Genomic DNA, 143,412 nt, shown 5'->3' on the forward strand with positions numbered 1-143,412 from the left:
AGCATGGGATTGTACAGCATGCTCTGTGAGCTCTGAGACATCGGGTTCACCCCGATCACAAAAATTATGTCGATGATGCCCTTCAAGTCAAAAAGATAGGCAGGATTAATCACTGTGTTGATTTAAATGCCTTCCATATTATCTTTGAATGACACTGCCAATGCAACATATACAAGTCGTAGTATCATCAACATAAATGTAATACGTGTAGCTGAACAAGTTAATGCACCAACTTCACGAGTGAGTTTTCAATTTTTTCAGTTACAGTGTAAGAAAATGTTAACGATCTCCTGGTATCATTAATGTGATGGGAGCATTAGTGACGGACAAAGCTTAAAGCTGCACTCATCAACATTTTTTACATAAACAATCTATCACATGAAAATGTGTAATGTAAAAGAGTTTGCTTGTACTGATGCACCCACAGAGAAATATCCTCCTTAATCTGTAGTTCCCTTGAATCTTTCCGCTCACCGTTTGGCAACTTTCCTGTTTCTTTCTCACTGTTTTTTTTATCAACTTCAACTGGGTCACACAGACCCAGATAAGGACTAGCTGCTGAACATAGTGGAACATTCCCTCAGGGGTTGGTGAAAACCAAAACAGAGCTAAAAGGAGGGTGAATATAGGATTCACATTCACCTGCCTGTTGCATAAAACTAAGATAAGGGATTAACGTAGGATATTTAGGTTATCCTGGCTTGCGTTAGCCATGATCCGGTTGCATAAAAGCGGAGGGACATAAGTTACCATGGAGATTTATCCTTTACGTTTAGCCTGGTCGGGACCAGGCTAAACATAAAGGATAAACTTATTCTGTTGCCTGACTGGTTCAGTCAGCTGTCACTCCGATCTGAAATCAAGGTGTTTAACAGTTATTCCATGATCTTCTGTGTACTGCTTTATTTTCATTTGCCTGTTTTAAGGTACCACATAAAGGACTACATTGTCATTTAGTTAAATAGTTATTCTTTTTTATTTATTTAACCTGAACCATTTATAATTAACTTAATTATAATTAGATTAAGATGAAATTATATAAATTATAATAATTTATGTGATAGTCTGTTCATACTGCAGGCTATATTTATACAATTGATTATCGATGGCAGATGACGTTGCAAATGTGGGTCAAATAAATCCACTTTGTAGGCTACTTATAACAGGTGAATCTAAAACAAAATTGAATATCAATGAAAAGTTCCTTTTTTCTGTAATTTAATTCAAAGGGTGAAACTTAAATATATTCTAGATTCATTACATGTGAAGTTAATTTTATCTAGAATAAACATACTTTCCAGAAGGTTGACATTTGAGTATCATAAATCCTTTTTTTGATTGGTTTTATGTAATATTCTAATATTTTTAGATACTGGATTTTTTATTCCATGATCAATCAATCATCCAAAAAAAAGGCCTGACATATTTCACTTTGAGTAATGAATCAAGTAAAGTTTCACTTTTTGAATGGACTTTTCATGATATTCAATTTTTTAGATGCACCTGCAACTGCTCACTGTCAACTATTTTATCAATAATCAATACAGGGACATCAAGATCATTTGGCAGAGAATACAGTTGCTCTATGAAATGAACAGCCCCCTCACTTACGGGTTTAACTAGCAAGGCATTGTGGGAAAATGGGCCGTCTTTTCCATTTTTACATCAGTAAATCTGTGTTCGATCTCTGGGTCTACTTCTGAAAGCTGTGGGCTGGCACTTAACAGAATTACTTACACCTGGCTTGACAAAGCGGGCCCTTTTCATCCTGGATTGGCGTTTATGCAACTGACTGATCCAAAGTGCCCAGGCTAGACTTTGTTAAGGCTGGCTTTATCAATCATCCTGGATATCTTAATTCCACTTTTATGCAATAGGCCCCAGATGGCCAGACTCAGGACAGAAATTGACTGCTAATGTTTCTTAAAATCTGCTAGGTGTGTCAATAGGCATCTGTCGCTAACAAGCTCCAAATAAAGTCATATTTAGGTATCTACATTGAAAGAAATTACTCCCTGAAATGTAAAAATGCTGATCTTGTTTTATGTCAACTCTTAACTTTGCAGCTCTTTGCAGATTCTGGCTACTCTCATATTCTGGACTGGCTTGATGGTCCTTAGGGTCCACATTCTTTTCACTTCTGTACTAAATTTTCAAGATCAGGTCGTTATTTTCGAACCTGCACATTCATGATCCTGCACAACAATCATACAAAGTAAAATTAATAATACCGAACCATGAAGTATAGAGTCATAAAGGGGGCGTAGATGGGGCTTTATAGACCAGAGTGCACCCTGGCTAGGTGAGACGTGTTTTGGGTAAAAAGTGCAGCTCTTCTGCATTTGGGAACACCCCACCCTCTTCCTCCTATTGTGAAATATCACTAATATTATTTCCCCTCACCTGACTGTATGTTCTATTTGGTGAGGCTCACCTGGAGGATGGCTAAGATGATGTCACAGATGAACACAGTGAGGTAGAACCTGCAGCCCCGCATGAGCCGCGAGCGCGAGAAGCTCCCGACAAGGAACCCCAGAGAAACCAGGAAGTTAATGGCCGCCATGGAAATCATGGCCGACTTGGCGGACTGCGGCGTCATGTAGGAGCTACCGTAGCCATAGTTGCCTCCATTGTATCCCAACTCAGACCCCACGCCCCCAACCCCGTAGCCCCCGTACCCAAATCCATTCACGTCCCACACCAGCGTTGAAGCCACTAAAGCAAAGATAAGGAAACACATGAGGACCGCGGCTCCTTGGAAGGTTTTGACGAAACCGGGCGGAGAGAACCAGCGGTAGAAGTGCTGGGGCTTGTCCTCCATGTAGTTGGACTCTGGAGGGACATTGTAGGTGTAGGGGACATAGTGGCTCTGAGGGGGGTGGATGCTCTGTGGTGGGGGGTAGAAGCTGTGGGAGTTGGTGCTGTAAGGCGGGCTGTACACAGGGGGCCTATCGTAGTACTGAGGCTCATACATGGCTATGGAGGAGATTACTGCAATTTCACCTGGAAGAGAGGGGGCGGGGGGAATTAGATTAAACAGATTCACACCATGAAAGCAAATGTCCTTGTTGTTACATGTTGTAATATAATCATATCAATTAACATGGGATATGTTTCAGTGCTACAAAATAATGCATTTAACAGCAGCTTTGTAAGTGGCAAAAATTGCAACCTTGTGTCTCAATCCTCTGGAGAAATGCCGTGAATGCAGAAAATAAAATTACTTTTCTCCAAACACCTGTCCCTTATTCCTTTTGGTATTTAACGATAACAAGGTTATTGTTGAATTAACTTTTTATATTTCTGCAAAGCATGCACCTCTCTGCCCCTGGAGCCCATCACTAAACCCTATTTCAGGTATTGCTGACCCACACCTCATCAGAGGAACTCGACCCAACAGGCTTCAATAATTTAGACAGGGCAGATAAGAGGCGAGCCGGTGCAGCCATGCAGAGTGTCTGCTGCTGGGTAGGAGAGCCACAGTGTTCCCCCACCTGTGCTGTTTTTACTGTATGTGTCACCTGTGTGTACACCTGCAGGGGCAAGCTACAAAATAAGCCCAGTAAGGCCCAAGCAGAAGTTCTAAAAAAAAGTGTGCTCAACTTTTCAAGCTTATTCTCAGGAAAATAATCTCTTATTAGGCCATTTATTTATTCATGTATTTATTAAGTTATTTATCTACTGTATTACACCATATAGACAATGCAACACCTGCACTAGACAAATTCAATTACAGTATGAATTATTCATACTGTAATTCATCAAAACAAACTAAATATTTAGCTTCTGTCCACTTTACATTTCCAGATCGCACCACGTTATTTGGCATTGGTCAAAACGAATATGAAGAAGTCAGTGGGCTTAATACAATACGCTTTTGAAAGTCCACTATTTATGCCCGATTCCCGAAAGACTTCTTTCAACATTAGACAGGTTAATCAGGCCGTATTGAAAAAATATATTAGAAAATACATGATAATATTCATAAATAAGAAAAATCAACGAAACGATCGATTAGGACTATACAAACACAACTTACCCTCAACTTTGCACCAGCTCACTCGCCCTCATCTCAGGTCTTCTCCACCAACAGTGTCGATCTTTATACCTCAATGTCGGTCGTAAACTTCGTCATATTCCACGGTGGATACATTTCCTAACAGAAGAACCCGTAAATGAAACCAGCGGAACGAGGGAGCGTCTCAGCGGGAGTAGCCTACAGACCTGACCTGGCGCTTTCCACGTGCTCTCTCACTTTATAGGCTGTACCTACAAACTCTCCGTTCATGCTTCACACTGGAACTTTTTAAATAGGCATAATTAATGAATGTTTTGTCAAACCACGACATAATGTGATTTTTACTTTAATATTATGAGTTACATCTTAATTGTAGTGATGATAATAATAATTGTATTATTCATTATTATTATAATGATGCATATAGGCTTATTTTGTCATAATAGGTGGTTATAGTACTACAGTAAAGCAATTGCCTGCGTACATTAAAGGCAAAAAGGTCTCCCTTTTTTGGTAAATAGGCTATAATTATATTCTGGCGTTATGTATTTTTGTTCGGACAAAAAGAGCAATTTAAAGATGCTTCCTTATGGCTTTAAGAACATTTGAAGAAAATTATAATAGGCCACTATTTTTTCTGACATTTTTTACACGAACCGATGAATTGAGAAATTAATTAGCAGGCCACAGAAAATGTAAAGATAGATTTATTGCTGAAGAGTGTGGCCTAATAGCATTCGATTCCATAAGATAAACAAGATAGACTATTCTTAAGCACCCCCATTACCAAGATGTTTTCTCTTAGTGCCTGTGACAAATCTTGTGTAAGAACTTCACAGTCAAATGAAAAATGTGTTTAGGTGCCGTGAAAAAAACATATAGACAGTATCTGTAAAATGACCATGGTTTCATCTAGTGTTTTCCTATCACCCAAATTGCTCTGTGATGTTTAGTAGTAGGCTAAGTAATGTTGAGCTTCATAGATTGTTTTGAAAAGTAAAAACTCAAAATACTCCACCAAGTGCTTATAGCTTTCAATACTCTTCACTTGATTGAACCCTACATTTTTATATGCCAAATGTCAAAGGTACTTTTTTCTGAAGTCTAATGAAGATATTACCAAACTAAAGGATACAAACGTTGAACCAACTGTGAGCGCAGGACCAAAAAGGAGTTGAAAATAAGAAAGAACACTCAATGCGAGTAAGACACAACTTTGTCATAAAAAACTTTATTAATGTTTTTTGTAAAAACAAATAAAAAAATGCAATCACTGGTAGAACTTTAATATAAAACATTCCCTGAATCAACAGGTTGATCATCTGCGTCGACATAAATGATGAAAATACAACATGACATGTAACAAAAGCTATAGAAGGGGAGTGTACCATTTAGCCCATTCAGTGATGTTGTAGCTCGTTGTGTGCAGGTTCCATGTCAACTCTTATCTTATCTTGATGTACAAATCAGTAAAACTTTGTCCATTTGTCAAAAAGGGTATTTATTCTCTCCGCTCATCATGGTGCTGCAGATATGTCGTCCTGTTCTTCTTCATGCCTGACCACTTGCCGAGGTTTCCTCCTCAAAAGTGCGGATTCTGTTTTTGATGTGGCTTAATTTAGCTTTCAAATAGTCACAGCGGTCCTTTTTCTCGAGGAAGGAAGGGTCCTGTAAAAATACAAACATGTTTAAAATCAATTAATGGCTGCAATATCTACTAACTAAATACTACATAAGTCATTTTCCACCTTTTCTCTTCCCGTCTTCTTGCCCAATTCATTCTCATAATGTGTTAAATGAGAATTCCCAGAATTACCCATATTTCATGATGGAGGAAGTATTATTTGCATCAATGGACATCAGCTTTATTGAAGAAAACAAATATTCCATTGGTGTTTACCAACAACAGTAGCAATTCTAAGACATCTCTTTTGGATTAATGTTAAAAATGGTTTGTTTGCCACTTAAAATTAAAATAATATCACTTACACTCTTTTTCTGCTGATACTTCTTCAAAATGCTTTGAATCCGCTGCTGATCCTAAAAGAAAAGCAACCAAATGATTTGCACATACTGTGACACACATATTAGTCTGCATCACAATGACAAGATGTATGAAGATTTTTCATACATTTGGAGGTCTAATTATGACCTTTTCACTTTCAATTAAATCCTGGAAGCTTACCACAGAAATAGTTTGTATAGTTAACAGAAATGGTCTCACCTCTTGGCTCTTTCCATCCCTGGTTAGTTGAGCCATCATGGCATCCAGCTCTCTGAACTTACTGAGGGTGGTGCTGATGTCTCTGTGAAGGTCCTTGTATTCCTGATACTGGTCATTGAAAACAGCTTTGTACTTTTCCCGTTCTTCCACACAGCTGATCTCTGGATACTTTCTATATGGGAAAGATTTTTAGGAGGTGTCATGACATGGCGATTCCAATTTCTTGTCAAATGGGTTTGAGTATACACAGAATGTATTTGGTACACAGTATATATAAATAGTCAGAATATTTATATAACCCCTTAACATGGATAGTTCAAATGTTCACTCACATGATGTAGTCTGCAATGATGTGAACTTTGGGCGTGTATTCAGTCGCTGTGGCTCTGGTCACACCTTTTGGGGTGTTATGCAACTCAGGGATGGTATATTGATTGATCAAATCTTTACTACGAGACTTGTCCATTTCATCTTTGAATGATATTCGCTTTATTTTCTGAGGGGCTAGTGGGATGGACTGGTGAAACTCGTCCTGGGGCTAAACAGAAAAGAGAAAAAAGTATTATTCAGAAAATATAAACAAACAAATGAAAGTATCTATTGACTAGCAATACATCACTACGTGTGCAGGCCTGTGTCGTCAATACAAGAAGCTTCCTCAGAGACCTAGCTAGGAGCAAGATTTTGATTTGGCTCTGAGCACATCCAGTGAAAAAACTGCTCCATTATTTTGCTTCAGCCTAAGCAACCAAAGTGGCTGTCCCTCAGCTAGGAGATGGAATTATGTTCACTCCTGGCCTCTCACCCTTTCTCATTTGACATCAACTACATTAGCTGACCATGATGTTTCTCACCTGAAGGTGTTGGCTGTGGTGGATTCTATTTGCAAACAGTATTAAGCTCCATAGCGGTTGAAGGGAACAATCATAGTACTTGCATCATACCCAAAGACATGCCATGTCTTTTTTTAATATGCCTAAATTGCAGTATACTATACTGAGCATGCAGATTTATACATGCAGTAGACAAGGCGTCGTATAACTGTGTTAACATTATTATTAGGATGCCCATAGTCGATGCCACATGTGTGAGCTATATATTTTTAGCCATGCTAGCAGCTCTAGGGTCGGCAATGTGGTTCCACACGTAAACATCTCAACAACATTTTAACAATGTAACATGGTAAAACATTGCCAGCTCAACATTGCATGTTCACCTTCTGATGTTAGCATGTAGCTGAAACTACCGCCAATCCTCGTAGAGGCTTTAAACTTATCTTATCTTATCTTAACCTGCCACTATGCAAATTACAATGTGGTGTTGCTATATCAATATGTGCTATTGCCAGTTCGGGAATTGAAGGTTTACCATTAGTTATAGCCAGGTGCAACTTTGTTCCTCATTCAATAGCTACTTTTTATAGCTATCGGCTGCTAGCATTAGTTGTGACCCCATCAACAAAGATTGCTCTAATTATTTTACAAGCATTGAGCAAGTATCACACATTCACTTTTAATGTAGGCCTATCTATTTCTGGCAAGTTTATACAAAGACAACCACATGGCCAATATATACAGTTAACAGCTTTTGGTAAAAATCCTGTTGCACTGACACGGCATAGGACAGGAGAAAAAGCTGGCATGGCAATACCGCCAAGTGGTGCACTCACTGCAGATTGTCTTAAAATCTTAATTTATTGGATTTGATCTGCGATATGTTTTGGGGCTTTGTTGTCTCATTTGTAATCAGGAGTAGTTTCACATACTCTTGCCACCAACAATTATGGTGTTGATTTGTAACATACTTAATTACCCCAAAAGATAAAAGTTTAGAATAATGCCGAAACCTGAGAGACTGTGACTGAGCAGCACAGACAGAGTTCAATGAATCACACAGAAAGGAGATAAAGTATGGGCTAAATATTTATGGAAGCTGAGAACAAAGGCTCTGACAGTGAACACTCTAAGGGAACTTTGCACTTTTTACCTTGTTCAAAAAGTACTCCCTGTCCCTACGTGTGGCCTCATGCCTCCACATCTTCAGACACACCACGAAACTTCCCAGATACATGACCATGTTGATGAAGATGAAAGCTGTTCCCGCCATTTGGCCCCCATCAACCCGACACAGATTGGCCACAATGGGGTTAACGCCTATTGTCATGAAGCATAGTCCCCCGCGGTTCAAGTCGTTCAGGTAGACAATACCTGCTGCCATGTAGAGCAGGAACATGGCCACATTGATGAAGGCCTCCGTCAGAGGCCACCAGGGGGAGTCGAGGAGGATGGTGCGATAATACATAGTCATTCCCGTCACCAAAATAAGAAGAGTTATAATCCAAGAGAGTCCCGCTACTGCCAGTATAAAGGGAGTCATGGGGCCTGTGTAGCTGTACCCAGACATGCCTTGTCCATTGTTATATGCACCATTATAGAGTCCATAGGAGTTGGACCACTCGCTGTCTTTGTGGACGTAGGCGATGACACAAGCAATGACCATGCCACCAAACAGGAGCTGAAGTCCGGCAAGAAGTCTGAGCAACCCTGGCCAGGACTTCAGATAAGAGTACTTCAGGTTGTATACCTCCAACTTCTCAGCGTAGTACTCTGCAGGGTGGATACTGGTCAGTAGAGATTCCTCTCGTAGGCCCTGATAGAACAGACCATCAGAATGGCTCTCCCCTAGCAAAGGCTTATGGGAGTTCTGGCTGGAATTGCCCAGTGATTCACCCCAGTTCCTGCGCTCAAGCAAGGGACTTACAGGGGGGCTCACCCTGGTCCCATTTGGCCGGATCTGGATCGGTCTGCTGCTGGTTTCGGAGTCATTCAAACTATCACTTTCCCCTGTCTGTTTATGGACCATTCCCCCCCATGACCGAGGGATGAGGGATTTCAGCCGGTTCTTCATGCTCCTTATTTTGTCATCGTTCTCCTTCTCCTTGTAAGGTGGCGTGCTGGCTGTGTAGCCTGTGGAGTGAGCATCATTATCTTCTGTGATGTTATCTGGTGTGGGTGTGTGAGTAACCCACACAGGCCCTGCTGGTGGATCACTAATGGAGCTCTTCTTGCTAGAGGAGGACCCAACCACACTGTCAGGCTCTTGACTCTTGAATTTCTTGCTCCAGCTTTTCATCTTGCAGGCTGATTTTGGTGATTCATTGAGAAAGAAGTATCCACACAATCCTTATGAGGCGAGATGGAGATATAGATAGCCAGAGATACTGTGGGGGAAAAAATATACATTATACATTATTACTGTATAATAGGCATGCAGGCATATATTCCATAATTATATGCTCAGCAGTGTATAATTAACACACCTGACCCTTTGCAGCTGGCAAGTATTGATTTTCCCAAGCTCACAGCTTCACCTTTTATTCCATTCAAAATGACTGAAAAAAAGTCACATTTTCAAATGTTATCATTTTGAATAACACTACATAAACCTCTTACTTGTATCAAAAAATTAAAATAATTAGACATCTTCAGGGCACCCAGACGTTATGATAAAATAAAAACAACATGAAATAATGGTAATTTCTTCTTCCTCAAAATCTGTACTTTAAGGGCTACCCGTGAGTGGGAAGAAATGTTCCTTCCTTAGGCTAGTTAATATTAATGATAAATATTACAGCTATTTCCGAGTCTGTGTCTCTCTTTCTCTCAGACGATAGTTCAGCTTGTTGCCTGTAAGCAGACACTGTGAGGTCAGCTGTAAATCTCAATTCCTTAGCCTCTAAGGTTGTTATTGTTCACTGTGTTCAGCTCAGACCCTAAACATTGATATGCTTGGCGCCCAAGTCCTGGTGTGCTAAGGACAGACAACATGATTTAAGTTGCCATAGTTACTTGTTTATGATTAAGTATCCAATAGAATGTTTGCACATGCTTATAAAAACCTTATTTTGGATATGCTTTAAACCTTTTATGCCGTTAGTGTTGAAAAATCTTATATGCGTAGTAGTACGAGATAAAAACAGTGATCCTAGGGATTGACTGTCAGAAATGGGTCTCAATACAAAGTGTTTCACTTGTGCTAGTGTCTTGTTCTCCTTCATCAAGCTTCAATAAATATTTCTGCTCAGTCATCCGAGTCTCCTGAAATCCCCTTCCCCCTGAGCTGACCTCTGACCCCTGAAGGACTTAAAGCACAGTGTGTTTTAAAGTTGAAGTTCTGTCACATTTGTATTGATATGCAGTGTATACTTTTAAGACTTTTTTTTCCCCCCATGGTTTTCGTGAACTGGCATTAACTGATATACTGACCACAACATTTTGTGAACACAACATTGACAGGTTATCACTTTTTAACTTGACAAACTTGTTAGCGTACAACCAAAGCTAATGAGAGCCATTAGAGTGAACCAAAACAGTAAAGGTGTTTCCCCCCCAAAAAACAAGCAATACCCACAGAATACGTAAACAGCACCTGTGTAAATCCAAAAAAAGTGGTGGCCTAGCCTTACCTAATTTCCTTGCCTATTACTGGGCAATGCACATCAAAACCGTAATTTTTTGGCTGGATGACACCGATCTCAATTCTGATTGGCTAAAAATGGAGAGAGAGGACTGCTTGCCTTTCTCATGTGCAATTGTCATGTCCCCAGTATCATTGAATAGGTCAACATATGACAATAACCCTTTAATTCATGCTGCCATACGAGTCTGGAAGCAGTTGAAGTCCTGTCTTCAATTGAGAGATATGTCTTTCCTTCTCCCAATCGCAAATAACCCCTCCTTCAAACCCTCTACATTAGACGGTGCTTTTGTCCAGTGGAAGGACAAGGGGATTAGAACCGTGGTGGGTGACCAATACCTGAAGGGTACCTTCTCCTCCTTTCAAGATCTGCGGGAGAAGTACAAACTAAACTCTAATAATTTTTTCAGATATCTTCAGGTCAGGGAATATGTGAAAACACACTTGCCGGACTTCAACACTGCAAGCCCAGATAAACTTGACTTGTGTATTAACAGACAGGCGGATTCAGAGAAGTTGATATCCTATATTTACAATGTTCTACAAAACATTAACGCCCCTTCATCTGAGGTCTACAAGCGTGCTTGGGAGGAGGAGCTGGGTCAGCAAATTCCCAATGACCTATGGGACGATAGCTTAAATTATATTCATACCTGCTCCATAAATGCCAGACACTGTCTAATTCAGTTTAAGTGCTATACTACTCGAAATCAAAACTGAACAAAATATTCCCCAATGTTTCCTGTGACAAATGTCAGATCCAAGAGGCCACTTTAACCCACAGCTTTACTCTTTGCCCCAAAATCGAGAGCTTTTGGACCGAAATATTCAGGATCTTCTCCAAAACTCTGAAAATGACACTAGAGCCATACCCTAGAATGATTATTTTTGGGCATTCTGAGGCACTTAGCAAACTATCTGCTTCTCAAAAACGCTTTGTCTCTTATGGACTAATAGCAGCAAAAAAACTCATACTTAATTTTGGAAGGGTGATGAGGTTCCTCCAGTGAAGCTGTGGATTTCAGATTTAACAGACACATTGCACCTAGAACGTATTAGGTTTATCTTGAGTGATAAATTGAAGCATTTTTCAAAAATATGGTCACCTTTTATTTCATTTCTCGATCAACAAACAATTTGAACATACACATAAAAATCACACGTAGCCCCGGTTGGGTAGGTTAAGGGATGGGTAGATGGATTTTTTTTTTTAAATGTTTTGCCTCCTTTTTGTGGTTTTCTTCTTTTTTTTTCTCTCCTTTACCTTTTCTATTATGTTTGAAAAAAATGTAAAACTGTAATTGAAGCAGTTCCTTATTGCGTGTAAATGTCAAGTGATATGCACTTATGCTTTCAATAAAAATATTTGAAACAAAAAAACAAGCAATAAGCTAAACACCTGTTTTATGAAAAACATTTCGTAGACCTGATGGAACCGATACTATTACCACATTTACTTCTGGCATTAAGAAGTGATTTGTATCTGAATACATCTTATGTGGATGTTGTTAATGTTTAAACAAGAAATAAAAAATGTAGATAACAAGGTGTGAATGCAAAGACCCATATATTAGGTGTAATCATTAAAAAAAATTATTAAGGTCAGAGTGTATATAAAAGAAATTAATACTTACGTTAATACTTCTTTCACATTCTAGTAGTAATTTAATTAATTGTAAAAACACTATGTTATTTGTGTGGCATGGGAACCAAAACAATGCCAAACCACTGGAATGGCCCTTAAAGCACAATGTGGTTCACCATCATACATATGGCTGACTCTCTTAAACACTAGAACAACCTCAGAGACCACAACAACATGACTACAGTGCAACTCAGGATCTACTGAAAACGGAGGAGTTTGAGCTGAGCTTTGACCCACAGCAGCCTGTGGTCCAAATACAGAGCAACAGTCCCAAAAATGTCATAGCACATCCTAGCCAGAACACATTGATTAGAAAGAGCATATTTGTTTCAACAACAATAAAACTTTCTCAAAACCAATAACCTTTCATACCAGTTTGACTCCAACTTCCGTCTCTGGTCATGCAGTTGATAGTTTCTTGTAATAGGAACTGATACTGTAAAATGGCTGCTGTGTCCGGCAGGCCCTCTTCAGTCTCTCAGGTGACTCACTACCGGAGTAATATGCTCAGTTATGCACACGCAGGGCGATTGGCCAATGTGTGTGGAGAAAGTAAGGGGGGAGTCCAAGCTTAAGCATTAAACCTGAACCGCCCCTTTGCTGGAGCTGACTGGCACCACTAGTCTAATCTGGGGGAGAGAGAGCGAAAAAACTGTTGACATTCAGAGAGGGGTAGTAAGGAACTAACATGAAATAGCGCATGTGGCCTTTAACAGGTCATTTTTAAAAGGCCCTGGGTTGCCATTTCGGCTGCTTGGAGATCACATGATCGGCACTTTATTGATATAAAAAAAAGGGTAAGTACTGATGTTGATAATCCACTCATTTACACTGCTGCAGAAACCCCTGGGTATATTAAATCCTATACTTTAGGTATTACGGATATCACTTTAATTTATCAAAAACCTTGTCCAAAAGATAATATTCTTTTGGAATTATATTTATTTTTTATATCTGCCCCACATTATCAAATACATCTCATTTGTAAGATCTGTGAAATACTGCTTTATTGGCCCATCATTTATGAATAATTCATTCTCACCCCAACCGTGACATATTGTTTTGCTGTGACACAGGGAGCTGGAGTGTTAGGCACTAGAGGGCAGCAAGCTCATGTGCTTCCCGCTTGGATCAACGCCTCTCGCACCGTAGCTAAATGTGTAACTGTATCTTTATTTCCATTAACTGTCACACTTATCTTTTCTTGGCTGATTTTAATGTCTCCAGACTTGACTGCCACAGACAATCATCTACACTCTAGTATCTTTGGAGCATGTTTGTTCAGTCTTTTGTGAAGAATGGAGGAAAACAGCTGCTAAATTCATAAAATACTTGCTATTGTTGAAATATTCAAATTTTTCAATTAGCGAAGTGCAGGTGGTTGATTTAATAAGAGCAGCATCCATTCTCTTTCACTGCTTCAAGATTGAACCCTACATATCTGACTCCAGGAATTATTCCTGCTGTACAACGTGATATCACTCTGTGCGAGCGATTCTTCCAGAGCATCCATGGTTTTCATGTAGAGAAAGCTCAAGGCAAGGACATCTGTAGTGACCCCCTCTCCACCCTCACACACGCACACACACACACACACACACACACACACACACACACACACACACACACACACACACACACACACACACACACACACACACACACACACACACACACACACACACACACACACACACTGTCTCTGCAGTGCTCAAAGGCGATACAGTACAGTAAACACATAATGCAACCCACTTTCTTGAGTGAGTCCCACCAGTGGCCATTGCCTGGGGCTATCTCATCTGGTGGTACCATGCTTGTCCTCTACTGCTGGCGTAGGTGCCTGCTCAGCTGCAAGTAATATACTGAACAATGCAAGAGTCATGTGTATGAGAGTGTTAAGCTTATTCTGTATATAAAGCAAAGGCCTAACGTGAATAATGGTTACATAAATGAGCATGCATGCATTCCTCACTTTCCTGTGTAACATCACTATGCTGAAAATTTGAAATATGTTTTGAATCAGATGTTTAAAGCTACAGTGCGTAACTTTTTAATATACAAGTCATTATGCATTTAGTATAAGCCATTGCCAAATGAGTTGACACAAAGGTTATTAAGCTCATCATCTCCATAAAAAAAATCTCAGTATGGCACTGTTAACAAATGGTCGTCGGACGACATTGTCGCAAGGCAGCTCAGTTGGACAGGAAGTGATGCGTTTAACAGCAGCTTTCCGCTTTGGAGGTTGAATAAGTCTGTGCCCCATCACCAAAGGTTTACCTTATGTAAATGTGCCGACAGTGTTGTTGTAATCACTTCTATCTCAAGGTTCAGACTGACTCCCATTAGGATCAATAGCTTTAGAAACTCCTTCATCCCCACAGCCATCTCCCTGTTAAATTCAGAGAAAGGGAGAAGGAAATTAGCACAACGTTATTTGTTATACAGTATATATAATTGAATAATAAAGAAACTTAACTTAAAATAATACTTTGACTGAATGACGGAGCTGAACTACAAGTCCAAGCTAACCTAAGCTAATCGTCTCTTGGCTTAAGCTTCATCCATCCACCCATATACAGTATGAGCATCAAACCTCTCACCTTCCATTACTCCTTTAAGACCAGAAAGAAAATATCTTTCTGAGGAGTTTGAATGATGGACTAAGATATTTTTATTGTCCCTTTCATGCAATAGTTATAGAAAGCCTTCATAAAGCTCCTCTTACTTGTTCTGTCGATTTTGATAAGCACCTTTACTTTCCTTTGAATTCAGGGGAATTAACTGCTTTGTAACTGTTTCTCTGGCCTTTTTTTATTTATTTGATCCCATTGTCATGATCCCATTCTATTCTAATGTAGCATACTTTAGTTTCTTTTTGTCAAGTTTTTACAGTAAATGTTGTTCTAATGCCTGTCTTTGAATAATTTCAATGCATTTATTTGCTGTGCAGTGTGATGGCAAGAAATCACTTACATTCCCTTTAGTAAAAGGTATCAATCGATAACGTGACTTTGAGTGCCTAATTCAATTGTGATGTACTGGGGGATCAGGCATTAACAGATAAGACGGTAATTTCAGTCTCTAACACAAGTATTGGGAAGTCGATCTATGCATCTTGATAAAAACAGTACCTGATATGAGATATGATCATATAAATCTGAATTTTCTGTCAAATAAAGAACACATGGGAAGCTACAGTATGTGTATACATTATGGGTGTCTATCTGAATGTACCCATGCGCATACACTTTGTATGCATACTAACATAGACTGTGGTACTTGAAGTCCTGACATATGGCTTGAGGGCTCCGAAAAGAGCTCTTCTTCCTTCAGAGCTAAATGAGGCAGGGAAGCTTTGGCAGCCTCCAACAGACAACATTTGTATCAGTTAATTCTGTCTCAGAGAGAAACGAGCAACGGAGGAATAGATACAGGTAAGGCTACAATTAAAAGGATAGAAAGAGAACGAGAGGAGTGATTGATGCTGCAATAAATGACCCTCAAACAACATTCAACGGTATGAAAAGGCCTTTCGCACCCACTCTCCATGACTCCAACAATGTGCAGTAAAAAGGCCAAAAACCAGGATCAATACTCCCCATTCTCTCTCATTTCCCCAAGTGTATGCCAAACCAAGTTAGCTGAAAGCGATAGGGAGGGCATTAAGCATAATGCAGCTTCTAGCTATTAGCTCTCAGGGCAGACAGGGGAGAAGAGTGGGGGCCTAATGAATTCAATCAATGACCCTCCCCCCCATGCCCGCCACAAGCTGTCCCCAGAGGACCTTTTCATTCTCTGGGATGATCGTCAACACCCTGCGAGCTGATTCGTCCTCTCGTCCTTCCCCTGTCCGAGGGTCATTCTCTTGCTGCAGACTGATCTTCAGTACACCTCTAGGGTGGGGGAACCCCTGGTAATTTGATCCCTCTGTTCTTGCCTTTCACGCTTCCACACAAGAAAGAGTAATGGCCGGATGTAGAAAAAGTAATGAAAAGCTTACCTTCTCAGGACATTAACTAAGCCTGGGTATCTGTGGTTAAACTGGGCTTACGTAATTGGCCAATTTTCCACTTTGGCTTTCACTGTGAAACAATGACGTATGTGCTTGTTCGCAATCACAAGTACTCCTTATCATATATTAACATGATAAAAACAATAGCTCTTTTAATTATGCTGTGCTCTTATGGGAAGGTGCCCTGTGTTTCCAGATGCTGCATGTCTTCGGGGTTGTATAGCAACAACTGCAGGGTGACTGACTCTGCCACTCTTAGCGGGATAACTGTGTGCTGCCAAGTCCCTCCTGATTTGGCCGTAATTCACCAGGCTGAGCCTTGTTTGTGCATGTGGACATGAATAGTAGGTTGTTATTTGAGCATTAATGGCTGTGTGTGTGTGTGTGTGTGTGTGTGTGTGTGTGTGTGTGTGTGTGTGTGTGTGTGTGTACAGCCCCCATAGTTCTCCTTGGATCAGCGCCCCGGCAGCTGTGTGTCCTCTGGAGTGATGTTTATGTTTATGTCGATACAGCCTCCTGTAATCATATTTTAGAATGTCCCTGCCTCACAGATTTACAGGAAGAGACTGCGTGGTGTCTGTATCTGTCAACACGTGTGCCAGACCACCTTCCAGTGTCACAGTCGACTTTAGGCTACTGTCACTCCCCTTTTCCTTGGTGGGGGACCTTGTGTGACAATGTTTGAGATTGGAGGACACACATGGGGGTGAGTTTGGACTGTTTTTTTTTATTATTATTTTTTATGGAAAATAAATGATCACAAATTAAAGCTTTGTCTGCAGTTGCCAAAAAAAGAGAGTTGTAGTCATAGCTGAAGATAGTCTTTAATGGTTTGACCATGGTGTCTCTCCTTGCTAGGACAAAAGTTCACCTGCAAAAATGAAGGAACAGCGAACAGTATACAGACAACATGTTAAACCCATTTGCCATCCATTAAAAGTTGATTTATTCCAGTGCTACTACGTACATTATGTATCATGTGGCAGTGTACACAGAACAATGATTGGGTTACATTTCATCACTTTTTAGGGGGGGAGGGTCACTTTGTTATTGTTCAGTAGAAGTGTGTTCTGATTCCTGCTCTACGAGGCAAGCCTACTTTTCAGGATAATAAAATACTCTGGGATGCGTTTAATCACTTTGACTCGTCTATCATCATCGGAAAAACATCATGAACGTCCCTCACTTCACTACAAAATACAGTGCATGTTTTTTTTTTCATTTTCTAGTGGAGATAAATCGGGTCACTATTAAAATATCAGAATGGTGTTTTGGCAGGACTTTGTTGATGACAGGATAAGGACTGAAGAAAAATAAATCTTCACAACAGGGTGAGAAATAAAAAACAACAGAACCTGACCTTACCGCCATCAGCAGAATAAAAATAAATTAAATATTTAATACAAATCTTATCTTTCATTTGAAAGACCTTCAAACCCCTTCACATCCTTTCTAGATATTGTTTGTCTACTGCATATTCGCGACATGCTGTGTATTTACCATCACCCTAATACATTTACCCCTGGGGTTCGACATTTGTTGCATTTACTTGGCGCCATCTTCAATGAGGTCATAGTTACAGGACACCCACTCTTGCTGTTCGAAACCCCCCTGGGACAAAAACGGACATCTGTCTGTAAATGACCTTTTTTAATTTACTCTCTTCCGCTCTTACTACTGCCTGATGAAGAATTAAGTCCATAACACTAGCACTGTCACATCTCTATGGGTCGTATACTCCAGCATCTGATCTATGGTGTAACTTATCATTTTACACACTGAGTGCAACATGGAACATGACCTGGGGGCTCCCCTGCTCCTTCCTTTCTTCCTGTTATTTTCCTGTATATTCCAAACCACTCAAAGGTATTTGCTGCAGGCCATTTGGGAGGCCTATGTGTGTGTGTGTGTGTGTGTGTGTGTGTGTGTGTGTGTGTGTGTGTGTGTGTGTGTGTGTGTGTGTGTGTGTGTGTGTGTTTGTGGGTCGCTGATGTTCTTAATGATGACAGATGACAGACACAAGGCTAAAACCTGCGGAGTAATAAAGAGGTGGAAACCTTAGATACGAACAGCAGGTGAGCTCGCAATCAAGCAGATAATCTTCCATTAGCTGTCCGGACTCATTGGGATGACACTGATTGAAACAGAGACTTTTAATGGCATGATAGATCCCCTCCATGCTGGAAGGGTGGAGTGTAGCACTGTATGAGAAGTGGCTAGAGGTGGGGGCACTAAAGAGTCATGCTTCATCAACTCAAGTTGAAAGGAAAAAAAACGCTAATATTCATGCTTGATTAAAGTTCCACTCATAGCAAAATTCTTAAATGAGGCACTCTGTGGCAGGTGCAGAGGCTGTGGGAGAGTGGACTCGCTCCTTCGGCCCCATTCAGCCAAAAGCAGCATGGAAATAAAGTAAGCTTACGGACCACAAAGATCATTTTCTGGGACACAGATTATCTACGATTCAAACTACTTTAGGACAGCATGCTAGCCCGCTAACTTACTTAGAATTTACTTAGCTACTTTGGGTCGGAAATTACCTTAAAGAGATCCTATTATACTACTTTTCTGGTCTTCATTTCTTGTTCAAAACTGCTATAGAGCAACCTGACACGAATCACATCACAAAAAACTATGTAGATTTTCGGAACTCTTCCTCTTACCCTAGCGAGCACAGCAGTCTCTCTCTACACACTGCTTTGAGCTTCTCCGCCCCTCCCCCCCCCCTGCTGCAAACCCCACTCCGTTGTGATTGGTTACCTTCCTTCCAGCGGCGGGAAATTTTCAGGAAGGTGGGGGCATGCAGCCAGAGCTTGCCTGAGCGGCAGCATTACCATACATGGAAACATGAAAGAAACGACCCGAGCGTGACAGAAACAATCCGGAAATTTGAACGAGTTCGGCTCGACCGGCTGCCATAGTGTTTAGTGCTCTGCACAGCCACCCCAGACGGTCAGCAGGGAATACGTCGAAATGCATGTACGTAATTATTTGATAGTTTTTGAAACCTATGATACTTTTCGACTTTTATGACCTATAAACGTTGTTATAATGATTCATAGTCATGTTTAACCATACTAGATTATCAAATAATTACGTACATGCATTTCGACGTATTCCCTGCTGACCGTCTGGGGTTAAAGACCAGAAAAGTAGTATAATAGGATCTCTTTAAAAATCCTGAATAATTGTTTTCAAAGCCAAGTTATTACAACTGCTACACCATGCATCTGACAATTAAGATTTTCCTATACCTCATTGTGCATGTGTTTCGATGTCATTTGGAAAGACAAAAATGAGATTTTAAGAAATACGCGACACTTATTGCCGAGACTTACATGTAAGATAGATGCCACCCTCCTCTCTGTATGCTAAATAGGAAGCTACCGCTAGAGGTTGGTTAGCTTAGCTAAGCATAAATACAGACAAAAGGGGGAAGCAGCTAACCTGGTACTATACAAAGGTAACAAAAGGCATCTCTATAGCTCACCAATTAACATACTGTATATGTTTTTTTAAATCCGTAGAAAAAAACAAAATTGTATAAAAACTTGTTATGGGAGGCATCTTGTCACATACGTTTTGTCAGGCAACTAGTGGAGTGTCCAAGTGACTATTTACATTTCAGTTCTGTAAGGATTAAACAAAAAAAATATAATGTGTTAACTTTGGACAGTCCTAGGCTAGCTGTTCCCCATATTTTCAGTGCTTATGCTAAGCTAACTCAACTTGCTGCAAGCAGTAGCTTTATATTTGACGTAGACTGTAGCTTATGTTCAGACACGAGGGAGGTATCAATCTTCTATTCTAGCTCTCAGTAAGAAAGTGTATGAGCTTGTTTCCCTTATTCTTTTAAACTTACAGAGGCCGATTTTAAAGTTTCTTCAGAACTTTTATTTGTATCCCGTCAGAATTATTTTGTAACAGTAATTTTCTTTAACCTCCTAATAAAACAGGGATTGCATTTAATACTCTAAAATTATTTAAACAATAAAATTAATTTGGTTTCAAGAAAGAATAAAAGAAAAAAAAGAAAAGTGAACATAATCAAATTAAAATCATGTAAATTATTTAAAAACCATCAAGCCATCAAAAGAATGATTTGTTCTATTGTCATGTTTGAATAGAGTCATGCAAGGGGCAGGATTGGTTTCTCAGTTCGACCAGTGATGTGTGCCTGTGTGGCCACATATACCAGCAGACCTCAAGCCATGCCATCATTTGAAGACCACAGGAAGTGTGCATGTGTGTGCAGCATTGAGCTAAAAGTGAACTCTTTCTCTGACAAATACACTCACAAATATGTTCTCAGTTTGTCTCACTCTCGCTCACTCTCCAAACTTTTTCCATTTCTCGCGGTGTTAGAAATAGAGAAAAAAGGTGTTTTCAAAACATTTAGAGTTGCTGTGTAATGGAGGCAATGTTATGCATTACATTAAGACATTTTCTTTACATTTTTGGAGAGGAATGTATCTGAAAAAGGAATGCAATGCTGTATTCAGACTGTTAACATCGTATAAAAGCTCTGAAATTAGTAATTAAATAACCCTCTACTATTTATACATTCAGGCACTGAAAAATCACATGTCAATATGTAACTAAAAAAGATAGTCGCTCTCATTTTCCCTTGGTAAGAACGAGGAAGCTGAAACCTTAAAGTTGGCAACTGTGTAAATTTCTCCCACCCAGTAGTAATGCCATGTGCACTCCATTAGCTCTTCTTTTGCATGACCATTACCCCTCCCCATGAAACACATTTTCAAACACTGACCTGAAGTCAGAGCTTTCATAGTCTATTCTAAAGCTTTCACCCTAACCTATGGGAAAGAATCCATGACACTTGTCCTTTGAAAGGGAAATCCCATGGTTTGTCTCACGCTCCTCACCTCACAACAGATAGACGGACGGATGGGTGGACGGATGTCCTCCATGGCCTCAGAGGCCCAGATGGTGAGCCGAGGCTCTCAGCTCCACAGACCAGCTTCCCCCCTCATGGTTAAGGACTCTCCGGTGTGATAGCCAGCTCTCACCCCAGCGACCCTGAACTCAGTCATTTTTTAACTATACAAGGGCTTTTACAAAAAAGCTAACTTGAACAGCCATACAATGGCTAAAACATAAACCATATCTCTACTTTATCTCGGTTTTTCAGTCATCTTAATTTTTTTCTTTTCCATTTTTTGCGATGCGTTTGTATTTTTTCTTGATATAAGTCTGTTTGCTTCTCTCTGTTCTTTTGGAGTAGCTTTGTCCAATCCTGTGTGGAGAGGCTCAGTCACAAAGGAATTGGTTTTTGGATTTGACGTTGGGTGGGAAGGAAGGGGTAAGGGGATGGGTGGAAAGGGAGAGACAGGATAAGGGCAAGAGTCAGGTCCGGGGGTCAAGATATGGGTTCATTATTAGTCAAGACATGGACTCAGCCAGCAGTAACAGAGACGCCTTTGGACGGAACAGAATGAGGTGCCGAGAGAGTTGGTTGGGAAAGGTGTGGTGGGGCCCGGGGGGATAGCAGAGGGTTAGTCAAGGTTATCCGCTATCAGAGGAGGTGTGTGGGGCTGTGGAGGGAGAGCGCCGCCTACGGGCAGTGGAAGTCCAGGACCGCTCCGACCGCTCAGAACGCTCTGAGGCTAGTGAGGCCGGCCGAAAGCGGTGAACAAAGCCGTCCAAGAAGTCCTGCTGCTGCTGGGTTATGGCTTGGGAGATGAGGCAGGGCAGCGCCTGCAGGCTGCCCGTCACCGTGTCCAGCTTGTCCTCTAGTGTGCCGATGCGCTTGTCCAGCTCCTCACTGCGCTCCTGCAGCTCTGACACCAGGTCATACATCACATTCTGGGTCTAATGAAGGAGAGAAAGTAAATGTGTTTGGGGAGTTGCAAGAACAGGAAGACAGTGCAGGAAGAGGAGACAAGATAAATAACATCAAAATAAATCCGTTTTACAACTTCATATCCACAAGGAGATGCATGGACCACATCAAAGTCATCTAAAATACAGTATGTACACATTGCAGTGTATACAATTTAATCATAAATTACACGAATAGACAGTCTCAATCTGATTTACTCAATCTGAAAAGAAGGAAATAATGACAGGGAGCAGTGTTAAGGGGGGCTGTATAGTTTCAGCAAGTCAGCATAGATGTTATCTTCCCACTGTCTCACAACCAGCTTCTCCAATCCATTTATAGCTGCGGTCCTTAATGCTTTATGTCTAAGACTGACACAGCTCATTTAATTATACGTGGCTCTATTATTTAGGCACTTATTGTTCCACTATGAGTGTAGCAGGGCCAGTGTTACTGTATGATATATCTGCATGTAATTTATGTATTAAGACTATGACCATTTTATACGTGACAAAATATATAATATGGTCTACTCTAATAATTTAATAATGTATATATAATATATACAATAAGTGACACATAAATTAAATGGTCACCAGTAGAGAAATACTACAAAATACTTGTTACCCATTTAAGGCCATTATTTCTGTCTTAGGCCAGCAATCAATGGGTTAGCTCTCCAGGGGGCCTTAAAAAAGAGACATTGAGCCATTGAACTACAGGGTGTACAGCAATGGATTTGACCATAGAGCAGAGTAAGGGCAAGTAAACACACACTAAAGGATTTGGCCTTAGAACCTTTTAAAATACACACTGGAGTGCAAATGCCATCCACATAAAATGAGGCTGCTGCAGTAACTCCCTTTGAACCTCCTATCTGCTCTTTGGTGGGTCAGCTGCCATCTATACAGTACAGAAGGAATGAAGTTACACAGCCACAACATGTTTTTGGTGTGTCTTTAGGTATCAGTTTGATTAGATCTTAGTTATTTGAGAAATATTTAGGCACTTGGTAACAGCAGAAGTACAATAGATTTCAGAGGAGTGCCGGACTTGTTTAAATTGATCCTGATTTAGAGCTCATATACAGTGGCTCCAAGGCACCTTTAACCTACATATAGAGTGATTAGATGTTACAGTTTTTTTCGATCGCTAAACCACAGTGGGCACAACTGTAGCTCAATGTGCAAAACTCTACTACAGTCTGCAATACCAACAGTCACTGGAGCTGAACAGTTCACTTCACCTGCAAAATAGGCTCAGTGCAGCAAACACTATGAATTGTCCTCACTGAGATAACACACACTGTCACTCAGAATATGCTCAGAGTACAAACACTAGCATCAAACCCCAATACATAAATTACAAACTTTTAATCTTTACAGTTTGAATAATTTGAGTTATTTCACACAAATTACGTAATATTTTCTTTGATGAAAGGGTGAAATTCTTTCACATGAAATTGTTTATTCTATAACATACCAGTTTTTTTAGGAAAACAAAAAGAAATGAAAATCAGAAGTTTGCTTCAATAGATACACATTTTGTATATTTTAAGGAAAACATTTCCAAATGTAGTATTTATCTGTGTAAATATTCTATAATTGTAATACAGAAATCTATGCTGTAATGTTGTCATTTACTGTAAGGATGCAACTCTAAACTTGTTTGTTTGCTGGAAAATTCGTATTACAGATGCAACTTTAGATTTTTGCAGATTGGGTTGCACTCTCAACCCTGCCTCTCTCAATGAGAGACCATGATTCACAACAGGGTCTATCAGTGTAGCCCTTACTGTATTTCATCAGACATCTCAGCTCTATGTCTTCTAGGTCTTCCTCCACACATCCACACTCTCACTGCCACTCTTCTCCCTCCAACAACCTGTCTTCATTGGTCCATTTACAAAAAAATATATATTTTTGAGTTTTCTCTTTATACTGTATATGTTCACTAACAAGTCTAAAACAAGACACCTTCTTAGTGTTTCAGTTGAAATTGCAATCTGCAGTGTTTGAAATGCACTAGGCATTCATTCTGTTTTGAATGTGTGGTTTACAGTTGTGGCAGTAGTGTGTTAGCGTTTGAAAAAAAGTGCTGGAAATCCACAGTGTTGTGCAGGTTGTGGTTAAGCCATGAGATAGGTGTGTAGAGTTTTGAAAATTGTGTTTTATCAATGAAAAACGAGCTAGAGTTTGGCCCGAATGAACCGCTGCTCTGCATACTGTTGTTAGAGTTTTGCACTTGTCGCTCCAGTTGTGCCCACTGTGGTTTAGCAATCGAAAAAAACTGTAATATGGAAATATAGACTATAGCCACTTTAACAGTGCACTATGTAACTTTGGGTGTGTCAGAGAAGTGAACATTTTCTAAGGTAAATTCTGAATAAGCAAACTTTCCTCGCAGGAAAATTTGATCCCTGGAACACAATTGGAAGTTAGATAGCTACACTAAAAGTTACTGATTTACTGTGCTTGTTAAAGCTCCCATATTATACACTTTTCGGTTCTATTATACACCATATTATATGGTCTTAGTGGTCCAAAATACGTTTTTCTTTAATTGTTTGCTGAAAAAAACTTTCAGATAATTTATTGTACTATGCTGATGTTCAGCTAATCTCACAATGGCCTATTTTTTAAAAAGAGCTGCAGCTCCCCTCATAAATATACAATCTTTGAGCTGCCCCCGCCCCCTGTCCGGAAGCGAAGCCAGATACGCCTCGCCCTCTGTCTGTCAGGGCCGTGGACCAATAAGAAATAGGGGTGTGGGCTACACAGTGGAAGCTTCTGGCTTTCCAGTTTGTGAGGTCAGGAAAGGGGAAAATTCTGACTGGAGTATATTGGGGGGGAGGGGTGGGGTTTTCAGAAAGGGGGAGAGTGAGAACAGGAGAGATTCTTATTTTTTTTATATTTTGGCAGTCTCTAGGCACACCGTGGACCCATGGATATGTTAGAACACATTTAAAAAGTGCATTTAGCATAATATGTGACCTTTAACAGCAGCAGGGTCCACACCTTTGTTTACAAACACATTCTAGTCTTACGTTTGGTTCAAAGGTGTCTCAAAATATTTTTGTTTGATTTATGATGATAGAATTATTCAATACTAAAAATTACATGTAGAGAAAACATGTTTTTTTAAACTAACTGCAGGTTCTGCAAATGTAAACAAATCCCCTTTCCCTGAAACTGCATAGTGTACCTTTATGCCCGATCGGGACCCTTACCTTTGCCAGGTCCACCAAGGTGTTGGCCTGATCATTGAGTTTCCTCTGCTCCATCTTCACACTGCGCAGTCTAGTCACAGGGAGGTGGGAACAGCAGGAGAAGGGAAGAAGGAGGTGGACGATAGGAAGAGGAGGAGAAAAAGAGTGGAGGAGGGAATAAGGGCAGATTGGAGTTATGAAGGGAGGAAAGAAAGAGGAGGAGTAACAACACATCATTATATCAGTCTGGCGTGCTCTCTCACTGATGACATTGAAAAAATAGAGGACAGCCTGCATGCACTTTACATATGTATACATATATATAGATACATATATATACTTATACATATACAGGCATTCCCGGTCTTGGTCAATGCAATGCCAACCAAAACATGCAAAATTGCGGAAGCATACTACGCTCATTTTGGGAAAAAAAGAGATAAAGAACAGATAAAAACTTAGTTTTTCATGTTTCTTTTCTGGGTGTTTAGTTGTTGTAGTAACAAAAATAATCATCTTTTTCTCATTATAGCGCAAAACACAAATTCATATACTATATATATATATATATATATTTGCACTGCAAAGAGAAACAGTCTCAATAATTGGAGATTATCTTGTAACAACCAATGTTACATTATAACTGGTTTTGGAATAAGAGGTTACAAATCTCAATATAATGCCAAAAAAAAAGTATTATTACTGTGACAAATCATGTTTTTTTTTCATAAAGAATGCAATATGCTTCCATACAAGAAAACCCCCCAAATCTATGTCTGAAATTATAACATTCTCATCTTTTTCCACCCAAACGCAACACATTAAAAAAGGAAAAAAGATGACATGCCCCTTTATCAGTGCTACACACAGCTCGGTGGTAAGACTTCATATAAACACACTGGTCATTCAGTAAGCGTGCGGTGACTGTGAGTGACTTAGGGAGCAATGAAACGTGACTTTTTCAGAACTGGATTTGTGTGTGTGTGTGTGTGTGTGTGTGTGTGTGTGTATGTTGTGTACATGGGTCGATGTGTGTACATGTGTTTGGATACCACAGGTAAACGAAAAAACTTGTCAGAAATAAACTCTCCAATAACACTGCGAAACAGAGACATTTCATCTAACTTGAGCAATGATACATTGGTCATGGTTTGTGATGCCTTCAACATTGTGCCTCTTTATCTCTAATCAAGTACATTATTGTGCTGTAAGAACTGTTAACGCGGCTGTGCATAATGTGTCATTGTCAGCGGTGGCATCACACAGCCATCAATCTGGATGTGTGTGAGAGGAAGAATTTCTCTGTTCGGCAAATTACGAGACAGGATGACATTCAAGGGCATTTATTCATGTGCGAAACAGTACATCAGAGCAGGCTGAAACTGCTCGCTTGAGGCTCAATCTCTGTGGGAAACAGCGTCGGCCTGCATGTGTTTGCTCGGCTTTGTCTTCCCTTATGGCTGTCGAAGAATTGGGGCTAATAGCTGAACACGCTACTTACTGGTGTAACTCATTATGAGTAACCCTACAACTTTATGCTACAAAACCCAAACGTACGCGTTGAGTCTTGTTTTTTTTGTTGCTATGTCAACAATGCCATGTGCGAGCTTTGGCGTTTGAGCTTATATGAGAAATAAAACAAAGCAAAATAGATATTAAAACAAGAGGCAACATTTCAACCTCATTGGAACTGTATTAATTTGCAGTGTGTGTGTGTGTGTGTGTGTGTGTGTGTGTGTGTGCGCGCGTGTGTGTGTGTGTTCGTGTCAGCACAAAACCATCAGGAGTGTAGGATGAGATCTGTTAATGCAGGTTAATATAGCCTCTGGAGCAGCTATATTAATCATGGGCAACATTGTACAGTACATCGTAGATGATTATGAACGGCCGGCTGGGCCAGCAAAGCTCCAAGCTCATTCTGTGCAAGATGCTTTTCCTTTCACACGTTCTCTTCAAGACAACCTTTCCACTATTGACACCAGTGGAAAATGTTGATGCTTTTTTTTTTGTTTGTTTCATTCCATTCAAGGGAAGATGGAAGAGGAGAGGGAATGGAACACTGAAGTAAAGGAAAATTAAAACAAGCCAAAAAAAAAAAACGATTCAGCATTTTTCTTTTCCCTTGTTTAGGTAACCAATGCTTTTTTTGTCATGCATGTCAAACGTGGACATGGAGAGAGGTGGTGGAGGAGGAGGAGGATGTTGAGGAAACAGTAGGAGGAGGATACATAGAAGACTCAACTTACTTCTGAGCTCTGCGGTGATAGAGCAAAACAAAGACAAAACACAGTACAGAGATTTAACCCCACAACATTCACGAAACGAGTGAAACCATTACACTTGTCACTGTAAGCACGGGGTAAAAAGGGGGGTCGGAGGGAGAGGGGGGTGGGGACGGGGAGGGGAATAGGAAGGACCATTACACTAGATTGCAGCGTGTGTGCTTTTTTTCAAGTGTGTGTGTGTTAGTGTGTGTGTGTGTGTGTGTGTGTGTGTGTGTGTGTGTGTGTGTGTGTGTCTGAGTGTGAGAATGTACATGTGTGTGAGCAAAACAATCAAAGGAAATAGTACTCACAGGACATTGTAACAAACGCCAGAGGAGGAACTACTGTATATTTTCAGCTTTGACTACATTTCATCAGTTTATTAGCACACAATGATTAATAATACAGCCTAAATATTAAGTACCACTAATAACAATAGTGTAAGGACGATCACATGGATTTAACATCCTAAAAGCCTAGTATTTCAATAACATACTCTATTTTTAAGGTTTTGGAACCGAAGGTGGTTGGTGGTGAATAATATACTTGCGTCAGACATTGTTCTAGTACATCAGATTAGACTAAAGGAAAGAGACGCAGCACAGGACTTACTGGTGAATGGCTTGGAGAAACTTGCGCTGGTGTTTCCGCACCTTAGCGTGATCTATCTTCTTGACCAACTTAGTGTGTTTGTAAATGAGCCATGTTTCCCTGAGTACATTGGCAGCTGTGTTCTTTACCTGTGAAACGAGGTGGAAAAAGAGACAAAAGGTTGTACAGAAACTTCTCCAAAGGGGTTTTGTGTGTGGGGCGTCCATGATAAAATATACTGTCTGGAAGAATCAAATACAGAGAAACTTGAAGTAGTGTAAAAGCAGAGTAGAGTAACAGCAAAGCTTATCTCTATTACACTTTCAATAACCAGTTACACACTTTGCCTTTGTTACCAGGAGTAACATATAATAATAATAATAATAATAATAATAATAATAATAATAATAATAATAATAATAATAATAATAATAATAATAATATAATAATAATATAATAATAATAATAATAATAATATTAATAATAATAATAATAATAATAATAATAATAATAATAATAATAATAATAATAATAATAATAATAATAATAATAATAATAATAATAATAATAAATATGAATTTAAAGGAATGGTTAAACATGGAAAAATACAACAGAATAATTATTTGATCACACCACACCAACATGTGTCAATATATTGTTACCAGGGCTCATAAATAAACCAAACCTTCTTTTAGAAGGCTTACATTCCAAAACTGTTGGTCTCCCTGGATGTAAAAAAACAACACCAACAAAAAACAGCAATATATCATTATAGTTACTCCGAATGCAGTATTATGCTGTGACTCACTCGTTTGCAGAGTTGTGTGTCCATCATGAAGTTGTGGACATGCTTCTCAGCCTTGGTCAGCTCCAGCTTTCTGGCTACCACTGCCACCACCAGTGCAGTGCAACCAGCTCCCTGTTGCACAACCACACAGTCGAAACAAACATAGTAACGTTTTCTCCGTGAGCTTTCAAAATGCAACTTTTTAATTTCCCTACATTTAATAAAAATTTGAAAAAAAAACAATAACGAAAAAGAAGCTCAGAGTCATGGAATGTCTTAGTAAGTTATCTAAGGAAACAGAAAGTTCATTGGGTGTTTTTTTCACTGAAAACCAGCTGAAAGTTTATTTTCTTGATAAATAATTACACATCGGTTAATGGGGCGAAATTAATCAAACAAGCTGTGTTCAAGTATTATAGGGAGAGCTGAGTTCTAGTTTTATAAATGTTCCAGTCACCGTCATTCTGTGAAAAAGAAAAAGGAACTCACCATAATCCCTGTAAGCAGACACACGCCTTTCCCACAATACGTGTTTGGTACCATGTCCCCGTAGCCAATGGAGAGGAAGGTAATGGAGATGAGCCACATGGCTCCCAGGAAGTTACTGGTCACTCCCTGTTTGTCATGATACCTGAAGCCATGAAGATAAGCAGAAGTGGGATATAAACAGTCAGTTCAACTGCACACTGGTTTCTTGAACGTGAGCATGCTGGAGGATGATGTGGTGCTTTGTGAACCGAAAAGGAGTTTTGGGTGGAAGAGGTGGACGAGGTGAAGTTTTTTGTGAAGCCAGTTTAGCACAACGTCTATAAAAAATGCATCAAAGTCCAGAAGGTGTATATTCAATGAATTTGTAAAGAAACATCTTAATTTAATTCATATCTTCTTTGGCTGGAGGTTCTCTCTCATTAGCATTTAATGGAGAAACATGTTTAATGGGTGGGGAACTTAAACTGACATGAAAGTGGACAGAAGCAAATTGTGTCCATTTTTCAGAGAAATGTATGGGATTACTTCAAACTGTGAGCAAAACCACTGAACGTGTGTTTCATGTTCAGTGTCCATCAAAATTAAAGTTAACCATTGGCTGAGCGGAATGATATGAAGCAGCATTCAAATAAAATGGGTCTAAGGCCAAATCACTTATGGCGCTTTTCCACCGCAAATGTAGCTTGACTCGACTCAACTCGACTCGACTCAACTTGGTTTGGTAGCAGCACTGGTCGTTTTCCACCGCAAATAGTACCTGCTGAACGTGGGCGGGGTCGTCGTAAGGGGCTGACAGCCTACTCCGGAGCAAAGTAGCAGAGCAGAAATTGCGAGCAGTTGTTGCACTATTAACTGAACCAACCGCCAAAAACACGGATGAAAAATGTTTAAGAAATACCCCCCTTGTATCTGTTTGCTAAAAGAAGTAGAAGAATATTGCTACGGGCCATTAAAAGGGATGGTTGTTGTCCCGATGTGTGACTCTGCCACACAGTCAGCTGTAGGGATGCGTCACGTACATCCCCATGCACGTAAACACGGGCATGATAAAGTTGACTGTTTAGTGCTTGTTTCAGGATACGTGTTTTCAAATGCAAGCCGTGTCTCAGCCTGAATATTTTATTGAGGTAATCAGTTCAGTCCGAGGCTTGTAATGTAATCGCTTGCTATCATGTCTGTCCCAGCTGGCTACTATTAGCCTAGCTGCTAGCTGCCCTACATGTCTCCTCTCGTATGATAAGTAACTTCCCCAACAACCAACACTGGGTGAGCTTAGCGAATATATGGAAAATAAATTCAGATCTGTGATGCAAATCAAATGAAAGAGAGCCAGAGAAGGCTGCACGCGGCGTAAATACACTCAAAAGTCCCGGAGAGTTGGGGAGAATAAACAACAGAATGAAGCCGGTAGTCTCTGGCCACTGATTGGCCAGACAATAGTCTCTGGCCAATCAGTGGCCGGCCGTCTGCCGACGTCACCTTTTAGCATCGGCTCAGCTCGCTTGGAACCTAGAGCGAGGCGATACCAAAAAAGCAGCCGCTACGTGGTACCAGGTACCATGAAATTGCGGTGGAAAAGACAAAAATGCGAGTTGAGTCGAGTCGAGTCGAGCTGATACCATGCGGTGGAAAAGCGCCATTACTGTATGTTCTACATTAGCATAGAAATGACATTTGTAGACAAACATGTTTCAAATGACAAAGAGACAGGCCATGTCGTTGTAAGGGACTGGCTTAGGAGTACAGCAGGTCAAACTTGATTTGAATATGACAACCCAACAGATGTTATGTCAGAGCATCCCAAAAAATGCATATACGGCTGCATTAAATCAAACTAACAATTGGCGTATTGCTCACGGTTTGCTGCATATCTTCCTCCATAGAGTTTACACTGCCCCCCAAAAAAGGTTTGATAATGCAAATCATCACTTCAAACATGTTGTTTGCTAAAAATAGCTGACAGCCATGCTTGAATTGTCAGTCCACAGTGCATACAACAATAGTTCTATGGGTAAAAAAACACACTGTAAAAAGCTGGATTGATGATGACATTCCCATACCTTTTGCAGCCAGACAAAAGTCCATCATAGAGGCAAATCTGCCTTATCCACCCACCCTCATTCAACTGGCCTCATTATTCCCAATGGGCTGTCTAGGAGGAGATCAGATAAGATTTAGATTTTTGAGTTAAAATCAAATATTCATTAAACACTTTGAGACAACTAGACTGAGTCTCATTTTTGGGGGGATCTTTGTTAAGCCGTTTCTGAGGGGGATTCTGGCTGGGCCAGTGATCAATTACTAATGACTTGGAAATATCCAGCAGTCGCCCAGTATGTGGAACTCAAAATGGCCCGAAAAAATTACCTCTAATTAGTGCACAAGTACAGACTGATACATTTGAGCTCTCCTTTCAATTTGGAGGTTTTGTAGAAATGCCTGCTCCTCCTTCTCCTCCAAGACAGTTCATTGATATCAAAGATCAAAAATAGGCTAACCATGCCATCTGCAGTTCTTAAACCTCCAACTCCCTAGGTTCTATTCATGCTCAAAGTCAGGGAGGGGGAAAGTAACTTTTTAACTCTCATAATGACAAGAAAAGAATTGCGGTCTGTGGGACTGAAGCTTCTTAAACGACATGCAAAGAAGCAGCTTGTACAATACCATGCAGGAATATAGAAGATGTCCGCATCATCATGCATGCTTCAAAGCCAGTATATTGAGAGCAGGGGAGTGTCGGGAAGACCTGGGGTCCTTTTAGAGAGGAAAACCACCTCTGACAAATGTGACAGCATTATCAGGTGGAGGGGGATCGTACGGCCTTTCAATTGTAAACAGCGGGTGTGGGATAGGATGAGTAACAAAGGAAGAAGCTCATTGAATTTGACACCCCTGTCTCTTTTACCTGCATCCCCACACTTCACCAGCTGCCCTTTGATAGCTGCCAGGGGGCTAAACTTGATCAGCTGGCTAAATATTGTAATTACAAGTGACTAGGATGTTAATTTGTATTCATCTTGTCAGCAAGGCGTGCAAGAGAGTGAGTCTTGTCTTCAAGGCAGAAAAGTGCTGCACCTTTTGGCAGGGCGAAGAATGCATTACAATGTATTATAGTGCCCTTCTCTCTGTTGTAAATGCACCCAATAAATATCCCACATAAAAATGCTTTTTTGTGTGTTGCAATAAAATGCGTGGAGATACTTCCTGTTTTACTATCTGTTTTTCTAATGGCGGATGTGGCAGTATATTTTCAACGCACATATTTCAAAAAAATAAATCTCGACTTGAAAAAAAGCAGAAAGACGGCAAATACGGGAATAGAGACAGAGGCTGAATGGGGGAGCTAATCGATAGCATTTTAAGGCTCTCAATATACTGTGTCAAGTTTTGGAATAGCATGGAGAAGAGCTGGCACCACTTTCAACCTATTCCAGGACAAGAGGTGTATATAGTGTCTAGAGAAGACAGTTTTATCCCCCACTGTTAAATCCTGCCTGACAGACACTCTGCAGCGAAAGCATTATCCTAGAATCACTTACTCAAATATTTCAGAGGTGATATTATTTATCTGGTACAGTAAATAAAATGATACTGTAATTTAAATCCTAACAAGGTCTTTAACGTTGCTTCTGTGGTGGGTTAGAGGAGGGAGTGTGATCCACACAAGAAAAAAAGGCTCCATATGCAGCTACACAGGTCAACAATAATAACTGGTAGGCCTACACCAATAGCCTCTATGAGTTTGCTTTGTCAACAATGTCTTCAAATTATTACCAATGCATCAACTGGACATGGCAGCTCAACTCTAGGATTTTTTGCTGTTTATGTATAATAATGGATGATACTCAGTCATTTCAAATTTCAACTGGCACTGTGAGAGGCCCTGTCTGGCTGAAGTTAAAAACACCACATCTGTAAAAACACAATCGTAACGAAGCATCGCATGTGAAAGAGCTGCACACTTTAGTCGGCCAACACACACACAGACACACAGACACAGACACAGACACAGACACAGACACACACACACACACACACACACACACACACACACACACACACACACACACACACACACACACACACACACACACACACACACACACACACACACACACACTCCCTCACACACCAAAACAAAGCCATGTAGAATATTCCCACTTTTCCTTTTACATCTAATAGTTAAAATGTTAATGTCAAAGAAGAGAGCTGTTCAGGGTATATCACTCATATAACATGTAGATTCTGTGTTTTGTGTGCCTAAAATAAAAACATCTTTTAGGAAGAAAGAGTCTTTTAAAATACAGAAAAATAAATAATAATACAATCAAACCCTGATATTGTCCCCATTTATAACCTTTTTATAAATATATTTAAAAGCTACTGCTTAACATTCTGTAGCCATCGCCTAAGAACAATAACAGCATATCCCCTCTTCTCCCTGCATTTTGGTTTCACATGAACAAAAACAAATTAACGTTTTTAACAAGTGCAAGTCTTGTTGATATAAATGAACTTGAGCACTGGCTGAGATTACTTGTGGACAAATATGTTGGGATGCTCCTCAGGGAGTGTGTTAGCTGCAGTAAACATGAGCAGATTAAACTCAAAAAGGATGATGACCTAATTTAAAAAAATCTGCAAACATAACAGTGTTTTTACAACGCAGCTGTTATGCAAAACAAGCTAGCAGCAGGGAAACACTCCAAGTGGATTAATGTTGAATGTGATTTTTTTTTCAATTTGTTTTCAAATTTAAAAAAATTAACGAATATAAATATCAGACCAACATTTTAAAGGTGTTGTATCTATTTATAATGTTTTAACAGGAGGAGACGAGACTAGATGGTTTTAGCAAGATTAGTGGCATAGACTTTGCTTTTCTATTGCTTTCTAATACTTTGGTTTATGACTAAATACCTACAAAACTAATGAAAATCCTATCAGCCTTATTTAATAGAGATGCACCAATCCACAATTTTTCAGTATGTTCCGATTTGGATATCTGGGTTTTGGATATCTGCTGATACCGATACTGTCCGATATCATAATTATTATACAATTATTTGTAATTATGTGTTTGGGGTGGTGTTAGGTATAAGGTCAGGAAGGTTTAAGCAACACAGCCATTCTAATTAAAAAAAAACATATACAAAAATGCATTAAGATTTACCTGAACTGCTTTGAACGGTTTGAATACAGAAGAACATCAGAAGCCAACTTTTTTATTGTGTTATATGCTTAAATAATTTTTAATGTGTGTTATATCACGTAGCTATACGGTCTAATTTTTATTTATTTCAGAGTTCAAGTAAATTAGGCAATAAATCACTATGGAATTTGAATCGGTACGTGGATCGGAGTTGCCAGTCCAATACCGATATTGGAACAGATTGGTTCCATCCCTAATATTTGGCTAATGTTAGCATGCTAACTAAACTAAACTAACAAGATGAACTAGAACATTATAATTGCCAGACAATAACATGAGAGTTATGTAATTGTGAGCATGCTGAATTTGCATTTAGCTCAAAGCACAACTGCGCCAATGTACAGCCTCAAAGAGGTTACAAATGTATACTTGTTTTTTGTTGTGCGATAATTTTAAATGTAGGGGTATAAGGAATAATGTATGCTCAAACCCACTTGGATCACCATAACTTTCCCTGGTTGCCCTGTAATGTCCACAGTGAAGAAGCTTAACTACTCTGTGGGAAAGTTTTTCATTGTACAATACGTGAGGTCTCATTACACTTTTGTATTCCATTCACTTTGGATTCAAACAAGTACTCAGAGGACAGAACGTACTACCTGTAGCCATCTACATCTCTTGGCTTCTGGCCGAGTTTAACTCTGGATAATTCATTCTTAAACACACTTGACCAGTCAATGTCACAATGACCTCTCCTCTGATAATCAAACACAGACGTCTCACAACGGGTGTTGGACTTGTATTTTAGCCAATTAATACAACACATAAACCAAAAGAGAGCCTGTCGCAGTAACAGGACATTCAGCTTTTTATTAGGTGACTTTATTCTTGTTGCATCACTTCCTCTTACACCAAATGAATATTTGTTTTTGTTTCATCATTGGCAATACTTTTTTGTTTGCAACCAGGCAAGCTTCAAGCCTCCGTTGCCAGAAATTGTTTGTGTCTGTGAATCTAATCTATATTAAAGGTTATGTATGAAGACCTCCAAAGAGCCAGCTACACTGACTGAGGTTTCCTCCAGATTCACCATTTGAGATACTCAAAAGATACCCATCAGCTAACATAAGCCCCATTACAAACGTACTCTTTTGACACTACTCAAAAATCCTTCATATCTAAACCAAGTGAATATACGAAAATCAAACCCTTTCTGTCCTCCTTAATCTACAAAGTGCTTTCACAATGCCCTTAATCTAAATGTTTCAGTGCTGGAGTGCGGTTTTGACTCTGGGGTTATCAGAGTGAGTATCGTATTACAAATGTTTAATTGAATAAGGCTGGAGACTACTCCAACAAAAAAAATGTGTGAGTTCTGATATCCCAGTCCCTCTGGGGTGTGTTACTAAACAAGTGCTCCAGAGAATTCAACATATAAACCATGTAGTGCAAGTTTACATTGTTGCACGTCTGGGTATCCGCTCTTCAGAGGACATGACAAGCTTGGTTACACCACCACTACTCCAGCACCACTGGTGGTAACTAAGAACACCAACTCATTTATTGTATGTCCCCAGTCTTCCCAATGCACTCAACACTGCACCAAATACCTTATCTGCTGTACTTCTGCCCATAATTCAAAGTTTGGCTTTGAGGGAGTGATTGTTCATTAAAACATAGGTTATGGGTTTGCAGCCTGTCTTACTCATCCCTGCCTATGTTCAAAATCCCTTAAAGTACCTTTCCTAAAAAGCTTTTAATTTATTCATGGACACCCTAGAGGAAAACTCATGTACTTTGTGTGGAGGAAGAGCTTAGCATCAACAGAATTGACTTTGCCCTCAAGTGAAAGGAGTGAAAGTCTGAGGCCAATGGGCCAACTTTAATACGACTTTATAACTTGACAAATACAACAGTGTGTTTGGTCAAATGTTATCAATTACGAATAAATAACAACGGGATTGTCTCTGCAAAGACATTGGACACATTTTAGTGTAAATTCCGCTTTGGCTCTAAAAGTGCCACCGTGTTTGATGCAGCCCTATCCTATAGATTATACTCAGTGTCTTTTTGGCACGATCCAAGTTTTATTGTAGGTCTAATATTAATAGATATTTGATTTTACTTGAGGAAAGTAGTCACCAGCACAGGCTAAAACACTAATGCAGTTCAATGGCACGCATTGACCTTCTATGCGTATTACCGTTCTATCTTGATAATATGCCCCTAAGCAATTGAATATGGCTCAAATCTCACATGAAAAACAAAGCCAGAGGACACCATATTCAGTATCAAGTCCTTTCCTGTTGTAAAACTTCAATAGGAGGAGTTGTTAGAGCTAACTGGTTCTCAAAAACGTTTTACTAGTTACTACTACTCAAACAAGTTCACAGGAAACTGATTCATTTCTTAGAGCAAATCCAGTGACCTAAGGATCTCATGGACCGCACCCTAAGGTCAGCAGATATCAAAGAGTTGTCATTCTCTTTAACTTGTAGGAAATAGGTTAGCCCTGCTATTTAGTCCTTCAGAACCCTCATTTCTTCTAACTGAATATGTACAAATGGACTAAACAAACCTACCAAAATAATGGTACCTGACACTGGATGTGGTATCAAAGTGAAAATAATAAGAGCAACGTCTAAACTTTAAACTACTACTACCTGTCTTCGTACAAAGAACACCACCGGCTAAGCTCCAGATCTGCAGCACCGATCATATCTTTGGATGTTATATCTTCCACATTCTCTGTTATGCTACATGGGCTCTGTATATGACTTTGCCATAGGCTGCAATCATTGCTATGCCTGCAGAGCATGCACAGTTTATCAGGAAATAATCAGATCCAGTCATCAAACTATAGAAATGTCCACCTTTCCTTGAGGTTTGCAACAATTTGCATCACATCCATCAGTCTTTGTGGAAGAGATGCTGATTAAGCTTAGCAGAAAGGTGTCAACACCTTGGTTGAGAATGCATAGCAAACATTATAGACAGTTAACTGTGTGGTTCATTGTTAGCCACATTGATCCAACCAGTCACCGTTTGTTCTAAGAGTGACAGTTTGTTCTTTGGTGTCTGTCGTGATTGTGCAAGCATTTGCATAAAAGAAATGCTTTGAAAAACGGATACATTTCAACGTTGTTATCATCAATTTAACCAGGAAAATAAGGAGACACTTTTTGTTGCCAATCATATGTGAACTGTATCTAACAAACTAAAAGAGACATCGCTCTTCGCTAAATTTGTCCCAGTGTGTTATGTGATGGAGCCATGCGGTTGAAACCCTAGCCCCGGAATCTGTACAGTTGTTAAAATCTAGCTGAATATTTCATGTAAACCTGTGGTTGGTGTGAGAGAGTTCAAGTTGCTCTGGTTTGTGTTTCTCGGGTTGGACATTGGGACACTCTGCTCTCTGCTTGCACTGTTTGTAACTTGCGGCGATGACACAATCTGGATGTCAGACTTTTGGATTAGGTGTAGCCGACCAGTAACTCAAGCCTGATAATCCGCTGCTGATCACACTGAGGGAAAGTTAGCTAAACTTTCTGAGTGCTTGTCGTCTTCTACATATTGACAGGTCCTCCTCACCAGAGAAAGCAATGGTGAGAAACAGCGGTCTCACATTGCCTCAAAATAGTGCGTTCCTAACATGGCGGCGCACGTAGTTGCAGCGGCTCAGTGCTTTCCACGTCGGTACCTTTTATGTGTGTATGTGTACATGTTGTTTTGTATCCGGTCCACATTATGTGAAAACAACTACAGCAGGCAGGATCTCCTAACGCTTGGAGTTTGCTGCGAGCAGAGCGTCTCATCGGACTTTCTGCACTCACACAACATTCCTCCGGACATCGCGAGGTGCCCCGGCTCTTCATGGATTATCATCCCAGCGGGCAGGTGGAGAAGGCGGCGAAGGGAGAGGAAACAGAAGCGGGGCTGCAGGGCCGGCGCGCTAGCAAGGCTACGGCGGCAACCCCACAAACCACCGCTTCCCAGCATCTTTCTCACCAACGCCAGATCCCTCGCTAATAAAATGGACGAATTGAGGCTTCAGGTTGCAACCAACAACATCATCAAGGACAGTTGCATCCTGTTGATCACAGAAACTTGGCTTCACTCACTAATCGCGGACTCAGCTATACAGCTAGCAGGCTACACAGCACAACGCCAGGACAGGACGAGTAACTCCGGTAAGAGCAGAGGAGGGGGGCTGTGTGTGTATGTCAACAACATCTGGTGCACTCACACAGTGGCTATAGACCGTCACTGCTCCCCAGACTTGGAGTATGTGACTATCAAATGTCGGCCCATTTACCTGCCTAGAGAGTTTACTGCTGTCTTGATCACTGCTGTTTACATTCCACCGGACGCTAACGCTAACATAGCTCTCGGACATTTACATAGCAGCATTAGCAGTCAGCAGAGCAGGTATCCTGATGCAGTGTTTATCATTTCGGGGGACTTCAATCATGCTGACCTTAAAGCAGTTCTCCCAAAATTCCACCAGCACGTTAAATGTGCGACCAGAGGAGCTAACACATTGGACAAGGTGTACTCAAACATCAAGGGTGGCTATAGGGTCAGGCCACTACCACACTTAGCTCAGTCCGACCACCTGTCACTACTTTCTGTCCCTGCATACACCCCCCTCAGGAAAACTGCTTTGAGTACTAAAAGGACTGTTAAAACATGGCCCGATGGAGCCTCTGAGCAGTTGCAGGACTGCTTTGACAGGACCTGCTGGGAGATATTCGAAGTTCCAGACCTGGAGGTGTTTACAGACAGTGTTCTATGTTACATTAAGAACTGCATAGACATTGTCACAGTGGACAAACACATCCGTGTCTATCCCAACCAGAAGCCCTGGATGACTAAGGAGGTCAAGCAGCTGCTGAAGGAGAGGAACACCGCCTTCAAATCAGGTGATGGGGCTCTGTACAGCGCAGCACGTTCCAGTCTGAAGAGGGGCATCAGGAGGGCCAAGTCGGACTACAGGAGGAGGATCGAGGACCACCTGGACAGCAACAACAGCAGGCAGGTGTGGCAGGGGATCCAGCACATTACCAACTACAAAACCAACCCTGGGGCTGCTGAAGGTGATGTCTCGCTGGCGGAGGAGCTGAACCACTTCTTCGCCCGTTTCGAGGCAAAGCCACCAGATGCAGCAACGCCACATCCAGCAGCCAACAGCGACATCATCATCCTCACGGTAGAGGAGCATGAGGTGAGGCGCGTACTGCGGGCTGTCAACCCGCGGAAGGCAGCTGGACCCGACGGCGTCAGTGGACGTGTGCTGAAGGACTGCGCGGACCAGCTGGTGGGGGTCTTTACAAAGATCTTCAACCAGTCACTCTCCCAGTCCACTGTCCCATCCTGCCTGAAGTCCTCCACCATAGTCCCCCTGCCCAAAAAAACAAATATCACCACCCTCAATGACTACCGGCCAGTAGCACTCACCCCGGTGGTGATGAAGTGCTTTGAAAAACTGGTTCGTAGTCACATCATGTCATTCATCCCCCCCACCTTTGATCCACACCAGTTTGCCTACAGGGCTAATAGGTCCACTGAGGACGCCGTGGCCACAGCCCTACATGCTGCATTGTCCCACCTGGAGCAGGCGGGGAGCTATGCTCGGCTGCTCTTCATGGATTTTAGCTCTGCTTTTAATACCATCCTCCCACACAGACTGGTGCTCAAACTGGCAGACATTGGAATACCACACTCCACCTGCCTTTGGATTAAGGACTTTTTAACAGACCGCACTCAGAGGGTAAGAGTGGGCCCCCACACCTCCACTGCCCTCAGCCTCAGCACTGGCTCCCCGCAGGGCTGCGTGCTGAGTCCTCTGCTCTATACCCTCTACACCCACGACTGCACTCCCGCCCACCACAGCAACACCTTCGTCAAATTTGCAGACGACACCACAGTAGTGGGGCTCATCTCAAGGGGGGATGAGACCCACTACAGAGACGAGGTGGAGCGTTTGGTGGGGTGGTGCAGTGCCAACAACTTGCTCCTCAACACTACGAAGACCAAGGAGCTCGTTGTGGACTACAGGAGGAAGAAGACGGCCATCCAGCCGCTGCTGATAGGCGGGGTCTGTGTGGAGAGGGTCTCTGACTTCCGCTTCCTGGGAGCGAACATCATGGAGGACCTGACCTGGGGCGTCAACACCACTGCCCTAGTGAAGAAGGCCCAGCAGAGACTCTACTTCCTGAGAGTTCTCAGGAAGAACAACATCCCCCAAAAGCTTCTGGTGTCCTTCTACCGCTGCTCAATAGAGAGCATCCTCACTTACTGTCTGTGTGTCTGGTACAAAAGCTGCACAGTGGCACAGAGGAAAAGGCTCCAGGGGGTTGTAAAGGCAGCACAAAAAATCACCGGCTGCCCTCTTCCCTCCCTGGAAGAACTGCACAGCTCCCGCTGCCTCAAAAAGTCACACTCCATCCTGCAGGACTCATCACACCCCGGTCACAAACTGTTTCAACTACTGCCATCAGGCAGGAGATACCGGTCCATGAAAACCAGAACAAACAGACTTCTTAACAGTTTTTACCCGACAGCCATAACATCACTTAATGCTGCTAAAAACTAAGGCATAGTGTGACACTGTTGTGTAAAGCACATTTATGAATGTGGATGTTGTTTGGGTGTGTCTTATGTCCTATGTGTCTTATGTGTTCCTTTTTTTAATGCCTATAGTTGATAGTGACTATTTTATGGTTTTAATTTAGTTTTAATTTATTTAATTTATTTATTTATTACAAGGACTGCACTTAATTTCGTTGTACCTGTGACAATGACAATAAAGATATATTCTATTCTATTCTGTTTTGTTTCCGATAACAGGGTTAGAACAGGAGACAGGGAGATAATTTGATAACAGTTAAAAAGAGAAAAAGCAGCGAGGAACCAGGGCAAGGCAGGCAAGGCATGCATGCAAGTTTGTGACTGAGAGATTAGGCCAGCTTGTTATGGATAAGAGGAGGCAAAGGGACCGGGAATCAATAGTCGGGAGTAGATGAGGAAAAACTGCAATGCATGCCACGTTAAGATGGGTACAGTAAGAAATCTGTAGAGGATCAGTCAGGAGTAAGAGAGAGAGAGAGAGAGAGAGAGAGAGAGAGAGAGAGAGAGAGAGAGAGAGAGAGAGAGAGAGAGAGAGAGAGAGAGAGAGAGAGAGAGAGATAGAGAGAGAGAGAGAAGGAGGGAGTCTTATGGTAGTAAGGGAGAGGCCAAAGTAGCTAAGTTAAGGAGCTTAGTTAAGGTAGGTTAGCTCCAAAGATGGGTTGTATCAAGAAAGAAGGGATACAGGGCCAAAGACCAGCACTTAAAATCCGTCTACATAAGCAATCCTTCCGACTCCACCCCTCCATCCCTCTCTGGTCGTGTGTCTTTCATTTCCCCCATCTAGGCATTCTCCAGGTAGACTCCATGCTTGTCCAATCTCACACCGTACTGCTCTTTGATTGGTTCAGGAGCGTGGGGGGGTCAATGTGACAGTGTAACGGCGCATTTAACAAAGTCACACACACAGCACTTTGGGAAACAAGCGCCTCTTTATTCCCCTTTTTTTCTTGAAATGATGGGATTAATTGAAGTAAACATGAAAACTTGCATGCTGTTTGGATGTTTACAAGAGACAGGGGACGAAGGGGGATGTTTTAGGATTAAAGAATCCGTCTGAACAATGGACAAAGCGATGCCCTCATTTACCTGCCTAGCTTTAAACTACGTAACACTCGTCATATATATAGCAGCTGATCCAAATCGTGCTGTACTAGATACTAAGACACACCCCAGACCAAAATGACATAATCTCATGCACAAAATGACTTGACATTCGTCCTCTCCTTGCAGTTTGAGACCTTCTTTTGGCTAAAAGGACACAAACTGTCTTCAGCTATAGAGCTAAATCTTTAGGGTAGAAGAAACAAAAGTCTGAGGAAAACTATTACAACAATGTTCGATTCATTTTGTGAAGGGAGACACATAATGGGATGGTAATGTGTGAACAAAAAAGGACAGAAAGGCTTTTGCTCTTCGTCAAATCTTTGGAGTTGCTGCTAAACTGACGTTTTGTGTAATATGGATCTATAACAATTGCATAAAAGAGAGAGGGAGAGAAAAAAATTAGAAACGGCAAATTGCCCTCTAGCACATTCTCGAAGGTGACTTGAAGGAGCTGCTCCATTTTAGCACACATTTCCTCCTCCTCCTCCTCCTCCTCCTCCTCCTCTAGCCCCTATACTGACCTAATACACAATCGTTAGTAAAGAGACGCTTGCTTCAAAGTGCTGCTCATATCTTTGGTCTAATCTCTGCTCCTATAGCCACTAAAAGACCTTAGCAAGTGGATGGATCCTCTTTCATGCCAACTAGAGGGTCTTCCTAATCCTCCTTTGCCATACTGAGTTTGGAAAGGATTGTAAAGGTTAATAGTTTTAGAGGGACTGCCACTTCTCCCAACTACCACCCCATCCTCAAACCCCACTCAGGGCAGCAGTGGCGCCAGCTCGGTGCAAAATGATACGTTTTCTTTTTCTTTCTTTTTTTTCACGGCTAGAGAACGAGGACTCACATGGTATCCCTATGGAGCAGCGTAGTGGGGAAATAGAAAGTACAACAAAACATTATAAAAGCACACACTCATGCATGCGCACACACACTCTCATGTGCATGCTTGCACCCATTCAAGAATCAACCGTAGACATACGTATACAAATCCAGCCATCTGAATACACATGTTATTCTGAGACGGAAACCAAAGGACTAATAGCATGCACTGCACAAAGAATAGTAAGAGTAAAACTCTCTCTAGGAAAACTATGACTCTTTTAGAGATTCTGTGCTTTGCATCTAATCATGTATTTACATCCAAACTGACTCCAGCATACTGTAGTGTCAGATGTCAATTCTCAACACCAAGAATAATGAGGAGCACTAGTGAATAAGTCTGTAATAGTGTAGCCATTCAAATATAGTGTAGCCTATAGAGGCCTTTTCTATTAGTATACAAAGTGTATTTGTTTTGAACATGTGCCAATATTAAGTTACACCTCACTATCAAGCCTCTGTGTTCCAGAGGAGCCATTTTCACTGCTGGCTCAGCCTTTGAGGTCCAAACACACATAAACGACAGCTGGAGGTGCTCATGGTCTGAGAGGATCCAGGGATAGGCGTGCGAGAGGGGGGGAGTTAGTGGCAGGTGTTAAGGTTTTCAGACAGGGGTAGTTAAGAGGAGAGGTAGAGGAAGGGAGGGGATGTACTTAGTAAAAGCAGGCAAGTTGAGCTGTAGGCGGACGCTGAGCGTCTGTAGCCCGGGCCCCGGCTGGAAGCCTTCATCTAAAGCTGATGCTTGACTTTTACAGTGCAGCACATGTACAGTTTTCACATTTGGTCTGACAAGAACCGCTGCTAGAGATCTCCCTCTCTCCGCCCACCCTACTCAAGTCCCCCTTCCACTCCAACTACGCAAAATAGACTTTCGAAACATCAAAGCCAGCATTAACGTCTCATTTCCCTATGCAAATGCAAAAGGAGAGAGGGGAAAAAAAGTAAGCTTTTAATTTCTCCCTGCCTCATTCATTTTCAGTGAGAATCATTGCTGCCCCCTTGAGACGAAGCCTGACGCACAGTTTTGGGGAAAGAAACGGGTTAAGGGGATCCTCAGGGCTGCTCTGCATTACCAAAACAAACCATTCAGCAAACAAACAATTAGACACTCATGAATTATGGACAAGCCATCTTAGATAGCAATAAAAACAAGAGAGTGGAGAGTTGTGGAGCGATTGCTGAGCTAATGAAACGTATGTCAGGGTGTTTTTAAACACACAAGTGTTGTAGTATCAGCGTATGCCTTCCTATAAGTAACCTATCCTGATGATTCTACATGTTTCTGTGTGCACCAGTACAGATGAGCGACTGCAACCAAGGTAACACTGAGAAGCCTGGGACAAAAAACAGAGACGAGAGTGAAGGAAAGGAAGAAAAGGTGCCTAGTATTCCACAACGCGTGACTGTGCATTAGCCCCCTTGTTGTTTCTCAATTATGTCCACAGCAACATCCATTATTCACAACCCCCATGTTTACCTCTCGCAGACGCGCACAGTCCACGCGGCAATGATCCAAGAGGATATACTGAACACCAGCAGAACAGTTCCCGGACAGATGGTCATGAGGGTCTTCATGACAAAACGTGTGTTGAAATTGATCTTGTTGAGGGCGCCGATGCTGCGAGAGGAGGCGTCGGTGAAGAGCTTGCTGTGCAGCAACATGACCCTGCCTATCAGATAGAGTCTCAGGAACATGGGGATGGAGAGGATGATGTCCACGTCGGCATCGGCCACCGACGGCGTGTAGGTGAAGGCCAGCCGCGCCGTCCACGTGAAGACATACTGGCCCGGGATGGGATGGATGGCACACACCAGCAGCTCCAGCACGATGAAGAAGATCCGCTCATACGTCATGGCTATCCTCCAATCGTCTGCACCATTGTCCACCATAAACAGCTGACGGGAAAAAGAAAGAAAGGTTGGTGTTTTAGATTTTTGTCTTTTACATTTTTGGCTCAACACCTTCACAGATTAACATTACAAACTCAAGATTGATATTGTGGGATAATTTGAGTAAAGGGTGAAGACTCAAGTTTTCAACAAATTTTCCATTTGATAAAATGTAGTAGCAATACAACAGTGGTATTGACAATTTGGATGTTTAATTAAATTTTTTTTAATTCAAATTGAAAAGAAAGCCTCATAGAATATCAAAATTGTAATCGATGCATTGTATTTGTTGTATTGTACAGTCAATTGACTTAACTTAGCTTTATGAGCACAGTCTTTTAAGAAGGTGCTGTGTCTAAACTTTGTTACGGCTTTGTTATTGTTGAACAAAATAACCTTAATGTTCTCACTGTGTCATCATATTTAATCAAATCAATGTATTTGCACACATACGTAACTTTTGCGTACCATAATTTATAATACAATACATGTAAGCCACATTAGGAATGTAAAGATTATTTTCAGTACAAAATCCTCTTTCATGACAATCACTTTTTAGCACAATAAAAGTTGTGTTTCAATACATCTTATTAACAAGTTTATATAAATCAAGTTTTTTTTAAAAACCCATATTTCTAAATCAGAAATCCTCGTTATATTTTCATTATTATCATCATCTTCACAATACTGATCCCAAAAGCTTCTGATATATATTGGACAGAATGAGTTTAGTTTTGCTGCGGTGCTCACCTGGATTTCCCGGGCATGGTACATTATTATAAGACCAAGCAATATAACAGTGGAAAGGCTGATAAGGCATTTCAGTGCAAATGAGTATGAAGATTCCTACGGTGAGAGAAAAAGACAGGAAAAAAACTTGTTAGAAATTGCCACTGAATTAATTAAATTGTGTTAAATGTTTAAACCATTAACACACTTCTTATAACGAAATACAATCTCATCTAAAATATATACAATAACAAGATAAACCATTCTTTGTATTGTAGATGTAAGGTAAAAACGGTAAATCTGTCAATGTTGAGTTACAATGAAAACAAAAGCTTATAATGTTGGCTAAGATGAGTAGCAACAATTTCCCCACATAACCACATGCATAAACACAAGTGCCAACAACCGTACAGCTACAGACACACACACACACACACACACACACACACACACACACACACACACACACACACACACACACACACAAACACACAATGATGCAAGCACATGCACACACAATACTCATTAGCTTAAACGCCAAACTGAGACCAAATAATGGGGTTTTACACACAAACAGCGCAGTCAGGATGTTGCTAAACAATGCTGCTGCAGGTGCAGCCTGATATTATCTATGGATGCTGTTCTCCACCATCTAAACTACCAATTAATCAAAGCCCAGCACTTACAGGGGGACTTTCCATTTAATGGTATAGGAGCAGAAAAAGGCAAGGATAGCATTAGCAGGGGGGCCACCACAGTGAGCGTTCCTGGTAATAAATAGGCCAGGCCAGCTGGATAATAGCGTTGAAGTGTGTGTGTGCGTGTGTGTGTGTGTGTGTGTGTGTGTGTGTGTGTGTGTGTGTGTGTGTGCGTCCGTGCGTGCATGAACGTGTGCGTCTGCGTGTGCACATGGGGACCATTGATCCAGGAAATGAGAACCTGTACTACTCAAGTAGTACAGTCCCCCATTCTATGTTGTTAAAATGCCATTTGATAAATCAATTTAACAGCAATGGTGTAAAAAATTATGCAGGCTAATGACCCTAGGGTTGCTATTATAATAATACTGACAACAAATGACAAAAAAAACAAGTGTAAATATCGTTCATAATCTTGTGATGACAGTGAGAGCTGCTCAATATTACTCTGTCCTTCTGTGGTCCATATAACACAATGTATTTTTAGCAATCAACTAGATTGCTTTGCCCCTCAGGTCGGCGACATTTTCTCAAGACATTCTAATGTCTGAAATTGTTTTGAGAAGTCCCTGGTGAAATAACATTGAGTAAACCAATTAATCCACCTGCCAGAGGTTCAAGGATTTTTCAGTCCCAGTGCTCACTGCCTCTTTCTGTGTTTCCCTCCTTCAGGCTCAGGAAAACTTGGATGTGTCTTAAGTGTCTGCTGTGTGACTTGACATGACATAGAAACTGAACTATCCATAGCACATTCTACTTGTCCTGGTTGGGGTGAGGCGGGGTTTGTTTGTAGTTGCTGTGCCACTCAGAGATTTGAGGTAATTTCCATTCTGGCTGAGGTCAGCATGAAAGATAAACCTATTGACTTTCTTATAACCCCATGAATCATCCTTTAGATTACCACACTGATTTACTATACTATATCATACAGACACTCAAAAACACATTAAACTTTCCAATAAATATGGTTAGAAAAAAATCTCTCGCCCATGAAAAGAACACACCAGTGGTTTTATATGTTTTATTACCTACAAATGTACTTTGTTGACATTAATGCTTTTTCAATGCATACCAAAAGCTTTTGTACACCAAACTAAATTAAAGATTTGAACGAAGCATCAATAAAAGTAGGCCTGCCAAAGTTTTAAAAATAGCACCTTCTTGCAGCTGAAATTAATGGAACATGGACAACAAAATAAAGGTGATAAAATACGTATTATTATCCCTACAATAAAATAAAATAAGCCGCTGAAAGACCATTTTCATGCTGCAATGTGTTTGAAAAGAACTTGAAACTCTTATTCTTTGGTGATTGCAAACAAAAAATAAGCACTATTACCATCCACTGATGCGACTTCTGTGTATTATAAATCGACTTGTCCCAGTAGTTGTTATACCAAACCGACTTTAAAGATTACTATCTCATTAGCTTCAGGACTTCAGGACCAAATGTATTTTATGACATGGTAAGACAAATAGAAACCAAGAGCTGCCTCACAGGTAGAAAATAAGTGATTTGGTTTTCCAGCCCACCAGATTTTTGTTTGGTTTTTGGTCTTTCACTTTGATCAACATCACTTCTAAAAAGGTAAAACTTTGAATCTTGAATCTAAACACTGGACATTTCTCAGGATGCTAGAAACATGACTGGTATATAATGCTAATGATGCATGGCAAACACACACACACACACACACACACACACACACACACACACACACACACACACACACACACACACACACACACACACAAACATACAGTTTGCATGGTTAAAAAAAAGGTAAAGACACTGTGACCTATCATATACTGCATTGCACTGCAATGTCAGCTCCCAAGTAAACAACCAAGTAAATACTGTGGGGGAAACTTCACTGTGTGCACAAAGTGAACGATATTCTTCCCCAAATACCCTGACACAGCATAAACTGATCGGCTGATAGAGAAGGACAATTAAAGGTCAAGGGGTAGTGACCTGGTCATCATGACCCTGAGACCATATTGCTTTGCTGGTGCCTTTGCTCAAGATTCACTGTCTCTTAAATCATGCTATGTCACCACTCTGATCTTCTAAGAGTAAAGATGCTGTTGGGAAGTTCAACCACTTAACAATACAAAGGCCCGCCCCCAGGCCATAACCTAAACCCAACTTCTGACCTTTACCATGTTAAGTACACAACTGTGCTTTGTACACACCTGTTATCTTCAAGTGGGTACTCCTGCCATATATCTTAGGTTGATGCATCCATCAAGACACAATCACAACAGCAGGTACAATCAACACCTCTGTCTGTCTAAATTATATCCTAACCATAGGCCAATAAGACAAAAGGGGTAAGAGGTTATAGCTTCTTTATCATCTATTATTCTTTCTTTGACCTTTCTCATCATCTCTTCTTGTCTTTATGTTATTCTATATCTAAATCTCTGCATATCTCTTACTTCATCTCCTTCCTCTCTCCATCTCCCTCTCCTACTGTGAGGCAGGGATTTGAGATATTGGCTTCACAGGGAATGACTGATGCCACAATGGCACCAGTAATGGAACCAATGTTTCGGTTTCAGAGGCAGTTTACATTGGACACGGTAACGGTGCATCCGCAAAAGTATTTTTGCCTATCATTCATGACAACATGTAATAATAAACTTTTGAAACCACCTCCCAAGGTAGAATCTTTTTGAAAACACTACTGCAGCGGTACCCTGTGAACTACTGAAACAGTCTCTCTGGTAACGCTGACGTCACGACTCCACTCCGCACATGTGTAGGCCTATTACATTTGCTGTCAAAATAGCCACACGCGAGTTAGAAGTTAGAAGACAACATGCACCACCACGGTGATCAGCGGAAAATCTCATGCAGGGCTCCAATATAACACTCACTAAATGCGAGTACATTTAGTCTAAGCGATTAGTAAGTTATTGAGAACACCCGCCACTTTGGCTGGGGAAAGGTGTGTGCTCTGACAGTTTTTCTAGCAAAATAAACTTTTGTCACCACCGGTAATGCCAGGGCCACGGCTTTCTACATTAAAAAAACTTACTGTTACTGTTAAAACAAACAGAGCATTAGGCTGCGGCTTCACATCAAAAGCATTTCACTGGCTTTACATTAATAGCATTTCACTGTAAAAAGTGAGTTGACTTTTATTTAGAAGTAGGCCAAACAGGAAGGTAGCCGCTGACATTGGCAGCCCCTTCACAGCCCTGCAGCGCTCCAGTCACTATAGCGGCGTGTTTTTTTGTTTTCACAAGTTCTATGCAATGAAAAGGGGGACGGAAAGCTTGTGATTTGCAATACTAGTAACCCTAAGCTTACACCAAAATTTCATGAACGTTAGTGGCATTCATTTTCGGTTTCAGTAAGGTTATATGCATCAAATTGTACCGGAAGAGCTATCTACTAGGCTAAGTGTCACCGCTGTCTAGGCATGTGTACTACAGCGATTTCGGCCTGTTTTCTCCGAAACCATATGCATGATGAAAGTTTTCAAAACAATTGCGTTTGAACACGGAAACTTTTGAAAACGCAATCTGAAAATCTTTCTGTTTTCACCGTGTAAACAGCCCCTAAATCTGCCCTGATGCCAATAATGAAAAAGTTGATGAAGCAGGACAACAATCAAGAAATGACCAAATAAAATATTTTTTAAAGGCAAACTAAATAAAATGTCATACAATCATAAGCCTGTTAGTCAAAGATCACATAACACTCCTTTTTTTATTTGTGCACTATTCCCATGGCTTTTGTCAAATGAGCTACGCCAGTGTCTGTGCTAAAAATCACTTTTCATAAATCTGACAGCTGCCAACCCCGCACAAATCACAAAATGAACAATAGCAAATGACAACACACAAAAGCTCCCACTCATGCATCGCGCACAAGCACAACAGCCTACCTTAGTGTAAACCCCCCATGACAGCTCAGTCTCTGTCACCATGACGACAATCCCAAACATCCCAAAGATGAGTGCGTAGTCGCTGAGCCGCTTCCGCTTCTCAAACAGCGCCCTCCTGTGGCCGAGCCTGTAGCCGATGTCCCTGTTCTTCTTCTGTGGTGCCCTGCCTCCACTGCGCACGCTGCCCTCCCTGACCAAGCTCTCGTTGGACGCCTTGCTGGGGTCTTCACCGCCGCCGTTGCCCTTTGAGACCACAACCTCCAGGCCAGAGCTGTGCAGAGTCTGCAGGGGCTGCGTCTCCGAGTCCAGCTCCGCGAGGTTGCGCCGCGACGAGGACGCCAGGCTGCCCACTAGTGGTCTCACCACGCCGCCATTGTACTTGCAGGTGTTCATGGCTATCTGAGGCTGTCGGCCGCTGCTCTCGGAGAGGGAGGGCTTGGATCCAGCATGGCTCAGCTTCTTCTGCTCAGTAGTGCCCTGTGAATGGTAGGGAGAGTGGTAAATAGACTACACTACTATAGCAAACAAAGGTATAAGACCCGACAGTAGATTGAAGAGACACATACAGGTTTACACTTTAAATAGAGCGTGGATGTGGGAGTTACATCTCTGTTGCTCAAAGAGGGCAAGGCGAGGGATCTTGCAAAACAATATTTTGTTATAAAAGTAGAAAGATTTAGTGCTCAGCCAAACATGTGGCCAAACATACAGTAGGCTATAAAACGAAATATCAACACTTCTTGTCTCAAAGTTCCAAAACCCAGAGAGCTCAAGTTATTCTTCTTGGGCAAATATAAGAGCAGTTAAGAGAAACACAGGTGTTCATTTAGAATACTTTAAGCCTGTGTTACCAAAAGCTGAGAAAAACAGGAGAATCACAAGTTTGCAGTTAAACTCCAATCATCGAAAACTCCCATTATTTGACAGTCTCATGCGTGCCAGTTGTACTTCAAGAAAAACTGCATCAGAATTTGATGGTTCACAAACAACTGAATAATGAATGGACTTTGATGTATAAATAAAACCATATAACCAATAGTGGGCCCTACAAAGTGCAGAAAATTGAATCTTTGCGCTGCACAAATTTAGATATAAATGATTAATGCTTGGCGTGACCCTGTTTCCTATCAGAGAAACACTCTCGGCACAGATTAGAAGTGGGCAACCAAAAAGAGAACGGTGGAAGAAGGAATGTGTTCTCATAACGGGCTTACCACAAAGATCAAATCCCACTATCCTAACGGAAAATAATAATAATTTGGAAACACAAAGATGAATGTATACTGTTCATTGTGTCAGTTGTGGTTAAGGGCAGCTGTGGGGAATGTTGAAAAAAAATGTTTTTATTTTTTTACTTATTCTACTTTATCTACTGCGCAAAATGTTACTATTTTCCTTTCATATCCCATTGCCATGCAGGCTGTTCTCTTCTGTATATCTATCATTTTAGCTCTTCTTGGTAGATAGGACTGAGTTTCTGTCGCGGGTTTGCAGTCAGAAAATGTTCTATCCATGCAGAGGCTGAAGAGCATTTACCCCATAAGCATCTATCTGTCTGTCTATCCCCCTGCCCTTCAGAGACTCAGGCAGATTATCATAATGGGTTATGAAAACTTCACATGGAACAGTGCTTTTTTTCCGGGTGTGTGTGATAGTACTGCTGGACCTTTTTTATTAGCCTTGACAAAGCATGCCTAATGCCTTTAAATGTGCTGGTGGGAATAAAGAAGGGCGGCCCTAATGGAAATGTACTAACTCCAGTCCTGTGATGCTATCGTCTTGCGCATATTGTGGCTCCGTGAGAACAGGACCAAAGGTTAAGGATTAGTGCAGCCCATAGTGTTTCTAATCCCTTTTTCTGTATTAAATTGCTTTTTAATCTGGGCCATTAGGACCCCTTTACACTTTTAAAATGCAGTGAGTGAACTTTCAAATTTGAATGACAGGAAATACTGTAGAAAAAGATGCTGATATGGCAATAGTGGGCAGATGCTGATCTTTAGTTGAGGGTAAAAATAGAACAATGAGTTCTAAATTTTGTAAACAAATTCATATAGCAGAAAGGTCCTTAATGTTTCTGAGTTGGGGCATAAGAGAGGGTAGAAATATGGCTGGATTGAACTCAACCGTAAGCAGTCAAACTTTACAGGTCATTTCAGTTGGTTATTAACTTGCTTTTCTTTTTCCTGCTTCAAGCCGTGCAGTAGATCAGCCTGCAAGCCTTTTGAATGGCAGCACAAGCATAATTTGTACTGAGCAGCTACAAAATGTCAGGATTAAAGAGATTTCCTGCTTTTGTGTAGGAAGTAAATAACTCTCAAATCCTGCTCTGAGCTTGGAGTATTTTTAGTCCTAGTCAAACTTTCTCAGTGCTTCTGAGTTACTTGATATGTAAATGTGGTTCCTGGACTGAAGCTAAATTGCTGTTTATACTAAAACACGAAATGGTGCTTTCTACTATTCTAAGTGTCAACACTGACTATTGGCTTGGCATGCATACTACAGCGATTTCGTCCCGTTTTCTCTGAAAACATGTGCACGAGTGAATTTCTCAAATCAATTTGCATCTGCACGTGTTAACTTTTGAAACCAAAAACGGGAAAACTGTCACGCTTTCACCGTGTAAAGGGACCCTAAGACAGCTATCTAAAACAAAGGTCGTGCATGTTTGAAGAAATGTTTACTTATATTGTTTTGTGCATTTGTGCAAAAATATCTGGGAATAAAAAAAACTAATTTACGCTGGAGACACTAGTACAAACCATTAATCTGATAGATTATGGTTCAGTATCTGATTCACGGATCGAACCACCATGCATACTATTAGTAACCAACCTACTTGGACTTTCTGGAACTGTACTAAGCTGGTTTGAATCCTACTTAAAGGATAGAGACTACTATGTGTCAATAGGCAATTTCACATCTGATCGGACAAACATTGAATGCAGAGTCCCCCAAGGTTCCATTCTTGGGCCTCTTCTGTTTAACATCTACATGCTCCCACTAGCTCAGATTATGAATAAGAACAAATTATGCTACCATAATTATGCAGACGACACACAAATTTACATAACCATATCACCAGGAGACTACAGTCCGATACAGGCACTGAGTAAGTGCATTGAACAAATCAATGATTGGATGTGCCAAAATTTCCTTCAATTAAACAACGACAAGACTGAAGTAATTGTCTTTGGTGCCAAAGATGAAAAATTAAAAGTCAGCGCACAGCTTACATCCATTATGTTAGAAACCACACCCCAAGCCAGAAATCTTGGTGTCGTAGACTCCGACTTGAATTTCAAGAAACACATTAAATCAATTAATAAATCAGCCTACTACCACCTAAAAAACATATCAAGAATTAAAGGGCTTATGTCTCAGCAAGATTTAGAAAAACTTATCCATGCATTTATCTTTAGTAGACTTGACTACTGTAACAGTGTCCTTGCTCAGACAGCTTCAGCTAATTCAAAACGCTACTGCTCGAGTCCTCACTAGGACCAAAAAAGTGGATCACATTACCCCAGTTCTGAGGTCTTTACACTGGCTTCCTGTCACTCAAATAATTGATTTCAAAATACTGATGTTGGTTTATAAAGCACTAAATGGTTTAGGGCCAAAATACATTACTGATATGCTGATACGTTATGAACCGTCCAGAGCCCTTAGGTCATCTGGGACAGGTCTACTTACAGTCCCTAGAGTTAGGACTAAACAAGGAGAAGCAGCTTTTAGTTATTATGGACCAAAAATCTGGAACAAACTCCCAGAAAACTTGAGGTCTGCTGCAACTCTCAGTTCTTTTAAATCGAGTCAGAAGACTTTTTTGTTTCCATTTTAACCTGCAATTTTTATTTTATTTGCTTCTTTTATTCTGTAACTGAGCTAAGTGAAAGCAATCAATTGTAAAGTCTTTAACTTAATTTCTCTGCTTAAAAGTAAGACCACATAAGAATCACTCTGAGAATCTTGATATGTTACTCAAACACAATTGATGGATACTTTAAGGAATATCATTGTCATATTGAGGCATTTCTGTTTGTTAATTAAACATACTCACAAGCCCGAGGCTTTACCAACACCCGACCCTTTTTTTTAAAGTTCCAGTGTACTGACCGGTTATGAGACATCACCAAATCATGCCTAACCCAAAATTCATTGTTCATACATGTTGAAGGAGTGGATTGAAAGAGCAGAGTGACCTCTGAACCCTGAGCAATCAGTATGTTTTCAGTAGAAGATGAGATGAATCCTCCCTGCTACAGACTGGACAAACCCACTAATCCCTGCATGGTCTCCCATCGATTCAAACTGAACACACATGAAAGATTCTTGAAAACTTCCCCTAACCCCTTCATCTAAACAATGCTCAGGTACCTCCCTTTCATTGGGATGGAGTGCAGCAAAAGGAGCAGTATGAAGAAACCGGATTTTTTTTTATAAAAGATAATTTATCTCCCCCCTAAAAAATGTCATACATTGTAAACATAACCTCTAAAAAAAATTAGACAAATAATGTAACCCTAATTTGGTTTCCGATGACCAATTATATGACGGCTGATAAGAGTAAAATGGCCATGTTCTGACAGTCACGGGATCACACAAAAGCCTTGGATGTAAAAGGAGAAGGTCCCTGGAAGAGTTGCTCCAATAACGCAAATGAGCAGGATTGATGATGGACACCAAGAGAGCAGGGCTGCTGTTACATCCTCAGCTTTGGTTACCCGTTTCTGGGGATCATCAGTCACTGAGCCATGTCAGGACTGACCCACATGTGGGCAATAGTCCCATCGGTCAGTTTGCACCAACACATTTTTTTTGTTATTTATTCATTTTTATACATCAGGGACAGATTCAGTGCCGGTTGGCTAGAAGTGAGATCAACCTTTGGCCTTACTTGAGGATTGGCAAAACTTTCCACCCTGATTAACTGGAACAGCTCATTTTTTGAGCTCATTGTATTTACCTTAGGGGAGGTTCAATTAATCAGCTGATAACTCTGATACCTGACACTCTGGAAGGGTTGTCATACCCAAATATCTTCTACATACATTGATCTTTTTAGAAATTTACCAAGGTAAGGTAAGGTAAGGTAAGGTAAGGTAAGGTAAGGTAAGGTAAGGTAAGGTAAGGTAAGGTAAGGTAAGGTAAGGTAAGGTAAGGTAAGGTAAGGTAAGGTAAGGTAAGGTAAGGTAAGGTAAGGTAAGGTAAGGTAAGGTAAGGTAAGGTAAGGTAAGGTAAGGTAAGGTAAGGTAAGGTAAGGTAAGGTAAGGTAAGGTAAGGTAAGGTAACTTTATTTATACCCAAGGGTAGATTAATTTTGCGGCAAGATGATTACATTGTGGCATCCAATCACAATCACCTTTTCCACCTTGAGTGGTACAGGCAAGTGAAATGTCGTGCTCTGGCCCATGGAAGAGGGGGAATATATGCTCAGGCATACTAAGGGAGTAAGACAACTTTCAAAATACAAAGATGTTTCTTCTGTCAAACTAAGTCAAGGAGAGTCCTTCACAGACGGTCTTCACATCACATCACAAAACCTCAAAGCACTCAAACAACCCAAACCTCTCACCCACGTAGCCAGCTATATGCTTGGTCAATTCCCGCCTTTCCCCTGCAACCCCACTAAACAGTGAGGAGAAGGGGCACGGCAGGCCAGTGTCGCCCTTGTCGTCCCCTGATGCCCCTGGCAGAGGAGACACGGGGAGGCTGCTTGTCCAGCCGACCGGCGGCTCAATTTCATTCTGAATGGCACACAGCATCCAGGCTCTATGAAATGGAGCCTCATAATCAAATTGAAAAGCCTCAGTGCAGAACAGTTTAAATGAAGGCATCTCTCTGCCTCCCATCCCTTTCTCTCTCTCTCTCCAGTCGGCTCAAATCTAATAGAAAATCCTCATTCTTCAGTGACGTGTGGGGCAACTGAGCTGCAGTGTTGAAAAGCTTACGTACCCTAAAAACGGAAGTGGGCAATAGAATATCAAGGGTGTTCAACCTGTGTGTGTGTGTGTGTGTGTGTGTGTGTGTGTGTGTGTGTGTGTGTGTGTGTGAGTGTGAGTGTGAGTGTGAGTGTGCGTGTGCGTGTGCGTGTGCGTGTGTGTGTGTGTGTGCGTGCGTGCGTGCGTGCGTGCGTGCGTGCGTGTGTGTGTGTGTGTGAGAGCATGTGGGTGCCAGTCTGTTTAATAACGTACTTGTGCATGTGGGTGGGTGGGAGGTTGAATGCATGCGTAGTATGCATAGTATGTGTGCTATAGTTGAACAAGCTGAGCATCAGCCACTGGATTAGGCTGGATATTGACGCAGACAACACGCAGCAACGAAACACGCACAGGGAGGAGGAATTGTTTGAAAGAATCCACTTTTGTTTGTTTGTTTGTGTGTGTGTGTATGTGTTTGAGTTTATGTGTGTGTGTGTGTGTGTGTGTGTGTGTGTGTGTGTGTGTGTGTGTGTGTGTGTGTGTGTGTGTGTGTGTGTGTGTGTGTGTGTGTGTGTGTGTGTGTGTGTGTATGGCCGGACGTCGAAAAAGGCTGACACGATGGGAGGAACAGCAAAAGAGGAAGAAGAAGAAGAGCAGCTAAATAAGGCAGAGATCTGGAAATTGAGGAAACATTAAAGATAGGCTGGGTGAAAGAGAAAAAGATAAATGAAAGAGTGGAAAGACAGCTACCCAGTGGGTGTCTCTGCCAGCCCCTGGAGTGATTGAGAGCTGCAGGCTACACTCCCCAGTTTGTCCCCGCACAATAGACGCTGTCACATTTCTCTGACAGGCCAGCGGGCATCGGGGCTCCTCTGTCCATCCCTGACCAGCATGTGGATCATTACTCAGCACTGGCAAAGACAGGAGGAAAACCAAAGGCTGTGTTCCCACATCCACATTCATGAGCGAGAATCCTCAGTCACAGTGTGCTGCGTTGATGGAAATAAACAATATACATTTAATGGGATCTTATTAAAGCATCTAATGTTCAAAAAATGAACAGCGATAGGCATACCCATCAGATCTCAAGAATAATATAATTTAAAATGTGTCATCTTTATCGAAAACGCTATATCCGTGCAGTAGTAGGAAGGGTAAGCCTCTGTGTGCCGAGTCTTATCACCCTATACGTCATGTCCTTATATCTCCGTGGGGATGTCTGCTGTTAAATAATGGCTGCTTCTGCACTGTTGAGGCCATTTTAAGTGTTTCACCAAAGCACTACAGTCCTAGGGGATTGAAGAGGTGGCAGACATTCAATGTATTTTCAAAGAATAGGCTCAAACTCACTTCTCGTGTCTGGTAGGATCAGCGAGTGTGTGGACGATTGCTCGATGTGCACTGACTGAGGTGAGCAGCTCCTAAGTGTCTAGGACAAGACTGGAGTCGTGTGTGTTGAAGCACAAGAAAACCACATTTCCAAGTGTGTTTTTCACCTCATGCATTTACTCAACCATTTCCAGTCCCACCGTCTACTCATGTCTGATTTTGCATTAACAACGTCTTGCTCCACAACACAGCAACTTGAACTGTATATTGATTAAATATGGATTTTGTGACGTAGGATTTAATATTGTCTGTGATTTTAGTTAATGTGCAATAGCAGCGTCTTCACGTCGCTATTTTTAAACTGTTCGCTCATGGTACAAATAGTGTAATATTTGAATTTTAATTATGTATTTAAATTCAGAATTATTTAATTCAAACAGGCTGTGCCTTGTACTACAGCATATGTTGTTCCAAATGTTACTGTCCCTCTGACCTATTGCATGCCCTGTTGCAGTTATTCTTGATATCTTTGCTAATTCAAGATGACTAAAAGCCTTTAGTTTATATAGTTCAGGATTCATTTGAACACTGTGCGAGTTGATTTGTTTAAAAAATCTATCTATCTATAAAGCAAGAAACGCCTGTCTGTGTGTGTGTCTGTGTCTCGCATATCTCTCTGAGTTTTAGTCAGATCGGCATGAGCTTCCAGATATTGCTATTACAAAGGTGTGCATCCTTCATTGTGAAGTTTTTAGAAGTACGAAGGTGTGCATCCTTCATTGTGAAGTTTTTAGAAGTACGAGGGTGTGCATCCTTCATTGTGAAGTTTTTAGAAGTACATGCGCACAGTGAATGCCACAGTGAGCACAGTGAGCATGAAGTAATCTCTGAATAAACCCTGCCTCCCTCTGACGAGCGGGACACACACAGCAGACCGACACAGCCTATTGTTACTTCCTCAACAACTCCTCACCTGCTCCACCTGTCCGCTTCAGTGGTAAAGACTGCACTTTATTACGCTATTTTCACTGTAATAATATAGCACGGTCTCGGATGCTTCCACAAAATGTTTTATATCCGTTTAAAATCTAAACCGAAAGCCCGAGCGCGCCCGCGCGCACAAGTCCCCGCCCCCCACACACACACACACAGCTGACTGCTACTGACACGTTAAAGCCACTACGAGTAACTTGGTCCCTTGGCGGCCCCTTTGGACAAAAGCGGTAGTATTTTTACGACGCCAGCTGTCATGAAGCTGTTTTCTAGCTCGTGCCGGGCGTGCGAGATTCAAATAATCAGGAAGCAATATAGTGCATGTCCGTGTGTTGAAGGTGTGAGGGCACCGGACTCTTTTCGGCTCCGTGAGTGGTTAGTGACACAGCATCAACTAATGCCAGTCAGTGCTACACACACCTGATTGCAATGAGTTGATGCAGTGTCACCGAAGTACTCTCACGGAGCTGAAAGATGACCTCACAGAAAAGCGAATGAACGAGAGACGGCAGTTAGTATGGATCACGATGAGGTAATGTGTTTATGTTGTTGTAAATAATGACTATTTCAGATGAATAATGGTCGACTCATCTGATGATGGTGAGGCAAAGTAAACTTTGTTTTAGTAGGCTATCGCTCATTCATTTAGGAGTAAACACTGCAGTTCGCTCCCGTGAAATTGTGTATACGTTGCTTGGCAACGCCCTCCCGCTCGTCTACCACTCTCCCTTTTAGCTTTTCTTCATTGCATTTTCTTTTTTTTCTTTGATGGTTCAGCCCTGTTATTAGTCATTATGACGACAAATAACTGTCTCAAACAAAGCTCCCGCTCCCGTTCCCTCACCTAGAGGGATAGGCTTCTCAAATCGCGTTGTTGCGCCACACTGAAATCTGCGACCAATCGGATATGTGACCAAAGAGCCTGCACGCGCGAACCGAAAATCGGTCTGGGTGTGCGACCAGACCAAACGCAGTAATAAAAACTATATAAAAACGTCTTTCTTTGCACTGATGGTCTCGTTTGCTGTTAAAGGTAATTCATGATTATCAGAGGAAACATGGCTGTTTAAAAGATATTTAAATGTTACTCGGAGCTGCTTTAACGTTAATTGACAGTTATCCAAACTCTGTCTTATCTTTCAAATACCTAACAGTAATGGTAATTGGGTTGACAATGTTGTCTTGGCGTGCGGCATAGACTCCTTTTATGCACAGTGCATCCATTTACTATATAGGCAACTGATTGTAAATTTGAGTGCATTGTGCTGGATGGCAGTTTGCAGGGTACCATAATAACAGATTTTATAGGTAACACCTGTACAGCTCGATTCTTCTTTAGGCTTCAACACTTAATTAATTAACACATTTTGTGTTTCATTTCACTTTACAAAACACATGGAATTAGTTTGTGGTTATCTTTACACAATACACTAAGGAATGTTGCCCTACTCTATAGCCAAATGTACTGTCTAATATCTTTCTTTGTTTACCTGCTTCCTACGGGCACTGCACTAGTATTGTAAAAATAACATTAATTATGATAGTGCCAGCAGGAAATGTTTATATTGAACCTTACTGCAAACTGCAATAAAATGTGCGTACTTTGTTAATTCTTGATAGTTAAATCTTGAAACTGACTTAAAGCATGACAAGCCACAATGACTTTTGTGATATTTAACTAACTCCATAATCTATTCCCAGGTTTAACCAAGCATTGTAATAATCAAACTAATGATTCTAGGGATTTGCAAGGCCAAGGATGTTTCCGACTTGACCTTACCTACTGAGGTTTATCGGGCATGGTCCAATGAAACATCTGTAATGGGGGACTGCATATTTGATAACTTCAACTGCCAGGGTCGCCACCTCGAAAAAACAAGCCAACTTAGGTGCTCAGCGTCACTTAGTGCTGCCAATTAGTTGCAAGTTATAATAAAGATTATTCAGGATGAAGACCCAACACAGCAACTCAGCGAGGAATAAAAAATATACGCACAATATATTGTGATGAAAAAAGCTCAGCACTGCAGTCACCTATGCTACAACCTTAAAACTGGTATTAAATCACAGCAGAAACGAGATGAGTCTTTTACTGTGTTGTTGCATCATTCAAAGATCAAGTTAACTCAAACGATAAATCATCTGGAAAAAAATTATGCGGCTAGAACTACTTTAATATTTTAAAGTGGTAACAGGCAGCTATAAAACACAACGACAAGCCAACTAGAGGATAGAGGAATCTAAAAACATCTTCTTTCCAAACAATTAAATAATGCTTGATCATTTCAGGGCAGTGGCTACATACAACAGCTACTATTATGAAAAAACATGTCTGATTTAATTTGTTGAACATAACTGTCCATATATTCCACACAACACGCCGTTAAAAGCAAAGCTCGATAACAGAGACATTATTTGGTCAATCTCAGTCTCCCTAACACACTCCCTTTGGAGATTAAAGAAGCCAAAAACAAGACAAACCCTTCATGGAAAAAAAGGATATACTGTAGAAATATGCCTGTGGGAACGTGTTGTTGTTAGGACTAGATTCGCATTACGATCAACAGAGGCACAGTGCTATAGAGCTGTTAAGCGGAAGTGCATTACTTCCGGGACATGGGACCTCTAAGCTCGAAAAATTACAACGGTAGTCAATGGAAAGAAATGTATTATTTTCTGGTCCCAGTCATGAAATGCCTTCGATTACACATATGTTTTGTATGGATTTAGATGGTATTTTTTCGTGCAAAGAATGGAACAATTTAGCGAGTAGAAGCTGGATACGGTCAGGTTTTGTGCAGAGCGCTTTTGTGGACTACAGCTCTTCGCTGCTCTTGACACTTATGATATACGTCACCACCACACGCATCCGCTTAGCTCAGAAACATGGCCGTGTCTTTAATGCACTTTACCGCCTTCTTTCAATGACAAGACAAAAGTCTTCAGCGTGGCGAAAACCACTACACAAGTGGACATGTGGAGAGTTTCAATTTCTCGAGTGGGGAGATTGTTGGCGTTGTCCACGCCAGCCATTAGCATTAGCATTAGCACTGTCAGTCGAGAAGTGGAGGGAATGTGTTGAGGTGACGTCACAGAGGCGACAAGACTTGTAGTTGTTCTCGTAAAAAAATTTCAAAAGCCGTTAGACGAATAATCATACAACATACCGTCAAACTCTTCACATGAAAAATTATCATTTAGACCCATACAAAACATATATGTAATCCAAGGCATTTAATGACTGGGACCAGAAAATAGTAGATTACTTTCCATAGACTCCCATTCATTTTTTTTCAGCCGAGAGGTCCCATGCCCCGTAATTTCGCCACTTCCGCTTAACAGCTCTATTATAATTAGGACCCAACAAGGTTATTCCATGTGTACTGGTGTGAGTGTGTGTCTTATAAACTAGGTCCTTGGGAGATTGGGGTTAAAACTGATGGGGGGTTACTTTCCCTGTGGGACACACACTGCTTCATTTGGAGCAATTTTAATTTCAAGCAAATTAAAGGAGGGCGTTATTAGATACTTGATTTGTAGATCGGGGCCATAATGGATGGACTGATCCCTGGTAAAATGGTTAACAAATTAGCTGGTAGCTGGTGACATGTGGAATAAACAACCAGGCCCAAATGAAACCCTATATGCTTTATATGCCCACAGAAATCACACATAAGAACCAACATTCCCACATACAAATAACAACAAATTCATTCGTACATTGTGGGCCTGTTTGACTTACCAGAGATTGAAAAACTGTAAAGCAAGCCTCCATGACAGTCAAAAGGGGTGGCTTGGAGGGAGATAGTCAGGCATGTGGTACAATTTGCATCAAATATGTACCCCTTCTGCAGGTCATGGGGTGGTCATTTGTTTATAGTTATCGGAAAGAAGAGCAAACGTTTGACAAAAAAATAAAGGATCTGCAACAATCTCTTAACATCATTATTGGATTAATGGTGTGGTTTCTAATGAAACAAAAGTGTTATTAAAAAGGACTTGTTAAAACTGAAGTCACCCCGGTAGTCACTATAGCAGAATATTCAGGACACTAATAAATGTCACTTAACCAAATATGCTTACCCAGAGAAAAACATATGCAACTTGGAACATGGCCAGAATGGCCACTCAAAGCTCAGTAGGTCTGTTTGAACACACAAGTGGTAAAAACCGCTCATAAATGACACAACAGAGGAAGCTGCCAAGCGACCAAACAAAACTGATCATTGAGGGTAAAAGAAAAAAAGGTTTGGACCTTTCTGGAAGGGAGCAGTTAGTTGAATTATTATTGGTTAAAGCAAAAGGCATTAGCAATCTGAATTTAGTTTTAATTCAATTTCAATGTTATTGACAATTAAAAAGAGCCCATTCAAGATTAGATGGTTGATTTAATGTCTGTTGAATATCTCACATCCAATTTTCTCAGAGCTGACGTTCTGCTTCTTGAAGTTTGACACTGTACATGGAAATGGGACAAGAGGAGCATTTCAAAGTTGGACTAATCAGCTCTCTAAAGCATCCTCTTTATTTCAGTTAATCAACAGTATTGCCCTTTTCGCCCAATACACTCCCATTATGGCTGATTGCTTGATTGATGCCAGATTTGTCTGTCCCTTTCTTCAATAAGCCCAGTCAAAATGGATGAGAGCTAACACTTAATCTGAATTGATTTAAATGCAAACCACTTTGCCTAAACCTACATTAAATTGTAGAATTTAACTCATTTGGTTAATTCCTGGCAACTCAGCAGCATCACTTGAGTGTCAAGCCAAATAGTTTAGCCTGGTCCTAACTTCCAGCTCATCATTGGTTTATCCATGTGAGGTGGATTTAAATGGTTAAATGCGGTTTCCAATGATGCAGAATAAAATTAAAATGTAAAGTGACAGTATCTGTATTCAAGTATCAGCAAACTGTTCACTGTGACAAGCATAAATCCTAAATATCCTCCTTCCTATGACTTTTGTTGACTTTTTTTCCCACTATTTCCTGCATCGGAACAAAGCATTTTCAGAAAATGCAAAAAAAGCTATAGGTGATCAAAGAGTGTGACAAATAGTAGTAGGGGAGACTGTGGCCACTTCCGTGTACATTAATGCCACATGGATCCCCTTAATGGCATATACAACAATACTCTCATCCTATTACAGTTTTTCTCAGTCGCTTTGGTGCTTTTCTCACATCACTATTAACATTTGCACAGCAGTTAGTGCATTTCTCAAAACAATTAGTGCAAACTGCAAAACCTAGTGGATAACCTGCAAAAGTACATCACTTGCTCAAAATGGATAGTCTATTCCTCAAAAGCAAGTATTCATGTCAATGAAACTGCCAGTGTCTTGACACCATCGTTTATGAACAAGATAGTCAAATGGCTTTGTCATGTTTTCATTATGACAGTTTATTCTCTCAGTGTTTTCCAATGCAAAAAAAAGGTCAGAACTCGGTGACACTACCTGAAAATGCTCAAGACAGCACTATACACTACTTGTACAGCCATTTGAAAACTATAGTAAAGTTACACATTGCTGAAGTTAGGGGAGTAAGTGAGTACAAGACACTGAATACGTATGTTTCACATTTTTACTGTATATGCTCTTTGCAATTCTACAGCATTGTGCAAAAGAAAAATACACTTCAGTCACTTATTTAGAACAAACATAAAAAAACACCCTTTTGGTAGAGCTGTGCACAAATGTGAACAATATAACAGGACATATTGTAACTGAACATAGGTAAATCATTCTGGCACATCCAGACGTTCCTGTCTGTCTGGCCACATATTTTCATCTACATCACAACGGATATTATCCCTTGCAATGCAGCGAGGAAAGTATCTATGATAAAGAAAAGGTATAAAATGTGCTTGACAGAATTTGATAACTAGTTCAACAATTTTGTATGTAATGACTCAAGCAATGAAATGAAGACTATTAGTTTTATTGGGAACGACTATTCAGCATCCATAAGTATAGTTCATTTTGACTGACATGACATAAGCAAATGACAATGTTATAAAACAGCAGAGAATTGTATGAAAGCAACTGATACATGTCCAAAAGCATTTGCAATTTGTTCAGAGGAAGGAGAAATTGCTACTATGATGTGCTCAAATGACTAAATGTTGCGGAGGTTGAACTAATAGTTATGAGAATTTTCATTCTGATCTGAGAAAAGCACCAAAGCAACTGAGAAAAACTGTAATCTAGAGCCTAGCATTGAGTATTGTTGTGTGTTAAAGAATATAGTGTTTATGTACCAGTGTGTGACTGCAGATGTGAGTGGACATAGCAGTGTGTAGGAGAGTAAAGTGTAACGTTATTACGCCTTGTGAGAGCAGGTGTGATTTATGACGTAAATTTATGTCCTATAATGTCAAATCAAAACAACCAATAATAGATGTGGTCTCTCTCTCTCTCTGTCTGTCTCTCTCTCTCTCTCACACACAGACACACGCGCACACACACACACACACACACACACACACACACACACACACACACACACACACACACACACACACACACACACACACATGTGCTTGAAATATAGCTTAGTCCATGTGGACTCAGAAGACTAAACCATTAGGTGACAGTTCCCCTGGAGGCTATTCGACATCCCAACAGGACCACAGTGGCCATATATTCCTCACAGGAGATTATCACCCTTAAGTGCCCCATAACCCCACACCACAATCCCACAAATGTTACCCCTTTATCAGACTGGATTCACTACTGCGAGCTCAAACGACAGAGTCATTGTATATATGCCACCCGCCTGACAACTTCTGTTTCCATTGTGGGGTGACTGTAAGTCATTTGAAAACGAGCCCCTCTGTAAATTCAGGCTGAGGCAGTTTCCTTCTTTCCCCGAGGCAGAAGCATCAATAGTGTGTATGGGGGAGGGAGGGTGAGGGGCAGGACAACCTATAGCACAGGACAGATCGATCGCGCAACAAACTCAGTAAAGATTGACTGGAGAGTTGCCTGGAAACGTCCGGCTTGAGATTTATGATCAAAGGAGGACCAAGAGCCAACGGGAGAAGCCAGAGGACGAGAAGGGAGTGATGGGGAGTCAGAGGAATGCTCATATTTTTCACATTTCAGGGTCAAAGTGAATCCTCACCAATGTCTTAGAGAGAGAATGTCTCAATTTTAAATACCAATGAATGAAATAAATAGCCTTTTCATGGCAACGTGGAGAATAAACACCAATAAATCATCCGAAACCCATTCAGTGTGATTCGCCCTTATTCTGGTAATCTTTCATTTTCATTTTCTAAGACTTTCCAGATGAAAACAGGAGGAACAGATATCCACTCAAGCAGTCAGTATATGTAATTTACATTCCAATTGAATAGGGATATGACAAACAGAGATGAGATGAGGAGAGAAGGTATCAGGTTACGTTGCCACTCCCTTACCATATGTCACCTGGCCCCGGCATCCATTGGTCTTCCATAGACTTAAGCTAATTGAATATCCTTATCTAGCTCTGAGACCCCCATGTTCTCTGTTGAACTGAAAACCAAGGCCAGTTGTAGAAGCAGTACTTTTGTATTCACCTGCAGACCAAATGTAGCGCACATACGCACACACACACACACACACACACACACACACACACGCACACGCACACACACACACACTGTACCTCACTGCTTCATGTACATATAATTATTGTTTTCAGCTAGGTGAATCATAAACACCCTGTACTGAAATGTCGAGAGTAGCTGTCTTTCACGCTAGTCTATTATATCTCAGGCGATACAAGTTCTGGGATTTGCGCTAACAGCCTCCAGCTGTGATTTTTCTTCTCTTTTTTTTTCTTTGGTTATAAAATTAAGTGCTGCAGTTTTCTAATGCCCCCTGGGCCCTTTTGTGTAAATTGATTCTATTCTAAAAAGCCTTATTTTCCCCCTCAGAGAAATGAGTGATCGAAAATGGACTCTCAAAGAAAAGGAGAAGGGGCAGGCAACGTCCGTGAAAGGGTTAAAGGGAAAATGGCAGTAACAAAGGGGGAAGTGAGCACGGTGGCGTTGATGGTGGTGGTGGTGGGCCTTTAAGGGGTTAACAGTTAGAGGGAAGCCGATAATGGAGGCTTGAGCAGCTGTATGGGAACTACAGCATGCTGAGAGCCACACACCAACTGCTAACACAAACCAGAGAAACACATAGGGAGAGTGAGCCACGGAGGAAAGGAGGCGCTACATTCTTCTCATGTCAGCAATGTGTGAACACTAAACTAACACTAAAAATTTAATAAAAATAGCATTCCCATATTATAATAACATCTGTGATGTTCTTCTTTTAATGGACCTCTCGCACAACACAACAAACACACGCGCACATTCACACCCATTAACGCATAAGGTCTTTATAAACACGATACAAGATGCATAATTAAGCATGAGGCCCTGGTGCTGTGACTCAAACATGAAACTGCTCTTGGAGGAGACTACAGTGCAGCGGTAAAGAGAAGGATTCCTGGAGCTGAGAGGTCCTTCACATGACTACATGCTGCAACAGAGTTAATGTGACCGTTACCTTCTGAAGAAAAGACTGTGGCATCCACGCGATAGTGATACTAAAGCTATCCTCCCACTCTATCACTCACAAACTCACGTTCCCCTTAAACACACACAAGGACAGGTACAAACGAACATGCAAATGTAAGCAAAAACACAAAGCACACGCAAGCAGTGAGGCAGCACATACTGTACATGCACGCATGCACACACAAGAGCTATAAGGCCCACGGAACAGATGTTTTTGTGCGGCTAACATCGCACGTTGTCAACCTCAGCGACCCTCAGCAGATCATATTTATGCTGTATATACATCATAGCTGTAATATATTCTCCTGCTAGGTGATTTGAGGTAATGAACTAGCCTTCCGTTCCAATTTTCAAATCTTGCGTGTTGTTTGGATAGGAGATACTGTGGTTGGCGAAAGCAGAACATGCACATACACACACAGTAATTTAGGGCATGTATACTGTTTATGAGACGCACATACAGTTCACACACAAACACAGAGGCCCCTTGAATATAAAGGCTAAATTCAAATTCCCGTAGGAGAATCTTTGTTTGTACAAAGGTAACAACTTGTACTCCCATTTTCAATACACAGCCAAGAGGCAGAGCGGATCTGACTAGATGCGCATCAGCTAAGGCTTTTTGTTCTTCACTGAATATTTATCAGTGGCCAGAGGAGGCTGTGGTAGAGTTTTAACCGGAGAAGGGTTGTGTATCATGTGCTGTAAATTAAGTAGTACGCCAGCTCAGGGGATCAGTAGACAAACACCGACCAGAGGGCATAAAGACCTGATGAGAAGGAGGAAAAAATGGAAGTGAATCCATGAGAGAAAAGAGAATGGAGCTCATCATACACTATAATAGGAGAAGCTTTCCAAAATGTGGCGGGCTGCAAGCGTAGCGTTAGTCGATAGTGTGGGCAAAGTATGATGAAATTACACATTTCTAAACCCTTGTTACTGCACTCTGCACTCCTACCATATACTGTGTCTAACAACAAATTTACAGCCAGCAGGCAATATTGAAATAATTCAATGAGTTCACAGGTCGATAATATCATAGGTTATGTAGAAAGACACACACACACACACACACACACACACACACACACACATATGAAGCCATCACCGGCACGTCTAGAAGCACAACAATGAATGACAAATATCTGCTCACAGCTGCATTACTCATACTCCCATACTCTTTTGTGTTGTTATCATGCCCTAACGCAAGAACAGCCTCAAATCAATAACCTAATTAGCCATAAAGTATATGCATTGTGGTGATACATTATGTGCCTGGCATTACTTGGCTAGCATCTCACATGAATTACCATATAAATGAAGCAAGGTCATTTTATTAAGCAAAGACCCGTGTTGGGAACTTGGCATGCCACGGAGTAGGGAAAGAAAAAAATAAATTGTAAGTTACAACACACATTAGAAAAAGGGAAACATCACGAGGGGTCGAACAGTTACAAGTTACAAATCGCTTTGACTGCTGGCAGAGCGAAAACATCTGCCACGCTGTGACTCTAGTCGTGGAGAAAGTAAGTAGCGAGGGCTGACGGTGGCTGAGGAAGCCCCCAACACGCTTTCTTTCCACTCTTTGTATTCAACTGGACTGCGAGTAATTCAATACACTTCTCCTTGTGCAGGCTCACTCAAATGAAACGAATAGCGAATGAACTATATCGAGTGGAGCACTATTTGAACCTCTTACAGTAATGTCATTGTTTGTGTGGGCTACCCCACTGTGTGTGTGTGTGTGTGTGTGTGTGTGTGTGTGTGTGTGTGTGTGTGTGTGTATAATTACATGTGTGTTAAAGGTGAGTGTAAAATTAATGGTAAATCCAAAAGAGAGTCTTGTTCTCCACACGATTCCTTGACCAAACTCAATACTCCACCAGAAAAGGGGCGGCTACACAATAATACAAGGCCAATCTCTCCATAGCAACACACATGGTAACACAAATCTATTTCAGAGCAGGAGCGCAGCGCAGCACCTAAACACAGCGAACAAAATAAATAGATAAATAAATAAATAAAAACAGCGAAACCTGCAATCAATTATTAAAAGAGCTTCATGTTCATACTTACTGCCTGTGTGTTCCCAGCTGCAGCCGAAACTAAGAGGCTCGCAGCTGCCCCTCTCTCCATACAATTGTTCAGTGTTATCAGAGATCTGCAGCAGTGCCGCTCCTTCGTTGCATACAGAGGATGTGAACTAGGATCTGCCCCTTGTCTGACATTTAATTTCTCTTTTCAGCCGGGCTGTGTTTACTTTTGCGAGGTGTTGGCCGCTCTCACGGACTCCAATGCGCAAGGCAGTGGAAAACACGGACGCCTAATGAGAGAGAAAACAAACTCAGGGGCCCCCGTAACAACAGCATGGAGATGACTGATAGAGAGTGTTTACATCGACATAATGTTTCTGCTGGCATGAGCCCTCCAGTAAATCATAACTCTGCAAGCAGATCTGTTAGCATCAATTGTTCCAAGCCCCGGTACATATACAACTTCATCTCAGCGGCAGTGCTAAGCCAAGCCAAACACACAACAACTGATAAGATAAACTACTTTTTTAAGCGAGAGCCAGATCAGCCAGATTACCTCAGCATTTTTCCTTAATTAAGACAGTAGGAAAGCTTAAAAAGCAAGTGCTCTGGAAGGGTTTGCTTAAGAGTGAATGATCTATGAGAACAACTGAACACTGGCAAAGAGAAAACAGGAGAAAAAATAAACAATTAACAAGACGCTTTAAGTGGATCAAAGCAGCAAAACTGGAAATATTCCAAAAAGGGAAAAGGAACTATTGTTGGGTTTTGCTTTACAGGGAATACTTTCATTTGTTATGTTGCTGTTAATTTTTTTCTGGGGAAAAAGATCCTTAATTTTCTACTTTTCAAAGCTGCGTAAACACACACACACACAACCACCACGAAACGCACACCCACTGAATGCCTCAGACAGTGTCAAAGTGACACTATGTTGGTTGCAGGTGCCACTTTTGATATACAGTATACTGTGTTGACCTCCCCCAGATCATATAGGGTGATTATAGGCGTGTTGGACTGCAGTTTGGCAGGAACTGCACAAAAGGCTTTACTGTAATAGCTTTTCTCCTCGTTCAAGCCATCTATTTTGCAATGACACATATAACCTTATGTTCTGCAGAAAGGTGGGCTGGCACCCGTATGACACACACACACACACAGGCAAATCTACAGTAGAGCAGTTCACAGGCCCCGTTGGGTGACAGGAGAAGAGAGACATTTTTCTTTCAGTCTTTATAGAACAATACATTTGCTTCTTATGAGTAACAAGTAAATGTTGAACTCACAGCACAAAGATCTATTGTATTCTAAAACTAGATAGAACACCAGGTAAGCTGAGAGGAGATGAAGCTATTTAGTTATCAATCGATAAATCGATGCACAGAAAAATTATTTGGAATCTACTCACATTCTACATTAGTATAAAATTCAACTTTCTGCATGGACAACATTGCCAAATATAATCAATGAATGGAACGGTTAAACCTTTAAATCTCCTCATCCGAGTCTCAGCAAGAGAGCAAGTAAGCCTTATTTCCCAACAAATGCCCTTCTAAGAATAATAGACAATTGGTAATAAATTATTGGTCCATTTTTCCACTAAGAAAGCACCAAGAAGGATTCTCCGAGCTTAGCCTCCTATAAATCAGCCATGCTGTCCCTGTAATGAGAAAATATGCACAGGCAAAACAGAAAGTGCACTTAAACTCTGTGAGCATTTTATTCATTTTAAGGAAATCACTAAATCTATCTGACAAATTGTACATTGATTAATCACAGGTTTCCATTTATCATTAAAAAAAAATTATATAATAATTCTTGTCAAAAGCAAGCAAATCCACATGTAGGCCTACTACAGTGTCCCCACAGGATATATCACCATAGCAGTAAGTGGCAGGCATTAGAGTACTTACACAGCCTATCACAATAGAAGCAGCAATGCACCTTTCAAAGCACAATGTTATTGAGGCAGGACACAATATCGCACTACTACCTGCCATCAGTCCAGTGGGTTGGCTATTGGGTTTCAGGGTGTGCTGTGGGATACTGTAATCGTATACACTTTATCTAGCTTGTTCTGTCGCAAGTGTTTTGTTTAAGGTATTTCAAATGGGAGCAGGAGGTAGGGGCCGTCTTACTGAGGGCGAGTCAATAAGGTGTAACCGCGATCCCACAAATATCCCTGAATAGATAAGCGTGTCTGGCCGTATCAAAATACTTGGCACGCTGTGGATCTGCGCAAGTGGAAAAGGTTTGATACTAAGGCAGAGTCTGTCATGGGCGAACTTCTAAGATTTTTTTTCCTTTTTCTTTTTCATTCTGATTTCCGGTTTCATGTGACAAGTGTAGTGAATTCTAATCTTGTTTATAATGGAATTTGAATGCTGAAAAACACTGGAAATAACTGTGATAATACTGTCAAATTGTCATTTTGATTATAAACGGTAATGAGTGTTCACTTGGACGTTGTAGTAGCGTTCAATACACTAATTAGTACATTATGGACTTTCTTTTCTCTGTACATACTGGTGTCACAACATCCTTATAGTCTTAGACAACATGTCATAATGGTAAACTGATGGATGTCATGTATTTTCTTCATTCTTGGAATTTTTTGGTTGTCAAAACAAATTGAAGGTTGCAACTGTTGCACACTATCGGACATTAACTTGATTTACTCTATGCTGCTCTTTAGAAGGGAAAAAAGCCCTGAAATGCACTGGTATACTGCTCATACCACTATCTTTAGGCAAGACAAGGCAAGGCAAGGCAAGTTTATTTATATAGCACAATTCAGACACAAGGCCACTCAAAGTGCTTTACAGGGGCAAGATTAGAATACATAAAACACATTATAAAACATTTAAAAGCGAATAAAAGAAGCAAATAAAATAAAAATTGCAGGTTAAAATGGAAACAAAAAAGTCTTCAGACTCGATTTAAAAGAACTGAGAGTTGCAGCAGACCTCAAGTTTTCTGGGAGTTTGTTCCAGATTTTTGGTGCATAATAACTAAAAGCTGCTTCTCCTTGTTTAGTCCTAACTCTAGGGACTGTAAGTAGACCTGTCCCAGACGACCTAAGGGCTCTGGATGGTTCATAACGTATCAGCATATCAGTAATGTATTTTGGCCCTAAACCATTTAGTGCTTTATAAACCAACATCAGTATTTTGAAATCAATTATTTGAGTGACAGGAAGCCAGTGTAAAGACCTCAGAACTGGGGTAATGTGATCCACTTTTTTGGTCCTAGTGAGGACTCGAGCAGCAGCGTTCTGAATTAGCTGAAGCTATCTGATAGATTTTTTTGTAGTCTCCTGGTGATATGGTTATGTAAATTTGTGTGTCGTCTGCATAATTATGGTAGCATAATTTGTTCTTATTCATAATCTGAGCTAGTGGAAGCATGTAGATGTTAAACAGAAGAGGCCCAAGAATGGAACCTTGGGGGACTCCGCATTCAATATTTGTCCGCTCAGATGTGAAATTGCCTATTGACACATAGTAGTCTCTATCCTTTAAGTAGGATTCAAACCAGCTTAGTACAGTTCCAGAAAGTCCAACCCAGTTTGCTAGTCGATCTAGTAATATGCTGTGGTCAACTGTGTCAAAAGCGGCACTGAGATCCAGTAAAACTAAGACAGAACTTTTGCCACTGTCTGTGTTTAAATGGATGTCATTGAGGACCTTAACCAGAGCAGTCTCAGTGCTGTGGTGTTGTCGAAATCCTGACTGGAAAACATCAAAGCAGTTGTTCTTTGCTAAGTAGTTATTTAGCTGTTGATAAACAGCTTTTTCAATGATTTTACTTAAAAATGGTAGGTTAGATATGGGCCTATAATTTTTCATGAGTGATGTATCTAGATTGTTCTTTTTTAGGAGTGGCTTGATGACTGCTGTTTTCAGGGCCTGTGGGAATACACCTGTCTGAAGGGACATGTTGACAATTTGTAGAACATCTGAGGCCATACAGCTAAAAACAGTTTTAAAGAAGCCTGTGGGCAGAATGTCAAGGCAGCAGGATGAGGAGTTCAGGTGTTGTATAATGTCCTCCAGGTTTTTGTGGTTTATAAGATACAATTCTGTCATTGCATTTGAATTTGGAGACCTCTTCATGTCCGCTCAATGCTATGGAACTGGAAGAATACATTTCAGTGCTCTTTATTTATCTCTTGTCTTGGGGTTTAGCTTCCTTCTTGGCAAAAAAAGCAAAAAAAACACCTTGGAACATGATGGTGGCAATTTTAAGAAAAGTTGACTGTCCCTTCAGTCATTTGGGAGTTCAGCCGATATGCTCTATAAAGTTCAGAACAGTCGCGTGTCAAGGTGGCTCGATGCATCACCTTTTGATACTGGTGCCAGCTCGGACCCTGGACACAGCTGCAGCATTTTAAAAAGCCTCTCTTGCTTTAGACACTGCTGAACCCACATCAGTGCCTCCTTTTATTTCCCCCTTTCTGTGAAACTTCACATTATTGACTCCACCTGGAAGGGTGGGGGACTAAACAGCTGCTCATTTGTTTTTCTCTCCTGATGTGCTAGCATCTATCGTCTTGCTGTTTGGTTTGTTTGTTTTAGTGGTTTACCTTTCAAACTCTATATCAAAACAATTTAGTCTTCCACTCTGAGTGGCCGGAAGGAACATTCAACTCACTTAATGCTAACAAACTATCGAGCAAATGTATAGGCCTATGAAAGCTCAAAAACAAGATCTCACACACACACAAACACACACACACACACACACACACACACACACACACACACACACACACACACACACACACACACACCCATTAACACACGTAAAGGCCTAATAATAGAAAGCTAACCATTGTGTCAGAGCGGTGTCTGGAAACCGAAATATTCAAATTCCCCCTCTCAGATACCCCTCTGTTAGGTGGAAAAGAACGGACGCTTTGTTTTTTTATTCTACTGTCAGACAGCGTATTTGAATATTTTCCCCGGGATACCCAAAACAACACTGCAACATGGAACAGGTGTGTGTGCGCGTGTGTTCGCGATCGTCCTTATGATGTGCGCACGCACGTGACGGTATGGCAAAATGTAATACAGGTTAGATAAGAAACAGCTATCACGCGCTTGGTTATATGTCTGGCCAAGACACATCAGTGATTTGTGAAAAGATTAAAAAACGATTCAAATTCCCATGTACCCCCCCCCCCCCCCCCTCCTTCTGACAAGAACCTTTCACATTCACAAACATACCACGCGCGTGCACACCACACACATAGGAATATTTTCTCAATCACAATTCACATGACAGGCGTGGTCATTGAGTGAAAACGTTGAGAACAGTTTGTTTCTTTCATTAGAGGATGATTAGATCGGATATCGAAGGAGAAAATGGGGAAAATCTACCTTATAGTGGTCGATGCGTATCCTCTCCTCTCCTTTATGCGGGCTCTCCGGCCACAGGTGATAGCTCGAGCCGTAGTTTGGGCTGTCTTTGCTGCTGTTGCTGGCAGTCGCAGACGAGTTCCCCGCGTATGCCTGTTGTGTTACCGGGGGCGTTACGCGGGAGTCGCGGCTGTGTGGCTGGTCGTCTTGCGCGGTGATCCTCCCAGACTTATTGCGGTCTTCACAGTGCTGCGGACGCTGGGGACAGAGCCCCAGTGCGCCTTGCTGCTGCTGCTCTTGCTGTTGCAGCAGTGGAGCCTGGTGAGTGCTACATAGCTCTCCTGAGCCGCTGGCGCAGTAGTTGATAGGCAAACTGCTTCCCACCAGTAGCTGTTGCTGCGCTCGTAATTGTGGGATCTGTTGCTGCTGCAGTTCCTGAGTCTGAGACTCGAATGCTCTCCTGTTAGCCTCTGTTGACTCACATACATTTAAAGAGCGCCCTTTCTGTGAGTTTGCACGGATACCTTCAGGGGAGGGGTCCGTCTGTTGGAGTCTTAAATGACTGTGCTGTTGATGCTGTTGCTGCTGCTGCTGCTGTTGCTGCAACAACTGCCTGTGGTCTCGGTGCCCTCCTGCTCCTCCTCCTCCCCTGCAGCGTTCCACGATGCTTGCCTGTTGGTAATTATTGGCACTCCTTCGGAGCCGATCCCCCCCTTTAGATTCCTGGGAAAAGTGCAGAGAGGAGGAGGAGGGCGGTGGAATGGGCGGCGGGAAAGGTGGGGAGGGCTGCGGTGCGAGAGGATCGAAAGGATGGTGCTTATTTGGAGAAAGGTTCGCCTCTTGCTCGGAAAAACTGCAGTCGCAGCTTGGAAAAACAGGCTGCCTCTCCGACTGCGAAGGCTGCTGCTGCTGAGAGCCGGCCGGGGCCCAGGGATCCTGCTGCAGGTGCGCCGGCTGCCCGGTGCTGGGTTCAGTGGCTCGGTGAGAAGGTCTCTGGGTGGTGCCGTAGCTCGCCAGAGGTAGAGTGTCGCCGCTGTGTACGGGTCTCCGAGGGGGCTGGCTCAGGCACGGGAGCTCCTGGAGGCTCTGGCGGTGAGCGGCAGTGGTCGAAGTGCGGTCTCGGTGGTGAGAAGAGGGCGGGGGCGGCAGGCTGAAAACAGGAGCGACTGCTGGGTCTCCGCTGATTCCTCGCGTTTCGTCGGGGCTTTGGTGCTGATGGACAGCTCCCGCGTACCGCTGCCGCATCCCCCTGATCGCCTCGTCTCTCTATGGTTGCTCCTTTGCCGTGCAGAGCTCCGACACCCGTTCATTGCGATCAGTCCCAGCAGAATAGGACCGACTTGTATCATTGGTAGGTTTGACCAGGAACTGCCTTAAAACGTCACTGAACACCAAAAACACCGCCTTCGAGTGAATTCAGGTCCATTGCCTGCTATGCGCACAGGTTGCAGCGGATCGATCGCTCCTTCGGGCTGTTAGGATATTACGAAGAAGAATGGGATTATGGAGATGTGGAAAGGTGTTTAAATCCTGCTCACACGGTCGATCACATTAATCCACCGCGGAACGATGGATCGACTTCGTCAATGTTGCCATAACCACCCTGCGTAATCAGAAATCACTTTTACTGCTACGTCACCCATAGGCCTGTCAAACAATATAGGCTTTACCCAGATATATCATGAGCTTCAACGTAGTTTATGATCAACTCTAAATGATTGCTTTCCCTCCTAGTTTGATCCCCATAAAGTGTCCGTGTTCTAAAAATCATGAGAGGGACCGTAAACACACTCTTCTTGAGATCTATTTCAGAACACATACCCACTTGTTGGCCCATAGCAGAAGCATAGCCTATAGCAAAGCAGGCTGTAACGATTACCTCACGCCATTCAGCCCGAGCTTTGCAGTCTGGTATTTAATAATTTAGCAGAATATGCCTGGTTTTGTATTACCAGGCAGAAATATTCAGAATGGGAGCTGTGCATGCAGATCCTGCAGGTGTGTGTGTGTGTGTGTGTGTGTGTGTGTGTGTGTGTGTGTGTGTGTGTGTGTGTGTGTGTGTGTGTGTGTGTGTGTGTGTGTGTGTGTGTGTGTGTGTGTGTGTGTGTGTGTGTGTGTGTGTGTGTCGCTGCATGCTCCAAGTGCAACATGCATGGTAAAGGCTTTACCGTCACAGCAGCGAGGTAACCGGCTAGATGGAGACAGAGGGAGGGTGGCTGCAGACGGCGCTGTCCGCGGTGCTGAAGGAGTCAGAAAGCACATAGTAGCCAAAATAGCCTCTGCTGTGGTGTCAAGTAGCCGGAGGACGGACAACTGTCCATCAGATCTCGTCAGACATTTCTCGCAGCTGTGAGGTTTATTTATTTGGTAGCTTACTGCAGAACTTGAATTAAAAAGGAAACATGTTCAAGTCTCTATGATAGTAAACAAATGTAATAAGCACTGATGTGCTCATATTTACAGTGAAAAACATACAATTACTGTTGTCAACACTGGCCATCCCTCCTTAGCATGACTTCACAGTGACAGATGGGGAAGACAATCCACTCTGCAGTCCTTCCTTTGGCTTTATGAGGACAGTGGTTCCCTGCAGAGCTGCAGTGGAGGGATAGTAGCCTCTAACACAAAGGGAAAATCTTCATGTGCAAAAAAATAAAAATAAAGTAGAGACAGAGAAGACACCCACTTGATTTAGTAAACTCGGGACTGCTGAAGCTGCATATTCTGTCGCTTCGGCTGAACTTTCAGGCCGACCTCCCCTGGATTTGTGATGGTTTCTGGCGAGTAAGTAAGTAATACAAAGTGGAAAACCAAAAAAGTCAAGCAGAGTAGAGTAGAGTTGGTACTGTGTGATGGAAAAGCACCAAAAGTGAGTGAAGTTCAGCTTTGAAAACACAGGGTTCATCACATGTAGGTACACATTCAAAAATACCTCAAAAATACAGCAACAATCTCAGAAAGGTCATGCAAGACAGAAGAAATCAAACAAAACAAAACAACCATTAGAACAGCAAAATACCCTGTACATGCAGGGTCCAAGATAGCATTAGGAGGGTCCAGACTCAGCAGTTTCAAGGTGCTATGAGGAAGTTTTAAATATTTCTGAAACAGTAAAAAATTTCCTCTGATGATCATGAATTACATGTAACAGCAAACGAGACCATCGTTGCAAAGAACGCTATTTTTATATAGTTTTTCTTATTGGCCATGGGTACGCTCGCAGGAACATCAGCTGGCAAAGTTAGAAGACCACCACTTTTGTTCAATGGGGGTGCAAGAATAAACACAAACTGAAAGTTCCTCGGAGCACCTACAATCTTAAATAAGAACTATATATTGGCATTTTGTAACTTTGCATAAGATTGAGGTGAAGTGCTTTCAGCTACTCTAATGCTAAAGGGTGGGTATTTCTTTTCCTTTTGTCACATTTCATTGTATTTTATTTTGAGAAATGTTCTGCACATATTATACTGTATATTAACTTAATGTGAAGCCTGTGCCTTTAGAAAACATCTTTGCATGCATGAAGACTGCCGATTTTGTCCTCCATCTCTTACAGTGGAATTGTGTTACTTCACTTCACAACCAGTATGCAGAGGATGAATGATTACTACCAATAACCTCCATAACGTACACACACGCATGTGAGTATTGCATTGAGAATACCTTTTACATCCATGTCCCCCTCCCGCACTATAGGAATTGGTTTGCATTTGATAATATTAGCATAAACAGCGGACACACCGCCTTTAGCGCAATAGAGAGAGAGAGAGAGAAAAAGAGAGAGATGCTGAGCCAGGAGAGGATAGAGATGGAGATGGAGCCAACTTTTACATCATACATTAGCCATTCTTAATAAGTAATAATCCCTTTCCTTAAAGCTTGTTCAGCCATTTGGAGTTTGATGGGTCCAAAGACTGCAGCGGTGGCACACTTTGCCTAACCACTGGAAGAAAGCTGAGGTACACTCTTGTTTTATAGCTTCGTGAAGTACTGCAGGAATTTGTTGAAGATGTCCGGCCAGCGCTGCATTAGAAACCTGATCATTTTCATTAAGTAATTGGTCGCGGTGACCCATGCGAGTTCCTTGGCAAGATGGAGTTTCATTTGTTAGTTTGGGAAGCAATGTTACTGCTTCCACATGAATAATTAAATCAAACTTTACAACTCCTGGACAGACAGAAACACTCATCGAGCAACCGCCCACCAACGCCCACATTTTCTCCCCCTCCCTTTCCTTTCCCTTACACCAGCCCACATCCGTAATAACACTACAGTATTCAACTCAAATAGCCTCTTTCGAGCAAAAGCTGCCACGAGAATTTAGTGCCTCTTTGATTTGTCCCTTGCAGCCGTCAAACTTGGCTGGTCAAACCACACTAATGCATAGAGTGTGCCTACTGCCTTGTTGGCTCTATGGAGCGAGATGCAGCGGAAGATCTGTGACACCAAAATGGTAGAGGAGGAGACGTGGAGGAGGCCAGTGGCTGTGGCGTGTAACACAGGAAGTACATAAGAGGCCTGTAATTACAGAGAAAGAGAAATCCAACCATGCAGGGCAAAGCAGAGAGATGTGTAAGTATTCATGTGTGCGTGAGAGACGGAGAAAGAGAAACTGATAGTCTGTGTGTGTGTGTGTGTGTGTGTGTGTGTGTGTGTGTGTGTGTGTGTGTGTGTGTGTGTGTGTGTGTGTGTGTGTGTGTGTGTGACAGAAATAGAGAGAGAGAGAGAACGAGAGAGAGAGAGAAACCGGACAGAGAGGGAGAGATATCTTAAACGAGCAAGTGCACCAACACAGAATAGATGAAAAGAATTCCATTAAAAAGAAGGGGAGACAGAAAATGTGTTGTATTGGGAAATGAACCAAAAACAATAACACACAGGTACAGAGATACGTCTATTATGTATAGATAGATAGACAGGAATGATCCATGCTTAAAAGATAAATAGTATGTGTTTGTATGACTGCTAATCTTACGGACACTCTACTGAATGTTCCATAATGTGTCCACTCGGTTTATCCCTCTTTTAAAGTTTGCTGTTAAATGACCGTTTCCTTCTTCAAATGGAGGATCTAAAGAGAGAGGGTCTCATATGTTCTGTGGTCTTGGGCTCTATAAACACAACCGAAAAATATGTATCTCTGAAATATCAACTCCTTATTTGAACTTTTATGAAATACTTCCTTATTTTAGCTTTGTGACAGCAGTCTATTCCAATTATCTGTCTTATAGGGGGTTCATATCGATTAGGAAGTACGAACGTTCTCTCAACCTGTTGATGAACACCCCATGTGTGGCATGCATGTAAGGCAGCCATCTTGAATTACTCTATCAATTCACTGCATGCAATGGCTTCGGCCGTCATCTCAACTCAACTATGGCAAACTGAAGTGATGACTCACGGATAGTTCAGGTGGAGTGGGAGCGACAGCGGGCCTTGATACAGTGTTATGACCAGTGATTGTGAATAATGTGACACGTACTCGGCTGGACTGATGCGGCCGGCCCCGCGTAAACTCTGATATGCTCCTACGCATGACAAACAACCTGCGATTCCAGGAGATAAGAGACGAGTCGTGACTCAACCTGAGCCTAGGCATCATCCAACACCCGGTGCAGCCGCTGTGAGATGATACGGAGGGCAGGCTCGAGACACTGCGTCTGGGAGATACAGGCTGCCAGGCACAGCAGCAACAGTGGCACAGGCCCTGGGTCCTATGGTGGATTTATCTCTGACAGCTAAGATCATTAGTTAGATTTGCTCCGGCTACTCAAATGACTGAAGCAGCATTGCCATCAGGAAGAGGCAGGTACATTTTTAAATATCAGCTGACATGTTAGCTTTCCCAAAGTCCTATAAAAGAGTGGAATGGCCTGTGCAAGGCAGACAACTGTGATGAAGTGCTTTCTATTAGCGCCACAAGCAAAGCCAAGGTGCAGGGTTTGATAAAGTGGCTGAAGCAGGCGGCTGCTGTAATGCACAGGCATGCCAAGAAACCTTGGAGATGAGATGAGATCCTATTGAAGGAATAAGTGGATACTGAAGAAACATCTTAGGTAATCATAACACACAGCTATAAGTTTAGAGGAGCAGAGGGGTGAGTGTCCTCATCCATCTCATAGCATGATCAAGAGGGCAATTAGTAACCTTAGTCCACACACACACACACACACACACACACACACACACGACACACACCACCACCACAGTGTTATAGTTGTTTCCTTACTGCACATGGAGAGAAAAAAGGCTATCAGAGGCGAGCGCAGCTCCATTCATTTACTGTAATATTATTAGGTTAGCTCTGGTTTTTAATCATGAGATTACAAATGACTATACGAGGAAAATCTCATCGTCGGTGGAAATTATTTCCATAATGACAAAATATTTCGCATGAAGACAACTGTAGCACAGAAGGGAAGAAAACGTATTCTCAAATCTTCATATTAAGAGAAAGACAGTGAGAAAGACTGTTCTTCATTTGATGGCTCCTACTTTAATTTGATTCAACTAATTTTTCTGTATCCGAGACATTACCTCACTAGCTTTATAATGTTCTGTGTCACGCTCTGTCTTAACTCTAATCAAGGTGCAAAAGAGTTAATGCAGTTTCTCTTGGTTTCTGCTTTTTTTATTTTTTTGCTGATGGTTTTACATGACGTCTTATTGCTACACAACAACAAACGTCATGGTTTCCCATGTTGTGGCTTTGGCACAAGCGTTGGACCATCATCCTCAGTTCACAGAGCACGCTGATGCCACTGCATTGAACATTGAAGCACAGTATGATGAGGGGAAGTGACGATCACAAAGAAAAAAGGTCTGTATACGTATAATGCAGGCTTGTGTGTGTGTGTGTATGTGTGTGTGTGTAGCAGCTGTAAATATGGTTGACATTATGTGTGTGTTTTGTGTGTGTGTGTGTTCTAAAACATGTGCCTCTGTGCACATGTGAACACATGCATACCTGCGTGGGCGGATGGGACCGGTGCTTGACAAGAGAGGCTGAGTTTGCCCAGTTGTAAAATATGGTGATGAGAGATAAAGAGAGGAGAAAGCTCATCACTGATGCAAAGGTTCAAAGACTCGGCCCACGTCTCATCATCAGAGCCGCAACAAGCACAAAGGAGGTGACCAAGTGACCCCCCCTCCATATTCAACACCAGCGGCCGAAGTGGACTGGACACTCCGCTATTAAAAGCCCTCCTTTAGGAACATCCTTCAGAATCATTTTTTTAAAGGACCTCGCCCTTTAATGTCTTTCTTTCTTATGTTGATGAACTCACTGTCAGCACAGGGAAGAAGAATTTCAAATACCGTACACAGAAGCAAACGTTCCATGCATTAAGTGAGTACGATAATGCAGGGAATATCCCTTTAGATTCCACTGAATCTGCACACCAGTAACAAAACAAAACTGTCCACATCTGCTTCCTCAAGCTGGAGCCGTGTCAGATAAGAAAATTCCTCTCTGCAAAAAGTGTCATGCACCAGTGATGTAAGGTGTGAAAAATGCAAATGAAGGTGGCTATAAAGGTTATTAGCTACACATATTAGAACCTACAATTGCAATTTCATCATTGCAATCTTCCACATGCCTCCTTCTTTCTTTTTTTAAGAAAGGAAAGGAATAGCAATGAGGAAAGGAAAGGACATACCTTTTATCTGATGGTGGCTGCACAGGCTCTCTGCTTGCAGAAGACACATCAACGATGATTATAAATGACAGCAAGAAAATCAATAGACTCCTGCTGCTAAGAATAGGGGCTCTCCCAGTCATTGCAGTCTCCTGTCTGCAGTGACTGCTTGTGGCTTGCAATAATGGGGGAATACACGCACTGATATATTTTTTCTCTTTTGCTCAGCTTATTGTTATAGCTTGTGGCTGCTCCTTCCTCGTGTATGCCCCCTCCTTCTCCTCCACCTGTTTGTGCTCTGATGAAGCCGGGTTTTCGAAAGTCTTTTACCATTTTTCCTTTGGCTTTTTTTGTGTGCATTGAGAGTCCACATTGAAATCTCATTCCCACCTCTGTAACATCGAAGTTGGGGGGAGGGCGTTTAATATAATTTACAGGTGATCGATACAATTTGGACTTTCATCAATTCTGGACAATAAAATATAAATCTGACACGTTGTGTTTCTCCCAGATAAAAACACTGATGGGGGCTGTGACAAATCAAGAAAAGCCTTGGATAGAGGGGGGGGGGGGTTTATGACCTTGTGTGTGCGCTGACGTCCACCCCCCCCCCCCCCTCTCTCGTCCTCCCTCTGAATTGATGCGGGGATTCCTGGTGCTATTTTTAGCCTCCCGGTCGTGGAGAGCTGTGCGTGGGCGGAGGAGAGAAAGACAAGAGGAACAGCATGTGTAGGAGGAGGAGGAAGAGGAGCGGCAAGATAGAGGGAAGAGGAGAAGAGAAAGAGGAGGGGGGACGGGGGGTTTCCCATGCGGACTTCAACTGCAGCAGCATCAACACAAAGCTCCCCGCGGTGAAGGCTTTGAATCGTGACCAGACAGCCAGGAAAAACAGAAAAGGGGAGCGCCGTGTCATTTTCTCCACACAGGACGGTACTGCTTTTATTTGATTTGTCAGGATTCGTTTTTTCTTTCTCCCTTTCTTTTTCATCCAGTCTTAATTTTTTGCAAAAGAGGTGGAAAAGATGGTTAGGGATTTTTTTTTTTTTTTTTTAATTGCAGAATTATAGAGTAAACTATAATTAAATTGTGCCAAATGAGAGACATGATATGAGGATGCTGATCAGGGAGTGTTCACAGTAATAAACCTTTACAGTAATAAACCTGCAATGGCACTTAGTTTTACCATATAGGATATATTCACAGCTATTAATGCTGGTCCCTGTGTCATTTTAATGTCTGATTTTTAGACCTGCTATGTCCAGAACCATTTCACGAGAGAACTCTTGGGTAATATAATTTTCATTCGTAATGGTCCTTAAAATGGAATTTAAAGGGGCAATAAACACCTGGTAGTGTTTTCCTCATGTGTCTGTAATAATTGGCTTATGCTTATCATTGTAAAGGCTGTTGGTGATGTTGAAGCATTTGTGTGTATTTTTGCACAACCAATACAAAAAAAGTACGAACACTTCTCTTTACAACGTCGTCACGTAGCCTATTCAGATTAAGTCATACAATTAGCAGCACGGACTGAATTCAGGAGGGAAGTACAGGGGCGAGTGGCATATGGGCAGAGGCTTCATTATTTATCAGCAGCTATGTTTAGCTCACGCTGCTGTGTTGGCGTCAAAGGGTTTCCGGGCACATGGATGGCAGGTTTCCCCGTCACCCGTGGGGTCACACAGCGGGGAGAGACCCAGGCATACTAGCCTACCATACTGCAGAAAGAAAGAAAAAAAGAAAAAAGCAAGAATAGCATCATAGAGGACTCCTCCAAGCAGATTGCATTATTCACTGGCACAATTAATCAGAGGCGTAGCGTAGGCCTATAATAACTGAGAGAAACACTGGCAGCAGAACTGCCACGGAGAAGGCGTAATATCTAGCCCATCTGATGAAGAAAACAAAAACGATATTAAGGACGATAGTTCCCTCCCTTAGCTAGTTCACGTTTGAAGTTAGCTGCGCAGGCTGACAGACAAAAAACACACCTGTGACCCCATAACAGTTAATTAAAACAGGATTCATCACTGCGCCAGGCAACAATGTAGCCCCACACCCTATAAAGGCAAATTAAATGTTAATAACATTCGTTCTACAAATATTCAATAATAATGTGCATGTCTTTGTCTATGCCATGTTAGAATGTCAAAGAGGTCACAGTTAGGGCAATTTCTTCAGGTGCTTTTGGTATAACTCAGGGATGTGAAAACATTTCCTGGATATTAACAGAAACCCCACTGTAGTTCCATATGAAATATAAATATTAAGCCCTTACGTCTGGGATTTAACATCCAGGAGAAAGGAATTATTGGCCATCATTAGTGTGAAAAACATTGCACTGAAAAATACACTTAACGGTGCCGTTTCCCCGCCCAAATAGGGACGTTAAGCGATGGAACAAGAGCAAGCTAAAGCAAAAACATAAAGTGAAGAGAAAAAACATAGAGAGCAATGGAGGAGTCTGAGGTAGAAGGGGACGAAAAACAGGGTTGTCTGATTGAGTGCGAGACGTAGGATGGAAACAGGGGGGGGGGGGGTAGTGGGACAGAGTGCATTAAAAATGAATGATTGGAGGGGAGCGATAGAATGAGTGCCTATACTGGATGGGGATAAATTCAGATGTTCAGGGCGATAATGGTGCCTTGTGTCCTAATGAAAAAAAGAAACGGATGCTATCTGGCTTTTGGAAAATGCTGGACTTCTCTTCTTCTCTCCCCCTTTCCTTGGTGGGCAGTAAAGCCACTCTCTCTCGCTCTCTGCTCTCGAAGGGCCCTAACTGGCTGAACACAGCGTGGGATTAGCTTTAGCTTCTCTTTACTGGCAGAGTGTCCTCAAGGTGTGGAGAGGCATCAGGTCGGTGCCTGCTGCTGTCTGTCTGTCTGTCTGCCCTCCATCTACTCTGCTAGCACTTTTTCTTATCCGTCAGTCTCCATGTGTGTGTCCACTGTCTGTCTTGTCTTTGTTTTTCCAGTCTGTGTATAATTGTTATTCCATGTGTATCTTTCTCCAGGTTTGTCTTTCTCCCCAAAAGTCTCCCTCTCTCTCTCATGTCTGCCTGAATGTTGACGCTGGGTGCCTCTCTCTGACTATACCTCCATTTTGCTGTATGTCTCCGCCACTCGCTGCATGCCTGCTGCACACCCAGACCCGTCTGTCTGCTTCACTGCCCCATTGCCACTGTTATGCCTTTGGAAAGAAAAAAAAAGAGGAGAGAAAGCTCATGTCAGCCCCACCCAAAAGCAATGCAACGAAACCTGTGTATTATTGGTTTACAGTTACCGGCTCTTGTATGTGTGTAAATTTAGGTAACTGTGGCTAATTTAAAATGGAGCAGAGGGAAACGCAGAACAATGACACGGACACAGTCCTAATTAGGGAATTAAAGCAAGCAGCTTAGCTTTTAATTTGTAACTAGGTCCGTTCATCAGAGAATTTAACTCCTTACCTTGAATTGGCTGTGGCAGGATGCAGCTCTATTTGACAGCCGACGTTATCTTCACAATCTTTAAGTATGGTGGAACAATGATCAGCTATCAGCAGCAGCGCTTTAACCTTCAAGGGACACACTGACATTTTAATTTTGACTGTTGTATTTTTTCACCAAGCCCTAAAGGCTGCAGAGTATTTTTAGCAGACAACCACTCTGGAGACTGTCACTTCTAGGATTTTATCTTTTTTTTCCACCTCTTGATATAAGCGTTCATGCAAGCAATAATGAAAATAAATGTTTGTTTTTTTAAATATTATTAAATTAATTTGTGTCTGCACACTTTACGGGCTCAAACGTTTTGAAAATGGAATCAAGTGGTCGATTTCTGCACTGGAGGCCAAACTGCTCATTGTTCAAAACAAAATGTCCATGAGGTAAAATTATCCCAAAACCGAACAGCCGTACCTGCACATGTGATCACCACACCACCTAGAAGCTGCTGTTGCGCCTACCTACTGTCTCTCTTTGTCCCACAAACAGCCAGATAGGCAGCTAACGCCACGTAGCAATATTAAGTGAAGGCTAGCTGACAAGATAGCCATGGCTAGCCTGAAAGCTAAAATGTAATTTAATTGATTTTCCCATACCTGTAAATAAAGAAATATCAGCTTGATGAACTGACCTTTTGGTAGTTAAACAACCTAACAGTGCAGTGACACAGCTCAATCCATCACAATCAAGAAAGCTCCATCTTCTAAGGGTAACTAGCTGAGCAAATTTCAGTAGCTGCAATTTCATCTCTCTGTGAAATTGATTTAGTTTGGTTAAGCTACATCTAAACCTCATATTTAAATCTATTATATTGCAAAGGGTATTTAGCTAGTAGGGCTGTGGCGTTTTACCCTAATGCAAGGCATAGGCTTATGGTTTGAATGAAATGTAAAGTTTTATTTGATTTGAATTGTCGACTGTATGTCGACTAATTTTTATTAGTCTATATTTTCAGTTTTCAATAAACCAGCTGAGGCCACTCGCTATTTGAACTGTGCCCTTGTGCAAGGGTAAACACAGTTGTGCCTAAATCTGTGTGTGTCCTGTCACTCCCATGTATAGTTTGTGAAACAAATTTAAAACATTTGTGCATATAATGTCTTCAAGGGTTGTGCAGATTGGAGGGATAAAACGTAATTGTTTTTTTAGCTGATACCATCGGAGTGACTGAGTGCGCAGTGAAGAGAAAATTAAACAGACAGACAGAGAAAGGGAGAGAAACCGAGAACAATTGCTTTATTTTAGCCAATTATTAATTAATAAATAGCGCTACTATGTATTATTATACTACTATATAAATGTTACTAAACACAAATAATGTGTTGACTGATACGCGTCAGTACAATAGCCAAGCTAAGCGATAAGCTGTTTTAAAGACGTTAAAAATAATTAAATTGTTTTGTTGATTATTGTATGTCTGTATGTACAAATTCTAGAGACTATAACTGTATCTGTAGTTTAAGTAGACATACAGGACATAAAACAACACAGACAACTTTTTACTTGGCTGAAGTGCAGAAGCTTCTTGGACACTGCTGTGTGTTAGGCCTGTGACTGTTTGTTGGTAATGGTGCCAGGCAGATGTGCTCTCTATCCATCAGCCCACGACCTCCTCCATGTGTTACTAACGGTCTATTTCCCCGTGGGCTGTCTTTAAAATGTGTCATTTTATTGTTCTGATTTCTCTCTCTCTCTCTTCTCTGGGGAGTGGAATATGATTTCACAGAACATTAAGTGGATGGGATCTAAGGGAATAGTGTGGTGACTGGGGATTGATGGTGGCGGTGGAGAGCAGCGTTGATCTGGCCTAATTAAGCCCCCTCTCCCATCTCCCACTTTGCCCCCCCCCCTCCTCCTCCACCACCTTCACTCCCACCCACCCCCTCTCAACAACCCTGCTTACCCCCGTGCTTTCCCATACGTTGGTGACTTTCACCGGAGGTGTGTGAAGGGCGAAGGAGTGCTCCTCAAATCGTAATCCGCCTGACTTTGGGAGAAAAAAGGATTAGTCTATAGCAGTATTCTGAGCAGCCATGCAAAAGGCACACGCTTCAGCATGCTACTTCTGTTTCACCCTATGTGTCAAATATGAAGATGCAGAGAGAGTAAACTGACATATTAAGTCATCAGAGCCTTAAAGGCTTATTCCTTTATGGTTTTGGAGACCTGAAATTATATCAGGCAATAAAGCTCAAGCACTTCACTCAACCAGTTCCAATGTAAATAGTGTGTGATGCAATCTTCTTTTGGTTCATAATGAGGCTCCCCTTGCTGGCTATACATTTGGGGTTTACATTTATTTCCTATGAATGGGTGACCTCATGTTTTCTTAACAGCTCTTACCTTGGGGTTATTGTGCGGGTGATTAGTGCCTGTCATTAAAAGCATCCACTGCATTATTGAGACACAAGGGAAGACCCACAGAGGTCAAGCAGGGATAAAGGCCCCGGCTACTAAACACATGGTCTCTCATTCAAATGACGAACGACCAGGAGTGTTGGCGCCACCGTCAAGGAGGCACAGGACCGGGAGGGAGCCGTGCAGCGACAACACATGCCCCCTCCTGCACATGAGCCACGGGGCTTGGGCAAGCGTATGGTGATTGATAGCGATGCCAAGACAACATCTCGTCAGGGGCCCGGTGCACAAGGGTGCCTGGCAGAGCAATGATGGACGAGCCCGTAGACGCTACATAAAAATCGAACCCGGCATATATAACACATTCCCAGCTCCCGTTCTTAACCTGTAATGTATAGTGATAGAAATTTGTTTCGCAGTCCATTGCCGCGGACAGTGATGGATGCCAAAAAGAAAGAGAGGGAAAGGGGAAGAGGGGAAGGGAAGGGGGTGATTCAGTTGTACATGTGTTTGTGTGTTTGTGTGTCTGTTTGCGTGTGTGTGTGTGTGTGTGTGTGTGTGTGTGTGTGTGTGTGTGTGTGTGTGTGTGTAGACACAAATTTCAGTAGCTGCAATTTCATCTTTCTGTTAAATTGATCTAGTGCGGTTAATCTAAACCCATGATGGGAAACAGTGGCAAAGTCCTCTGTTGAATGTTTTGCAGCAGTACATGTTTAAGTTCACTGCATGATCTTTGTCATATAGGTTGACCTTTTTATCTTCTTACTTTGTCTATTAATAAGTTAAAATGGAGACAAACAAGTCACTTTCTTAGGTGCCTTGGTTCAAAGATTGATCCTAATCAGACAAACAGTCTGTTGATGTTTACTTCAGTTACAGCCATCAGTGTATATATGACATATATATGCCAATATAACATTTGGCCTTGTATTTAAACAGTAACTGTGTGCTTTTATGTGGCCCCTAATCACATGTGAGTCTCTCCAAAACACATGCACATACATGCCCTGACAGAGCCGAGTGGGCCTGTGAAATTCATAGGCAGTATTTCACAAAGTGCTTATATTATAAAATCAACATTGAAGAAATTCACACATTTTCATTTAACTTTAACCCAATTTAAAAGTAACTTGTAATTAAATCAGCAAATAATAATTGAATGGCATTATTGTGTCTTCTAAAAGATGGATACTTATTAACTAATTTCACTTATTAGCTAAATTCTTAGAATAATTCTGAAAAGATATGTATGAATTAATTTATTTTATTACACAGCACTGATAAATGAGGTGTTCTGGTCGGTCAATTACGGTATTCAATGGAAAGTTATTTCTAGATATTGACCGCTGTTAAGGATAATTCACCGATGCTATTGACCTATTGACATCATTTCGATCGATTACTTCCTGTCAAAGCAACCTGCTGACAGCTGTCTAGTCACATACTAATCCTTCAAGAAACAAAGCAATATTTTTTCAACATGACTTTGAATGTATGAACAGGGGACTTTGGAATGATGGTTAATGTCTGATAAGACTCCAGTCAAGACGACATGAGTAAGTTTGGCCCCAGAGCTACACAGTAAACTTTTTAATGGAGGAAGTTCCGACCGTAGTGGACAATTTTTTGTTCCGTAAGCAATAAAAGCGTTTCTAAATCAATAAAACCCAACTTAAACACAACATTTTGCTGCGTTTCAGGCTCCCGTTCACCTGGTCGGTCTTTATTTCTCAATAGCGACCCGTTTGCTATACATTATTCCTCACACAGACAATCTGAAACCGGAAAAGTATACGCTTACTCTGTTGGCCACCCCAGCCTCCATCACATGCCCTCCCATGTGTTTACTGTTTATACATTCGGTGCATTGTTAGCCTATCAAAGTGACTTGTCGTCACAAATCACCCAGTAGGTGATGAATATTAGATGGGAGCAGATAATACCTGGACAGTGGAGGCCTCCCCCCACCAAGCAAAGAAGCTGCACACTCAGCACAAGCGCTGTAGTTCCCCTTCAGTTGTGAGCAGGACCCTGTATATTTCTGGGTAGATTTCATGTTACTCAGAGAGAGGAAGTGTATCCATGTGCGAGTGTGAGTGCAAGGTCCAAATGTGAATGGAAGAGAGAAAGAGAGGGAGAGAGGTGGTGGTGGTGGGGGGTTACGCATCTCCATAAACCACCAATTGGATTTTACAGCAGTTGCCTCTTCATCATGAACTGCGATGGATTGTACAAAGCCACGGCTGTAAGAGGAGGATTTCAGGGCTTACATTTTTTTCAGTTATCTGTGAGAATGCCAAGGAGAAGGAGAAAAGCTGTGCATCATAGATTCTGTAAATGTGTGGCCTTGGTGGCTGTATGGGCCCACATGCAGTTGTGGATATGAGTTACTCAGCACATATTTGTCAAATGACGGCTAAGAGCTTCTCTTTGAGCTCTGCCCATTTTTTAAAGACCTAAATCTGTGATCCAAATATGAACAAATAAGTAACACACTTATCAAAAACCTTTTAATCTCAGATTGATTGACATATTTTTCCGTACAAAGAATAACTCCAGAACATAACTCTTATCCATCTTATTTATGAATGTTTTCAGACACTACAAAATGTTTGATTACAAAGGAATTGTAAGAATGTTTAAATTCTTCTAGTATAGTAAAAAAAATATTACTAATTTGAAGATTGAGGTTGATTTGACAATGTTCCCATTTCGTCAAGTCAGTCTTTTTTAGACACTGACTTAAAGTGGCTACGAGGAACTTTGGTGGTCGGCGGCCCCTTTGGACAAAACCGGTAGTATTTTTACGACGCCAGCTGCCGTAAAGCTGTTTTCTAACGCGTGTTGGCCGGTGCCAGTGGCAGATGATTAGGACGCAATATAGACAGTGCCTGTCCGTGTTGAAAGTGTGAGAGGGCACAAAATCTTTTCGGTTCCGTGAGAGTGGTAAGTGACACTGCATCAACTAATGCCAGAAGGTGCCACACACACCAGATTGCAATGAGTTGATGCAGTGTCACTGAACTACTCTCACGGAGCTGAAAGATTGCGTGTCCTCACAGAAAGCGAATGAACGAGAGACGACAGTATGGATCACGATTAGGTAGTGTGTTCATGTTGTTGTAAATAATGAGTATTTCAGATGAATAATGGTCATTTGATGCTGATGAAGCAAAGTAAACTTTGTTTTAGTACCGTTCATTCACTTAGGAGTAAACACTGCAGGACTAGTTCACTCCTGGTAAATTTGGCAACGCCCTCCTCCCGCCCGTCTATCACTCTCCCTTTTTGCTTTTTATTGTTCTACATTGAATTTTCTTTTTTTCTTTGATGGTTCTGCCCCTTTATCAGCCATTATGACGACAAATAACTGTCTCAAACGAGGCTACCCTTCCCATTTACCTGGAGGGACAGGCTACTCAAATCGCGTTGCTGCGCGACACTGAAATCTGCGACCAATACGAATATGTGACCAAAGAGCCTGCATGCGCAAGCCGAAAATCGGACTGGGTGTGCGACCAGACCAAAGGCATTAATAAAAACTATATGAACAGCTTGCTTTGCACTGATGGTCTCGTTTGCTGTTGAAGGTAATTTGTGATCATCAGACGGAAAATGAGACTGTTTTAAAGATATTTAAAAGTTCCTCGTAGCCGCTTTAAGCTCTTGCTGGAGATTTGAATAAGCAGAGTGGTTAAACTGAGAGAAAACATGGGTTGAAACAGAGTCCACTGTATTATTTATTCTAGACGGTGTGGTTAAATTTTGATTTGACTACACCATTGCTTTCATTTACATCAAGATCAGAAAGAATTTGACTTAAAAAGGTGAAGTAAGCGATTTATTTATGTTAAAGGCCTACTTCACCGGTTTGAATATGAAGGTGTATTGAATTCTGAGATCCTATGTAGTATAAATGTGCAAAAAAAATTAAAATCGGTTCATCCTAGCCTGAGAAAAGGCAGAAAGAGTGTTTTTTTAACCCTATATTTCTCAGTCTCGTGACATCACAGAAAGAGAAATATAGGGTTAAAAAAAACGTACTTTGTAAATATTACTGTGATGTCACAGTAAAAGACATCACAGTAATATTTACAAAGTAAGTTTTTTTTTTTTGTTTAAAAAATCCAGACAGCTTCGGGAATTTTTTCCCTTTGTTTGTATTTTTTAATGGCCCAATAATAGGCCCCTGATCTTCGTAGCCCCGAACAATGTTATTTAAAAAATAGCAAAAATGTACTGACGAATAAAAGGCCCCTGATATCCGTTTTTTATTTCCTAAATAAAAAATTTCAAAGATCAGGGGGCTATATTGAGCCAGTAAAAAAAAAATACTTTTTTATCTTTTTTGGGTGCAGCCCCCTTCTGCCTTGGGCCCCCCAAGCCTGTCCGCAGTCCGACGGCCCTGAATGTAACTGACCATCGTCAGATGCTCATAATTACCGAGTAGAAGTTGAATGCGTCATAATACAATTCAATGCAGCCTCTGAATGGGCGCTTAGGCTACTGGAGCACTGTCCGACAGTAATAGGCCTATGTGTAAAACACATAGTCACTGTAGTAGTAACGCTACTGTAGGAACCCTTGCTCTACAATGAACTGGCGGTTTTTTATTTTTTTTAATGAACTGGTGACTTGATCAGAGTGTTGACCAGATGACAGCTAACGTAGGCTCCAGCCTGCGCCCCGTCAAAGGTAATGTTATGAATGAACAAGTAGTAGGCTAATTGTTTCAGCCTCCCTCTGTAGTTTTACTCTCACCATTCTTAGAAGAAAAGTTTCTAGCCTCCAGATTCTACTGGGGGCTGTGTGGGCCCTAGCTGGCTGTGGGCCCTTATAATCGTCATAACCTTTACCCCCTATACAGGGGCGGCCTTAACGATCTGGGGGCCCCATTCAAGACCTAGTGTGGGGCCCCCCACTTTTTTTTAATGTTCTTGAAAAAAAAATCTTAATTATTTTTTTTTTAATACATATTTCTTGTGCATGCTTGTGCATGCTTCCCGCAAAAAGAAAACAGATTGTAGAGTTTTATGAGATGATGGGCCACTGGATGCAGACTCTTAAAGGGCCCCCCCACTCCTACCTATCCAGTCAGGTACACTGACTTTTCAGCACATAATTAATGGTAAAAACATATTAATGAAGTCAGTTTTTCTCACAGGATTTAGGGATACTGTGGGAGGGACCCTGGTCCTTGTTGGGGGGTCCGGGGGCATCCCCCCCGGAAGAAAATTTGTGCCTTTTGAATTAAAATGCATCAATCTTGTGCACTTTGAGGGGAAAATTTAGAGGCTATATCAAATCCTGAGATGCAGCAGGAACATTATTTTTCAGATTTTTCTTAATCAGGCAGCACTCTTTACTCTGCTACTGTAAAAACAGTACAGTAGATTGGTCTGCATACTCATGTTCTGTGATGGAGAGACTCATTTCAACAGATACAGGGTGGATAGCTACTTTTTATGAACAGCATAGAATTTACACATAGAAATCGTATTCCTGTATGTGTGTGGGGGCCCTAAAGGCTCATCATGAAGCCCCTTAGACAGAGCTACTAATGCTGTTTTCTTGTGCTTTTGTATTTCTCCCCTACTAGTTGAGGAGCCCATGACGATTTGTTTCCTTATATTTAGGCTTATTCCTTGTTGGACCCTGTTATTGACATGAGTGACTGAGCTCTTTGACAATGCAACATGAAAAGTTACTATGAGGCCTAGGGCCCGGTAGCCTGCTCAAGAATTATTTATCAAAAAAAGGGGAGGCTTGGGGGCCCCCCAGAGGGCGGGGCCCCATTCAATTGAATGGGTTGAAACATAGCTAAGGAAGGCCGCTACTGCCCCTATACGACGGCCCTGTTCTCAGCTTCCAGGTTCAGTGTTAAATATGTGTTCATTTATATATCAAACACTTCTACTTGTTTCATATTCATCATTACTACAACCTTCAGGTAAACATATTGCGTAGCTTTTCCACAGAGGAGTTAGCTACAGGTTCACTTTTAACATATTTTTATATGTTGAAACGTTCAGTCATTCTGAATGACTACATGCATTCTATGTAATGAATCACTGATATCCTATCCTAATGTTGGCTATGGCTGAGCAACCTGCCAGGTACATTACCATTCTAAATCCTGTAAAGCCTTAATGCTGGTGTCAGGGCCAGCTGTGGGTCAGTGGCACAGTAGCTCCTGGAAAATACATTAGCTGATAAGATTGACTACCTTGTATAAATGTTCTAAAGCAGTATAGGCTAAGCAGCAGTAGCCACCTAACCTTTTGAAGGGTTACATTAAAATGGTGACAGAAGAACCAGATTAAATGTGATTAAGTCACAATTTAAACACCATCAAGCATATGATGAAAGAAATCCTCATATTGTGTTTACAAACAAAACATAACTGAAATGGAAGCGATAAACGGCCATACTAGGCCTAAATTGTTTTTTGATACTGTTATCCAGTTATATCATGATAAAAATAATAATAATACATATAATATTATGTGCCATTATCTTGTGAAAATGTGTTATTTATCTAGTTATCACAAAGAATTTTTCTTGTCATGTTTTTCAGAGATCATGATTGCCAGCTGGCATATTTAACTGACAACTGTGACAACAGTTTTTTTCAAAAACAATTCACCAGCATGGCTTTTCTCAGCTTCCATAGAACAAAGTAATAATCAACAACTATTTTTATTGAAAAATAACCAAAATTCTTTAGTAATTCATCCATATCAATAGTAAAAAGTTAAATTAGCTACATTTAAAGAATTCTAATCACTAGTCACAGCCACACATCACTTCTGTTTTCAAGGATAGTAATATGAAACAGGCTTTATAGTTGACTGCATGCACTTTGGAGGTATGCTGACCATTAATGGCTACGTTAGCGTCTGTGACTTAAGCTCCGCCCTCACATCGAAGCTGTCAGTACATGAGCAGTACAACATAAGCAAGCCAGATAACATCACCCAACTTCCAAAAGTGGAAGTAAAATTGAGACCCTGATTAGACCCAATGTTTCCACTTACCGAATCAAAGAAAACGACGTGACAATTAGAGAAAGAAAGAAGTCTAATAGCCTACTTCATACTCATTAACATGCATATTTACAGTACATGTGTTGGTCAGGCCCCAAGCATCGCCTTGTCTCATGTTGGAAGAGAAATACACCGGCTGATGGAGCTGGGGTATTGCGTATTGATGAGTGCGAGTGGATAGGGTGACAGCGCCAAGTGAAACCAGAGACCCTTTGCGGAATGAGTCTAAGAGGGCGGGAGGTAGTGACAGTGGTGGCTGTGGTGGTGTGATTTAACGATTTAACATTATCACTTAACAAGACAGGCCTGGCACTCGGCCCCGGCGTAGGCCAGAGGGCAGCGAGAGGAAAGGGAGGGAGGGAGGGGGAGAAAATGAGAGGTCCAGCGCTCCTAGGCCAGCCTCACCTTTATTCACTTTTCTCATTCACAGGCAAAGAAGACAGAATAGCGTGGAGACAAATGGAGATGAGAAAACAGAGAAAGAGGTAGGAGGGCTCCCTTCCACAAACTTAATAAGGCATGGCAGGGCAGCTGGAGCAAAATAGAGGAAAAGAGTTGGATGGAGAGGGAACGAGTAGAGAAGAGGACCCACCCACACACAGGGATGGGGGGAGGGCAGCTGGTGAGGATGGGGAGTAGGAAGGGCAAAGGAGATAAAAATGAGTTAGAGCCGGGGGGTTGTGGGGGTGTTTCTGTTATGCTTAAGGGTGGTTGTAGGTGGTGAAAGTTGCGAACACACAAGAGAGCCCACTGTGTCGAAGCAGCTGCAGGTTATGCATGCGTAACACCAAATCCGACTTGATCAAGAAGGACATTATGAGAAAACAGCTAAAGTAAAAAGAGTACCAAAAGAGAGCTCCTTTGGTTCATATGGCTAGCTAACCCTAGCCATATGAACCAAACTAGCCACAATGACAGGGCACCACCGTAAAATCTGAAAATAGTTACTATATTAACATGTTGCCAGAACCACCTACTTTGCAAGGGCTCAATAATAGATTTAGCTGACATTTGAACCTGACAAGATTAATGATTAAAACTGAAGAAGAAGAAGAAGAAGAAGAAGAAGAAGAAGAAGAAGAAGAAGAAGAAGAAGAAGAAGAAGAAGAAGAAGAAGAAGAAGAAGAAGAAGAAGAAGAAGAAGAAGAAGAAAACTAACATGCCTCCCCTCCGAATTTAGTTCTTGTTTTACACCTGCCAGGTTCTGATGAAGCCCTCTTAAATAGGACATTTACCACAGAGGGGGCCAAACTCTAAACCATTCAGCCTGTGTTTTCATTAATGGGTCCACTTACTGGAAGTGACAGAGAGGCAGTGTTTCAATTTCTTAAAAAGCTCCCTGAGATACTGTATCTGCTGTTGTTCTTCTTTTACTCCTCTGGGCTTAGACGCCCCGTTGGGTCACACACACACACACACACACACACACACACACACACACACACCACACACACACACACACACAAACACACACACACACACACAAACACACACACACAAGCTTGCATACACACACAGGGGCAAACAAAGCCCAAAATTGTGCAACACAGAAGCACATAGAACATGCAGGCATAGACTCAGACACACACATGTGCATACACACCTCAGCTTGGCAGGAAACGCAGGTACTCTCATTCTGTCTTCATCCCTGATGTGTTGGAGCACTGGAAGGTACACAAATAGCTTAGCTTTGATTATCCGAAGTGTATTGAATAGACTGCTCATGTTTTAACAGCAGCATCCCCCTGAGATGGACCCGGCTGATAACAGTGTCGGGAATATTGAAGGAGACAAGCCAACAAGAATGCAGTGTGTGTTTGTGTGTGCGTGTGTGTGTGTGTGTGTTTGTGTGTGTATGTGTGTGTGTGTGTGTGTGTGTGTGTGTGTGTGTACAGCCCTCAGCATGCATGTCTTTTATTTCCCTGTATAGAGGGAGGATGTAATATGATTTTATCTGTACATATAATGAATACATATTTTAATATTGCAGTACATGTTACAAAAAGTGATAGACGGCCATAAAAGGTACGATTCTTCCACTTCATTATTTACCTCACTAACAACGTTTTACCATCTCATAAAGTACAATCCTCTCTTACATCTTTATTTCAACGTCTCCAAGTTGTTCATCACTGAAATAGTGTGCCACACCGGCTAAGTACTAGCACTCAGGAGTATTTTGTCAACATTACATCAGCTGCAAACATCCCAGTCACACATGAGAATTTGGAGAGATGAGATGGAGGGAGCGATGGGCAGAGAGAAAGAGGTGCAATGGAGCAATTGGGAGCAGCTGCGAAAGAGCAGCTGGAGTAATCGTTTTTCTGTGCCTGCCGACTGCCGTCTCTGTCTTTCTCCCCTCCTGTCCCGTTTTTCACCTCTCATCCTTTCCTTACTCCCTTATTCAATCACACACTTTGACGCACACACGCATTTCCATCTCTATCAATTCTCTCTTTCTCCATTGCACTGAAGTCTTATTTTCGTTTTTGTGTGAAAGTGTGTGTGTTTGTGTCTATGTGTGTGTGTGTGTGTGTGTGTGTGTGTGTGTGTGTGTGTGTGTGTGTGTGTGTGTGTGTGCGTGCGTGCATGCATGTGTGCATGTGTGTGTGTATGTGTGTGTGTGTGTGTGTGTGTGTGTGATTAGTCACATTGGCCCTCATTTATCAATTTTGCATAGACCAGAAAAATGGGTGTACGTACATTTCCACGCAAATCTCGGCATTTATCAATATGGACGTGAGCGTAGGATACGCTCAAATCCCACGCCAGCTCTCAGCTCGTGTACGCAATTTTGTAAACAGCATGGACTCGCAGTGCAGGCTGTGCCGGGTAGCCGATGACTTTGTTGGACAATTATAAGAAGATAATACAAATGCAGTGTTTGCTCAGACCGATATAAAGATATTAATCACTTAAAATTGTGCAGCTTATGGTGCGCAACTGAGTAGGAGCACTGATTCAATAGTGCACACACCGGCCACTTAGGAGCGCTGCATGGGACTGCGGCAGTTATCTCCGTCTGGAGCAGCTGGGGGGACACTGATGCACGGGGGCTGCATTCATTCAAAATGTTAGCCTAAGTATTAAATATGTAGTAGGCCTACACTGCTCTTTATGATACAAAAAAATACACGGCACAACATTCAGCTTAACATTTTATTTATTTGACGCACTTTGTAGATGTTAGTTCCTCTTTTAATGTGTCCTTGATGCTAAAGCGAGCGATTAATTTCCACCGTTAACCGGCACGTTGTTCCTATCTGCTGGTGGAGCAGGACGGTGGGCGCTCTCACAGCTGATCGCTGCCGGGTCGGCTTGTGCAGCTGACGGCCGGGCTGACCACTCGTGCCAAGCGCATGCTGTCATACAAACGCAAAATGTGTTATTTTTAGTTTTTAAAACTCTTTTGAATAGTGCTATCTAAAAGGGCCAATACATTCTAATCATTCAAATCTCTGCAGACGTGTATTTATTTTATGGGGACCATTATCGGACAGTTGGTGCGTCTTTTTCTCCTCCACCACTTATATTATGCCCGCAGCCCCGCACCCCCAGTTGGTTGCATTTCAGAACAGCAACACGCTTTTTTTAGTGGCGATTTTGAGTCAACACCAACGCTGTTGACCGCAGCAGTTATTTCCTTCCTAACTGCTGCCTTCTGTCGTTCTTTGATGCTGCTTGTAGGCTAATGCTCCGAAATGAAACTCTTTTTTTTCTACTTTCGCTGTTATTCTGTCAATTTCTACTTCAGGGAAGTGCCGTATTGCGCATATCCATGTCGTAAAACCTCTGGGCGAGGCCTCTAAACTGAGAAAATATAGGGGCGTGATACACTCGTTTCCATCCGCCGCATTTATCAATATATGGCCTGGCGTACGCTGAGATTGGCGAGATACGCCTGTTTGATAAATCCCACGCGATACCTGGCGTAGGGAGGTATTTGCGCCAGAATCTGCACCAGTTTCCACGCAAAATTGATAAATGAGGGCCATTAGGTGTATCCCATTCCAGAGGCCGCAGCCTACGAAGGCTGCATTTGAAGACCGATTGCGTCATAGCGGCGCGCAAAGGCTTGTTCCATTTGGAAGGCTCCTTCATATGCAGCCTTCGTTTCACGGTTTTGAAGGGTCCAACAGATGTATCCTTCGCGGCTCAACATATCCCAAGATTCTTTGCGTTTTTTTCAGAGATGGGATAAAATAAAATAAAAAATAACAAAACAGCAACGTGTTGCTCCATCTTCTTAACTTTTATCTTCCTTTCTTTTTTTCTTGTACTTTTTTTTCTTTTCGTCTGGTAGGCAACTTCTTTTTCTTTTTTCCTCCGTTGACAAGGCTGTTTCCGTTGGCAGCAATCAGGGATGCTAGGCAGCACAGGAGCAGCGAGTCGTCACGCAAGGTAACAGCTTGTTACGCAAACCGGAAATGCTCGTAAACGGAGACCTGCGGAGACCGTCTCACTTAACAACGCTCGTTCGGCCTTCGAATCAGCCTTCACAGGCTATGGCCTTCATAGACCGCGTAGACCGCGTCCTTAGAAGGATGCAGCCCCTTAAATAAGACACAGCCATAGTCAGCTGCAATGGGATCAGGTTGTTCTTCTTCCTTCTCTTTAGAGTTTGCAGGATACCCTTGTAGGAGCCAAGCTACAAGGGTTCAACGTGCAGTAATTGCATCAGGTTGAACTGCCAGGTGAAGCGGCATCCCATCACAGTTATTGCCAGGACAACTGTGGGGTTACTCAAGGGAAGTTACCAGTAGAAAAAAATAAGTTAAGTAAGGTATTTGAAGGGTAGAAAAAGGTGTGATCTTGTGCAGCTTCTGAGAATAAAAAAAGGTAATGTTTATATTGTATGTATATTCATGTACAAAAGTTGTCTCTGTCACTACTCTCTAGTAGTGTCAAACTGGTCGATTTAACAATATTTAACAGGATCGATCTTTGAGAACAAAAGTCAAAAACTATCAACTCATACACAAAGCATATGTTGAGGATGAAGGCAAGACTCCTAAATGGTACTTAAGGGATTTATCAGAAAGAGGATGTATGAGTACAAGTCCGTTCTAACATAAATTATGGGATGTGCTTTTTATACTTTGACAAAATTGGCACCATTCCCCGTATGGTCATCCGTCTCACTTATTTCAGTATAGGTTTTGATTTACAGTAAATACATCTATTCAGTCACATATTTATTCAAAGTTAGCATCCACTCTTTTCTTAACAATGCTGAGAACTCAGAAGTAGGAGAAGAATATATTTGGAACTCATTTTAATCCAATTCAATCCCAGAGTAAGCTATATTATATCAATTATCCTACCAATATTTTGAAAAAGATAATGAATATCTACCAACCAGGGTTGAAGGAGCTCAAATGAAAAACAAAATATAGATTCCCATCACATTTGTCCTTACAGTAAGCAGCAGTGCAGATAAACATCAGTGCTGCGCTGTGGCATTCGGGTCTGCAGCTGATGAAAACTCGCCTGTGGTCAGTTTAGCGGCTGCTGCTGCTGCTTCCACACTGCCCTCTACCAGCTCAGCTCCATTAGTTCAGCTTCACCACCTCCCAGTGGCCCCAAGGTTGCAACAAAGTGGTAGTTAATGTGTGTGTGTGTATGTGTGTGTGTGTGTGTGTGTGTGTGTGTGTGTGTGTGTGCGTGCGTGTTTGTTTTGTGTGTGTGTGTGTGTGTGTGTGTGTGTGTGTGTGTGTGTGTGTGTGCGTGTGTATGGTCTTCTGCATGTGCTGCTATTCTTTCACTGGACAGATTAAGCGCATATAATGACATGCATATGGAAGAACGGGCAAGGAAGTAATTACAGAGGTTGAGGTAATAATTGCCTTTGGTTCAGAGGCCACTCACCATGGAAATCTGGGGACATTTAAGTCGTAGAAGAATAACACAGAAAACTGACACTATACATCCAGGTCCTAAAAAGGAACACAATTCACAATATATACGGACAAATGTACTTTACAAATAGCATGGCGTGGTGGACTGCAGAGAGAAATATTCAAAGAGGACGAGGAGGATGTTATGTCAACACCCCAGAGAAAGTGACAAGAGCACCAACGCCCTCCGGCAATCATCTCTCATCTGAACCAAAGTGTCACTATTCAGAGAGATAAACATTGTAACTCATTCTCATCAACTCTAAAAAATATAAACTCTAGATTTTTCGTCACACTGCTCTCTCGTGGAGATTTATCCTTTTTTTCATTTCTGAGTGTACACAAAATGGTGTCTTTCCTGATAGCCTGTCATTCATTACATAATATACTGTGCATTTACAAAGATGATAATGTCTAAGAGGGTATTTTCAATCACAGAATGGCTATTAAAAAAAGTGCCATCGTCTACGAAAACAGGGTTGAATATGGACGGTTATGATGCTAAATTATGAAACTGCATTTCATCAAGTGATGACACCGTATGGATTTTTATACTTTCCTACTATTTTCCCTGACAACCAAATTATCTGATGGTAACCGTGCTAAGGATAGCAAAACACAATCCCCAGGCATGCAGCTAGGTAGATGAGAGGAGATCAGAGTACATTGAGAGACAACAAAGAAAGCTCCTTCTGTAGCTCCGTCTTGCTCTCCCCTGAGAGTGGTGTCTAATCACACGATGCTCCTGAAGCTGTCACTGCTGGTCAGGCCGTGGAGCTGTAACCAAGCAGAGAAGAAGACCAACCCGTCACATCCTAGTAGTTGCAATGGTGGAAGGAAGCAGGCGGAAAGATTACCAAGTTGCAGGATATACTGTATGTGATGATCTTAGTGGCCAGTTTACCAGACATGAATTAAGGCTTTGACTGGTGAGTTCTTTTTTTGTCCCTTTTTAAAGCTTTCAGGTTCAGGAGCAGAACTAAATGCATCAATGGTGTGTTGTCTGGTCTATGGAGTCCAAATGGCCTCATCACAAGTTCCTGTGTGATTAATGTGAAGCCCTGGAGGCACTGAGTGAAGCAAACGTGAAACAGAAAAGTGGCTGCAATACCACAATGTAAAGGGATGTTATGTGAGGTCTTACTACTGTATACTGTATGGGAATTGTGGCGTGTCATCAGCAAAAAGCCATAATGTGACAATAAGTAGATATAATAATCTACTTACACTTGGCAGGATTGAAGTTCATGTCATATCGAAGATATCACAATAAACAGTTTTCTCTTCAATAAATCAATTCTTATCTCTTTTCTTAACGCTCCATTAAAGCCAACCTTTGTCGATAATTTGAACACTTCTGAACATCAGCCAATATCCAATCCATAGTTAATGAATATACTTTATCATTGAAGAAGAAAAAAGAAAAGAAAAAAAAGCATTTTGAGTTGAGATTCCTTACAAAAATCTCGTCTCTTAAGAAAACTGACAATTTTATATTTGACGTACAAACAAATAAAAACACGTTGCCCCCCTTAGGCCAGGTCAATATAGAACAGATACAGTATATATAAACCTTTCAAAGGCTCATATATTTTGGTGGACTTTATGAATCCAAGTAAATATGTATGCCCTGGCCACTGATCCTATCAAAAATCAGATTTGATTTATTTATAGATTGTATTTATTATACTATTGTTGCTGGATTTATTTCTCACATAAACAGACTGGATAAGATCTACTGTTTGTCAGCTTATAACAAGCTATCTGTGTAAAAACACTGCATGTGAGCCGAGATGAAGACTCTACAGACGACTGGTTTGATGTAACAACTTTTGTTCATGTAGTAGCCGAATAGTCCAGTGTAAGACGACACAGTTCGGCTGTCAGCAGGCCTCTGACGTCACAGCCGGCGTGTCCCTTCGTGACATCAGGCTGACCGCAGGTTGTAAGCGAACTTAGCACTCTTGGACCTTAGCAGCCTCTCAACAGCAGTGACGAAATCCCTTTCTTGGCACGCATGGTAGCAAGGCCCTCCTTTTCACCCTTGGAATGAAAGGCCAATAGTCTATATTTAGATGGTAGTGGGCCTTGATGGCCAGGGAACCCCCGCTGCAGATTGTGGCTCCCTCTGATGACAGCTTTGTTACTGGCGGGTGTATTGCAGCAACACAGACAGGCAGAATAGGCATGATGTTGTTGGTCTCTAGTCTTGTGGCATCTGTTTCAGAAACTGCAGTCATACAGTTCAGGAACAGCCCACGTTATACGCTTTTTCTTTGTCTTTTTCTTCATTTTTAGAGCTTACGTGAAGCACATAGCGACGTACCAGCTCGATTGCAGTCCAGCCATTATCTTCCAAAGTCTCAGTCAATAAAAAAGTGCACACGGTTCTTTTTTTTTGTATAACAACTGGAACAGTCTTGGAACAGCCATGTGGTTCCTCATGCCCCATTGTCATTTTATCCTTAACAGTGACGCCATCATGTAGTAGCCAAATTTCCCCATGGCTAACAAAGACTCGAAGAGGCTGGACAGTTCATCAATGTTTCAGGTTTATTGAAGGGATTCCATCAGGACATACAGAGGATTTCATAGTAGCATCGAAGCAGCAGTGAGCAAGAGGGGCTCTCCCGCAAAGCTGTTAGTACAAGCTTGTGCTCGCTTATATCACAAACCTTGGTATGCTAATACATCTAGTCTGATGGTCTCATCATCACGGGTCCCAACAACAAATCCTTTTATAGGTGTTTTCGTGTCTTACCAGTGACCCCAACCTTTAAATATGTCTGCTCATCAACCTCTATTTCCACCACATTCACTTCTTGAAAAATAAAACGCTTATGCTTTAAAAGGCCTTCAAATTGGGTTCCCACCCCTGTACCCCATGAAAAAATAAACTACGCTACCGGTATATACACACACACACACACACACTCACCGGCCACTTTATTAGGTACACCTGTTCAATGGCTTATAAAAACAAAAACCTAACCAGCCAATCACATGGCAGCAATTTAATGCATTTAGCCATGTAGACGTGGTCAAGACAATGTACTGAAGTTAAACCGAGCATCAGAATGGTGAAGAAAGGGGGTTAAAGTGACTTTGAACGTGGCATGGTTGATGGTGCATGGCAAGATGGATCCATACTTTGATGTTGTTTACGCCAAATACTGAACCTGCCATCTGAATGTCGTAACTGAAATCGAGACTTATCAGACCAGGCATGATTTTCCAATCTTCTATATATCTTCTATTGTCCAACATTGGTGATCCTGTGAGAATTGTAGCCTTAGTTTCCTGTTTTTAGCTGACAGGAGTGGCACCCGGTGGGGTCTTCTGTTGCTGTAAAGTTTAAACCATCTGCTTCAAGGTTGGTCGTGTTTTGCGTTCAGAGTTGGTATTCTGCATTCCTTGGTTGTAACGAGTGGTTATTTGAGTTACTGTTGCCTTTCTATCATCTCGAACCAGTATGCCCATCCTCCACAGACCTCTGACTTCAACAAGACATTTTCGTCCACACAAATGCCTCTCACAAGATATTTTTTTCTTTTTCGGACCATTCTCTGTAAACCCTGGAGATGGTGGAGTGAGATGGTTCTGAAATACTCAGACCAGCCTTCTGGCACCATCAACATTGCTATGTTCTAAGTTACTTAAAACCCCTTTCTTCCCCATTCTGTTGCTCGGTTTAAACCTCAATAAGTTGTCCCTTCCAGGTCTACATGCCTAAATGCATTGAGTTTCTGCCATGTGATTGGCTGATTAGTTATATTTGTTAAGAAGAAAATGAACCGCTGTACCTAATAAAGTGGCCGGTGAGTGTATGTGTGTATATATATATATATATATATATATATATATAAACACACATACACACCAAACATAGCCTCTTAAAGCCTTGAAACTTTTACTGTCAGAAACAGGAGCACTGAGAGCCCCACGCACTCTCATGCAGGTCTGTTTGTGATCCACTCCATCCTGCTGCTTTACCTAATCACTAAAACTATACACAAAGAGGCAGAAAGAGAGATCGATGCCCTGATTTAATGTCTTCCATTTCCGGTTTAGCAGCGTTTCAGATGACAAAACGGGCATGGAAAGGAGCCTATAAAAGAAAGCCCTGTGAAGCCTGTTTGTCATCTCGTCTTGGCGCATGGTAATGATGGGCTGAGGCCCAGAAGTGTCCTCTGATCAGATTTCTCCTCTTGTCACAAGGAGATAAAGGATCACTTGAGTTGATTGAGCTTTATACAATAATGAGCTCTGAGAGAGTGATCATCTGGGGAGGGGAAATGTAGCCAAAATGCAACTGTACTGACTGAACTTGATACAGTGTGTAACACAGAAATTAAACAGTAACACACCTGATTTAGCAGAGTGAAGTTGAGTCCACTGTGATAGGTAAGTGCTACTGTCAGAAAGAGTTGTTCAGATAGATCGTTTGAGGTCAGATATCTGTCACTCCCTGCTGGTTAACATGAGGCACTGCAAAAAACTCTCACCTGCATGCAGACAGCTCATATGCATGTGCTGTGTTGCATGAATATATTTAAGATGTTTTGGCTTAATAAAGCATTCCTATTATCTGTTGTCATCAAACTTTGTCTTTTGCATGTTCAGCTGAATAAAACCAATTTAAAATTCAGATTTAAATCATGTAATTTTATGAAATCATAAGGAAATTACGAACCAGTTAGAAATAATGTTGCTTTATTTTTATGTGTAATTAAGGTTTAATTTTTTATTAAATGTATTCTTTTACGCACAATTTTAAGTGGTACAATGTTTTCTATTTACTTTCTTACTTACTTCTTCTTCTTCTTTAGCCATTCTCCAATAGCCATTATACAGAACAAATCATTACAAAGTGCAGAAGTTAACTTGAGAATTGGTTTATTGTTCAGAAAAGGTTATGTAGAATGCATGTTTAGATGTGACGAATTGGTGTGTACATTATCAGGTTGTAGTTTTCGCTTAGTCAAAAAACCTTTGAAACAAAATAATTTGCTTAAAACTTGATCAACATATAGAAAATCATCTTTGGGTGTTTTGTCAGATATAACACATTGAATAAAATAAATTCCATAAGAACCAAGTGTATGTACAACACAATCCATCAATCCCCCAAATAAAACCAATTAGCCAATCAGTCACTGTAGGCTGATTTAATTTGCTATTAAGACTCATTTAGTGAAGACTGCAGTATACAGTTAGCCTGGTGCTACCAGACCATCGTACTTCATTTCATTTGTACAGAAGGTCTGGAAGTGCTGTAATTGGCAAACGTTCACTCATGGAGGCGGGTGTCTGTTAAAGTTTTAAACTATTGGATCTGCCCAGTGCCACTCTGGATTAGCCAACCAATCGCATAACGTTTGGTCGTCACGTGTGTCATGAGCCGGCTTCTGGCAACTGAAACTGGAGCGCGACTTCGACGTCATCGTTCTCAGCCACTCGCTCTGTTCGCTGATTGGACCGGCTGTCGAATCTCCGGCAAAACTGGGAAATGGGCTGTACACCCAGACTGACTACTGAAGGGAAAATAAAATTTGGCCGGAAGTAGGCGGGCGGGCGGAGCCAGGCTAGTATACAGTGGCAGATAATCAGCAACATTTCATTATCCATTGAGAGAATGACACACTCCTCCATGTGAGGAACTGGCCGGGTTACAGAGATTATTTCCGTTTATTATGGAGCTGAATGGCTGGCTCAATGGCCTCAATCCGATTTAGCACTATCAGAGAAAGCACCAGTGTTGTAAACTGCACTGACTGCACGCTGTCTCAGTGAGGGTTTTTATTTTTGTGTGTGCCGCCATGGGTCTGTACTTGAAAATGTAATCTTGTTTAATTGATCCATTTGCAAATTCAAAGTTAATTTATCTGCAGGTTTAAACCATTTTAATTAACAACCAATGTTTAGCTGAAAGACTGCTTTACATAGTAGTAGAGCATGGATTTCTGAGGTCGTAAGTGTTTCCCAGCCAGGGAAATTGTGAAAGAATGCTATAGTTTAATGATGGGAAGTATAGGCCTGAACCATACCTTCAAATAAAATTACAGGCTCTCTCAACCTTTGCTGCTTTGATTTGACCTTTGATTGACCTTTTAAACTAGACATTTAACTCGACAATGTGAGGAAACAGTCACACGAAAAGCTGAGGAATTACCGATGACAAATAAACCTTCACAAATAATCTTTAAAAGCTTTATTTCAGTTTCGGGGTTGCAAATAAACTTTTTTCTACAAGTATGCAGAGAGAATAAATAATATTAATACCAAATAAAACATCTATTAAATAATTTATTGAATATGATCAAGTGTCTATAATTACTGATGTGTAGTGTTTTATGCCATAATGCTACATCATTGGAAATATCGAAAAAATTATTCTTCTCCAGGACTCCTTAGCGAGGGTCCCTTTGAACTACCTCGTAGCATAGATCAGAACATTTAAGTGCTATGTTCTTATTGTAGGGAGTGATATCTAGCAAAACTGGATCAACTCTTTCATGCTGCATCCTTTCTCACAGCAAATATCGGACATTTTTCCAGCCGCTCGTCTGATCCGGGAGGACACAGGGTACCAGTGAGGGACCACAGACAAGACAGCCTTCTCCATGTCCGACTCTGGAAGGATGGGGATTGACTCTGTTTCCCGTTCATCTGTGGAGGCATCCTGGTCCCCTGTTGAAGGGAGGGTAAAACGACATTTACAATTTTGAGAGTACAGTTGAAATGAGTTTTTAAGTGCTGGAAACTTTGAAGGTAAGAAGTAGATTCTAATACTTTGGATGATTTGGTATGTTGTCAACACACTGTAATGATGGGCAATTAGGGCAAACTGGAGATTAGTAAAAAATAAAAACAAGAAAAGACGGGGGGCGGGGAGGAGAGACACTGTGATGTTTTAAATCTGTCTCTAATCTGTCTCAAATTGAAAACCTATTTTATATCCATCCACAATACAAACGTTTGAAGCAAGCTAATGGCTCTCAATCAACGCGTAATGACCTTTGAAAATTACAACATGAAGCACTTACAGTGAGAAGCGTCTTGAAGGTGCCCCAGCTCTATGTCTGCGATGCTTCTCCTCAGCCGAGAGTTCCCACAGGACGAGACGGCCAGGCGTATCAGCTCTCTGCCACACATCTTAATCCTCTCCTGGGCCTGGACCACACACCCTGAGGCCACTAGCACCACCATCAGAGACACCCAGCACTTAACAGCAGACATGGTATGATGGGGTTACTGCTCCTCAGTTTGTTGGTTAGATGGATAAAATATCTGAGCAAATGGCTGGATGGATGAGAGTAGAGGTGATGTGGTGCGTTTGTGTGGCTAATGAGGTGAACTCAAGGGGTTTATATAGTTGATTTACCAAAGATAGGTGGATTCATAATACACTGATGTGACAAAAAGCATGAATGAAAAATGTACTCGGCCTTGGTGAAAGAAAAGTATGTCCTGATCTCGGCAAGTATCATCAAGGCTGAGACTCTCATTGAGATAAAACAAATATCTAGTCTGACAGTGATCTATGGCCCAGCCTTAAAAACATTTCAGGCATTAGGAAAATGCATTTGTTAATGTATTAGGGAGGGGGGAGGGGGGGGGGGGGGTTGAGAATCACTGAACATCGTTTGCTCTTTGGAAGCCAACAAGGGTCTGGGTTTGGTCCTTTGTTCAAGAGGTTAAAGAATAAAAGTGATGTGGATTGCAAGCAGTTCAGATGCTTACAAGCCCATGTGCTGACATATCTGAATGTGGTGTTATGGAAATTAATATGATAGTCATAATATAATAATCAAGTTAATTTGATTATGCAGCCAGATATATTATTCATAATCATACACACATCATTCTCTGGTGCCATCTAAGTCAAAACATACATACTCTTACGGACGTAGATGCTGATTATTGTTTGCAAACAATTAAAGATCTTTTTATTTGTACTTAAACATTTTTGTCATCTGGTATTTAATTGCCAAGTCTCATCCTAAACTAGATAAGCTGATTTTCAGTTCTACGATAGTGGTTTTAGGGTTCCACGTGTGTTTATTTCCTTGACATCTCCAAGCTCCTGTTTCGCTCATATCCTTTACACGTTTGTTTGGAAGTTGTCAAAACATCCTAATGTTCCTTGCTTATCAGTTGCTTTCACACATCTTATCTTATCTTGACACACTCTTGAGGGATGGGAGCTGATTGGAACAACTTCAAGGATATTAGATATACACACATGGTCAGCCCAGGATGTGCCGTAGACTAGTCGCACGGTCATGATGCGACTCATGCCAGAAAGGACTGTTGCATGATTCCTGCACTGATGGAAAATCTGAGAGGTGGCACTTTTGATATCTTCAATGGATTTCTGGCTATCATTGGTTTTTCAACCCTTAGTGGTGATATCCTCCACTGTTGAGCAGTGATTGGTTTATTACTGCAGCGATTCTCAACTTAGAGTAAAGATGAAAACACCTTGTTTCATTTTTCGGCTCACTGATTCCTATTATTTTTTTCTTGCTAAAGGAGTTGAAGCTGATGCTGTTGATTTACATTCTAGATAGTACAATTTCTACAGTCTGTCTATGCCTTTTTGTTTTTTGTGCTGTTGTTGTGTTCCTTGATTTTTTTTTCTTCTTCAAATCACATAATACTATTTTGACCTTGTAAAAAAAATGCATTCTTATTTTCTTGCGGTAATAAGATCAACAATACTTACTTACTTATGCCTCTTCTTCCCCCGTGGGAAATAAGGCCGATATAGTGTGTCTCCATTTGTTTCTGTCTTTGGCAACATGTTGTGCCTCGCCCCAGGTAAGGTTCATTTCACCCAGCTCAGCTGTAATTGTTCTCCTCCATGTGGTTTTAGGCCTTCCACGTGTTCTCTTTCCTGCTGGTGTCCATCTCAAGGCAACCTTGGGGATATGCTGACTGTCCATTCTTAGAACATGTCCAAGCCATTTCAGACTTCGACGTTTGATGTAACAACAATAGGGTGTTTATTATTGTTGTTGATTTCTTTTTTTACAGACACCACATTTATTTAATACAGGCCTCTACTAAACGGTTGGGAGGACATTGAAGGGTTAAGGTCATTCAGAGTTAAATGTTTATGTATCAGGTGCGTGGTAATAACACATGTTTAAGCATGTTCATACACCTTCAACCTATGATTCCTTCCTTTTACCATTTTATTAAATAGTGCAGACATTCCCATAACCTGCATTGTAGGGCTGTCTCTACTTGGTAAAAAGGCTCAAAAATAAGTTTTATGGCATCCTTTTAGTCAGGTTGATGAGTTGTATCTGCTCCTTCCTGAGTGCATCTATTCCTGTCCACCCAGTCCAGGCTGAGTCACATGAGACAGCCTCAATCCTTTAGAACTCTTTGGTTTTAATTGATGCTGACAAAGTTATTAAACCAATGGCATCTCTCCCATTACCTTATCCTGTAATACCATTACACAGGCAGCATCGTCCCTCAGAAGAATTAGACACGTGTCTGTGTAAAGATGGAGTCAGCCATTCAGGAGAATGATTGTTATCAAAATCCCTTTTTGTCAAAATAAGTGAATATCTCCTTACAATCCACAACATACTGTGTGCACGCTGAAAAGAAATCCAGTGTTGATACACAGCCTAGGCTCTGTAATCGTTTGTGTTGCTAGTTACAGTGCGGCCTTTGTTATACCCTTTGTTTTGGATCGTGAGGAGATATTCACTGATTGTGACAAAATTGATTTTGACAACATCCTCCAGAAAAGCTGACTCCACCTTTAATAAACATAGACATCAAGTTTATTTCATTTGAAGGAAATTGGGATGATTATAAATATGGTCACGATAACACAGGAGTGCTGAAGAAGAGATATTCATTGAGCGAAACATTTCAAGGGTTTTGAGAACATGTATTATTTTTATTTTAATATGGTTAATCAAATCTGTGGTTTGCATGGTTAACATTGTTCACATGATTTCCAGTGTTGTACTTCCAATGTTATACTCAGGAAAAAATCAAATAACACATTTAAAGTATTTGCACATAGCAACACTCATTATTAACAGCCACTGATTAATAAATGCACGTTCATCTCTGAAAAAAGGAATGAATAACTTACTATAATTAAATAACTAGAAATGCCTGTACAATTAAATACATGTTGTAATGTGACATTCTTCTGTTGCCATTTGTTTGTACTTTTTTTTACCAAAGCAATGTTTATCACATTCATACAATTGCGCACATAACACATTAGAAAAGTTGGGCCTGGCATTGATTTTGACCAATTCAAATTCTAATTCTTCTTTTCCTTTAAAATCCATCATTTTGGTCAAAGAAATGCACTGAACAGAACAGTCTGAGCACAGCAGTAGCACAACCACAACCAGTGGAACAATGCAAGGACTGTTTGACAGCAGGACGCGCTTGATCCTGACATCTACAGGCCAACAGCATGGAGCCTCATTATCACACCCTGCAGGAATCAAGCCAAATACCAACATGTTTGATAATTATAATAAGCATCACTGCACCATGTGTAACTACTGAGCATGGTGTTTCTCAATTGTCCTACTTGATATTTAGTTTCATGCAGAAACAAAATGTTCAAATACCAACGTTAAAAATTAAATTTAGATAAGAGCTGATTGTGCGCAATTGATTGCAATCTCTGTGCCACCAGAATCCAACATGATTGTCTTTTGCCTTTGTCTGACCAGGCAGGAGATGGAAGCAGAAATCCTAGTAGTCCTCGAAAAAAACTATATTACATTCATGCTCTTGATCGCTGCTGACACAGCCCCAGCTGCGCCTCTTCTCCCACAGTCAAGAGCACGCCGAGTGACTGGAAAGTGCTTTTGACAAGAATTCCACTTCATGCTGACACATGAAGAATGCCACATTTAAGTGCTTTGCATAGAAGCTGTTCAATCATTCTCAAGTGCTCATGAATCTGGAAGGTTTCAGTAGCTTGTATATTTGTATTTCCTCAACCTAACAGTTCACTGTGATCTGGTTAAACTGGTTGGTGCATGGTGAAAGGTTTTACAAACAACTGAAAAAAGTGCTTCTATGTACTTCTTCAAAATAGTTAATTAATAGAACTTCAGATAAAAACAGTCCTTCACAAGCTTCACCCACTATTTATAGTGGGTAAAATGTAAAAATTATGAATTAATGAGTTTCTACCTGACCTCCTTAAGTCATACATCTATATCAGTTTAATCAAAATTAGTTTCAATTAGTCAGGGGCTATTTTTAGAAACAGATAACAAGTTGGGAGCATCTTGCGTGTTTGAGCAAGGAGTCACCACCCACGCAGTGCAAACAGCAGCTACTGTAAATCTGAGGCTTAAAGCTTATCTCAACTTGCTGCAGCCTCTATTCCCCTCTCTAAGATTGTTTCACATAGGCTCAGAGTTAGCGGCAGATGGGGTCTTACACTTTCTAGACCCATGGGTGATAAGGCCATTTAGGGTTAGGGTTAGCGAGGTCGGAAGTTGCCAGCTTCTCTTAGTCCACTGTGCGCTGGATGGTTTGCCTTCTACTAGGCTGAAAGTGCATGTCCTCATCATCAGAGTCTGCCTGGGGTTCTAAGCAGATGTCAAGCTTGCGCTTCAGACGTTTCTTGAGCTGGAATGTGCGCTCAGTTGAAACTATGTATTCCTGTTCCTTCAGTTTGGCATAGTAGTCGGAAAACTTGTTGAACAGAATGGAGATGGGCATGCCGTTGAGGATTATGCCAAAAGAGATACAGCCAAATGCCACACAGCGGCCAAGATAGGAGATGGGAACGACATCGCCATAGCCCACGGTAGAGATGCTCACCTGTAGGATGAAAGATTAAAGTGGGTTAGCTTACATGCATGAGATGTACAATAAAATGCAAAGATGGTCAATTGAAGCCCCAAGAATGCACTGCAACACTTTCCATCCCTTGATCGCAAGCACTGTGCCTGGTCAACAAACAAGGCGCATTATATCGTATTAGAGGGGATTAGACACATACAGTATAAGTTAACAGCTGCCACCAGATGAATAAAATCCGAATGTCCCGACATGAGAGTGCAAGAGTGCAATTACAGAGACCGGAGTGATGACGCACTAGTACACTGGTACATTCAAATGTAAGCAAGTAACACCCGAGTATGGTGTTACTATTTTGTGCTGGACAACACACCAAATATCAGAAGGAATTAACCTTTATCTTCTTTCTTCCTGTTGTTTGCTGTGTGAAATTAAACAACTAAACAGAATCCAAGCAGTTGTGGAACAGTAAAAGTATTTTCGGCCATTAATTCCACATAAAAATCCACTAGACATAATGGAAAAGACTTATGTCAATTTACTATTTTTGTTCATAATTAATGGAATAATTTGACAACTTTGGTATGCATAATCCCTTTTCGGCAGAGAATTACATGATAAGATCAATACCGCTCTCATGTTTGTCTGTTGAAAGTGTGAAAGTAGAGCCAGCCGTCAGTTGACTTAGCTTAGCATAAAAACTGGAACCAGGGGAGAACAGCTAGCCTGGTCCACAAAGCAGCACTAATTAACATGCTATTCTTCCGTTTTGTAACTGCAAGTTTTACACTGTAACTATATCTTGTCCAGACACAGTGGTAATGGCTGGACAAAGTTATAGGGTAATGAAATCCACTTCTTCATATCTATAGAGACCCTTTACACATTACTAACGACCCATGCTGACACGTCTACGTTGGAGGTTAGTCTATCAGTGCAAGAAAAATGCCCTGTCTCACATTTCCTGCTTGAGAGATTTAATACATTTTGTTTTAGACAACCACTCATTCACAATGGGAGATTTGTCTTTACATACGATCTCATGATTCTTCATTGCTCTGTAGAGGGGGCTGTGGCGAAGTGGACAGGGTGGTGGACACGCAACTATAGGGTCAGTGGTTCAATCCTCAGTCTCCCCGCCACATGTCCAAGTGTCCCTGAGCAAGACACTGAACCCTAAAATGTCTGCTGATAGATAGCCAGCACCCTAATAGCTGCTACTATCGGTGTATGAATGTGTGCTCCAGTTGTTAGTCGCTTTGGATAAAAGCTTCTGCTAAATGACATGTAATGTAATCTAATGTAGAGGCACAAAAGAAGTGCAAAACATGACTCTGTGTGCACTGTGCATGTGTGTCTTCTGACTGCAGGCAGCATAAATCTCAGTAGGCCTACTCTTGGACAACCAAAATGCACCTCACTGCTTGATCATGCTGACCTCCCCCTCGCTATCACGTCGGCACAGTCAAGAGGAACAGCTTAGCAAGGTTAATAACCAAGTTAATTGATCAGGAAGACTCTAGGCAGCCGTAAGAGGTGGTTAAATCCTTTCAATGCGGTTCCTTGTTCCACAATAGCAATTCAGGTGTTGCCTGGTATGTATCATTATGTATCCTTGTACAAGTATAGCTTAACTTTGTTTGCACTTTGGCTTGATTTATCTAAATTATTGTAATAAATCATCCAGATTCGATCAAATTTTTAGCTTGATTCATGACGTTTCTGTCAAGGTCAAGGAAAAAGTAAGAAAACGTAAAACGAACTTACTTTACATTATTTTACTGATTTTATATGAATTTGACCGAACTGTAAAATAATGTTTTTCCTACTCACCGCAGCCCACCACCAGGCGTCTGGTATGCTGCTGAATGGTGTCCCAGGCTGATCCACCTCCACAGAGTGCATCAGAGCAGAGAAGGTGAAGATGCCCATGGCAATGAACAGAAACAGACAGCACACCTTGGCAATGACAGAAGAGTACATGTCAACAGCAGTTTCCATTAAGAAATCAGTATATTCATTAATCTAGGACCGATCAGCTCAGATGACAACTTTAAGTTTGGATTTACCTAAAATACCTATATATCAAATGTATTACCAAAAAAGGTTCATACAGTGATGACCGCAAACTAGTATTTGCAAAAAAACAGAGGCAAGAATGATTTATTTTTCCTGTACAGAAAAACATTTTGTCATATACAGTATATTGATCTGTTCCACCACAGGTGAGGGACTTAAGGCAGGACATTAGTACATAGGACAAAAGAAAAGAATGAGAGCATCTTGAATTTGTTCACGGCCTATCATGAATCATGAACTCAAAAACCAATTATACCTTGAAATAAAAGCTTAACTACTGACCAGACTTTGACACGTCTTTGTGCCTTCATATAACTTGTCATGAACTTCTCCTTTTTAAACTTTTCCATGAATCTCCCCAGGCCCAAAGATGGATGTTTTTTTTTTAATTGTACATTTAACATTGTCAATTGATTTTTTTGGCAGGGGAAACATGCTCGAAACACACCTTATAATGTTGTTATGGTTAACTTGTTATTGAAATGTTGCCTGTTTAAACATCCAGCAACTATGACACAACATCAGCATTAATTTGTAATCAGGTCCTAATTCACTCTCTGCTTTCAGTTCTATTTTTGGTGTCTGACAACTCCTGAGGGATAAACCTGCCTCTTTAGCTGCTAAAGGCTCCACTATGTACACGTACTTTAGCAGCTTACTTTGTCTGTATTGCAAAGTAGGTTTATTATCTGCCTGCTGCAGCCGGAAACAACACTAATGAGAGCACTGAAAGAAGCTCAAATTGGTGATAATTATCTATGGGTTCATCACTATAGACCACTTCCATGTACAACTACAGATGTGGTCTATTGTCAACATACTTTAAGTGTACTCTATTGATTACTGGACTGCATTCATATAGGGCTTTTTTCTAAAGAGCTTTACAATTTTGCTTCTCATTCGCGCACAAACCAATGATAGTCAGCTTCTTGCCCTTGGGTACGACATGTGGACAGGAGGACCTGGGGATTGAACCTGCAATAAGCGCTCTACCTTCTGGGCTACAATTGTTCATTTGTGCATCTGTCCCCTGTTAGAAATTTCCCAAATATATGTTCTGTGTTTTTATTTGAATGATCTTGTTTGATATTCCTCCATACCTGCTCAGAGCACTGTCGGATGGTGAATCCAAATGCCCTCATGCCTGTGGAGTGACGGGCAAGTTTCAGGATACGGAAGATGCGCATCAGCTTCACAACCTTGAGCACTTTGCTGACTTTACTGACTCTTGCCATGGTTTTCATATCTTCCTTTTGACCGGAGTCTTCCATATCAATAACAAATGTCTCTAAAATGATCTGGATGAAGTAGGGCATGACAGCAACTACATCAACAAAGTTGAGGGCGCTCTTTAGAAAATGTTTGATGTCGGATGTGGTGAATAACCGTAAGAAGTATTCCAGGGCGAAGAAAATGATGGAACTAACCTCGATCCACTCCATGTAGGTTTTGTCACCAAGTTTGTACTTCTTAAGTTCTTTTACTGTATTCATTGTCATGGCAACAATTGAGATAAGCACAAAGAGACTGGAAAACACAGCAAACCCTTTGGCTGCCAGTGAGGAGTAAGGATTCTCCATCAAGTCCCAGAGGGGCTTCCGAATACATCCAAGAAACATGTTCTTGTATCCCTCATCATCTTGGTGAGGCTTGATTTCATCCACCAGCTCCTGGTTGACCTTAAGTTGGTCTCTGATGTCGTCCACCTTCTCCTCAAACAGAATGCGGCAGCACCTACAAAGAATAAGATAGTTTATTGTCTATTTTAACAAAAGCGTAATTTCAAAACAAATGAACACACCAAATTTGATACTACTATAATATTACGTATTATTAATATGACTTTGATATTGTTAAGTCATTAAGTCATTAAGTCTGTACAGCACACCTTGGAGTGTCCTTCAGCCTCAACCCCCAGAATTTCATCTCCTCCTCAAAGTTAAGAGGGCAGAGACTATCCATCACCCACAGGACACTACTACAATAAAAGTGGAAGATGTAGTGGAAAAACATGGGGTCCCTGTCAAAAAAGAATTCGTCGTTCCGAACATTGTAGTCGTCACAGAGTGTCAGACGCTTGGCCGGATCATTGCAGAGGGCAAGGATTCCAATCCTGGATTTTGGGTATCTGAGTACTAAATGCGTCGGAATGTGAAACACCTTTCCACCGATGTTGAGGTTGACAATGTTTGATTGCCTTCGTTTTGGTGGTGGTATGTCTTTGCTCTGAGGCTTTTTTGCACTTTCTTTGTCATCATGAGCATCAAGGTTGTCCATGGACGTCCATGGTTTCACAGAGCTGGCTTGTGAAAATGGAAATTCACGCTCCTCTTCTTCAATGCTTTGTGAAAAACTCTTGTCACGCTTTATCGTTGCAAAAAGACTGGAGCGACGCTTTTTCAGCACTTTCAAGGGCTTCATTGTCGTCTCCATTCTGACTGCTCCTTGGAAGACCGACCAATAAAATTGTTTTGTACCAAGTTTGGATCAAGTCAGTGAAAAGCAATAAAAACAGTATATATCTCCATTTAGGCTGAATATTGTCCTCTTAAAAAAATGCTTTCATGTTGAGAGAGAGATCTTCCGTGCCTGTCTCTCAGCGTGCGAGAAGATCAACTGCATGAGTTAGGGATTCAGCCTCTTTACTGCTTCTCTAATCCTATTGCTGTCCTTTCTGTCCAAACACAAGTTAAAAATACTGTTCACAGGGATTAGTGTTGTGATTTAAAGCTTTGAGTTCTGAGGGAGCAGGGCAGGCGGAGAGTCTGGTATAGTGACAGCATTGTATTGCTATAAGGCTACAGAGAGCTCTTGCACAGGAAGTTCATACTCACAGTACAGGTAGATTAGATCCCATAGTTCTTCTGATCTTTGTCATTCAAACAGTAAAAAACTTATTATTTTAAATCTATCCTTCTATTTTACCGCTAATATAATAATTTTTATGCCTATACCCTAATTGCATAAATCATTGCTATGCACAACGTTTAGATTATTTAAACAGTAGGCCTAGCCTTAGGTGCAAGAGCCTTAGAGGCCCTTTTTTTTATTTATTTTTTTATTGTATTTTACCTTGATTTATTTAATTTTTTTCCTATTGGATGGTTTTAACTGTCTTGCATTGGACACACTCTGAGGTCCATGAGGCATATGGATCAAATTCCTTGAAATTATTTGTAGTAGGCCTTATGAATTTCAATTTAACATTAAATAATAAACAATTTATTGCGTTTTAGCACATACATAGGGGTTAAAGAAACATAGCCTATATATTAAATTGAGTCTATTATGTCACATTATAAAGTAATGATTATGTTATTAGTTATTTTGGATTTAGCAAAAATAATCATCACACAATGACCGATGGTACGGCCCTGGTTTCCACCAGGTTTCCACCCCTGAAAGATGTGAATGGTATTGGCCGTTCACCGGAAACGGTAGCCTAACAGAAATGTAAAATTTTATTTAATTTGAAAATACAGAATTTGTAGTATTTATGATTATTTATTCTACATATGTTTTTTAAACTCATTTAATTTCAAAATGAAATTGTGATTTTTCAATTATTTGACTATTACAAATGCGATATATCTCTTCCGTGCACCACGTGACTTCCTTTCCGGTCTAACCTGACAACATGGACGCCAGCCGCGTGCAGCCGATCAAGCTCGCAAGAGTAAGAAAATGTCTTATATGACAAAAATAACCATATTTGTGCGGATATACCGCTACAGCAACAACTAATGTCTCATGCGGTCCAAAAACCTTGAAGCTAAATAGACTTTCATGTGCCGTTTAGCGTGGGGCACGTCGGCTCGTGCGCCCATCATGGAGGCCACTCCATGCTACAGTGTGGTAGCTAGTTTACTGTTAGCCTGTTGTAGACTCTTCTGGGCTCACTAGTAGACATCGGTGCATTTGGTGAATACTTTGAAACCTGTATTCCATCAATTTATCTTGTATTTTGTTATTTTCAGGTTACCAAAGTGCTCGGAAGAACTGGTTCCCAGGGACAATGTACACAGGTATGCTATTTTATACGGCAGAGGTAGTAGCCTTTTACGCTGTTAAAAAATGGGGATTCTCTTAAATCCCATCTAAGGTTCGAGCTCATGAAATGCCTCTAAAATGAAGTGGTAGACAACAGAATATCTGACCATAGATTAATGTCTTAACTTCGTAGACAAATAAGTTACATTTTACTGTGTCTCGTTATTCGTGTGTGTTTAACCTGGACCACCTCGTACCCAATGTCCCCTCAGGTACATAGTGTGACTGCAGGGTTCCAGCAACGCATATTAAAAGTATAAATTGTGTGAAATAAGATTGCTGTAACAACAAAGTAGTCTTATTGGTGGTTAAGTTTGGACATGAATACCTGAGTGACGAACTACAACCTTTTAATGATTTGATCCGTAGACGGCTTTAAGTTTTCACTTGTATTTTATTCTATTTATGTAATTTTCCATGCTCTTCTTGCAGGTCCGTGTTGAGTTCATGGACGACAGCAACCGCTCCATCATCAGGAACGTGAAGGGCCCAGTCAGAGAGGGAGATGTGCTGACACTTCTGGAGTCAGAAAGAGAAGCCAGGAGGCTGCGATAGGTGCGTTTCTGTGAATCCAATTCACTGATGGATGTTAAGGGAACAGTTGTCACCCGATCTGTCTGCATTAGAGAATCGGTAAAGTGAAGACATTGGTTTTGGCTAGGGTAATCGTGTTGGCACTAGTGTTGTCATTGATAATGAAAATAATCGGTTGCAGCGAGTGTCTCTGTCTACAAACTATGCAATGAAATTGCTTGCGGTGCTTCAAATACATTGAAGTACCAAGTAGTGTTTTCAATGAAACATGTCAAATTGTAGTATTAATTTTTTTTCTTGCAAGGCTGGTGTTATCATTTCTTTTTTCCTGTACACTTAAGTGGGGGTGGGCTAAACTTTAAAAATCATCTTTCAATACAGTTAAACTCTTCAACATCAGGCTGTTAGCTCAAACATCCCAGTGCCTTCTACACATGAACACTAAGCTGTGAACTATTTTGTAACGGGTTTCATATTTCTACGTGAGTGTTTATTTTAGGTGTGCAATGGATCGCAAAACAGAGGGTTGGATCATAACATGGGTTTTGAGTCACTATCATCATCTAAAAAAAATAACTGAAGTTGTCCATTCAACATTTAAGTAAATCCTAAAATATATATTTTAAAATTGTGCAAAATGCATTGTGAAGTCCCTTCTATCAACATGGACAGTTCAATAAAAATAGCCTGTGAAGACCGGACCCTGGTGCAACAAGGGCCATTTCTGGCCTCAAGTCAGTGTTAATACACAGCCTAGGCTGTTAAACTTCTTATTTTTTAGCACATTTCATTCGCTTTCTGCTGACGGAATCCTGGTTAGTTTATTTTCTTCCGCTAAGTAATATGCTTAAATTCAACAGGTTGTGTCGTTGTAGAACCCACCCCGTCAAATCCCCACTAGGGCGGCCGCTGGATTTAAACGCGTAATACGGTTTGCGTGGGGCCTGGGTGTCCACCGACGGTGGAGGGGAAAGGAGTTGTAAAGACAAGGGTGGGAAGTGGCAAACAATTCATGACCGCAACCCCAAAGTGTGCACTTACGGGGGGACACGGGTAATGGGGGGCCTGCCCCAGCCGAGAAGACGCATCAGCAAAGCCAATCTGGGGTTCACCAAACAGGGTGATCGGCACACAGCTCTCATCTTTATCCTATTTACTCCTGTGACAATAGGCGAAAGCAGCACAGAGCTGGCCAATTATACAACCGGGCAGAGAATAACTGTCGATTTAAAAAAAATATATTAAATATGATAGTTTATAATGTGCTGATAACCAGAACTAAGAACACACGGTTTCCCTGTCGTTTGCTAGTATCCTGTTGATACAAAGGGAGTTTCAGGGTAGGTCCGGTTGAGTCTTGTTCTGTTTGATCTGCTGACTGACTGGTTTCTTCTCCTCACAGTGCCCGCTGAAACAGTGAGGGGCCAATCCAACTCCATGGAGCAGAACCGCCATCAGTTCCACGTGGAGCAGAATCCCCATCAGTTTCATTTGGAATGGCCTACATCTCACCTGTTAAGATGTTTTGAAATAAATTTGGTTTATTAAGATGAGTGGGTGTCCTGTGTTTTACTGTATAGTAAATTAAGTTTTTACCTCAAACACTGCCTGACGTAATGGCTGTTAAAAATATTTAAAAAAACAGTACAATTCATTAAAATTTCCATTAATTCTTAAAACATCGTGACAAATAAGGACACTGCAATCATTTTCCCCACAAATACGATTTGATATATAATTTGTTTCCAGTCAAGGGAAAAATAAATTACCCTAGAAAATTATTGAACCACAATGGTGCGGCCCTGCATATTTTGGGAGCCTGCTTTACTCAGCAGTAACCTATCTGTAGGCCTATGTCAGTCCTCCTTAGCATGTAATTATCACTATTTAAATTTTATATATATATGTATATATACTCTTATTGTAGGATCCAAAAAATAATCTCACCGTTATTTTTTTACATTTACATCCTACAGTTGTGAGCAAATGATTAAAAAAAAATCAAAGCTATTTCAAAATGTATGAAGCAACATGCTTGTTATAGCTGTCCCTGTTTCAACTGGACTTTGATGCTAAAATTTCCTTTTATCTTAATTGTTTTTACCAATGGCTAATTTAACATTTTTAACGCTTGCCCAAGTTTTCTTTTTCCTTATGCCCATTCAGTTGGTAATCTGGTTGAACCATTGAGTGTTTTGCTCTCAATGTACAAAACATGACTACATCTTTTTTTTCAAAAGGAATTTCTAAAATGAAATGCACTGTGGATTTATTAATAAGTGATACTAAATCTTTTAAATTTCATACTCATACTTCATACTAGGCAAATCTGCACAAGCGAATCGCTACAGCAGTATATTTTGATTAAATATTGTAAAATCCAGTCTGTTATAACAGAAACATTTGAAGTTACTACAAAATAGGTGTTATCCGAGGAAATTATATTTCCGTTTCCAACTGTCAATTTTTTTCATAAACAAATTTGTAGTTCAGTTTTACCACAGGTAGGCCTACCTCAGCGCTGTAACTTATCTGCCCACTGCAAGCAGAGTCCATTTATTTTCAACTGACCAAATGTCACAAGGACAGGTCAAATGTAGGCACCGCGGAAGCTTTTCTGCTGCAGTGTTAAAATATGTCCCATTCTTGCTGATTTATTTTTCTGAAAATGCAGTTGACAGTTATGTCCAGCAGAGTGCAGCATCACTCTTGGTTGATTTTAGAGTTTGAATGAATTCCAGTCACAGGCTTGTGTCACCCAAGCGTTGTCTTATCATGAAGTGATAGTGAGTTATTTTCAGAGAAGCTTTTTGTGTAGCCAACCACTTAAGGAATCGGGTCATCTTGCTGATCAGAAATAGTAATTTTATTAACATATATGTATGACTGTTTATGGCACACACAGTATAGGTCTTGCTTAATAACATGCCATAACCCAGACAGCTGTGTGATTGTGTCTCCATGTAGGCCAGTCAAAACATCAATAAACATCAGCGTTTCACTGTGGGGCTTTTGGATTATTCTATGAAGTTTTTCTATCACACATGTGGATGATGAAAGTAGCCTACAACAAATAAAAAGGAAAAATTACAACTATGCCAATATGGGCTGCCCACTTAACTTCAGACACTTTTCTACCCTTGTTCACAGTGTGAGAGCCGCCTGTCTGAAACCACTTGTCCGTTGGCCTTGTGAATTCATGGCTTTGGCATCAAAGGCACAGACTGAGTCCATGCGGTTGCTTTAAAAACAAGATCCATTCTTCATCTGATTATACTCTTGTGTTGATCACAACCTATCTGTATCAAAGCCGGTTGTATAAGACTCACATGGTGCGGCATGTTTTTCTTTTGCCAGCTAGATTTTCACTTGTTTTTGAATGATTTCTTCCTATCATATTTCATGCAGTTTTCATTTCTTCTGTCTTTTAAATCTACTTATGGTTGACAGCACAGTGTGTGAAGCCAATTCCCTCATTGCTGCTAATATTCCTGGCTTAAATTCAGTTTTACCCCCTCCCCCCCCCCTTTTATGCCATAGGATACGTGTGACCTAAATACCTGAAATGTTATGTAATAGAATAAACATAAGGGGGGGGGGTAATGTGGAATATTTAGAGATCAATTTCTTCATATCTGTGTATTAAATACAAAATATTTAACGGTGCTGTTTTCAGCATGAAGGTTATTTCTCGACGTCATTGTAAATTAGGGTCACCCCTCAATTGGTCTCTTGAGGATAAATAAAAGTTAAATTAAAAATAAATTAAATATTTATTTATCTATTTTCAGCTTGAGCTTCATGAATGAAGCCAGAGATTGTTTGTACAGGAAAGCGGGTCAGTGGTGTGGTGAGGTGAGGTATTTGACTGCTGTACTGTATACTATAGGTTGAATGGCCTTATGTTCCATATAAGGCATTTGACCTACTTTACATAGAGCTACCAATGGATCTGCTAGTTCAGAACAATAAAAATGTATCCATTTTAGTTGTAAAATCTGTTCTATTTATGATGTACAGTGCTGCTTGAAAGTATGTGAACCCCTTGAGCCTATTGGAATGTTATTTATTTTAACCATTATTAATTCATTTTTATCAATACCAGTATTTTCATATGAAATACCAGATGTTTGTTTATCAATTCAACATTTTTCTTTTACGGAAATCAATAGTTTGTGAACCCTGAGCTGCATTGCTTAAATATAGCAGGTAAACACAATCAGGTGGGCCAAATTGAGTGAAGAAATGGACCAATGTAATGACGGATCTTTAAGGAAGAAATTGGGCAGCACTAGGTAACAGATTAAACCAGGTCAGTTTCGGCCCACCTAAGTGAACCAATACAGGTCAGACATGGCAAGAGGAAAGAAAATCTAAGAGGATCTACGGAATACAGTTTTGATGTTGCACATTTGTCTGGGGACAGCTATAAGTTATTTAAAAAAAGTTTGAGCTCCGTCGGTCCACCGTGAGGCAAATCATCTACAAATGGAGAGCTTTAAGAGTGACTGAACATCTGCCTAGAAGTGGACTTCCTTCAAAAATATCCACAAGTGCCACACGAAAAGTGATTTCTCAGTTAAAAGCCAACCCAAACATTGTATCTAGTGATTTGCTATCTGTATGATTGTACTTGCTTGTACGTATTTTGTTGAAGCACTTTGTAAACCATTGCTTTTAAAGGTGCTATATAAATAAAGATATTAAAAATATATATATATATAAATATATATATATATTATTATTATTATTTACAGTATTTATTTACCAAATTAAGCCCAAAACCTAATCATACACGATTACTTTGAAGTGTTTTACAATAGTGGAAAAAAAGAGGTGTAAAGAATGACTTTATCATATAAATGCTTCTGTGTATCAGTGCCCGAACACTGGTGTATCTATTTTCTTCTCACAGTGCAGATTATTAACCATAACATATACAGGTATGTGTACCGCTGCGTACAGTATTGCAGTCAGCTTCAAATAATTACTGTGGCTTTTACCAGAAGAGTATCATCAACAAGTCATGTGCAACCCAAGTGGGAAACTGACACTTAGCCTCAAATAAATTATTCCCAGCTATGCATTAAGTTCAAGTAGGGCATGCTGGCTCTCGACAGGCAAAATCAGAGAGACCGAAGAGGCAGTTGTTGACATGATGCATCCTGAGGCGGGTCCACGGATCCCTACAGCCTGGAAGTGACTGAGGCCACAAACATTTTCCCTACACCTTAACCTGATTCAATCTTTGGCTAGACTTTGACCTAGAAGACAGAGAGTAGTATAGAAAGAAAAAGGGAAAAATTTAAATTGGGTTTGAGAGAAAGAGTGAGAGATTTCTAAGTTGTGCTACTCAGCTGGTTTCACAGTCAACAACATCTCTGTGCTTGAAAACAACTTTTGTGTCACCCTACCCTACCCTAGCCTACCCACCCACCCGTCATCATCATTCCACAACCTCTCCAACTCTACGCCTCACCCACACGTATCCACTTACGGGTGTGTTCAACCATCGCCTCTTCTGTCTCTCTCTGTCTCTGTCGCTCTCTCTCTCTCTCTCTCTCTCTCTCTCTCTCTCTCTCTCTCTCTCTCTCTCTCTCTCTCAAGCAGAAAAACGTGACAGGTGGGAAACACATATATCCCAAGGCAACTTCCTGTTTGTCTGCATGGCACCAAGGTCTAACTTGGCCAGAAGAAAAAATAACAAGCAGTGGACTTGTCTGTCTGTCTGCCTGTGCCTGTGTATCTGGAGGGGGAAACATTATGCCAGACAAACACACAGAAACACGTGGGACCTTGAGGTGCAGAAGTGGAGCAGTCGCTATTACAACACTGTTGGCACGAAAATTATGTTTACTTCTTTCCAGGATTAGACAGCAGTGCATAAAGTTAGCCGTGTCCTAGTTTTAAAAATTGCATTGTATAACATTGAAAAAAGAGTGCAACCATGCAGCTCCTGAGTTCATTCAATATTTTAGAATTTCAATGATTTTACCTGAAAAACAGCTTAACACATTTAAATCGCTCTTATACTTTTAAAGACTGGAAAATAAATAAAAGTTGGAATGTGTTCTGTCTAGGGGCATGCCTTTCTTTAACTTGATAGTGGCCATTGGACTTACATATACCAGGAGGCCAGAAAAATGAAACATTTGCAGTCGCAAAAGAACTGTAGTTTGAGTGATTTATTATAAGTATATTACTGGATGTTTAATACTGGTACACTTTCATCTACATGGTATACACAAAATGTATCATGTTTCGAACATGATTTCTCCTTAAAGTGACTGGTAACTGTAGCTGTCAAATAAATGTAATAGCGAAATAACGATACAATATTTATCTTTGAAGTGTTGCAGGGTAGAAGTACAAAGTTGCATGAAATAGAAGTACTCAAGTAAAGGACAGATACATCAAAACTGTCATTACAAATAAGTACAGTAATTGAGTAGATGCATTCACTTTGCCACTGCTGTAACAAATATTAGAATGTGTCATGTTTGGTTTTTATTCTAAGACAAATGTACTGCGCAGTGACACAAGTGTAATCTGGAGATCGTGTCGGTGCGAGGAGGCTTGCTGGAACTTGGCAGGAGGCTTCTCCCATGAAGGGGTACAGGATGTGCAGCACAGAGGTGGGGGCCTCTGATTTACACACTCTGAACACGGCTATGAACCGTGTCACAGCCCTAGCATTTAGCAATGGGGCCCACAGGACGCAGAGGGGATGCTCTGAAAAGACAATCACCCCAGAGGTTACTAGAAGATATTCCCTGCCTCTTGCGCTTTCTCTCTCTCTCTCTCCATCCGCCATCCTTCTCTTTCTAACAGTCTCCTTGTCCCAGGCCCCTCCAACTCTTTTCCCCTCTCGGTACCCCTCAAATCCCAACGCGCATTGAACTTTAGTACACTGCCTCTCAGCAGATTATCCTTGTTTCCTGCCATTAAATTGCATAAAGTGAGGTCTAATTTGGGTCACAGAGGGCAGGCCAGGTTGTCACGGCTCCCAGCAATGAGGGGAGGCTTTGGAAAAAGAAAGAAAGAAGGCTCAAATGAAAGATTAGAGATTTAAAAACACCTCTCACTCAGAACATGCTAATTATGTTTGTTATGATTACCTGTTTGAGACACTCACAAACAGTAGTACTCACTGGTGTCATGAAGTAACAGCATATCAGCTCAGTCGGTAACACCACTAACTTTGGTAGGGGACACATGGGTTCAGTTCCCGGTCAGGGCCAGAAAAGACCAGTGAGGTTCCTTTGGTGATACTCTTAATGCTAACTGCCTACCTCCAGTTGTCAGTAACTTTGGATAAAAGCATCTGCTAAACGACATCGAGGATTCTCAAATAACTTAAAAGCTTAAAAAAAATACCTCAGGTTGTATACTTAAACAGTTGCCCTTGTGTGTATGTGTGAGCAAGAGCTTCTACAGAAACAAAAGTTAGACCAGGAAGAGTAAAATTAAGAGACTAGCTTGAAGGATGGTAAGACAAAGCCAAATGCAGCCTAGAAATCTACTTCTTATGTGAGCAAAAGAGCAAAAGGGGACGGCAACATTGTGCGAAGGTCAGAAAAACAAGCCATCCATTTATTTTTTGAACGCTCCATCCCCTGCAATGCATGTGACTCGTGAGATGTGTTTTTTCCGACAATTCCCTCGCACAACAATGTCACAGTACAAACAGCAGGTGCCCGGACAGACAAAAAAAACGTGATGGGCAGAAAACAGGGTCAGGTTGTTGATCATAATGAGGCCTGCTGAGGAGGCACGGTTACAGAAAGCAAACACTGTAAAAACAAACCTTTGTGGAACTGAACACTGGCACATTGCACTGGCTGCAATTATTATTATGACACAGGTTTGTTTGTGAGACGGACAGGTAGGATGTGATCAGGCTTGTTTTATGACTATGATGCATAATACCTTTAAGGTAACTTAAGGTTCAACTCTGCCTGAGAGATATATCACTCACCTGCTTGCAGTTTATGCCTGTTTACCCTTGTGTTAAGTAGAAAAAGCCTCTTTGCAGGATGAATAGTTTCCTCTTCAATATAGGCCTAACCTAAAGGAATAGTTTCACATTTTAGGTAAATTAACCTATTGACTTTTTGCTGTGAGTGAGTTGGGAAGGTTTTTTTTCTCATAAATATACATGTTAAATCACTTTATATCCATACAGCAATCACTTAAACCAGGGGTGTCCAAACTACGGCCCCCCGCTTTTTATTGGCCCGCGGCCGATTTTAAAGATAGGGGAAGGTGGGGTGATTTGTGCAACTTTTTACTCAAAGTGATTTTAAAGTGAGGCCTTGACAGTTATGTCTCCAACTCAAATATGTACATATATTTCAGGATGTTGTGCATCCCTGGCAATAAAAACTTTGGATCTGGAATAAACTGTTTAAGAAATATAGCTTTCGGAAAAAAAGTTGTCTTGTCGCACAAATCACCCCACGTAGTGGGGTGATTTGTGCGTCATTGTGTCACAATGACAAAGTCACCATCATCATCTTTCTGGCCATCTGAACTCTCATCAGTGGTGTCGTTAAGTGGAATTGAGATGTCACTCTCTCCTGAGCTACTGTAGACTATCACTTTCTTTTGGTGACCAGCGTATACAGCCATGCCACTGGCACAACTCTCAGAAATGTACTTTGCACTAGTTGCTCCGTGCTTGTGGAACCAACTGCCACCTGACAAATGTGATTCCCCCTACATTTCTGCCTTTAAATCAAGGCTCAAAACCCATATGTACACCCTGGTGTTTCCTCCCCATTAACCTCTGCACTACTTACTTACCTCTGCACTACTATCTGTGTTTATGTGGATGTATGGGCTTTACGTCTTTTATTTTGGTTATTGTTATTTTACCTTCATTGTTTACCTACTGAATGCACTATGTACAGCACTTTGGACAGTGCAAACTGTCATAAATGTGCTTTTATAAATACATTTTACTTACTTACTTACTTATAACTCACCCAGGCCCTTGCGCACAAATCACCCCATCCCCAGAATTTTGGATAATAGGCATGATGCAGCAATTTAGGGTTGACATTGTGCTAACTATATAGACTCAAAGTGTAGCATACCAAAGCACTAAAACATGTGTCAAATGTTTTCAAACGTGTCTATAATTGTTCAGACACAATAATCAAAAAACCTTGATCATGGAAATTTTACTTTGAAAGGCAAAACACAGTTTTTTGAGCTTAAATGTGCTTATATCTTATTCCTTGTGTCTCCCTTCTTTACAGGATGAGTCAAATGGATGGCTCTTCTTAAATATGTGGTCACATTTCCAATTTCTTCCACGGTTTTCTAGAAACAAGGGGTTTTGCAACTTCCAAAATGCACAAATCACCCCACCTTCCCCTATAATGTAATATGGCCCTTTGAAATTTTTATTTTTTTTATTTTTATTATTTTTATTTTTTTTGCATTTCTTAGTTAACCCACTAGTGCAGGCTTGTCAACTGATTGATTGGCCCATGGCACATTTTAAAAATATAATGTAATATGGCCCTTTTAATTTTTAAATAATTTAAATGCACTCATTATATTACAGAGAAATATGTCCCATAAAAGAAAAAGAGCACCAAGCCCATCCCAGAGGACTCTGCATAATATTTTATTTTAAATTTATATTATTATGGAAAATCCATGTGTCCTTCTCCAATAGCTTCTAATTCATCTAGCACAGTGTCTCCATTTTTTTCATACAAAATTCTTCAGCTTTAGCCTCTTAATTTCCCTCTCTAGTAGGCCTTTCACACCGCCGCAAAATCGGCGCTAGTTCTGGGCTTGTTCGGAGTTAGAGCCAGTGTTTTGGTTTCACACCGCCAGAGAGCCTGCTCCGGGCCGTAAAAACCGGGGGAACTCATACCCCAGGATTGAGCTGGGCTTGATAAGAACTGCTTGCGCCAGCGGCTGGGGGAGGGATTATCTTGACCAACCAGAGCAACTCAAACCTCATGCCCGCCATATTTAAAAACACCGCTACTACGAGACGTAAACATAACATAATTACCGAACGTAGCGATCAAATTGACCGGCGAGAATACGCTGTATGGGTCCTGTTTGCTTAAGAAAGCAAAGCGAGAGCCAACACGTGTAAAAATAAGACGTATTCGCCGCTGTTGTTGTGCTTAAAGCTAGCGGTAGCTTTAGCGTTAGCCACAAGAGCAGCGGCGTCGGGTGACGTACACACACGTTTACAGTGACGTCATGACGTTGCTCTCTTGCCGGCTCCATGGCTGTCTCCGGTCGATGTGAAACCAACCGGTTCATAACTGGGATAAGGCTGTAACCAGTTTTGAACTGACCCCAACACCAGCCTGGAACTGACTCTTGGTTCATTTTGGTGTGAAAGGCCTAAAAGTGCACCAGATTCATAGCCTGGCATTCCCAGACCTGCCACTAGGCGCTGTCAAATTAAATTTGCTGCGCGTGTTGGTCTGGACACGCTCCGTTGAAGCTTTATCAAGAAAGCCAGAAATCTGGCTGGTGGTTTCAATTGGTTCTATCTAATATGGGCGCTACAGCCCTTTATATGGTGCTCTGGGGAGGACGTAACCGGATGATGACAGTGACGTGCATGCGACGTCGAAGCCGTGATAGTAAACATCAAATATGGCTGCGGATATGTTGTGTGAGTTTGAGACTGCTTTGGCCTCGACCCTTAACGATTTGGAAGACGGCACTCAAATCTTTCATTAGCAAGTAAGTGGAATGTTCTATTTTGCCGACCGACAACGGCAAACGTTTAATTTAACAGTTTAACAGCTGTTCGCTAAACGAAAGGGGCTTACGTCGCCTTGTGCATCGCTCTGATTGGTTGTAGTGCTATCCAACTGCGTGCAGTGGCATTTGAAATGCACGAGTAGGAGCCGCCCCTTGAGTTGGAAATTACTAATGATCGTGGCCAGACCCTCTATCGTTCAAGATATCAGGGTCTGGATTTCCAGGCTACCAGATTCATGCATTTCACTTTAAAAACTTAAAAAAATCTTCCGGGGGGGCATACCCCCGGATCCCCCTTGGAGGGGCGGGATCTCGGCTGGCTACTATTTTCACCCAGCTGGACATTGGACGCAAAAGCAGAAAACACTGGGTGTATCTGGCATTTAACAAGAGGGGGAATGTATCTGTTTAATGTGCAAGTAAAGTGTTGCCGTGAAGAAGGATTACAATTTACGAAAACACTATGAAACTAAACATCAGAGCAGCTACATGTCCTGATAAATGTGTTATTTTTGCAAAGTGGCCCGGCCCTTCGTAGATTTTTCTGTGTGTGGCCCTCAGTGAAAAAAGTTTGGACACCCCTGACTTAAACAGTATACACAGTTAATAACACATGTCTCCCAGTCTTTCAGCTTTGAAGTAATTGCCAGATAAAATTTAGAGTATCCCGCTCATTTTATCCAATGAAGAGACAGAGTGATATAAAGAGGCGGGTCTATGTGCCTGTGAATGATGACTCACTGCTCCCCATCGTGGCACTTTTTGACAAAAACAGATGCACGTTCATCTGTTGGTAACGTAGGGACGAGGGAGGGGACTGCTAACTGCAGTCACTGACAGGAAGTTATATAAAATGACCAAATCACTTACTTCTCCTTTAATGCCACTCTCATATCAGTCTTGTAAATATAAGGCTACAGCCAGTTAGCTTGACCTGGCAAAAAGATTAAAATTATGGGAAATTTGGCTATCGTGTCGTTTTTACACCTCGGTTTTTGTACCAAATAAACAAGAGATAATGAGTTGTGAAGTTGCATCCAACTCTATGCAAGAATGTTAAAAAGTGTGTTTCCCATTGACATATCATAGTAAAAGTCCTACAACAGAAATGTGTCACAGTTTGTAGTCAAAACAGTCACTTCAAGACTTCAAATGAAATGTTGCATAATTGTTACTGTGCACATATCAAAACATATTAGTTAAGTTATCTGGGTTAAAGGATGTGTTGATATTTTGTCTGTTCTGTTACTGTACTGAGTCTATGCAAATTATTTCTCAGCTAAAGCAAGGGACTGATCACGTCAATATGAATCATTAATCATGAAGGACAGATACACTTTGACTGAAATGTTACAGCCATGCACAATCAAAATACAGCAGTAAAGCCCTGAGCTGTTGACACCCCTGAAGAGAGAGCATGCCGGATACACGGCTGGGTAAATATTTAACAGGAACAAACTTTAATGGAAGTGCTCAAATTCAAATCCAGGTATTCGGGGCAAAAATATTTACCGAGTGCTTCCATGGCAGGTTACTCTAACCCTCCGTCGGAGAAAGTTTGCTTTGACTTGTTATTAAGGCCAGTGTGTAAATATCCACTCAGTCAGTCAGTGGGATAACTGGCAGAAAACAGTTTTTGCTCAGTAATTATGTTGCCAAAAAACAGGTCTCTAATTTTGCATTTTCATTCCCAAGAAAAAAATAAAATAACACAAAATACCACCATGGGTCATTTCAGCTGTGCGGAAAATGTTAAATGCACATGCTTAGAGTTTCCATCACAAGACTGCTTCTGGTAATTCTATTGAAGGACTGCTGTGGAATCTCACATATTAAGGTTTATTGGCCTGCTGTACCTCCAAAACTCCATACAACCTGTTGCCAACATTACTTGTGGAAAGACAGAAATGTACAAAGCTGAAAGCACTTCGTGATGCCACTCAATTTGAATTAGGATCCAGGATATGAGTTTTATCTGGACAGGCATGAGAGACTGAAATGAAAACAGATGGTCAGAGAACATGAACTCAATGTGACACCTGATCACTCATGAAGGGCAAATGTAGCTTTTCCATTAAATGTCTTGGTTGAACTATAAACTGCCTGTCAAACTCTTTCCACCTGTGTAGTTCTAGACTCATGCAATACAATCCAAACCATGACAACCAGACACAATAAAGACCCTCCACTAAGGAGACAATACAAGGATAGATTAATGATTTGGGTGACACAATTATTCTATGTCTTCCAGAGAGCTAAATAAGGAGATCGATACCACTCTCAAGTTTCTAGCCTATGGCAAATTAGAAGCTACTCTAAGGTTAGCTTAGCACAAATACTGAAAACATGGGCAAAACAGCTACCTTTGATAAACAATAGAACAGCACCTTTAATTCTTACTTATTAGCTTTGGTACATCATATTGGTTTATTCCATATAAAAGCCGAAGTGCAAAACCACAGCTTGTCGTTTTGACACCTCGGTTTTCCTACAGAACGAGAAAGCTAGCAGTTGCCTCCTTTTCTTGTCTGCTTGTAAGCTAACCTAACTGGCATTAGCACCATATTAACATATTAACTATTAACCTATAATATAATATATCCTAACTCTCAGCAATAAAGCAAATGAGCACATTTGCAAAAATGTGGAGGAATTGCTTCAAATAACTGAAGCATAGAATCAATAAAGGCAGAACTAAGAACAGTTTTTGAAACACAAAAGCCTTGTGACACTAGAGAAAATAAATGGGAGACATCAATATGTCATTTCTGCAGATATGTCAGAGCTAAAGAGTGCACAGCTGCTGCGGTACAGCTCCAGGTCAGGTCAGAACCCCTGCTGCTCTGAAAGAACACTCTGTAATTCAAGCCTTCTTCCTTTTTTCCTCCCTCCAAACCGCCAGCTGCTCAGCACTTGACATATTTCTTCAGAACAGATACCCATTCACAGCTACTGCATCCTACCTGCATCCACCTCCATTCCTGTTGATTAAAAATTGCTATATGGTGAATGTCAGTTTGTGTGATGGAATGTTTCACAGAGGAGGCCAATTAGTTCATGGGAATCCGGCTTCGAAAACTGGGGTGCACTCCACCGAGGGACTGCTTTTATGGGACAAAGATGGGGGGGGGGGGCATCCTCTGAAACTCTGGGGAGACTTAACAGCCACTGTGGATCCCGTCTGAGGCTTTGGGTCCATGAAATGTTTAAAGATGGGTTCTGGAGAGCTCGTTTAGCTCCCACAGCTGCCCTCTTTGAACAATATCCCCGGACAATGTTAAAATGTGTTTGAGTTATTTACAGCAAGTGAATTTGGCGTGGAATGCATGGTGACTTGTTTTGGTCTCAAGAGGGATTTTATTTTCTTAGCACGCAGTATTGTACAGCAGGGTTCCACATTATGCACATCATCACATGCTTTTCTTGTCATTATGGCACAATAGATTCAGTATTTTAGTGTTTTAGTACATTTTAAAAGGAATATTTTGGACATTTTGAGAAACCGCCAATTCACTTCAATTGAGAGTTAGATGAGGCGATCAATACCACTCTCACGTCTGTGTTTGAAACATGAAGCCACAGCCAGGAAACGGTTCGCTTAGCTCAGCATTATGACTGATTAATTGGAAACAGCAACCCTTGCTCTTCTCTCCAAAGGTAGAGCTCCAAGCAACTCTGGGGATCTCTAATTATAGCAGAAGATCACTAATTAACACATTCTATCACTCTGTGCCCATGGCAGTTTTACAAGAGTTTGTCTCCACCACAAAGTTGCAGTCAACACTTGCTTGGCTCACTGCATAGTTGGAAAAAAATCTACTGGCACCTCTTAAGTTGCCAAATTAATACATTATATTCTTGTTTGTCAAATCTGTACAAAAAACTAACTGTAAAACTGGCTAGCTGTTTTACCTCGGTTATTTGTCTTTATGTTAAGCTATCCTCTGGCTGCAGTTGCATATTTACAGTGGTAGCTGTTGCAAGAAAGCTAATATTTTCCCAAATGTGGTACTATTACTTGTAACATCAGATCTAGTTCAGATCTAGACTGTTTTGTCATCAGCTGCCATGGGATCTTGCATGAGAAACTGACTCAGCAGGCCAAGTTAAAAAACAATTACAGTTAAAGCTATAGTGCATAATTTCTGTCCCCAATGAGGAATTCTGTGTAATTATAACAACACTGTCGCATCACCTTCGGCGCATGGATTTTATTCCTTCTGCTTAAAGTCCAGGTATTTTCTTAGGAGTATTGGAAACATTTTGTGGGTGCTTCTTGAGCTCGCCAGTGTCAGGGGGTGACACCAGTTTGTATACGATGCCATACTGAGAAATACAGACAGTTTTGTGAACCTGATAAGCTTAATCAACTTTGTTTCAACTAATTTGGCAATGACTTGAATGTAACAAACATTCATATGAAAAAGTTACGCACTGCAGCTTTAAGTTGTGTAACTGTTGACTTCCTTTCTGGAAGTAAAGAAAGATCTTCTCAAATTCTCTGTTGCCCACCTGCCCTTCGGCTGAATGTCCTTATAGTTCACTCACTCAAAAGAATGTTCTCTTTCCCAGATGTAGGCTAATACTGCTGCATTTGGCACAGGGATCAAGTATAAAAGGCCGTCTGTTTGCAATTGTAAATCGGCATTATGTGTTGGCTCAATGTACAGAGGCAGATCGCTAACCCCAAACTACTGTAAATCAGTTTAGACTTCGAGCACCATAAAGAAATAACGGCATACACAGCTGCTGATGTCCACCACAGTCTTTACATGTCTTTTTCCCTTTTTTCCCCCAAACTGGGGTGTGTGTGTGTGTGTGTGTGTGTGTGTATGCACATTCTGTACTTTTCTGCTTCCTGCCAGCTGGGACTCTCTCATTTAATACTTCTAGAAGTCAAAGAACCACATAACATGTATTGGGAAGGGAGAATGTATATAGGGCTCATCTATCAGCTGGAGCTTGCTTCTGGCGACCAGTCTGAGGCTTAAAAGTATCTCATGGCAAACAAATACCAACGCAGTCAAGCAGAAGCAATAACAAAAACACATATTTTTGGACTGTCTAACACGTGTATGTGCATGTGTAAGCTGAGCACAAGATTAATGGTATGCAAAAGGAGACGACAGTCTGTGTATGTGTGTGCATCTAACCATGCAAGAAAGATACACGCCTGAATGAAGTACAATGTATGATGTATATCGGTGTGGTCAGCTGCACAAACAGGGCACTGCAACACATTTTTCCTCTCTTACATAACTTAGGTCACTAAGCTTTTGACCCCGAAGAGAAAAAACTGCAACATGCATCTAACATTAAGAGGTCAAGTGTCAGGATGTTACAAAAGCAGAGCACAGGGAGATATATCTTTTTTTGCATTATCAATGTATGCATCATAAAAAAGGCAGAAGTCAAAGACTTGTGTGGGAACTGAAGGAAGGAGTCTCTTGATACATGTGCTGATGCATTAACAAGGACCATCCGTATCCAAGGATAGCCTACCCGAGTCGAAGACAGGAAATCTCTCATGTCCTCGCGGCCTGCTTCGCCCTGCCTGGGCTTGTTTGGCACTGAACCCAAACCAGAACATCTCTCAGGAGCTGCTGTAGGCTATAAGAAAAAGCTGCCGTTTTTAATTTGCTCGGTTGCCATGTTAGATTCAGTTCTTGGGGGCAACAGAGCTAAAACAGTCACAGAAGGGGCCCCACAGGATGAATGGGTAGGGTTCAAGGCTGAACAAATACAAAAGAATATGCTCTATCTTTGCACCACCGGGAGGCAGTAGTGTGTTTTACCTGGCTGTCAAAGCAGTAGAATGGGAATGGTTAACCTGGTTAAACACAAACCTTTTTCCTACAAAGTCTGTGTGGTGTGTATGAATCATGATATGTGTGTTTGTCAGCTGTTTTGTCTGCCATAACAGATTTGATTTGTTTGATTGTTATTAAAGGTGGTCATCAATCATTCTGGAGTACGTTTGATGTCAAGATTACTTTTGTCAAAATCAGTAAATATCTCCTCACGATCAACTACCTGTTAAAAAAAAATTGTTTTGGTATGAATACACAATCTTCCTGTAAACGTGTATGTAAACAAAAGGGCTTACTGTAGCTACCAACATACCTGTTTATTTTTTTCAGCTCAGACACGAAATACAGACAGGTAGCAGATTGTGAGGAGATATTCACTGATTTGACACAAAGTAATTTTGACAGCAAGCATTCTCTAGAATCACGGACGCCACCTTTAAGTCCCCAATGTTCAAACTTCTCTTTAAAATGGTGTGTTTGAATCACAATTTAAGTTTGTTTTTAAATGATGGCTGCATTCCATTTAGTTCATCATCAGGTTCTCCTTAAAGCCACCATACTGCACAGTTGTTACTCCCTACCAAGACACAAATGGCACATCAGATAGATGGTTTGACCGTTCCTTCACCGGCGATGATTATGACGCCTAGAAAGCAGCAGCATCCATTTAGCTCCCCTGGATTTACTTCTCCATTTAATCCTTGACGGACTTTTTTCACTCAATTACAAGACGGTCATGAGCCTCCAGACACCAACCGTAAACCCTGGTGATCGGTCATCTAATGTCACGGCTTGTATGCTGCTCATGAATATCTCATGATATCAGAAATGAGGAACAGGGATAAGGGAAGGTGAAATGTGTTGACTCCAGAGACAAAGAGAGGAGAGGAGAGCAGGTGACACAATCCGATGATGAGTTGCTTAGATCTTATATGGTTGAAAAATTATTTTAGTGAAAAGGAATATGCTAGATTAAAATGTATGGGTTTATTCCCTCATCATTTCCTTTTTCTTTTTTAATAATTTTTTTTATACGGGACAAAAAGATGAGCACAGTAGGGGAGAGTGGCCTAAGTTGTGCAACTTTTCACTCAAAGTGACTTTAAAGTAAGGCCTTGACAGTAAAGTCTCCAACTCAAATATGTACATATATTTCAGGGTGTTGTGCATCCCTGGCAATAAAAACTTTGGATCTGGAATAAACTGTTGAAGAAATATAGCTTTCGGAAAAAAAAGTTGTCTTGATGCACAACTTTTAAGTTGTGCGGTTGGAGAGAATACCATGGGGTGAATTGTGCCATTGATATATACAGTCATATGAAAAAGTTTGGGAACCCCTCTCAGCCGGCATTATAATTGACTCTGCTTTCACACAAAAAAGATAAAAGTGGTATGTCTTTAATTTACCAGGAACAGCTAAGTACTGGGATGTTTTCCAAACAAAGATTTTTTGAAAAGCAGTATTTAGTTTTATGAAATTAAATAAAATGTTAAAAACTGGCTGTGCAAAAATATGGGAACCCTTGTGGTCTTGCTGATTTTAATGCATGTAACAGCATGTAAAACTGAGGACTTTAAACACAAAATTGGTTTGATTATGTTGTTAAGCCTTGAACCTCATATAAAGGTCTGTTTAATCATGATAAAATGTATTTTAGGTGCCTAAATGCAGGTTCCACTTCTCTTTGACTCTCTGCAGAAGTGAGACAGAATGCAATCATCAAAACAGCTCCCAAAAGATCTTAAAAACAAAGATTATTCATTGTCATGGTTTAGGGGAAGGCTACAAGAAGCTTTCCCAAAGGTTTCAATTGTCAATTTATACTGTAAGGAACGTTGTCAGGGAATGGAAGGACACAGGCACAGTTGCAGTTAAACCCAGGTCTAGCAGACCAAGAAAAGTACAAGAGCGGCATATGCGGCGGATTGTGAGAATGGTTGCACACAACCCAAAGATCACCTCCAAAGACCTGCAAGAACATCTGGCTGCAGATTGTGTATCTGTACATGGTTCTACAATTCAGTGCAATTTGCACCAAAACATCTGTATGGCCAGGTGATGAGAAGGAAGCCCTTTCTGCGCCCACGCCACAGATACAGTTGCATGGAGTATGCAAAAGCTAATTTAGACAAGCCAGCTTCATATTGGAAGAAAATGCTTTGGACTGATGAGACAAAAATTAAGTTATTTGGTCTTTATAAAAAGCAGATGTTTTGGTGCAAATTGCGCTGAATTGTTGAACGATGTACAGATACACAATCTGTAGCCAGATGTTCTTGCAGGTCTTTGGAGGTGATCTGTGGGTTGTGTGCAACCATTCTCACAATCCTCCACCTATGCCGCTCCTGTTTTTTTCTTGGTCTGCCATGCCTGGGTTTAACTGCCACTATGCCTGTGTCCTTCCATTTCCTGACAACGTTCCCTACAGTCAAAATTGACAATTGAAACCTTTGGGAAAGCTTCTTGTAGCCTTCCCCTAAACTATGACAATGAACAATCTTTGTTTTTCAGATCTTTTGGGAGCTGTTTTGATGATCCCATTCTGTCTCAATTCAGCAGAGAGTCAAAGAGAAGTGCAACTTGCATTTAGGCACCTAAAATACATTTTCTCATGATTAAACAGACATTTCTATGAGGTTCAAGGCTTAACAACATAATCCAACCAACTTTGTGTTTAAAGTAATCAGTTTTACATGCTGTAACAGGCATTAAAATCAACAAAACCACAAGGGTTCCTATATTTTTGCACAGCCAGTTTTTCACATTTTATTTTATTTCATACAACCAAATACTGCTTTTCAAAAAATCTTTGTTTGGAAAACATCCCAGTACTTAGCTGTTCCTGGTAAATTAAAGACATACCACTTTTACATTTTTTGTGTGAAAGCAGAGTCAATTATAATGCCAGCTGAGAGGGGTTCCCAAACTTTTTCATATGACTGTATCTCATAAACTGTAATGCAAGACAAATCCATTAGACAATCACTTATTTAAGGTGTATTTAAAGTAAATAGTTGACAAAGATTGAAGGACAATTTTCTTAAACAAGGCCTAGCAGATCTAATGGTTTTACCTGCAAAGCTCACAATGACAAAGTCACCATCATCATCTTTCTGGCCATCTGAACTCTCATCAGTGGTGTCGTTAAGTGGAATTGAGATGTCACTCTCTTCTGAGCTACTGTAGACAATCACTTTCTTTTGGTGACCAGCGTATACAGCCATGCCACTGGCACAACTCTCAGAAATGTACTTTGCACTAGTTGCTCCGTGCTTGTGGAACCAACTGCCACCTGACAAATGTGATTCCCCTACATTTCTGCCTTTAAATCAAGGCTCAAAACCCATCTGTACACCCTGGTGTTTCCTCCCCATTAACTATCTTACCTCTGCACTACTATCTGTGTTTATGTGGATGTATGGGCTTTACGTCTTTTATTTTGGTTATTGTTATTTTACCTTCATTGTTTACCTACTGAATGCACTATGTACAGCACTTTGGGCAGTGCAAACTGTCATAAATGTGCTTTTATAAATACATTTTACTTACTTACTTACTTACTTACTTACTTACTTACTTACTTACTTACTTACTTACTTACTTACTTACTTACTTACTTACTTACTTACTTACTTACTTACTTACTTACTTACTTACTTACTTACTTACTTACTTACTTACTTACTTACTTACTTACTTACTTATAACTCACCCAGGCCCTTTGGCACAAATCACCCCAATCCCAGAAATTTGGATAATAAGCTTGATGCAGCAATTTAGGGCTGACATCGTGCTAACTGTATAGACTCAAAATGTAGCATACCAAAGCACTAAAACATGTGTCAAATGTTTTCAAACTTGTCTATAATTGTTCAGACACAATAATCAAAAAACCTTGATCATGGAAATTGTACTTTGAAAGGCAAAACACAGTTTTTTTAGCTTAAATGTGCTTATATCTTATTCCTTGTGTCTCCCTTCTTTACAGGATGAGTCAAATGGATGGCTCTTCTTAAATATGTGGTCACATTTCCAATTTCTTCCACGGTTTTCTAGAAACAAGGGGTGGCACAACTTCCAAAATGCACAACTTAGGCCACTCTCCCCTACATAATACCAGGTGTTGCCCTGATGTTTTTGTTTTTTAAAACATAAGAAGAACAATGATCAATTGTCTCTGCATTTAAATAAAATGAAAAATAAATGGTTTTCAATACAAGACAATAAAATGTAATGTGTACACATTCTGGTTGCAAGTAAACCACTTATGTTAACTACTCATAATTTTCTTTAATCTTCCTTTTATCCTCTCAAACTTGGTATAAAAGTAGAAAAGAATCAGTGACTGTGAAACCCTAAAACCTCATAAAATAGTCCCAAATAGAAAAAGATCACAGATCATGGTCTGTCCATGGGAACCAGAGGTTCATGGCTTTAACCCCTCCCTCCCCCATTCCCCCCCCCCCCCCCCCCTCCCCCCTCCGTTCCCCTTGACTAAATGGGCTGGACTCGGATTTACAGATGTTCTGTGTTTGGAATCTGGGTAAAAGGTTACCATGCCGGCTAGAGATGGGAGCGGCCATGATGCAAAATTGAATGAGCAGCTGGGGAAAGGATCGGCTCGTGATCAATGAGTGAATGAAACGGAGAGGATACAGAGAATACATATTCATGCTAGCCTTGTACACTGCTTTAGACGTTACACAAATAAAACTGACATTTATTTTATCCACTTGTTTGGTCCGTCAAGTCTACTGACAATATGACTCCTCCTGGTTCTTGTTTAAGCTAGTTTTATTCCTCTCTGGATGAGATCCAGTGGTGGAATGCAACCAACTATTTCTCAAATAAGGAACGTATCAGTACTTTTTTGCGGTACTACTTGAGTAGGCTATTTCCATTTGATGCTAATTAGGCTCAAGTAGGCTACTGTTTGAAATAAATATAGATCTGTTTACTCCTTGACCGTTATTTGACACCAGTTATGAGTTAGTTTTCTAGATCTAAATATCACATGTAAAACATATGATCTTACAAGATAGTTTTAAGCTGTGCAACCATATTTTAAAATGATTTGTTCCATCCTTGGTCAGGTACAACATTAAAAAGCTGCTTACATGTGCAGTATACAGCTGTAAATGTAATCAAATACTTATATAGCCTATATAATAAAATGAAATGACAAATTAAGTGAAAATTCTGCATAATGCAGAGCCTTGAAGAGTGTTTTTTATTCTTAATTGTTGTAGGCCTTCATATGTAACATTTCAAATGATTTATGTTTTACACTGTGATACGTGTTCCACTGCTGATGGAGTCACGGGTTTGAAAACCTGACTTAAGATATGTTGACCGAACATTCTGCAATCCTTTGTTTGAAATCATGACGGAAACAAACACACATGACTCATCCTATAACTACGGTACAATTACAATACCAAGCAAACCTATTTCTCCCAGGCAGGTTGATTCATACCAACAGCAACATCACAAATTTTCCATTTGGGCAATTGTGTTTCCCTTAGAGCCAAACATTGTAGGCTACTTAATCAAGCTCCTAAACGACCAGCTCTCCACTGGTAATTAATCCAAACCACCACATTCTAATATATTTCTAACAATATAGACATCTGAGGGATCTTTGATGTTCCTTAAAATGGATTTTCCATCTGCCTGACATCATGTGTCACAAAGCCAGAAATGACAGCCTGCAGCACACCCACTCCCATCCCCTTTTAGGTTCAGTAAAGTCCCACACAAGAAAGCAACACCAAGGCATGTTCATTCTTTACATGTTCCATCATGAGGCTTCTGAAAAACTGTAAAAAAAATCAAGATGCCATGTTCCTGCTTGTACCTGCTCTAGAGACATTTCAACCGCTTGGCCTTTACTTCACTTTTGAAAAAATACATCAGCAAATAAAAAAAGAACATGTTTCCATTCCGTGATAATCCTGCTGCTGCAGGCCTAACTGATAGGATATTAATCATCTTTGAGATATATACACAAGCGTTTCAGTTTGAACAAAGAAATGGGAAGATTAATGAGATTTATTTTTAAATGGAGCACAGATATCCTTGGACGTGGAAAACCTCTCTCTGCCAAGGATTTGAGGCGAATAATGCATTTTTTCGTTACATTCCAAAGCACAAGCAAGGGCCCTGTATTCCCCCTTGCACTCAGTTTCCCCTCTCAGCACCGTCAGCAGTCTCCCAGTTACCTTTCACCTACTTAGTCTGGGCTGCAGACAGGAGAGGGTTAAATCGTCTCCTTTTTCTTTTGTGATCTGCCCCGGATCACGTATGGCCTGAGTTTGCTCTAGAAACCCCTAACGACTGGCAGTGTGGGCAGCCTCTGAGCTGTGAACTTTCCCCCAATTCACACAGTCCTCCCAGCAGCAGACCTTACATCAGGTTCAATCATACTGTACGAACGCTCCCTTCCTGACGTGATGACGGTGTCACTGACTTCATTCATTCCCGGATTATCCCCAGGAAGATTGTGAAGAAATCCTGATATAGCGTATTGTTTCAACAATAGCTTTTGGAATTGTTTAATTATGATCTCATCCATATCAAGAAAATAACAGGATATTATCATTTGTTATTTGGAGCTAATGGCATTTATACTAAGAAATGGAGATGTAATGTGCTGCTTCCTTGATAATACAGATATGGATTTGGCTATAATAAATTATTTGCCAAGTACTAGGCTACTTTTCATAATACTTCTCCATGTGTGGCACTATCAAAGTATTATTTTTGTTTTATGAATTACCCAAGGGATAATTTATGTATTCGTAGTAAGAATGCATTGCTTCTTGTTTTTGTTTTTTCTTGTCATCATAAGGTTGTAGCTATATGCTATATATGTTTTTTGCTGTACCCTAATAGTAATAGGCTACATAAATACAAAAAGATACTTCCCCATCTTGTCATTCCTCAAAATCACTTATGTAAAGTATACATAGCACATCTCATGATACTTTCACTTACATAATTCATCTTGGTGAATGTATTTTTACATTTAAGTTCAAATGGAGGCCAGTTTACGGGAAATGGTGTCAAAATAATGGAATAGGTTTGCCTGATATTTAAAAATGGGAGGTTAAATAAAGATGTCCCTGTGCCTGTGCTGATTAGTGGATTAGCTCGCTATAGTTCAGGAAAACTACTGCACAATAGAGCATTTATAGTGGAGTAGTTATGAG

General features: G+C 41.1%; 6 protein-coding genes across 7 annotated transcripts in view; 1 reads left to right on the plus strand and 5 right to left on the minus strand.

Moving 5' to 3' along the window:
• The window catches only part of LOC307255079 (occludin-like), a gene marked incomplete at both ends in the record, with an annotated part of 10,588 nt that extends 7,614 nt beyond the window's left edge, over positions 1 to 2,974 (minus strand). Inside the window, 2 exons of the mRNA XM_080033684.1 lie at positions 1 to 80; positions 2,435 to 2,974. The exon at positions 1 to 80 is cut by the window's left edge and continues 124 nt beyond it. Of these exons, the coding sequence (XP_079889810.1) occupies positions 1 to 80; positions 2,435 to 2,974 (620 nt within the window). The remainder of the gene's footprint in view (positions 81 to 2,434) is intronic.
• Positions 2,975 to 5,569: 2,595 nt separating this feature from the next.
• Positions 5,570 to 9,374, minus strand: LOC307255371 (MARVEL domain-containing protein 2-like; the record flags this gene model as incomplete). Its single annotated transcript, XM_080034053.1, has 5 exons — positions 5,570 to 5,686; positions 6,008 to 6,058; positions 6,243 to 6,414; positions 6,575 to 6,780; positions 8,229 to 9,374. 5 exons carry the CDS (start codon positions 9,372 to 9,374, stop codon positions 5,570 to 5,572), a joined length of 1,692 nt encoding a protein of 563 aa, XP_079890179.1.
• Positions 9,375 to 21,904: 12,530 nt separating this feature from the next.
• kcnn1a (potassium intermediate/small conductance calcium-activated channel, subfamily N, member 1a) lies at positions 21,905 to 75,984 on the minus strand (the record flags this gene model as incomplete). 2 transcript variants are annotated; one of them, XM_080034865.1, is made up of 9 exons in its annotated part: positions 21,905 to 22,210; positions 25,450 to 25,519; positions 28,305 to 28,432; positions 29,092 to 29,202; positions 29,560 to 29,701; positions 44,805 to 45,223; positions 45,968 to 46,063; positions 50,544 to 51,020; positions 74,761 to 75,984. In XM_080034865.1, the coding sequence occupies 9 exons, from the start codon at positions 75,982 to 75,984 to the stop codon at positions 21,905 to 21,907; spliced, it is 2,973 nt and encodes a 990-aa protein (XP_079890991.1). The 2 variants fall into 2 exon arrangements, with proteins under 2 accessions (XP_079890991.1, XP_079890992.1); XM_080034866.1 differs by lacking the exon at positions 74,761 to 75,984 and having other exon boundaries at positions 45,968 to 46,060; positions 50,544 to 50,936.
• A 31,670-nt stretch (positions 75,985 to 107,654) lies between these two features.
• On the minus strand, positions 107,655 to 108,403 carry insl3 (insulin-like 3 (Leydig cell); the record flags this gene model as incomplete). The annotated part of the gene is made up of 2 exons (XM_080034054.1): positions 107,655 to 107,854; positions 108,211 to 108,403. 2 exons carry the CDS (start codon positions 108,401 to 108,403, stop codon positions 107,655 to 107,657), a joined length of 393 nt encoding a protein of 130 aa, XP_079890180.1.
• A 4,281-nt stretch (positions 108,404 to 112,684) lies between these two features.
• LOC307255373 (potassium voltage-gated channel subfamily V member 2) lies at positions 112,685 to 117,490 on the minus strand (the record flags this gene model as incomplete). Its single annotated transcript, XM_080034055.1, has 4 exons — positions 112,685 to 112,999; positions 114,812 to 114,937; positions 116,158 to 116,791; positions 116,946 to 117,490. 4 exons carry the CDS (start codon positions 117,488 to 117,490, stop codon positions 112,685 to 112,687), a joined length of 1,620 nt encoding a protein of 539 aa, XP_079890181.1.
• A 1,174-nt stretch (positions 117,491 to 118,664) lies between these two features.
• rps28 (ribosomal protein S28) lies at positions 118,665 to 121,194 on the plus strand. The gene is made up of 4 exons (XM_080033511.1): positions 118,665 to 118,733; positions 119,035 to 119,082; positions 119,540 to 119,662; positions 121,044 to 121,194. The coding sequence occupies exons 1-3, from the start codon at positions 118,695 to 118,697 to the stop codon at positions 119,660 to 119,662; spliced, it is 210 nt and encodes a 69-aa protein (XP_079889637.1). The 5' UTR covers positions 118,665 to 118,694; the 3' UTR covers positions 121,044 to 121,194.
• The last annotated feature ends 22,218 nt before the right edge of the window (positions 121,195 to 143,412 follow it).

The sequence above is a fragment of the Ammodytes marinus genome (genome assembly GCF_949987685.1).
Source record: "Ammodytes marinus genome assembly, chromosome: 9".
Classification (NCBI taxonomy): Eukaryota; Metazoa; Chordata; class Actinopteri; order Uranoscopiformes; family Ammodytidae; genus Ammodytes; species Ammodytes marinus.

What these genes read in the sequence shown, in the direction of transcription:
- rps28 (XM_080033511.1), top strand. Translation starts at nt 118,695, where the DNA reads ATGGACGCCAGCCGCGTGCAGCCGATCAAGCTCGCAAGA. An exon ending in AGCCGATCAAGCTCGCAAGA is followed by an intron (nt 118,734 to 119,034) that starts GTAAGAAAATGT and finishes TGTTATTTTCAG; the next exon opens with GTTACCAAAGTGCTCGGAAG. An exon ending in CCCAGGGACAATGTACACAG is followed by an intron (nt 119,083 to 119,539) that starts GTATGCTATTTT and finishes CTCTTCTTGCAG; the next exon opens with GTCCGTGTTGAGTTCATGGA.